This window comes from Colias eurytheme, chromosome 23 (assembly GCF_061535395.1).
Source record: "Colias eurytheme isolate Ceu_HAF_F1 chromosome 23, ilColEury1 Martin Lab GWU primary, whole genome shotgun sequence".
In the NCBI taxonomy this organism is placed as follows: Eukaryota; Metazoa; Arthropoda; class Insecta; order Lepidoptera; family Pieridae; genus Colias; species Colias eurytheme.
Genome location: NC_143002.1, coordinates 4,377,158 through 4,514,311, shown reverse-complemented (window position 1 = coordinate 4,514,311; position 137,154 = coordinate 4,377,158). Strand labels below are relative to the sequence as shown.

The 137,154-nt window shown below is 32.7% G+C and overlaps 9 protein-coding genes and 1 long non-coding RNA gene across 11 annotated transcripts; 7 read left to right on the top strand and 3 right to left on the bottom strand.

Moving 5' to 3' along the window:
• The first annotated feature begins 17,616 nt into the window (after nt 1–17,616).
• Nucleotides 17,617–39,105, top strand: LOC149898264 (hepatic sodium/bile acid cotransporter-like). Its single transcript, XM_090115647.1, has 11 exons — nt 17,617–17,784; nt 19,453–19,629; nt 24,195–24,347; nt 26,243–26,373; nt 30,200–30,319; nt 30,871–31,045; nt 31,483–31,745; nt 32,113–32,299; nt 32,687–32,762; nt 33,852–33,862; nt 35,330–39,105. Coding segments are annotated over exons 1-11 (1,407 nt in total). The 5' UTR covers nt 17,617–17,783; the 3' UTR covers nt 35,443–39,105.
• Nucleotides 39,106–40,135: 1,030 nt separating this feature from the next.
• Nucleotides 40,136–46,155, top strand: LOC149898263 (ileal sodium/bile acid cotransporter-like). Its single transcript, XM_090115460.1, has 10 exons — nt 40,136–40,246; nt 41,278–41,431; nt 42,411–42,563; nt 42,994–43,136; nt 43,548–43,667; nt 43,981–44,155; nt 44,489–44,751; nt 45,085–45,271; nt 45,542–45,617; nt 45,943–46,155. Exons 2-10 carry the CDS (start codon nt 41,287–41,289, stop codon nt 46,049–46,051), a joined length of 1,371 nt encoding a protein of 456 aa, XP_089971586.1. The 5' UTR covers nt 40,136–40,246; nt 41,278–41,286; the 3' UTR covers nt 46,052–46,155.
• A 557-nt stretch (nt 46,156–46,712) lies between these two features.
• On the top strand, nt 46,713–48,526 carry LOC149898262 (uncharacterized). The gene is made up of 2 exons (XM_090115550.1): nt 46,713–46,849; nt 47,800–48,526. Exon 2 carries the CDS (start codon nt 47,946–47,948, stop codon nt 48,504–48,506), a length of 561 nt encoding a protein of 186 aa, XP_089971676.1. The 5' UTR covers nt 46,713–46,849; nt 47,800–47,945; the 3' UTR covers nt 48,507–48,526.
• A 622-nt stretch (nt 48,527–49,148) lies between these two features.
• On the top strand, nt 49,149–51,316 carry Theg (Testicular haploid expressed gene). Its single transcript, XM_090115629.1, has 4 exons — nt 49,149–49,499; nt 49,902–50,157; nt 50,660–50,779; nt 51,016–51,316. Exons 1-4 carry the CDS (start codon nt 49,297–49,299, stop codon nt 51,106–51,108), a joined length of 672 nt encoding a protein of 223 aa, XP_089971755.1. The 5' UTR covers nt 49,149–49,296; the 3' UTR covers nt 51,109–51,316.
• Nucleotides 51,317–51,398: 82 nt separating this feature from the next.
• Idh3b (isocitrate dehydrogenase [NAD] subunit beta, mitochondrial) lies at nt 51,399–66,140 on the bottom strand. 2 transcript variants are annotated; one of them, XM_090115377.1, is made up of 9 exons: nt 65,992–66,140; nt 65,626–65,709; nt 64,049–64,141; nt 62,516–62,632; nt 59,765–59,972; nt 58,647–58,810; nt 57,786–57,995; nt 54,247–54,383; nt 51,399–51,879 (listed from the first exon to the last, which is right to left on the bottom strand). In XM_090115377.1, exons 1-9 carry the CDS (start codon nt 66,031–66,033, stop codon nt 51,786–51,788), a joined length of 1,149 nt encoding a protein of 382 aa, XP_089971503.1. In that variant the 5' UTR covers nt 66,034–66,140; the 3' UTR covers nt 51,399–51,785. The 2 variants fall into 2 exon arrangements, with proteins under 2 accessions (XP_089971503.1, XP_089971505.1); XM_090115379.1 differs by having other exon boundaries at nt 65,653–65,709.
• Nucleotides 55,171–56,504, top strand: LOC149898260 (uncharacterized). Its single transcript, XR_016458060.1, has 3 exons — nt 55,171–55,593; nt 55,938–56,138; nt 56,424–56,504. It is a non-coding gene; the product is annotated as an uncharacterized LOC149898260 (long non-coding RNA).
• Nucleotides 66,141–66,589: 449 nt separating the features above from the next.
• Sfxn1-3 (Sideroflexin-1-3) lies at nt 66,590–80,505 on the top strand. The gene is made up of 9 exons (XM_090115490.1): nt 66,590–66,735; nt 68,679–68,826; nt 69,970–70,124; nt 70,520–70,637; nt 70,921–70,996; nt 77,104–77,189; nt 78,313–78,440; nt 78,940–79,124; nt 79,623–80,505. Exons 2-9 carry the CDS (start codon nt 68,681–68,683, stop codon nt 79,680–79,682), a joined length of 954 nt encoding a protein of 317 aa, XP_089971616.1. The 5' UTR covers nt 66,590–66,735; nt 68,679–68,680; the 3' UTR covers nt 79,683–80,505.
• A 516-nt stretch (nt 80,506–81,021) lies between these two features.
• Nucleotides 81,022–96,295, bottom strand: LOC149898257 (uncharacterized). The gene is made up of 13 exons (XM_090115631.1): nt 96,092–96,295; nt 95,792–95,926; nt 95,061–95,621; nt 94,559–94,692; nt 94,076–94,394; nt 93,400–93,533; nt 92,862–92,936; nt 92,405–92,534; nt 91,680–91,816; nt 85,365–85,476; nt 84,636–84,749; nt 83,428–83,541; nt 81,022–82,673 (listed from the first exon to the last, which is right to left on the bottom strand). Exons 1-13 carry the CDS (start codon nt 96,197–96,199, stop codon nt 82,452–82,454), a joined length of 2,295 nt encoding a protein of 764 aa, XP_089971757.1. The 5' UTR covers nt 96,200–96,295; the 3' UTR covers nt 81,022–82,451.
• Nucleotides 96,296–97,372: 1,077 nt separating this feature from the next.
• Pbp95 (proximal sequence element A Pbp95) lies at nt 97,373–99,913 on the bottom strand. The gene has a single exon (XM_090115630.1). The coding sequence runs from the start codon at nt 99,821–99,823 to the stop codon at nt 97,448–97,450; it is 2,376 nt and encodes a 791-aa protein (XP_089971756.1). The 5' UTR covers nt 99,824–99,913; the 3' UTR covers nt 97,373–97,447.
• A 5,716-nt stretch (nt 99,914–105,629) lies between these two features.
• On the top strand, nt 105,630–127,682 carry Mlh1 (DNA mismatch repair ATPase Mlh1). The gene is made up of 11 exons (XM_090115658.1): nt 105,630–105,864; nt 106,107–106,170; nt 106,711–106,910; nt 107,173–107,443; nt 108,093–108,249; nt 108,384–108,467; nt 108,788–108,930; nt 124,732–125,381; nt 125,916–126,061; nt 126,572–126,697; nt 127,341–127,682. The coding sequence occupies exons 1-11, from the start codon at nt 105,752–105,754 to the stop codon at nt 127,640–127,642; spliced, it is 2,256 nt and encodes a 751-aa protein (XP_089971784.1). The 5' UTR covers nt 105,630–105,751; the 3' UTR covers nt 127,643–127,682.
• Nucleotides 127,683–137,154: the final 9,472 nt, after the last annotated feature.

Genomic DNA, 137,154 nt, shown 5'->3' with positions numbered 1-137,154 from the left:
ACCAAAAGGAGTGGAGCCACGCGGGTGAAACCGCGGAGTGCAGCTAGTATATAATAAACATATTACTTTTAGATGGGTACTACATATTATGTATATACACATATATTATACATATAATATGAATATATATCATTATCATAATCCCATATGAAAATGTGTATGTAATGATAATGTAGATGAAAACTCGATTGTTTATTATTTTTTATAAAATAAAATAAAAAAAATAAAAGAATGTTTATTTTCGAAAGTATTAACAGATACACACGTTATTTATATTGACAGACCCGCGAAGGCGCAAAAAAAACGAAATTTACTTAATAATAATTTATTGTAATAAAAAAATTACATTTAACTTGTCTCTTTAACTACGTCCCTCCGGTTCAATGTTGGAACCAAGAGTGTCCATTGTCTTCGGTGGGGCAGCGTCGCGGTGGTGGTGATTGCCGTAATACTTTCTAACCTTCGGTTTTGGTTTCCAATCTGTTCATCCTGTAGCTACAATCCAAATTTGTCGTAAATTATCCGGTTCAGGAAAACTGGAACAAGCCATTGAATATTTCAGATATTTAATTAAATACACACTGCAGAATATATATTAATTTTTCCCATAATAGTGGGTAACAATTTGTAGAAAAGTTGGCAACACAAAATTTTTTAGGTTAAAATTTATAATTGTTATTTTTGTAGTTTTTAAACAATGTATTCAAGTCAACAGCACGTGATACACAATATATTAACACGCTGAAATATCATGAAGGCCTATAAACTGATAAAGAGTTGTATACGTACGAGTGAAGAGACAATCCAGGCATTTTCGTTCCACTATCACTTTTACACCCTTTAACGCTACACCGCACCATGGTATTATTTTATAAGGTATTAACAGTAAGTCTTAATCATTAAAAACCAAACATACCATGAATTACGTAACTTAGAACATGTAAAAACTATATTTTTATGGAAGACGATAGCTAGCTGTCAAACTTTGTTTATCAAAGTAGGCACAGATTAAAGGCTTATTAGACCACCCAATTTTTAGGGACCCTAACCCTAACTAAGAGTGGTGTAATAAGACTTAGGGAGTTAGTGTCCCGATTTAGGGCGATCGGGTCTGCCCGATCTGCCTAGCTCCCTAAGCGCCCTGCAGATTGGGTGATGTAATAACGTTTAGGGCGGTTAGGGAGCTCAGTTGCCGCGCGACTGTTGCGTGGAGTGGCTGCTTTTGTATGTAAGGTGTCACCAAACTTCCCTACTACAGGTTTATATAACTTAAAAGGGAAGTTCCAAATGTTTGTGATCACACCGCCATGTTAACAAATAAATAAATTGTTTAAATCAATTGTTTATTTAATTGTTTTAAAACTCAACAAGTGTTCAAATTGTTCTGCACCTACTCTAATTAATTCATTAAAACTCCCGGTTCAAGAACGCTTAGTACTTGCATATTCGAAAGCTTTTCACGTAACCGCAAATACTCTTTCACCCAGATCTTTCTCTTCTTTTTTAATATTTGTTATTGCGTCAACGGTTGCCACTGCTACAGCAACTTTTTGAAGTTTCGATACTGACGGCGGCATAATGTAAAATGCAACAATACGTTTATCTCTCTAGACATTCGCGTATAAACTGAGTTAGGGCCCAATTCGCAGAGAAGTGTAATAAGCGCCACACTAACTAGGGAACACGCCCACCCTAGATGCAGGGCCCTTCATATCGGGTAGTGTAATAAGCCTTTTAGGTATTAGTGAAAGTAGGTTGCTGTTCTTGAATAAAGCGGCACGCTGCGTGAAACAAAAAAATTTATCGTTCTCTCTCATTTCTTTACACAACACCAGCATAAGTTGCTCTTTTTCTTGTGTGAATGCCAATGACTAAGGTGAATGCGACATAAGATATCTCTGTCTACGATGTCCATGGTCAGCTGCTGTCAGGCGGCCCGCGGCAGACCGCAGATGTCAATGTCAGTTGTCATCTGTGGTTGTCATTTGACTTTGGCGAGATAGAATTAATAGAAAGCACATTAGAAATAAAACATTTAATATTTATTGAATTAATGTTGAATAATTGAATACAAATTTATCCGTGTTTAACTATACCTTTACAGAATAACTGTGATTTCTAATAATCCCTACACATTTCCAAATTTAAAGACAGAGGAATATATCAATGAAGTTCACGTAAAATTGTGCAACATCTCTTCAAACTCGATTGTACAGAAAATTGGTAAGTTCTCACATTTAATTTTCGTTCTCCTTATTTATAATACTGCTTCTTTCATTGATTGTAATATGCTATAGATTAAGTTTAGATGAAATTTGATATAATAACTCAATATTTACATAACATCATGAGACTTTCTATAGTTACGTGATCCTTGTTAACTTACTGTTCAAATTAGATTGTGTCTGAAGAATATGCTGGAACTTTTTTAACGGAATTATAAATGAAACGAACTATGTACCTTGAATTAAAAATAATTTTTTGAATTCAAATAATTTTGAAAGATATGTTCTATGAATCCTTCAATGAATTTAACTAGGGATGTAACGATACCGATACCGATACCGATATATCGGCCGATATAATCGGCAAACCGATATATCGGTATCGCCGATTATAAATCAACCGATACCGATATCAAACAATTCAAAAAACCGCGCCCAATGAACGATGCGGGAGGCCGCCCGCGCGTGCGCACTTTGTTTTTTGAAAAAACTCTACCAATAGTAAACTTTTATTAGGAACTGATTGTATGTACACATAAAGTTTAACTGACTTTGCAAAATAATAATACTAAAATAAATGGTTTTCTTGTTTTTTGATTTGGCATTGTTATTTAAAAGAATACGATTTACAGTTGAGTCTCTTTTAAATGTTGGTAACTTTTATGCATAATTCACTATTTATTTTTCTACCAAGCCATCAATATCGGTATCTGTATCGGTATCGCCGATATTTTATTACAAATATCGGTATTGGTATCGTATCGGCAAAATCATGTATCGTTACATCCCTAAATTTAACCATCCTGTCACTTTTTATAGAATATGTAAACAAAAGTTATATCCACATAAAATCTGGGATTTAGGAAAATTTTACAAAAGAGGGACAAAATATACTCTGCAAAAGTACTTCATTAACTTAAACTTATATTTACTCATTACATTCAATCTATTTATCGATTTATTCTGATTCCTCGCAAACCTTTTCATTTCTAAAAGGATAGAATACTTACTAAAAGTGCCAACCATAATGTGCAATAATGCCATATAGTTTTTGTATTATTTTTGCATTGTAAATGAAAGAAAGAAAAAATACAATGCGTAATAGTAATTTGTAAAGTGTAGTGGAATTTCTAAGTCTATTGCACGCCTCATAAGCGAAGCGTTGAGGTGGGTACTACTGTCACTTCGCGCAAAACATCTGATTTTTCAAACTTAAAATGTCTTTATGTATCATACATTGCACTTGTAAGATAATACATACACACACATATTAAGAAAAAACACTATTTTTAACGTTCATGATATTTTTGATGTCATTTTTGTTATTTAAACTAGTTAAAAAACAGTTTAAAAAAGTTCTGTCTTGGACGTCCGTGTGTCTGTATGTGCGGATCCTTTTTCTTGTTAACACGATAGCGACCGAAATACTTTACTAATCGAGTCTTTTTTTTTCTCTTACGCTTGAGTATGCTCAGGAATAGAACCCTTTCATTTTTCAGGGTCTGATTCGATGTGGTTTAATTGTTATTAAATAAACAAAAATAATAATTAATAAATATTTATTAAAAAAAAATTATGAGGCGTGCACTTTTGGATTTTCCAAATTATTTCTAAGTGCTACGAATTCCCCTTTCAGTATAATAATCATATAAACATATATGTAGTACCTATTTGTTGCATAATATTTTACATTATTGGAAGTACTCTTCCCAACTATAAATAGCTCAAAATGTGTTTTCATTGTGAGATTCCAAGACACAATATTTTTAATGTGAAAAAAAAAACTGCTTTCTGAACTGGTGGTAAATATTCAATGATGTATTCTGATGAATCCAAAGTGCTTCTAAAGCAAGCCTAGTTGAATGAATAAATAGTATTTCCTAGTTCACCGAGTATATAAAAATACAAACCAGTCTAGTGTGGTATCACTAGTTTTATCATGGATTGATATATTCCATTCACATTTTTAGCAGAATATATTGTTTCTTTCTTATAAATAATTTTGCTGATGTAAAAAATATTTGGTTCAACATAGTTTTATATGTAAATATGTTAAACAACCTTGACTAAAAATATATACACGTCATATTTTTACGGATCTTTTTGCGACTAAAATTAGTCAACAAATTTAATGTTTTTCATCAGATATAATCTCTAGATAATTTATAATATTATCACATATCAATTGCTAAAGTAATATGAACAAACATGCGTTGACGATTATTGTACCTGATAATGCAAGTATTCAAGTGTGAGGAATTATCACTTAACGTCAAGTGTCCTGTATACTCTACACTCTACGGAGTACTGACCCACGCAATTTCACTCAAAAGGAATGTTTTTGTTGATATTTAGACCAGAGGCGGCTCGTGACAAAATTTTATGGGTGTTCACTTGAAATAAAACACTGAAAATACATGGTGTAAATCAGTACAATTTATTAAAAAAAAATATATATATAGATTCCGGGATTCAGGGATTCCGAAGACTCATCATGCCCCCATAAAGCAATTTGAAATGCACCACAAAATACGACACAATCTATTAACCTTCGTAAAATATGTCTGTTTTCATCGACACGGTCATTGAACTCGCGTATTGACTTTCGGTACCTACGCGGAATCTAGTGCTTTACGAATGTCTTGTCGTCCGATAGACGCCAATTGCAGTTCATTCAACAAATGGTACCGAGATTGTGAATGTTTTTTCATCTTGATTGAAAGATGAGCTAAGTCGTCAACGCCCGTTTCAGTCCAAGCACTCTCACCTCCGCCGGCCGCGCCCGCTTTAAATAAAAGACACGGAAAACAAAATAGTTTGTTGCTTTCATCACAACCACACAACCACGGTGTTTTCACATATTGTTCAGATTTAAACACACGCGTATATGTTTTCGTTTTTGTCGTACATTTTTGCGTAAGATCAAGTTCAGGCCGTGGCGGTCCCTTATTAGCTTCTTATTAGCTTAACATTCAAGCCGAATTTGTAACGTTTTAACACACTTTTTAATGAACGCCACATTATAATTATTGTTCATTTTAACACTCACAAGTAATACTGATAACTACAGGCTATTTCAACACGTATTTTATAATTTTAATTAGAAAATTGCATGAATCGCGCGCGAGCATTGAAGTTGACTCGAGTGTTTGTTTATATTAATAGAAGTGGTAACTGGCAACGTCGCGCCGCGCCGCGCGCGCTATCGCTGTCCTGCCGGGCGGTAAAAACGAACCGGCAACGTTTGCGGGTGCGCCGCTCCGAATTTTGCTACTTTTCCATAGAAAATCTTTTGTTTCACGCGCAGGGCTTTGGCAAAACCCTCTCTTTCACTCCTATTGGATTTCGTATTAGGAAATGTACTAAATCTTTTTTCATTGGAGCGCAATCGTGAGCGCACCGCTTCGCGCGTTACATTAATACAGTAGGTATTATACAGGTGTATGGGATGATGGAATGATGGATATATTCATTGGTATTAACAGTAGTTTTAAAGATTACGATTGATTTTAAATAGTAATAATTAATGTTAATAATTAAATTAAGGAGTATGATTTTATTATAATTATTTATGGGAGTTCACTGCACCAGCGCTCCTTAGGGCGAGCCGCCTCTGATTTAGACATATACCCTACTTACTACCTTTCTGCTCGCTGTTTCACTCGATAGGTGTCTCGCTTAAACATAATTTTTCATTTGATACTAGTAATTCCTTACAGTTTTAGGTATATAATAAGAATAAATTTAGTAATGAAACAATCTCTTTAGCATTAAAATTAAAAATCATTATCATAGATTTTATGATATGCAAAAAAGGCAGAGGCACTCAATCACCTTGTACCTTGCAGCGACCATTGCAGCAAGTTGCAACCCATACTTACATGTCATTTACTCTAATTGCTATCGTAGATCGAGTCAATGTTTGCGTTCGTATGGTGAACTCAAGTACATACATACGTTTAGACTTTAGATACATTGCGAATTGCGAGACACAAAGGGACTATGGTAGTTGCAATAAAACCATTGTTTAAGAATGACGTGTGTTTCATATCTGAGCCACAGATAATATAATACTATGCTTGAGCTTTAATGTGTTAGCTTTCACTCATCACGTTTCTATAATAATATAACTACCTAATTGATTATAGTCGTCATTTAGTCGTTCATCACGAGGTGAGAATTTATTATTATTTTATTTGAATTGTTATAGCAATTAAGCGGTTGAGGTAGGTAGGCATAGATTACGTATTAGGTCAAACATTATCTGATGTGAATTGCAAGTTAAATAGCATTGTCTATTGTGATCTAAATTAGTAAATAGATTCAGATAATGACTGTTGCTATGTTGTGGAATGCATTCAATGGTTTATAAAAAAGAAACACGTACACATGCCTTATATTGCGATGTTTTATTTTTAAATACTTATTGATAAAATGAGAAAAACACAATGAACTAGTGAACGTCGAAATTTTTGATATAAAATGCATAATATCGATAGATATTGTAATACTGTGATATCGATCTGTTATTCATCACTACATACCTACCTAGTATAAAACAAAGTCGCTTGCTCTGTCCCTATGTGACTTTGTATGCTTAAATCTTTGAAACTACGCAACGGATTTTGATGCGGTTTATTTAATAGATAGAGTGATTCAAGAGGAAGGTTTTAGTATATATAATTTATTAGGTTTTAGGCAAAGCGGGAGAAGAAAGTTAGTTTTGAATAAAGATTTGAAGGGCAAATTAAACAAATGATTTCATTTGAACAACTATCACACGACAACATGCCATCCGCGCAAACGAAGTCGTGGGGAAAGCTAGTTATTCTATATTCTAACACGCACACATACAAAATCTAGTATAAAGAGCAATGTTCTACACAAATACAAAGTTTGTGTGTGTTGATTGAGCGAAGCAATCACATAGGTAGTATAGTACAATCTTCCCATTCTTGGATGTAGTTTGTAAACTGTGTAAGTATGTACAAACACACACACAAACATGTGCAAATAATACGAGAAGTTGCATTAATGAAGTCAAACTTGTTTTAAAGTTGATATGTAAAATAAATATTATAATGTATTGAAACTGTACAATGAAAATAAAACACGTGTATGTTTTAAGTTAGTTTGTTGCGAGTTTATCGGTGTAAAACTGCAAATTCGTTAATAATAAGTTGCAGTTTTCCGCGAACCCGTCCACATTGGCAAACTTAATTAATGTTTCCCAAGAATTTTATAGTGCATTGACCATGTACATGATATGTAGGTTTTAGATAGTAACAAATCTTTAGTTGTCATCATGACTACGACCCAAAAGGTCGCGTCTAGGATCAAAAACGATGACCTATTCTAGAAGTTAGATTTAAATACTGAAATGATCATATCGAATTGATATCGACGATCTTACGTAAGTCAAAGTTAATTTACAATTTTAAAACGTCATATCGTATAGAAAATTTGAAAACCAAATAAGGCAAATTGACATTCAAATATACACGCGTCGCAAATGCACGTTCGAAGTTTAAAAAACTTGCTATATAAATATTTAATTTCGATCTATATTTATGATTATATAAATAAATCCTTATTTCACTTGGTTACGGCTGTATGCATGAACGGCTGTACTGATTTCACAATTATATTCGCTATTTTGTTTTCTTATGAAATTTTCATCTCTACACTGAAATCTGCTCGGGTTAAACAAGCTTATTTAGTTACTTTATATATAAAGTTTATTTATTATACTTGCCAATTTTAAAGTCATCAATATAAATAATTCTAAGTTCGTTTTATAAAACAAATAGAAAATAAAAATATACTAAACTAGAGGTCCGCCCCGGCTTCGCCCGTGGTACATATTTCGCAATTAAAGGTAAACTATGTCCTTTCTCGGGTATCAAAATATCTCCATACCAAATTTCATGCAAATTGGTTCAGTAGTTTAGGCGTGATTGAGTAACAGACAGACAGACAGAGTTACTTTCGCATTTATAATATTAATATATACCTATAGTACCTATGGATTCCACTTATATCTGGTACTCGTGGTAGAAAATTATTGTTAATTTATTATTCGCAGTAAAGTTTTAATAGATATTCATGGATCTACATAAATATGCTAATGATCTTATTTGATCTTATTTGATCTTATAAATTAAACTCCGGTTAACGACACCAATTATTACACAATTCTGCCTGAACCTGTTCTTTATCATATATCTGTTCGATTTCGGAAAGAATCACTTTTAAAATATCGACAAGAAAATAATGCCAAGACCAAAATATGAGTTCTAATAACTGCGTAAGTTGTGAAGAACATAGTTCTAGATGAAACTGGAGCCTTGTTAAATTAATTACGTTCGAAAACGCAATTAACACTCAAAGATTGCACTTATCATGATATATTTGTTCAATAAATCACAATTGCAATTGTAATATTGACTGTGAAGTCGAATATTTCTAGACGAGCCTAGAGGCTTGATAGCGCATGATTGATCGCACGTACGTGGGGTGACCCGTATGTGTGCGTGTATGTGCGTGTGCGTGTGCGTGTGTGTACAGGTTTCCTCTCTCGATGTTTCGTATACTACGGTGTTCTAGAATAGTCGTCTCCAGACTTGTATTAGATAAACTGAATTGTTAACTGACTTAAAGTCCAGTCTTTTTAGATTGTGTGAAATACGGTTAGGATTTTAAACTACTGTTAACTTCATTTGTAAACTTTTAGAAGCTAATTAGTATGTTTTCTTATCCAATCCAACCAATGTCTTACATGTCCTTTATTTTTATGGTTGCCTGGAAGAGATTGCTTTTAAGCAATAAGGCCGCCTATTGTACACTTTGCAATTTTATGTATTCATTTATTTTATATTCCTATAATAAATAAATAAATAAATGTTTGTCTTTTTTACGTCGGAGTAAATGAATGCGAACAAACATTTTTTTTACATTTTCACAAAAAAAATGCAGGAAAACTGGTTCGACACTAACTAGTTAACTAGTAACTACCAACATTGTTCATATGAGTATTGTTTGTATTTTCTTATAAACTCTTATAGTTATGTTTTTTTTTATAAATATGAACTTGTTAACAATAGCCTTGCATGTTAAAATATGAGTATTAAAAAAAAATATAAGTATGCTAAGATTGTTTTTCATTATACATACTTACAAAGTAAAAACTTTATTATATAACGATAGAATATCAACCACGGCTAACCAGCTAGTAATATAATATTGTAATTTACACTGCCTTTTAAATCTGGGAAACATAATAATCATTGAAATACATACGTTCTTTTTCATCTGCAATAGGGTTAAATAATAATTAGAGCAACTCAAAAGGCTAGTAGTTAAATAATAAATTGTTTGACAATTAATTTTCTTTGTTTTGAAAACAAGTTCAGATGCCGATTTCCTATAGGTCTATACTCTTATAGGATCTTACAATCCTTGGAATAAATTGTTTACATATTGTTCTGTTCTGGAATTAAATGTAGTATTCATTGAAAGGTTTAACATGATTTTAGCGCAATGTTTTGTGAAATGTGACTTAGAATACCGGGTTTTTACTATTTGTACAGAATAATAACTAGTAGCTAGCTATACATATTATATGTATTATGTATTACAAAAAACTGCAAGTCATTATTAATGTTCTTTGGGTAGACCGTAGAACAAATATGATGGAGTTAGTGCGCAGTACAATATTTGACTTAAATATAAATAATTATGAATGCAAAAATAATTGAAAATTTTGAATTTTAAATAAAACATCTGCAAATACACTTAGGTAATTCACTATATCATAGCAAAAAGATTTGTGACCTAATAGGTTTTAAAATTGATATTTAATATAGCCCTTAGCAAAAAGCTTTATGTAGGTACTTTAACTTACGTTGAATTGAAACAACTTACAGAAGAAACTTGTTTGTTTCTGCAAAATGTTGATGTTGAGAAAGCGAGGCAATTCAACCAGTTTGTACTGGTTTAGTGGTTTAATACTTTTATTAGGTACGTAGAGTAAGTAGTTTGATAGTTTTGTAATTTTATATCTGCCTATCAGAAGCTTACTATGCCTTTTTTGGAATATACTTAAATCATAATTAATAGATTTGTTTTGAATAAAAATAACACTATGTTTGTTGACCCTACTATTTGTTTCAATGAAATTACATATAGCGTAAAAAACATACCTACTTCCTACGATATAAAAGCATCGAAATTTTTGAAAAGATAGTTTTATAATAGGAAATGGTTGACCTATTGCACGCCTCATAAGCGAAGCGTTGAGGTGGGTACTACTGTCACTTCGCGCAAAACATCTGATTTTTCAAACTTAAAATGTCTTTATGTATCATACATTGCACTTGTAAGATAATACATACACACACATATTAAGAAAAAACACTATTTTTAACATTCATGATATTTTTGATGTCATTTTTGTTATTTAAACTAGTTAAAAAACAGTTTAAAAAAGTTCTGTCTTGGACGTCCGTGTGTCTGTATGTGCGGAGGATTTTCTTGTTAACACGATAGCGACCGAAATACTTTACTAATCGAGTCTTTTTTTTTCTCTTACGCTTGAGTATGCTCAGGAATAGAACCCTTTCATTTTTCAGGGTCTGATTCGATGTGGTTTAATTGTTATTAAATAAACAAAAATAATAATTAATAAATAATTATTAAAAAAAATTATGAGGCGTGCACTTTTGGATTTTCCAAACTATTTATATAATATTATTGTTAAAAGTTAGAACTTATATCACACAGAATTCCTACCTTCGAACCGTTATTTTTTCTTTCCGTATAAACTAAATAAAAAGTTCTTATCATTGGTAATTCAAGGTTATCATTAACGTTTACGTGACTTTTTTGTGTAACATTGTTTATTTTATTATATAGAATGTTTATTTATTTCATTTTTCTACTTTGTTGTTCTGATCTAAAACTTAACATATAAATGAAAACAATTGGCAGTCTCAAGGGTGTGAGGAATACGTGTTTGTAAATAACCAATAGTATCGACTATCGCCTCAAACGGTAAACGCTTCAAACTTCAAACTAAATGAAGCGATATCATTGGTTATTTACAAACACATTCCTCGCTAAGTCGCAACACATCCTCGCACATTATTGGCGGAAAAGCACCCTTATCTATACTGATATTATAAAGCTGAAGAGTTTGTTTGTTTGTTTGTTTGAACGCGCTAATCTCGGGAACTACTGGTCCGATTTGAAAAATTCTTTCGGTGTTAGATAGCTCATTTATCGAGGAAGGCTATAGGCTATATACCGTCACGCTACGACCAACAGGAGAGGAGCCACGGGGGTGAAACCGCGCGGAGCGGCTAGTGGCTGTATAAGTGTATAGCCATGTTTTCCAGACACTCAGATTTTAACGAAGAAATTAGTTAAAGTAGAGAATGGATGTTATTTTTATCAGGATAAAATAACATTTAAAAAACCGTTTATAGCTGGTATTTAATAATGAACTCGTATAACCTTCACGCTTCAAAGGCCTGAGGTTCAGAAATAATCGTTGACCGCACTAGAAACCTTATAAGGCGAGTTAATCTTCATTGATATAGGAAAGTTAATATGTACGATCCGGCTTAGTGGTTTTGTTGTTAAGTATTTATTGATACACAAACAAACAAACTCTTCAGCTTTATAATATTAGTAGGTATAGAATATAGATTTATTTCTCATGGGGAATAGGGGTCTTTAGCATCTTTTTATTTTGGCTCTGTGTAGGAAAGTTAACAGAAGTAAAAGACCACTAATCGCAATTCGCCCCGTAGTCTAAAACGTAAAAAAAAAACCTTCCTCGGGAATAACGCTATCCATCAGTGAAAACAGAATGATTATTGGTTCAGTAGTTTTCAAGTGCATCGCGAAAATACTAACAGAAGTGGGGAGGACTCCGTAATATTTTTATAGTGATGATGAAATAAGTCAATAAATCAATCTACTACATCAAATATCGATGTTCCTCTTCAGTATTTCGCGTGATCCCTAGAAAAATCATATATGAATTCACGAATAAATTAAATTCATTAAATAATTTACCTTGTTCGCTGAATACGTAATCAAATGCGTCACTACAATTCAAATAATCGAGTTGTTTAGGGTTTTTACTATGTACTCATATATGTAGTAGTTATTTTATACTGCAACGAAGTGAACGGTTTTGCAGGAAAATTGTTTTATTCCGTTACAAGCATTGGACAAGTTAAAAGTGAAGTGATAGTGATTATTATATTGGCTTGTTTGTAAGTTCATTGGTTGAAAGGTTTTTTGAATTTTACAACGTAAGTTATGTTAAGTACGTATATTTTACTTCATTAACATTGTTGGTAATTCATGATTCACAGTCGCATGTAATCAAGAATAAATATTAAGTATTATTATGTGGATATTAATTATTACGAATGTTTTAAATAGTCAATGCACTTTTTGTTTACTTGAAAAATTAAAGTAACATGAATGACTGTGCAATTTTCACTCAAGTATTTATCTTTTACCATATTTATTATAAATATATAGACCGGGAGATACTGACACAAAATTTCGAGTCATTTGTAACAGGATGGCGGTTCTACAGGGGTCTTAGTACGCAATGACAAAAAGAAAAACGATGGCGTGAACGCTGGTACCGGCGGCTTAGTCGCGTGGGCGTTAGTCGAACTCGTCGGAAAATAGCGAAAGTCAAACGATTTGTAACAGTATGGCACTTATTTTTCCTGTAAGTTTGAGGATCAACAAATATAAATACAAAATTTCAAAGATCTATGTGTTGGAAATCTTCACTTATATAAATTAATAATAAATTAAGTTTTCAAGTATGGCACTTTTTCCCCCTACTAGAAGTATGGCAAATATAATAATGGTCACATTTTATCAAATACTCTCCAAAAATCCAAATGCAATACTGGTACAAAAAGTTTGGCGAAATAAAAATTTTTTGCAGATTTTCGGCGGTATGGCGACCATTTGGAATCGTCCGAAAAGTATGGCGTGGCGATTTTCGTAAATGGCTGCACGACGATAGTTACCTGTGCAAAAGTTAGCCTGGTACAAATGGTTGAATGATTGTTTTATTTAAATCAACACATTCGCATCGGTATGGCGGGCTGTAAGTCACACCGGAAAAGTATGGCATGACACTACCGCCTACTATTTTTTTATGGGCTATCGGTAAATTCTAAAATTTTTGTGTTACAAATCGTTTGACTTTCGCTATTTTTCCGACGAGTTCGACAAACGCCCACGCGACTAAGCCACCGGTACCAGCGTTCACACCATCATTTTTCTTTTTGTCATTGCGTACTAAGACGGTCTTAGTAAGACCCCTGTAGAACCGCCATCCTTGTTACAAATGACTCGAAATTTTGTGTCAGTATCTCCCGGTCTAATATGTGACTTAATTATCCGTGAAATATTTGTATACTCAAACGAAAAGTCATGATTTTCTTGCAATAATTAGTTATGTAAAGGACATCTCCTTCTGTATGTAGTTTCTACAGCATCAACTCTTGCGCCTTGTCATGTCTAGGGTTTATATGCTATATTCTCAACATTATCACAGAATAAATTTACTCTACGGTATCTGTTTTAACTTTTTAGATCCTCCGAATGGTATATAGTGTTATGTAACTACCTATTTTGTGATTATGAACTAGAACTATCCGGTGATATTCGACCTTCTCAATCTAACTCTCACTTTCGTGCCACTCCACGTATCACGATGAAACAATATACATTCGAAAAATCTAGTCTATAATATGAGTAACTATACCTATATATTTAATATTTATGTACTGCGATACGTATACGTGCATGAGAACTCTAAAGGTTATGAAAAAACTACAACCTTCTTATATATATTGATAAAAAGTGTAAATATACCGACCTTCATCCAAATAAATAATGATAACTTCCCGCTAATGTGTTTACTGTTTACTCTTTAATTAGTGTAGTGTACGCAAACGGATAATAGATGGCGCTAGTTCCTATAATGGACATGAACATTACAACAAAGCCTTACTCCAGGCTTTACGACTCTATTACAAATATTTGCACGCACGCAGTAACTACTGATGAGTTTGGGTATAATTAAACTTGAAGACTGACATTGACTGGGCTTTTATTCAATGAATGACTTAACGAAATAGGTATGTATAGGTAGGTGTGGGTATTTATATGTATTTGCGGTAAATCTTCAAGTCAAGTTTCAGCAAAAAAGTTCAAGTTATAATGACTAAAGAGCACTGAAACTGAAAACAAAGTGCAGGAACGAATACATTAAAGTTACAATAACATAACACTACCTACTCATGGGCATACAAAAAACTAGTAACAATATTAATTTTTTATTCGTTTCCGTATATGTTCTATGCATTATTTTTTTTTTTTTATACGACAAAAACTAAATAAAAATTATGTAACTACCTACATAATAATTTGCATAATTTATGTGCAATATATATATGTAAATGTAATATGTAAGTACTTGATTTTTTTGCTATTAGTCAAATTGGTAGTCAAGTGGATGTTTTGCGTTTGGTTATTCTCGAAAATAACTGAAGAGCTGGATGATTTTATTAAAAATTTAAAATCATCGAACCTTCTGCCGTCATATAAAAATGCTGACTTGCAGGATGTCAGTTTCTCGTGAATGCCTTGTATAAAGCTCACGGGTTAAAACCGGTCAATTTTAAAACATAATAAATAAAGCAAAGTTGTGTGGCAACTGTATGAAATGTTTGGATAACCAGTTGAATTGCTTTATTTCAGAGTATTTTGTTATCCTTTCTGCGTAGATACTTAATTAATATGTTGTACCTATTTTTAATTAATGTATGTACAGCATTCTAAAAAAAAACAATAAATCGGTAGTTTTATGAGTTATTTCAAATCGATCGAGGTTATTTTATTCAAAAAAAATATTATTTTTTCGCAACCTACGACACAATTGAGTGCAAATGATTTTAAACTTTAATAACGATATAATAATAGTCAGAAATAAACTGTTTAAATTAGCAACGAAGATAAAAAAATAAATCTCAACTAAACCAGGCCGGCCATTCAATTGCCTAAGCCCTAGATATAATAGTTAAAATCGTTATTTTATTCCGAGTGCTTTTAATCGAAGGTTTATAGTAAAGATGGTTTTGCACTATTGAGTCACAAAAAATTCATATTAGATTCAATTATTAGCATGTAGGTAGGTACGTCACCAAGAAATCGGAACGAGAAATAAAATGATATGCGAGTTTAGAAAGCATTATAACATTTTTTTTTTATAATCTTTGATTGTTCCGTTTTCTACATCCAGAATCTAGATAATCTTGGTTTACATACATGCATATTATTTATAAGCCCAGGGAAGTAATAGTACTTTTATAAAATTAAATTCAAAGTAAAAATAGTTCACTGTGTCGTATGTACTGAACTTTAACTTCTATAGGCTACAAGTTTGCATTTTATAACCGTAAAATGTCACAATATGTGGTATTTGTATATTAATTGAAACGTGAGCATTTACGGCGTCTATAAATGCGACATTCTAAAACAATAATTGCGTAAATATACATTCAATAAATAATGTTATAATCATTGGTTATTAACTTATTAGTTATTAGTGTTATTACTATAGCACGGCTGTAACTAAGTGACTTACAAACACAAGTACTTACATAGTAACTCAATGCTTACCTATTTTTTTCACGCGCAATATGAATGTCAAGTTTGAATTCATGTACAGATATAGACAGGCACGAAGCGAATTAATTATGCAATTTTTTGCCAATCTATACATATCATTTATATAGTATACATATATTTATTCCTGCTTTGTCATATTTTTCTGTTGCGTCCAAAAGGACCAAAAGGTCGCAGCGGAAAAGCAGCTAAAATCTTTGTAATCCCCAAAAAATGGACTATCCTTAATCCACAACAAAAATAAGAAATGTTACAAATCGATCCAGTAGTTCCTCATATTTACATAGGTATATTAATTTTATATAGCAGTGGCTTTGCTATTTATTACTCGTATAGTATATGGTATACGTACCTTAAGAACCTTTTAAATGGTCGCTAATATTATTAATATTCAATTCTCGTTCAAAACGGAGGGACGAACATAATTTTTCTTTTGGCAAAATTATTTTTTGCTTGAAATATAAATACGAATTAATATTTTATAAATGCATTAAATTTTGTAAATGCCACGAGTCATAAGTATGGTCTTTAGATGATATTAATTCAGAAATACGATATCTATAATTAAAATGATACATTTATATGTATTTATATTGAAATTGTAAATTAATGATCACATTATGTTATCAAATGTGAAATTTATTTATAAATCGTTCTTTTTAGTAGCCAAGTTAATAAAAAAATTTTTTCTAAAAAAACTCAATCAAGAATATTTCCCATTTTTTAAATTATGTATCCTAATTCCTATTGATTGAAGCGTGATGAAAAAAAAATTATACATTCCGTGCCAGTAGTTTCTGATTATATTGCGTTCAAATAAACCAACTGTTTAGTACCTAGTATGAATAAAAGTAATGATCGAGGACTTACATTTTTCAATATCACATTATTATCGTCACAAAAATACTGTAGGTTATGAAACACGTCATTAACAAATATTTACTTTTGTTTTAATAAAATACTTCATATTATTTGCAATATTATCGCTCGCTAAAATTATATATGTAGAGTTTAATCTTGTTTGAGACTATAAACAAATTTGCGGCAAATCTACATAATATATTTATATACAAAAGCTATTTATATTTCTCTTTTGAAAAATATTGGCAAGCTATAACCAATTAGTTACTAGTTATTTCCTATTTAATGAATGGTAGATTTTTACATACAAATATACATAATGTATAAATCAAGAAAGGAATGTTTTATATACTTAATTCCATAAGATGTGTAAGAAATAATAATATTGCTATGAAGATACTAGGTACATATATGAATATGACATAATCGAATAGATGAACCATCCAATAGCTACTTATATCAAAAAATCATGAAACATTAATTTTGAAATGCACATAGCCCATATACATTTCCAAATAAAGAATAGGTATAATCTTTTTATGATATAAAAAATCAAAATAAGTGGTCATGTAATCGTTTCGTATCAATAGTTATAAGTCACAATAAAAGACGCGTTATCTCACAATAAACGATATTATTTTCATCCGTAATTAATTATAACAATTGTCTCTTGTTATCAATAACTTTTAGATAGAGAGATGTGGATGTAGCTATTATCAACTTTATTGAATTGGAATAAGGTTCATTCGATGTAGAGAGGGGGACCCTCCTCAAGGGTATATTAGCAAATTTTCTCGCATTTGCGGTCGGTTCGCGAAACAGTTTATATGGCTGACGGCTGCTATAATATAATAAATTAATTAATTTAATATACGAGTGTTTAAAGTAGTGTTAAATAGTGTAAAAGTGAATTTTGTTCTTTGGAAAGGATAAGTGCATGTTTTTATAGGATTTTTTTTTGCAAGTACGTATTGTTGGTAATCTAATCTATTTTTGTGAGTGATTGAATTACCTACTGTTTTATAAGGATGTCCTTTTCGATTCTTACAAAGTACATAACTTATTATTTTATTGAAAGCACTTCAGTTTTATTCGTAGTTTGATGATTTTAATTTGTTTTTTATTCAAATTAAGTTTTAAGAACTTGAATTGATTGACTATAATATCATTTTATTATCTTTTCCAATGTTTATTTATATTTTATCCTTAACGTAAACGTTCAAAGGACTTAATATACTTTTTCACCAATCACCAATATTTTATAAATATATATTAAAAATAATTATTCTGACATTTTATATGGTTTTGGATAGGTATTGTATAAAAATATATACGAAACTTTATTACTACAAATCTAGTTAAATTTGACAAATAATTATGAATCGTTAATTTTGTTACGTTCAAAATCATCGAAAATTAAAGAAATTATTACTTACTAATTTATCTATGGAGAGCTTTTTATCGTAGACATTCAAGTCACATTAAAGTTTTCTATAGGAGATAAGCTTTTTTATCAATAAGATGTGGTGATAACAACATTTTATATAATTCTTAATCAAATGCATTAAAAATGACCTCAAAAGTTATAAATTATAATCGCTCCAAAATTAAACATAAAATTTAAATTTTAAACAAAGTAGGTAAGTATGTAAATTAATGTTGAAAATAAATTAACGTATTGCTTGCTCTCTATATTGTTATTTTATTTTCAACTTTAGGTACAATATATTGGGTAGAATTTGATATTTTTGGTTTTATAGCATTCAAAATTCAAATGTTTTACAAATTTAAATGTTTAAAGAATAGAAAAATTTATAAACATATTAGGTAGGTACCTATATCCTTTTTGTGTTATGTTATAATTAACTACTACTATAATAATATTTAACCTTCAAGGAAAAAATGAATTAATTGAAACATATTAATTACTATGCAGATGTTGATTTTTTATGTTAACTGTTATACTTTACATTTATTTCCTAATAGCGGTCCGCCCCGGCTTCGCCCGTGGTACATAATGACGTTTTCTCGTCGTTTTCTCTACATAAGAACCATCCTCGTACTTCAAGGAATATAATAAAAAAAGAATTATCGAAATCGGTTCAGCCGTTCTCGGTTATGCGCTTACCAACACATTTTGCGATTCATTTTTATATATAAAGAGAAGAAGAAGAAGAAGAAGATTATATATAAGATTATAATATATTTTACATTGAATATTTATAATATTAGAAGCGTTTAGTTTGTTTGTATGTCACGTTAAGATGAATTATGTACGTGTACCTATTACCAATATATTGAAAATAAAATAATAAATTATTTATTTATTATTCTATAATATTCCGAAAAACGATGTAATAGAACAACTTTAGTGTAGCATTTCTAGGAATCAAACTTCCTATGTGAAAGTGTACTTATGCTTCTCATTTTCTGCTATAAAGTAAAGTACCTATAATAACACAAGTGAAAGCTTAGTATGGGATCACATCGTGCCGTGTGTGAAAATTGCCCTGAAATATTTATTTTTTGCACGCTCAACTACGAGCAGAATGTCCAAAAACCTATAAAATTTGTACCTCAGCTATGTAACTACATTCAATTTGAATTTATTTATTTATTATTTTGTCCACAGTGCTCACGTCCAGAATGTGTCCCCTATGGCCGTTGCATCTCATCATATTGTACTTGCTAGCGCTGGGTCCGCTATGGGTACTGTGCCAATCCGTTCCCAACCTCATAGCATCGTTCGACCCTAAAGAAATCGAGCTGAACATGGGAGATAACTACTTCGTCCATGTTAATGTAACTGGTTAGTATAAAGATGATATTTAATGTAAGAAAGGACTAGAATGTGTCCTGTATGACCTGTATGGTCGTGATCCGATCATATTGTACTTGCTAGCGTTGGGTCCGCTATGGGTACTGTGCCAATCCGTACCCAACCTCATAGCATCGTTCGACCCTAAAGAAATCGAGCTGAACATGGGAGAGAACTACTTCGTCCATGTTAATGTAACTGGTTAGTATAAAGATGATATTTAATGTAAGAAAGGACTAGAATGTGTCCTGTATGACCTGTATGGTCGTGATCCGATCATATTGTACTTGCTAGCGTTGGGTCCGCTATGGGTACTGTGCCAATCCGTACCCAACCTCATAGCGTCGTTCGACCCTAAAGAAATCGAGCTGAACATGGGAGATAACTTCTTCGTCCATGTTAATGTATCTGGTTAGTACAACGATGATATATTTAATGTAAGAAACGTCCAGAATGTCCCCTATGGCTGTTGAATCTGGTCATATTGTACCTCCTAATATTTTTTTTACATCTCAACACAAAAAAAAGTTATGTCAACGGAATAAGTTTCCTAATACGTTCAGAACATTCCACTACAGAAGAAGTGAATAAAAAATGCAAGTAGATATTCTATGATTAAGTAAACGCATTGCAAGTTAACGCATATTTAAATGAAGCGATACGATAATTATATCCTGTGTATATTTTACATAATATACGAGAAAAAGCTAGCTTTTAAGAATGTCTATGTTAACTTCCAAAGCAAAAAATATAAAGTACCTACCGACCTTATTAATAACTTAATTTATGTAGGTAGTTTCTATTTTCATAAAAAAAATTGGTTTCTGTAAAGTCGGTTTACTGACGATAGTTGAACATGACAACGTCCGATTGTGCTTCTTTGTCCCTCGTTCCGCGCTCTCGCTTGCACTTCAAGCCTTACATGGAACGCCTCAGAGTGAGGTAACGCCGCATGAGTCATGTTTTTTCGTGCGTGCAGCCGGCTCTATCGAATTATAAGACGTTGTCACGTCAAAAAACTAAGTATTATTTTACTTGGGATTTCCACTATAGTAGCCGTTCAACTTTCTACTGCCCAGCTTCCTCAGCCACTCCATCTAGTTACCAACATAGTAAATGACTAATGAGCCTTGCAAAAGTGACAAGATTGAAAAGAAGAACAGCTGTCAGTTTCTATCAGATGACAAGTGATTAGGGAAGAAATCTTTGCTATTCTAAGGGCGCTTGTGCACTACAAGGAATTTTACTGTCCGGCATTCCGATTTTTTACGGTCCGGTTTGGCATGAAAAAACCGATGAATTGCTTGTGCACCTGTCCGTCTTTACTCGGATCAGTGCGGTACAGTTCAAGGAAGTATGGCGGTATAATGCTATCATAAATGATTGTTTTCGCATTTTACAAGAAACGATTAAAAATATAGAAGGTGAAATATTATATTACTTCGTTATAATAAAAAGTAAAGTTCCGTAAGAGATTTAAAATGCGTGTTTCACTTATTTATTTTAATCGGTGACGAGGAGCTAAATCTATTCCCACTGGAACTTTAACTTACCAACACTTACTTAGATAATAATTATAGGTCAATGCTTGGTCAATGTATATAAAATAACAATACCGACTTCTCAAATCTCATTGCCAGCTAAAAGAAAGTAAAACAAGAGCTTGCTTTCAATTGGCATTACAGCGACTCGTAAACTCAAAAAACCATCCGGAATAGGGAAAAGTAAAATGTCGGACAGTAAAATTACGTATAGTGCACAAGCTAGTATTTAGATTAATTGCGTGCCATACCGGACCGTAAAAAATCGGAATGCCGGACCGTAAAATTCCTTGTAGTGGACAAACGCCCTTACACAGATTTTCTTATAAGGACTGTATTCACTGAGAGGAAATAATTGCGTATCTTGCTCTAGAAATTTTCTGCTTTTTGCGATACAAATAGTTTGGTAAAACTGTACATTATAGGGCGTGGAATTTGGGGGTAGTGGGGGGTGGAGAGAGGGGGGGTGGGTACTAGGAACTTCCCCTGTAAAGGGGGAGGCGCGAAAATTAATAGTTTTCGAGATATTTACAAATTAAGTTTTGGTCCGCCTAAAGCAAAGGGGGCGCAAAGTAAGGACTTAGAAAATTTTTGATCTAAAGTGAAAATTGTATAGGAATCATAAAATACATAATTTTTATTCAAAACGCTAAAATAAGCATGTTTTATAAAAAAAACTTTTTCTCTAAAATTATTGATGATTGATGATAAAACCTAACCTAACCCTTTCCCTATCTCCTCATGTCTTTTTTATATTGTCTCAGACACTGCCTTAGCTCCGGCGCTACGGGAAGTGCAGCCCTTCCGCCCTTGCGTGACAAAGCACGGTCGCCCGTACTCCACTTCGCAGCTTCAGCTTATTGGTCGCCTTCGGCGTCCAGCCTCAGCCGCTCCGCTCCGCACGGCTCCCGAGCTTTGTCACGGCGGGCGAGGGCTGCTCTCCCTCCGCGCCTCCGGCTTTTTACATACACTCTAGGGGTAGGGCAGACAAGACCACGTGGAATTCGGGGTTGACAGCTTCGGTTCTGTGGCAAGTCTTATGATAATGCAATGCTTATTTTAGCGTAACGTTTTTTAGCTAGATTCGGACTTTCGCAGCTTAATATTGAATACATAATATTCCATCATTGAAAAAATTTACATTTTACAATCCGTCATGTATCTTGGTAATTATCAAGTTTAGAGAAAAGTTGCCCCAACAAAACATGCTTTTATTAGCGTAATCTTTACGATAAAACAACACACGTAGGTATTTGATTTTTTTTTTGCGCGTCGACGGAGCCCCGCTTCGCGGGGCTCCTATTTCTGTGTAGTTTTTTTTTTAAAGAAACCTAACCTAACCTAACCTAACGGCTAACCTAACCTAAACTAGATTTTTTTTTGCGCGTCGACGGAGCCCCGCTTCGCGGGGCTCCTATTTCTGTGTAGTTTTTTTTTTAAAGAAACCTAACCTAACGGCTAACCTAACCTAAACTAGATTTTTTTTTGCGCGTCGACGGAGCCCCGCTTCGCGGGGCTCCTATTTCTGTGTAGTTTTTTTTTTAAAGAAACCTAACCTAACCTAACCTAACGGCTAACCTAACCTAAACTAGATTTTTTTTTGCGCGTCGACGGAGCCCCGCTTCGCGGGGCTCCTATTTCTGTGTAGTTTTTTTTTAAGAAACCTAACCTAACCTAACCTAACGAATTGAGGGTGAATATCTCCGCCATTTTTGATTTTAGAGAAAAGTTGTTCCTATAAAACATGCTTATATTAGCGTTATCTTTACGATAAAACAATAATAAATAGGTGTTAAAATGACACCAACTCCATCAAAAGTCCTGCGCCCCCTTTGCTTTAGTCCAACCCAACTAGCTCTAGTGTTAAAAGGTTATCTAGTAATCCGAATAATCGGACGATTAAATTATTTTATTCATCCGGTAATCGGACGACTAATTTATTTTATTCATCCGTTTAGGGGACGACTAGACACTTCGATTAATATTTTTGTTAAATTATAAATTGCGAATATTAATAATTTTATTTTATTTAATCTATTTTACAAAAACTATACTTAATAATAATTATTTTTAATGTTGTTGTTAAAAAATATACAAATTTCATAAATAAAATTTAAATTATAATATTTTTTTTGTTAGATAGAAATATTTTACCTGAAATGAAACGCGTTTGACAATCGCTGTAGGTCAATTTGACACTGTCATAACTCATAACAGTAAGTTCGCGTTTCAAAGATAAAATGGAGTAAAATTTTCCGATTTTCAAAAATTCGTGACTCAAAAACAAAAAGTTTTCGCGCTGTGAAATTTCAGATTTAGGTTCCATAGGACAATAGCTAACCACAAAAAAAATTACGACTCTCAACTCCACGCCCTATAATGTACAGTTTAGCCAATAGTTTTAATTTGCGATTAAATGTCAATTTGCTGTGTATGGAAGTGTTTATGATCTTGGTGACATGTATTTTTTAAAGGACGACGAGGACCTATGTAAATATAGCATTGCTACACACAAAAAATCTAATACTATTGCTGTAGACAGCTTAATCTGAATTCTTATATACAATGTTACCTAAGAAGCATATACAAAGTCACATAAGAAGTCAGTTTTTGCTATATTATTTGTCCTGATATCTGCTAACATGTTTATTCAATTTATACTGGCATTGCAATAACCCGATCGATACAGTAATTTAGGATAAATACAATAAAAGAGATATAATTAAGAGCTATCAGGAAAATCTGGCAAGAAACAGTAAGAAATAGGGTAGAAGATGTTGATAATGATTGCCGAAATTCTTCCAAATGTTTGTATTGCAGTATGACATCATATATTTACGTCGTTTGTAATACAAACACAGAAGAAAACACAGAAACAAATAGGGTAGAAGATGTTGATAATAATCGATTCTATTCCCGATATTCTTCGAAATATTATTAATGTAAAATATGTTGATATAAATAATAATGAAGAAATAATACTTCCAGAAGCTAATACTTAATATATAATTTCAGGTACAGGCCTCAAACCAAATGACGAGATAATAGCAAGGGTGGACAAAACGCACATAGCAGATACGGAGTGGAACACGTCGTATCGTTTGACGGAAGACGATGCGAATGGCGGCCTGTTTACGGGATTACTGAAGGTCAACGCTAATTTTATAGGTAAGATACTTATAACTTTATTATGTAATGTAGGAAACAAAATTGATACTCATCTTCTTAAGCGTAGCTGCTAAAGCTGCTTCCAAATTTTCTTATACGTATATTTAGATATCTACCGCTACGATTTCATTAACTTAAATAGATCTTATTCTACTTCGATTTACATCAAAATAAATGGACTGTAATAAAACCGACAAGAGTACGTATTTGTAATTACCCCTATGATCATTAAGGTTCAGAAATATTTTTCTCAACTACAAAAAATATATTGCAAGCTTCATTTGGCCTTTATTTAATACAATATTTATAAATCCAATCTGTATCAAAATGTATTGAATTATGTCCTGCTCTAAAGTATAATAAATCATACCTTCAAGAACTGCTAAGTTCACTCAAGCTTCATTGCATACTCGCTTTAACGGTTCAGACCGGTCTTGGGCAAGCGATATTAAAAGTATTCAGGATTGCAAAATAATACAAATAAAAAACATACTTTAAGGTGCATTTACATGAGAACAATTTAATAATTGCTACGAGTTAAATGTCGTGACATTAATGGATAGACTCCGTATAAATCGAAGATTAGTTCTTATTATAGCGTTTTTGTTATTATAGTGTTCTTTAAATTCTTGCATCGCTCCTTTTTTGTTTAAAATTAGTTTTTTTGTTAATTATCTATACCTGTACTACCTATTAGAAGTGATTTTTTTATCTATATATTCACAGACTCCCTTTTTTCTAAATCGTATTCGTCTACTATGAGATTTAATAATAATATAGCAGCATATGTTTATCTATGTAGTTGTAAATAATATAAACATTTAAAAATAGATTGTATAATGTTTAGGGTTGCCGATAAATCTTTTAAAACAATAAGATAAATACTACCTACCTCAATGTTATTCGCGAGACTATTTTTTTTCTTAAAAGAATTCGATCTTTTGCTTAATTCTATTTTGATATTTAAGAGCATTGATTTAGATTATCTATAAAATTAATATTTTAATATGTACTTTTATTTATGTAGTACTCAGTCATCGTTACAGCTGTTGTCTCGTGTTCATTCCCTTTATTGTTATTATCTCGACATTTAAATTGATGTTGATGCAAATATTCAAACTCAAACTCAACTAATAAGTGATATAGTTAGTAATAATTTTTCAAATCGGTCCCGAGATTCCTGAGTTAACCCATTGAGCCCCGAACGGCCCGATCGGTCCACGACACAATAGATTTTCTATTGTGTCTGTGATTCCGGGGCCTGAGTTAAGCGCGTTCAAGCAAATAAACTCTTCAGCTTTATAATAATAAAATTTAATTCGTAATATACTTGAAATTAATGCTTTAACAAGGATTTTCCATTAAAAAGCTTTCAATACAAATCTAATTAATTTTGAATATTAATATTCAAGCCATATTCCTGTTTATAATTAATTCTAGTGATTGTAATAATTAAATCTGAAAGTTTATGTATAATCGTAAGGTTTTTTGCCTTTTGATTACTATGTTTTAATATCATTATGTAATTTCAAAAGTCTTTGAATCGGTGAAAAAGCACATCTATTATTAATATGAAGATGAACTGTTTTCGTGTTTAATTTTATTGTTTAACTTATTAACAAAAATTGCATGAATGCCTAAACTAGCTTTCCGCCCGCAGTTTCGCGTTGTAAAAGGAAAACCTCCATTGTTCCCGTTTCGTTGCGATTTTCGGGATAAAAACTATCCTATGTGTTATTTAAGTTACCTTCTATGTGTGTGCCAAATTTCATGAAAATCTGGTCGGCAGTTTTTGCGTGAAGGAGTAACATGCAAACTTTCACATTTATAATATTAGTAGGATTTAGTAGAAATTGCTTAAACACCTTTTAAAATAGTATTGTATTTATCAACAGGTAGAACAGAGATAGTGATAGAAGCGAAAAGAGAGAAACAGAGTTACCCAGCTAATGGCACAATGCCGGTGATCGTGGTGCGGCCGTCGAGGGTTATAGACAAACTGTTTACCACCAGTGTTGCTGTGTTTGTAAGTATATATCTTAATTATTTATATACCTAGTATTGTAACTATTTATCCTAATCTTAATATATATATATAAATCTCGTGTCACAATGTTTGTCCTCAATGGACTCCTAAACCACTTAACCGATTATAATAAAATTCGCACACCATGTGCAGTTCGATCCAACTTGAGAGATAGGATAGTTTAAACATGTAGGTACCACGGGCGAAGCCGGGGCGGACCGCTAGTATATATTTATATACCGAGAACATGTAATGTATGCAAGGCATGTAATGGGGGGATAAACCTTAAACACACACTTCAAGAATTTACGATTTGTATTGATTAAAAAGGTGACAGAATAGAGAATGGTAAGGATTTTTTTTAAAGTAACTAAATTTCATTAGTGTAAAAACATTGACGGTACAAATGAACATTATTTTACGAAGAATAGATACATCTGACATCGTCATTATACACGGGCCGAAAACTATACGTACGAGGAAATGACTCAATACATATTTTTATTGCACAGAAAACTTTTTTTTAATAACGATTAATTATGCAATATCTAAGGTCTCAATCAAAACCAGTATAAAGCGAGGAAGTCAAAAAACACAACATTGTTTTGATTCATATCAAACCAATTTATATTTTGTTTTGTAATTCATACAACTCATGCAAGGAACGGGTTATTTTTTATTTCTTTTTAATGTTGGCGCGTGCTTTTTGCAAACCGATACTAAGTTGGAAGACGGGATTTTATTAAAAGGTCAACCGTCAAGGAAATAGTTTGCAAAGTGAATGAATTTATTTAAATCTTAAACAAAAAATATACAATAATTATTTAATTTGGCGGTATGCCGGAGCCATTAGTGTAGCGTTCTAATCATAAAATTTGATGCGATGCGCTTGATAAAATTCTCATTGATTTTAAACGATCAATTAAATTGTTAATAGATTTATAAAAAAACTTTATTTGATGAAGCTTAAATAGTCACATTTTGTTTTTTTTTATAAAATTTTAATAATTAATACATAGTACAGATGTAATTTGTTTCCGAGTTCAATTACTTTTGATATCATCGATAAAATCTATGTAATGTGATGTGGATATGTTTCGCTGATTAACAAACAGCTTATAAATTAGCCTCTCATCTTGGATTTATTAAAAATTCACCAGAAACAAATAGTACTTAATATACAAAGTAACATTTAACAATATAAATGAACAGTTGAATTGTATTTATTTACAAAAATGAGTTGCGTAACGAGTCAATTCGCACATAATCCATAACCTAACTCAATCTCATGTGAATGATATACGAATAAGTTAGACCACGTGGTTATCGTATTGTTATTGTGACGTCATGATTTATGTTTAGGTTTCACATGGGTGAGATTCACTTTCAATTTCGTCACAAGTCAGTCCAAATTGTATGGTATGTCTACGTATATGAATACGTAGTATATATTTATATTACGTACTAGCGTCACATGAGTAGAAAGACGGAACAGAGACTAAGCTTCTAAGAACGTGCAAAATTGTTACCTATTTTGGTAGGGTTGTCACAATAGGTTAAGACAAATTAAACAAAACATTTGTTAAATAGTTTTATAATTACACACAATTACATACATACTTACAAATGTTAAACTTGTAATAATAATGAAAGGTAAAAACACACCGTGTACAATTCTCTTCTTATTAAAAAAGGACCTAATAAAATAAACGCAAGTAGGTACTTACTTGAAAAAGTAATAATCAAAATATTTACTCTCCTATTGTACTCCCTGGGATAGTTGAAGTATGATATATTTTTAGTTTTTCTAGTATTATTCATACACACAGTACAATAAACAACCATTTGTAACAATAAAATATTACGTTTTATATTAAAATATTCAAACTTGCAAGTTGCAACTAATAAAACAAACAACGTGCTTCGTATCAACCCTGAGACTGTCCTCAGCCTGTGCAAGCGCAAACCGGTTTTTTCCAGAATCGCTGCGTACGCGACAAGCGGCCTGAGGTCACACACACATGCCCCGCGTACTTGTAGTAGTGCAATCGATTCGCGCGGTTGTTTGAAGCTTAGTCTCTGTTCCGTCTTTCTACTCATGTGCTAGCGTTGACTAAAACTTATAGCGTACTAGCTTTCTGCCCGCGGCTTCGCCCGCTAATTATGTTTATGGAATTTCACTTATTTCGATGACATTTTAATTATTTTGAAATAAAAAATTGCGTATGGCACCTATTTAACAACGAAAAAAACGTCTTGCAATAAAAAAATTATGTCTGGTGGATCTATCTAAAGGCAAAAGATTAAAAATTACGCGTTAATAAATGACTTTAAATTACGGATATTTTCCTGTGCAGATAAGATGCGCACTAATAAATGCAACCACTGCGGCCAGCCAGACAGCCCGGACTCTAACCGAAATAGGAAGAGAAACAGTATATCATAGAACCAACTATACTAAAATTCTCTCTTGTCAACGTTGCTACCTCCTATACGATTAGGGAATTAAATGCCAATAAATTGATAAGTATTAAGATTAAAAGAAAATGTAGTTTTTGAACATGTGTGTAATTAGGTAACTAATTAGATTAATTAAAAGTATTATTTTCATATCAAAAGTCCTTAATTACTAAAATAGCTTACCATTGACATAAATATAATGTTTACATTACAATATATTGTAAATTCTTTACTAATGAAGACATTTATTGCAATAAAAAATAATTAATTTTATCTTAATCATTATGACTTGACACAAGTAAATGTTTTATCTTAATAAAAGTGGATATGTATTTAAAATGTATTTAAGGTGTAGGTTAGTTTGAAAAGAAAGAAAAAAATGCTCCATCATGTTTTAGTCCAATGTAATTCAGTGGTCTATTATATTATTAGTCATAGTTAAATTATTACAGTTTTCCTTATTTGTGTGCAATAATCTAATGGGTTCTTTCCCAGATTAATAGTTATTATATACATAATTATAGTAAGAGATGTTTAGAGGTTATAAGTTCAATTAATCTAGTATTTTGCTATCTTAATATCTTCCAAAGGGACACAACAATTTTCATCAAAGCACTGTATTTACTATTGCCTGATTTAATATGATAGAGAATTTAACTATTTTTAGGGTTCCGTAGCCAAAATGGCAAAAACGGAACCCTTATAGTTTCGTCATGTCCGTCTGTCCGTCTGTCCGTCTGTCACAGCCGATTTACTCGGAAACTATAAGTACTACAGTGATGAAATTTGATGGGAATATGTGTTGTATGAACCGCTACAAAAATATGACACTAAATAGTAAAAAAAAGAATTGGGGGTGGGGCCCCCCATACATGTAACTGAGGGATGAAATTTTTTTTTTCGATGTACATACCCGTGTGGGGTATCAATGGAAAGGTCTTTTAAAATGATATAAAGTTTTCTAAAAAACATTTTTCTTAAAGTGAACGGTTTTTGAGATATCAGCTCTCAAAGTCGTAAAAAGTATGTCCCCCCCCCTCTATTTTTATAACTACGGGGTATAAAATTCTAAAAAAAATAGAGGTGATGCATGCTAATTAACTCTTTCAACGATTTTTGGTTTGATCAAAGTATCTCTTATAGTTTTTGAGATAGGTTGATTTAACTGTAATTTATTATATTTGCTGCTACGGAACCCTTTGTGCGCGAGCCCGACTCGCACTTGGCCGGTTTTTTTAAATACAAAGTAATATTAACAACAAAATTGATCTCAATAATATGATAAAATTGTGAGTTCCTTTAATTTCTATTACAATGCAGTAGCTATAGAATGTTTATAAAATTCACAATAATAATTTCCTTCCAGGTATCGTTAATCTTCATAAACTTCGGTTGTGCGATGCACTGGCCCACAGTAAAGGAGGTGTTGCTAAAACCCGTGGGCCCGATCATTGGAATGTGTGGACAGTTTCTGTTCATGCCATTGGTTAGTATACTGTTAAATAAATGCATGTATACTGAATTTAATATTGTATTTTGTAGGGTGTTTGGTTGTTCTCCAGTTTGTGTGAAATGGTGTTATGATTATGTTGAATCGAGTATTTGTTAAGTTATTGACTGTTTTTACTTCTATTCCTATTTGAATGTGTATTCTTACTGTTACTACTGATACCGTGTATATTGTGACAAAATGATACACAATTGAATTGAATCCCACTTTTAACTAAAATATTTTCTTATTAAAAGCCCTTCCATTTTGTACTACCATTTGGTACCGTTTGGGCTACCATTTTGTATTTCTATATGTATCTACTAAGTTAAGTGTCACCATGAGTGACACTTATATTATTTTCGTGTTCTTTTAAAAGTGAAACTTCTTTGGGCGCATTGAAAGTAATACAAGTATAATTTCAAGGTCGCGTCATAGCAATACCGGCATGTCATGGAGTAAGGCGACGATTTTGGTATCTTTGAATCTCGGCAAGAAGTTTCACTTCTGACACGTGTGCTCGTGTTAATAACACTAATAATTTTCAGATATCCTTCGCTTTGGGTTATCTAATATTCCCGGAATCGCCGGCTATGCGTTTGGGCATGTTTTGTGTAGGCGTGTCGCCCGCGGGAGGGGCTTCTAACATATGGACCTTTATTTTAGGAGGAAATCTCAATTTGTCACTCGCTATGACGTCTATATGCACTTTGGCGTCTTTTGGTAAGTATGATTAGTGTGAGGACAATATTTAAATTAATGTATGTTATTATGATTATTAAATGTTTAAAAGGTTGCACATTTAGGAATTAGGATGTACCTACCTAAATGACTTTGTTTGGACAGTGTTGGTTGGAATATTCTAGTAATTTTAATATGATTAGATGTTGAGACTTGCAAAGTTACATGTAAATGAACGTCTGTTTGTAAGCTGAGAAATTTCTTTTCTATAAAATATTTTGGTCGTATTGACGAACAACTAAATATTGAGGTAGATACATACTTAAAAATTGGATATACCTAGAACTGGACTTACTGCACCTTTTAAGACCGTATTATCACGTTTTTAAAAGCTTAAAATGAGTCGTTTAACCTTTACTTTATGTTTTTTTTTATTGTTTCTTATTTTCAATTTATTTATGATATTATTTCTTTTCCAGCATTCATGCCAGCCTGGCTATTTTCGCTCGGTCAAATAGTATTCGCAAACGCGAACATAGTAGTACCATACCCTCGAATAGCGACCTTCGTGGTAGGGCTGATAGTGCCCTTATCAATAGGGCTGGCGATGCAGAAGTTTACACCTAGGGTTGCCACCTTCATGGTGCGGATTTTAAAGGGCTTTTCGACAACCCTACTGTTGTTCGTGATTGTGTTCGCTATTGTGACGAATTTGTATATTTTCGAACTGTTTACTTGGCAGGTGAGTTTTTGCTCCTTTGGTAAATGCATGTCTACTGTTATTATTATTAATTAATTATTATATTGTTTCAAACTCAAAACTCAAACATTTATTCATTTAACTAGACATCTTTATAAGTAAATAAACTTGATTGAAATAAGTTAGCTTTTACGAGTTGTTGGAATAAAATTCCTATGTATCCCTGTATCTATTCCAATTTTTACCATTTTGGCTGTTCAAAGAAAGTATTTTTTGTTCGTTCGTTCGTTAATACAATAAATCCCGTCTTTTAGCACATTATCATCTTTTCACTGCTTTTTTTATTGTTATAATTCCTCAAAAAACATTTCTAAAGACAATTTCTAAACAATCTCTAATATATTTCCAGATAATCATAGCCGGTATGGGTATTCCCTGGCTAGGTTATGTCCTAGGTTATCTAGTAGCTGTAGCCTGCAGACAGAACCATCCAGATGCGTTGGCTATATCCATAGAAACAGGCATACAGAATACAGGCATTGCGATATTCTTGTTACGATATGCTCTGCCGCAGCCTGAGGCTGATTTAACTACTGGTAAATATATAAAAAATAATAATTATGTCAAATAATAATTTATATATTCATTTACATGTACATCCTACACTTATATCTACATATATTTGCACTTTTAAATTATTGTATTGTACTCTCCTCGTAAATCAAAGATGTAAAATGAATAAAAAATATAATACTTTTTAGATTTATGCTTTTATAACTATGGCATGTTTATAATAAAAGTTATTATAGTTGGATAATTTTGAAAATCCTTCATACACGTGCGTGAAAATAAACACGCTTCATTGATTAAGTACATAAGTGCTTAAAATGTAAGTTCGTCTATTACTACTAAATACTTCACAAGATAAATACATTTTCTCACAAAAAAATGTTTTACTTAATAATATTTTTTCTCTATTTCAGTTGTTCCTGTGTCAGTGGCCATCATGACGCCGATTCCTATGACGCTCATCTATATATATCAGAAATTAAAGGGCTGGTGCGTATATAAACAATATAATAGATTTGTCTGCGTTTTTGGGTAACGCTTATGTATTTTGAGTGCGTTTCATATATTTATTGGAATAAATAGAATTCATATATAGTATATATGGGATTATATCTATAAATTATGCCAATGGTTATACTATAATAAACCTCGTGACGTCACACGTAAAAGATATCTAATGTGTAAACTTCATAAAATGTGACGTCACGGATTCCTTGTGTGACATAATTTATTGATAGCCCCTAATATTTAATATGGGAATTTTTATGAATTGACGAGAAAAAAAGGATGAAAACTATACTATGATTCATTGATACTGGTTTTTTCCTATTTTATTTACTTGTGATGTTTTAAATGCAATGGAATCATGAATTGGGATATTTTATGTTTGAAGCATTTTGTATGAAAAGAAAGTTGTTTGAATGTTTTGTGGGCGAATGTGACGTGTTACATTAATAGGGATATTTTTAATATATGGGGGATAAAAACTGTATGTGTGTTTTCTGTGAGATAAAATTATAAACTTCAAAAGTAGAATTTTAATGTCGATGTTCAAGCGATGAAGTCATAATATACTCAAATAAAACGAATATTCATTAATTTTCTTAATGAATAATTTGTCAAAATAAATTAACCTTTAATATTCAACATAATATTTGAGTTTGATTTGAGTTGAGTTGAGTGATGTGGATAATATCAATATCTCTATGAGAAACCTGAATTAAATTTTTGTGTTATTTGAGTATACAAGATTGTTGCCTGTATTTTGGGGAAATATTTTGATGACAATTTCGTAATTGTGAATTAAAATGGGATCTGAACATAGGGTAAAAATGTTTTAATGAGATACATTAATATCAATACTGGACAACAAAAATTAAATTATTTATTAAGAATACGAAAATTATTCCATTCCAATGTATGCATGTAAATGTTATTACCCTATAGTAATTTAAAAAAAAAAACTGACAAGAAAACTTTTCAAAATAATATGTAAGTAAATGAAAGAATGAATTTACACTAAATGTGGGTTTCTGTTGTCCACATGTTGTCCATGCTACCATCATTTACGGTGTTCAGTAGTTCGGAAGGTATGCGTACATATACATACGAAAACTTTGTGGTGGCGGGGCTTATATTGCAACCTATTCCAATTTCAAAATTAGATAGACATTTGATTTTAGATAAAAATTTAAAATAATTAAGAACTTTTATTAATTATATATTTAGTGAAAATATAGATGTTAAGAGCATAAACTGTGTAAATAAAGAATGGTTTTTAAACTTATGAGATTAAAAATCTATATTTATCATAAGTTATGTTCAAAAAAGGTCATAGAAAATTGACATTTAACTAGCTGATATTAAAATATATTATTGCTTGAAAATAATAATTAGGTTGCATGCAATTTTTAACAATGCACGTTTTTACTAACTGACATCATTGTGTTGTGTTTTTATGTGTGTGCTTTTGGCAAAAAATTGGACGCAATTTATTGTTCGTAAATAATAAAAATACATAGTGTTAAACAACTAGACTCAAAAACATGATGAAAACTGATCCTTACCAAATTTCTGCCTACGCGTCTATTAGACAAAGTTTCTAAAGAGCGTATACAGTGGACTGTGAACATTACTGCCACGAAATAAGGTGTTAATTCGAATGAAAGTTTCAGACATTTTTTGACGATTTTTAATTTGCGATTGTAAGTCCAGTTGTTTATACGTCAATGTACAAAGCAAAAAATGGAATTTTATGACTTTTCCATCAGGTGGTTGTTATGCTTGACAAATTAACACGTGTTTTTGTTTGCTTGTGTAATTAACAATGATAATATTAAAATTTTTACTTATTTATTGTTTAAGATGAATAAGATGAGTAGATAACACGAATTAGTTAGATTATGGCTAATATAATTAATATATTGACTATCTTATTGTTATCTAAAAACGTGTTTACATATTATTTGTATATTTCTAATATCTTGCAAATATGATTAAATGTTTATTATATACTAACTGCTCCGCGCGGTTTCACCCGCGTGGTTCCACTCCTGTTGGTCGTAGCGTGATAATATATACTATATAGCCTATAGCCTTCCCCGATAAATGACCTATCTAAAACCGAAAGAATTTTTCAAATCGGACCCGTAGTTCCCCAGATTAGCGCGTTCAAACAAACAAACTCTTCAGCTTTATAATATGAGTATAGATGTACGAGTATATCGGGCATAGCGATGTGGAATTATTTAAATTAAACAGGATGCATACTTTTCCCTTATTTGTTGAATGTATGACTTCCAATTTTTTTTTTCTTAGAATTTTCGATTGATTTCTTCTTTTAAATATATTTAAGCTGAGGTATCGGTTTTATAATGAGCAATATTGGTAACGGGATAATTTCAAACCACTTAACGCACAACACAATAATAGGTAAAGGTTATTAGAAATTATACTATAACAGTATTACTTCGTTAATGATTTACCAGGATACGGGATATTGCATGCTTTTGTAAATAAATAAAAAATGATTTGTTGAAATAAATACTTTTTTACAGCATGCGAAGACGAAATGAGCACAAAAAAATCATCGAAGATAGTTCACCAGTATCAGAAGGACCAAACACCAGCTTCGATGGAACCGTTGATGTCACAAAATAAAGAGGTTTAATATTAAGCTTTAATCGTAATGAAATAAGATCGAATTTTCTATATCTCATGTCTTCAATCGGCCTAACTCGCAATATTTTTATAACTTTTTTTGTATTTTGAACTCTAATACCTTTGATAGAAGTGTTATTTTGACTTGAACGTTTTGAAGCGTAAATGTATTTCGATATTTTAAATGAGATATATTTATATTTGTTATTGTACCAGTGAGTATATAACATGATGATTTATTATTAGTGTGTTAAATCGAAACTCAACACGATTGTAACGCATTAAATAATAAAGTTATAATGGACAGAAAGAAATACATTTTTATTCACATAAAACATTTAAGGTTAATGTAAACTGCCTTAAATTATATTTCCTATTTGTTATAAAACTTATATTCTAGTGTGAAAAGTCGAAACTCAACACGACTTAAATACACTAGAAAATGTGTTTTGTTTTATTTAGAAAATTCGAGGCAGTTTATATTAATTTTATTTTTAGAGTTTATATATTCAGAAAAAAGGCTTTATTATTTTGTATAAAAGTCACAACTCAACACGACTTATATAGAATGTATAAAGAATAAAGATATCTTTAGTCACTGACATTTTGTACCAACAGGGCTAAAATAAAACTGCCTTTATGATGCTTCTAGTGTAGATTTACACAGAAAAGAGAATTTATTTATTATAGAAAGTTTAGAAGTCGCAACTCAACACGGCTTTAAAACACTTGTCAATTACAATTTAAATATTTATTACTGGAAAGCCTATGTGAAAACGCCTTAAATAGATGAAAATCGAATAGAGAAAAGAAAGAAGAGGAAAGTTATAATAACTTCTGTCATTTGTTTAGTGTAGGTCGATACTCAACACGGCTTCTAAACACTTGATTAACAATATGGTTAAGGTTATGGTTCAAAGGTGTTTTTAATAACCAATTTTTAAACCACATTAACAGGGCTTCCAGTGAAAATTTGAGACAATACGAAATAATTTTATGTGCTTAGAAGTCGCAACTCAACACGACTTCAATGCACTTATAACGGTTTTTGGAAAGGTGATAACTTCTAATAATGAACGCAATGAATATATTTATTTACGTGGTAAGAAGTCACAACTCAACATGACTTCTATAAAACAGCTTCTCTCTAAAGCTTGAATATAATATACAAATCAGATTTATCAATTGTGTTACAAAGTCGCAACTCAACCCGGCTTAAAGGCAATTCTTGATAAATCATTTTGTCACATTTTTGTATCGGGACCGAGTGTCTTGATGACCAAAGAGAAATTTTAAGTGTTCCTGCAACATTAAAACAAAAGGGTCATTTCCAGTGTTAAGGTGTTTCTAATCTACTTAGCACAGAAGAATCACCATTATTATTCGTTCATTAAAAAGTTGATACTCAACACGACTTTTTATGCACGAGATATTTCAAAATTATAAGGCTAGTGTGAAACTGCCTTAATACCTCGCATGTTTAAAAAAAAATATTGATAATATTGATTCTAGAATAAATCCTCTTTTCTGTGTAAACTATGGACTAGCAATATTAATAGATTAAAAATGTATGCATTTAACAGAATTATAAATGGTAAATGCATTTACGTATTTGTATAAACCAAATCTTTTTGAATTTATTTATGTTTCTATGAAGTATAAATTTATATAAAATATTTATTCAGATACTAAAAAAATAAAATAGGTGGCCAAAATAATTATTTATAAGTAAACCTTCAATTTATTCATATCACAAATGATTAAATATATCCTTTTGGCGTTTTAATATAATACTATAGTGATTTTGAGAAGAAAATTTAACATGAATTGAACCTTTTAGGGTTACCACTATCAAACTATTCCACCTATTTTACAGCCTTATACTTCTTTACATTATTAATATTAGATCTTCTTACTTATATTTTTTTCGCTTATTCCTTATTAATTTTATTTTTCTTTATATTTTAACAAATCTTAATTGGCTTCAGGAAGAGGGTTGGTCATCATCATCATAGGTGAAGAAACTTCATCATCAATATTTATTTTTCTTTTTTCATAAATATAGGGTGTTCTTAAGATTAAATAAACCATTAATTATTGTTAATAATCAGGTACACTCTGTATACTTTTAAATACTTTTCGTATATATTTATATTTTTTTCTTGTATACATTTCATTGTATATTTTAATATATTTTGCATGATATATTATTTTATTTAAAACCGTAAGAGTGAAGCTCTTTTGGTGCTCATTTTTTTAAAATAATATGTATAAAAATATTTTTGTTCAAACGGTGTGTGAGTCATTGATCTTGTGGTTATATTGAAAATTTTACTACTTAATAAGTTTGGCTGTTATTATAATAGGTATCATATTTTATTGATACTACTGTTTGAATTGGTTTGTTTTGTAAGCAAAACGTTGTATATTTAATCCCTATGATGTTTTATATTACTACAGAAAAAAATGACTTACATGCCTTTTGAAAAATAATGCCTGTTTTCTATACTTTCAGAAATATTATTTTTCCTTACGCAAGACTCAATTTTGGACGTATTTTGATGTCAATATTGAATCATTCGCAAGTAAAAATAATTGTTTTATTATAGAAATCAGGAATAACTCGAATCAAAAGAAATAAGCCTTCATATGTTTTGGCTCTAATTGTCAATTAAAGATAATTACTTTTAGCGCGAGAAAATTTTGTGTGATTTTTTTAAAGGTTGTTTTGGAAGTATTTATTGAAATTTTTATTGGAATTATGATGGATGATAAAATATATATTATATATATGTTACCGCTATTTGTTATTTGTTCGTTATTTGTAATTTGATGTGACCGTGAAAAATATCCGATTTTACAACATTTTTACAATAACTATTTAGTTTTTAGAAAATAATTCCTATTTTTTATTTATACATGTTAACTGTATCAGCTTTTTGTGTTATATTATTCTTGTTTGTAATCAATACAAAAAACTAATTTTTTTATAGTTTATTTTTCGCTATCGGAGTTTTGAAAGTTAAGTTTATAATAATTTACTTTCTACTCAAGCTTATGAAATCGTATGTTGTAAGAGTGAGATGCATATATTTCACTCAATACATATACGATTAGTATATATTGTCCTATTTTATTTATTTGTTAGTAAAAAGCGGAACTGTATGTAATAATAAACATTTTATATGCGTGTCACAAATAATAAATGGCAACAAATTTGTTTTAATTGAAATAAAATCATGTTAATGTTTTCGTTGTGTATAAGATCTCAGTTTGTTAAATGTATTGAAGAGTGGGGATAATAAATATTTTTTTTTCTATTAAATAGGTAATTAAATGAAATACAGTGAAATTGTAAGATAATTGTAATCAAGTAACTTACTTAAATACCTCTACGAAAAAAGTAAGAGAATGAATCTGTTTTTCTTTTTTTGGAGCATTAATTTAAAATGAACGATATAAAAATTATATTATATTATAATAAAATATAAAACATATCTTCTAAATTAAATATAAAATAATGAAATAATTGTAATATTAAAATCTCCACTCTTTAATACAGTAGTAGTTGTTCACATGCCTCGTTGTGAGAACAAATGTGAAGTGATAGTTGTGGTTGTTGAGATCAGTATTTAGGTTGTTTATGTATAGAAATACATATTGAACAACAAAACGTGTTTTATTTTAATTTTTAACTAACTACCATGGTTGTAATAATTTGCTTTTTCTGTATATTTTTACAGATGATCTTGAGAGAATATTTACTATCAATATTCACGAATATTAATTCGATTAATTAAAATAACTCTACGATCCAAACAGTACAATCAATATTCAATGATATTTTGATAACTATAATATTATAGGAATTGGCAGCCTATACAAAACTATTAGGTATTATCATGGACCCAATAATATCAAGATCTTGATATATATTGGGTCCATGGTATTATTAACTATAGTTTTTATACTAAAGGTTGTTATCAAACACGTGAATATTTACATAATTGATATTAAGTATTAACGCATGCATTAGTTTTTATCAAAGATAATCTGTACGTGAGACTGTCCAGATATGTAAACAATTATTATAATACATAGATAAGCCTAGTATCTGTGACTCACAAGGAATCTTAGGCTGTATATGAATAACTAGCTGTGTGGCTCCGCTCCTGTTGATCTTAGCGTGATGATATATAGCCTATAGGGCTATAGCCCTCCTCGATGAGTGGGCTATCTAACACCAAAAAAATTTTTCAAATCGGACCAGTAGTTCCTGAGATTAGCGCATTCAAACAAACTCTTCAGCTTTATAATATTAGTATAGATATCATGTTTCAATTTACTTTCAATACAATAGCATTATTAAATCATACTAGAATGAACCAAGTATTTACCTCTAACAAAAATTAACAGATAAAGTAACGTCTAACTTGATTTAAAAAGCATACTTTTTTTTGAGTCCACTCCCTAAAGAAAAATGGGCTACAGTTATTTTTTGAAGTGAAACTTCATAAAGAAGTTTCACTTCTTACGTGTGTAGTGTGTACTAGTACACGCACACATTGTGCTATTTTTCATAAAAACCTGCGAAATTAAATTAAATTAAATTTAATTTAATTCGTATGTAATGCGCCTAACTTATTTTTTCTATTTAAAATTATCTCGATTGATTTTTAAGTAAAAGATATAATTTCATTCGCGTTGGATAAGTCGGTTGGTGAGGTTGTGTTTATTTATTTATCATGATGCCCTAATCAGTGAATGAAAGTGCAATTTTATATTATAGTTGGTAGAGAATATAAAATAAGTAGGTGAGTAGTGAGTACCTATAATTAATATTCATAACAATCCTAATAGAATACTCTTATACATATATTTAGAATAGTATCAACTATCAAGTTTAGATTTTATAGATCTTTACATGCATTAGATGGATTATAGCTATTAGGTATTCTACCTACGTTTGAAATGTTGTATGGTGAAAGTACAATTTAAAACTGGTTTTATACTGGTCAGAAATGCAATAACAAAACGTTGCACTTAACAACGTCTTTAGGCGATTTAGTTTTAACTACCTAAATTAATAAATCTTGCATATATGCACATAAGCCTCTATTAACTGACAGACAACTTTTGAAATAACTTTAAGTACATACATAAGGATGCAGGGATTATATTGTTTATAACCAAATCACTAAATTTTTTACTTATCATTAGATATGAAACACCATTTTAATAAGTACCTAGCAACTAGATTAATATTGATATACTTTATATCAATGAATTTTATAATACTTAGGCTAAAATATGGGCTAAATCTTGAATGTTTACTTTTTCTATTGTGCATTATGTTATTATCGTGATTATCTATTAGAAGTATGTCAAGATTAAAGTATTGTGCACGCAACTACACGCAACTGCTACTTTTGACGGTACAGTTCGCAGAATAAATCGTAGCAAATTTTTGTTTTCCTAACGGATACTGGGGTTTTTACTTTTTGACGATTGTCATAAATACAAAATTTTAATCTTCAATCGTCGTTTTACCGAGTTCAAGTATGGTAGAAAATTATCAAACACAGTGTACATAAATTACAATAAATAAAACGCGATTTTTTGATTGATGATATTTTTAATGTAGATTCTGTTTAGAATACCAAATTAATTAGTAACTATGCAAAATATATTTTTTTTCTTTTTTTTAACCGGCTATAGATAACGATAGCACAGTACGATAGGTTGGTAGCGAAAATTCGATTCGAATTCAAATTTTTCGTATTCAAATTCGAATTCGAAACTAAGTCTCAAAAGAAAGAAAACTCATTCGTATATTTTCTTTCAGGAATAAAAAATGAAGATCTTCATAACAGTGCTTGGCCTTTTGGCCATTTCTCCGTTAGTGATCACTCAAACAACTGACTTGGTAGCTATGTTCGAGCCTGACTCCGTGCTGGTACAAATGGACGAATATTATTATGTTGACTTCAATGTAACAGGTATTTTAACCGTTTCTTAGCTACTTTTCCCGTCATCACTCGGTTTTTTTAAAATAGTTATTACTTATGTTTTTTTATGCTTATTAATAGGGATGCGCCTTGTGGTCTAAGATGGTACGGCGCTTCCCTAGTAGACCTGTTCAGTCTACGCTTGCCCTCTACAAACATATAGTTAGAAATTTAAGCTCTTTCTAGTACAGTATATAAACATATATGAAAAGTGTAGATTTAGATATCTGTTTATAATGACTGCTTCGACATTGTGTACACAGAACTGAGTTAGAATAACTAGAATAACAATAAGCCTCCCAAGTGAATTAACATTATTGGGTACAAGACCTTGAAAATATGCTTCTAAATAAATGTATAATCGATTCAATGATTAGACTTTTCATGCAAAAGACGAAATTTGTAGAGCATGCCATAAATGCTCTACAAATTTCATTTTACATTTTATATCTACATAACAATCTGTAACACAAGGTAAACACTCAATAGTTTTACATTTAGCATTATATCCAAGTAATTAACTTTTTATCTACAATTAGATTAATACTTTTCACACGATAAGGTAAATACGTGCGACTATTCAAATATCTGAGAAAGTTTACACTATACAGGAGATATTCAGTTTTCATTCTGTTTATATGCACATTTTTATAAAAGGGTGTTCTAGGGGATTTTGGACTACCTTGGTGGAAAGCATCACTACATATAAAACAAAATATTACGTCGCGTATGTCTGTCCACAGAAACTACTGCACCGATTTACATACTTTAATTATTGTTTTTACGGGTGGATATCGCACGAAGGTTTACGTATAAGTATAAGTTTAATTTCTGGACTATCTGGGCGAAGCCGCGGGCTGAATACTAGTTAAAGTAGGTATACATATATCATACGTTATCCAAATGAATATTAGCGATAGCAATATTTCAAGAAATCTTACAATTCTAACAAGTTTTCATTATATTACAGGGTCTAATTTCCAAGCCAATGACGAAATAGTTGCGATTTCTGAAATGGAAAACTTAGCTACTGCAGAATGGAACTCGACATACCGACTTACTGAGGAAGAAGCGAATAATGGCTTTTTTGAAGGAAGATTAAGAATAAATGGCCATTTTCTTGGTAAGAACAGATTTTTTATCGACGTTTTTAAACGCGTTGAAAGTAAAAAAAAGATTGTGTTAGCCGAGCTCACGTGTCAGAAGTGAAACTTCTTAAGGCATGATTCAAAGATTGAAATCTAAAATCGTCGCCTTACTCCATGACGTGACGGTATTGCCACGATGCGACCTTGAAATTTTACTCTTAACGTGCCTAAAGAAGTTTCACTTCAAAAATTTGATGAAATTAAAGAGAAAGAGACAGATAGAGAAACACACGCACGACACACTTTACGATTATTACCAAATGGTCGATACAAATTTTGAATTAGGTCTCAATTCTATCTAGCCCCCTTTGGCACCGCGCAATAAGGAACTTCATTCCAAAAATTCCAAATTAATATACCGCTTTCATGTAAAAGTAATTATAAAATGATATGTAACATTTCCAGGCAGACTAGAAGTTTACATAGAAAGCAGAAGACAATCTCCAACAGGAACAATAACCATTCCCGTGACTGGAACATTACCAGTCACTGTCGTTCGACCGCAAAGAGTAATAGATTCGATCTTCACTACCAGTGTTGCTGTTTTAGTAAGTATATTTTATTTTTTTTTGCTTGATAGAATAAGTCAATTTTTTCCTCATAATACTTTTAATATTATAAAGCTGAAGAGTTTGTTTGTTTGAAAGCGCTAATCTCAAGTCCGATTTGAAAAAAAAATTCAGTGTCCATTTATCAAGGAAGGCTATAGGCTATATATCATCACGCTAAGACTGCGGGTGAAACTGCGGAGCACAGCTAGTGTTTAATACTTGGAATTCGGGTATTATTGGTAAATTTTGATCTGATTGACTTATTTCTATTTTTCTTTAAATTAAATTAATAATTAGTTGTTAAATACACTTTCGAATAGATATTTTTTAATAACGACATACTGTGTGTCTGTGTTCTTGTTTCCTTTAATGATTTTAACAAAATAATATTTTTTTACTTTATTCTAGGTGTCTTTAATTTTCATAAACTTCGGCTGTGCGATGCATTGGCCCACGGTAAAGGAAGTGTTGAAGAAACCAATAGGGCCAGCGATAGGAATGTGTGGACAGTTTATTTTTATGCCACTGGTAAGTGTCTAATCTATAAACATTATTTATTGTTTATTTTATATTGTGTGCGATTTTATAGTGTGATTTAAGTGTCTATAGACGCTTAATGTGAAAAATTATATTTTTCTGCGGTGTATTTATTAATATGATGTCAATGTAAATTACTCATTATATTGTAAAACTATCGAAATGTATAAAACGTGTGTTTCAAGCACAATAGATCTTTTCATGTCAAAAGTCACTTTCTAGCGGCCTAACTCTTTCCAAACACAGAAATCTTATAAAATCTAATTTCACAATATAATAAGAAAATTAATAAAATGTATTACAGATATCATTTGGCCTCGGTTACCCCTTATTCCCCGACATGCCCGCGTTACGTTTGGGTCTGTTCTTTATGGGCGTGTCTCCCGCGGGAGGGGCGTCTAACATATGGACCTTTATATTGGGAGGAAACTTGAATTTGTCGCTCGCTATGACCTCTATATCGACTATTGCTAGTTTTGGTAAGAATATATTATGTATGAAATTATATTGTAGTATCGAAAAAAAAAAACAAGTTTACAGGATAGTGTTAAAGAAAAAAAACTTTTATTCTTGTCCTTTTTAGCAAGATATTTCACTGTATAATAATAGAATTGATTGCGAAAAACTTTATTTTTCATTAATCAATCACATACACGTAAGGGAAAACGAATTTTTAGACTAAATTTTGCCAAAACGGTATTAAAATTTGAAAGCGAAATTAAGTGGGTTCGAACCTACCTCATGATCCAATTTTTTCAAATATTTATAAATTGCATATTTTTCAAAATTTCAAAGTAAATGTTTGTTTACAGCTCTAATGCCAGCCTGGTTATTCAGTCTCGGTCAAGTGGTCTTCAGTAACGCTAACATAGTGGTCCCATACGCAAGGATAGGATATTTTGTAGTTGGTCTCCTCGTGCCGTTAGGCTTTGGTCTGGCTATGCAGAAGTTTGTGCCCAAAATAGCAAAATTCATGGTCAGAATATTAAAAGGATTTTCAACTACGTTACTGCTGTTTATTATCATTTTTGCTATTATCACGAATTTGTATATCTTCGAGCTGTTTAATTGGGCTGTAAGTATGATTTTATTTAAAATTCTTATAAAGATTTTATACTGGTAACTAAAAAAATACTAGATATGAATGTTTTGCTAATAACTCAAACTGTTACTCGTTAATGTAGTTGGATGTTAGAGACGTTGTTTAATAAAATATTGATAAATAATAATTACTACTTTTAAGCAATAAGATGTTTTAGAGTCATGTAAGAGCTATAGTGCATAAAACAAAATCAATTCCCATATATGTTATCGTCGATTTAACTTACGGACAAATCGTCTAGCATGATAGCATCTAACCTCTGTTTCAAGCCTGTTAAAACTTTATAAATCAAACATTTTATTCCAGATACTAGTAGCGGGCATGGGTTTACCCTGGCTAGGATATCTATCAGGTTACATCGTGGCTCGACTTCTAAAGCAACCGCATGAAGATGCGTTGGCCATTTCTATTGAAACTGGAGTACAGAATATGGGAATAGCTGTGTTCTTGTTGCGATATGCTTTGCCGCAGCCTGAAGCTGATTTAACTACGGGTAAGTTATTTTTATTTTAAGAAGTTATTTTTTATGGAACTAAGTGATGGTAAAAAGTTAATAATGTATGAAATTGCGTACAGAGTCCAGTGAGGATTTTATCTATACTTAATATTATAAAGCTGAAGAGTTTGTTTGTTGGAACGCGCTTATCTCAGGAACTACTGGTCCGATTTGAAAAATTCTTTCGGTGTTAGATAGCCAATTTATCGAGGAAGGCTAAATATTAATACTCTACTATTAAATCTAATATCTGCCTATTTTTTACAGTTGTACCAGTATCAGTGTCCATCATGACTCCGGTTCCAATGATGTGCATCTTTATATACCAGAAAATCAGTGCTTTGTATGTACAGTTTCTTTATTATTTTCAATAGAATAAACAGTCTATAAAAAATAACACGCATAATTTAAGAATACACTCATAAATTATAATATCAAATAGACAAATATACTCTGAAATATATTTTCATAATTTACTTAATTTTACATATTTCTCTTATAATAAGATAAACTATTATTTTAGAACAGAATTATTATTGTGAAATCAATCCTGAATTTTTTAATTATCAAAATTCTGCTCTACATTACTTAAATATATGTTTAAAGAAACAATACATATCAGCGTTCATCTTTATTCATAAATGTTAACTAATACATTTTTTTCACAGTATCCGCAATCGGAGAAAAGCAAAAAAAACAGCTATAGAAGACGAGAATACCATAGAGGTGACGGATAAAGTCCCAGATACGCCGGTGACAGATAAACAAGCAGCATAGACAATAGAATATTTATTATTGTGTAATATGTGTACATACAAATAACTAGTCTGTAAGAGATGTAAATATTTTTTGTATTTAAATAAACGGTGTTTTATATTGTATTATTTGTTTTATTTCGTAGATAAGATTCTAAACTGATAGATATAGAAACCGATTTAAAATCAATTTGATTTGCCATAAAATCATTACTGAAAATATTTTATTCCACATAATGACTAGTATTTTGTAAGAGCAAACGATATAATGTGCATCTTACATACACGTAAAATTTGATATGTTACTAAATTTTGTTGAACTAAGAGCCCCCGCAGACCACAGACTTTTTATCGGCAGATAGTTTGGTCGGGCTCTTAATCAGTACGCAGATGTAAGCAAATGCGCACACTATGACGATTAGGTATCGGCCGATAAACAAGTTTGATGGGCTTCCCGATTCAATTCAAACTAAACTGTCGGTAAACTATCGGCCGACTGTATAATCAGTATTGACTCCCTACCACACGCGCACACACGACGATTTTTTAGTCGGCCGACTAAGCCGATAGTTCAGTTCGCTCTGAGCTTTGACAGCGAATGGTCGGCCGCGCGTGTAAAATGGCGTCACTTTCTCAGTCGCTTATTTCGGAATCTTCGATCATTACTTTGATCGAGGAAGTCGAAAAACGCCCTGCACTTTACAAGAAAAATCTAAAAGAGTACTGTGACGTAAATGTAAAAAAAAACTGTGGGAGGAAGTTTGCGAAGCTGTTGTTCCTGATTGGAATGAGCTTAGTGCTCAAAATAAAACAAATCAAGGTACGATACATTTTTATTTATTTACATTACACTTTATTATATTGACACGGAATTGAGCCTGCAGGAGATATAAAGTATGACGACATGTATTGCCGAACATTATTCATATTATTTCTTCCTCGGTTATTTCCATTTGTATTGAAGTTATTCATGGTACAACTGTAGAGAGTGTCTTTAAAATGTATTCCATCTTTGATTCGTACATAATTGTGTAGGACACAGCAAGCTTTAATAATTTTAACACAAAAATTAATATTTACGTCAATTGGACGGTGAAAAATACGCCATTTATTAGCTAGAATCCCGAAAGTACATTCAACCATGCGTCGAGCTCTTGTATGTCTATAGTTGAAAATTCGCTTGGTGTAGTTTAAATTTCTTTTTGCATAAGGGCGTAATATATGATTTCCAAGTCCAAACGCTTCATCGCCTACGACTGAGAATGGAATAACATCTCCGACATCATCATTAGGCAATTGCCTTCCAAAAGGAATATTTAGTCGATTCTCGGAAAGCCGTTTACCCATTTCTGATGTTTTAAATATTTCCGAATCACTAGCTGTTCCATAAGAACCAACATCAATGTACACAAATTTATAATCGGCATCTGTCCAAGCCATCAAAACGCAGGAGAAGAACTTTTTGTAGTTAAAATATGATGAACCGGAATGTTCTGGCTGTATCATCCGTATATGTTTGCCATCGATCGCTCCAATGATGTTTGGAAAATTTGTGCGACTGTAGAATTCGTCTGCTATTTCAATCCAGTCATCTTCTAGTTTGGTTGGCATATATAACGGTTGAAGCATATTCCATATTTGCTCACATGTACTTTTTGTAATATCTCGTATTGTAGAAGCTCCCATCAGATAATCAAAAGACAATGAATTGAAACTTGCTCCAGTAGCCAGATACCTGTAATGAATTAATTATATTTTATTATTTTTCAGGCCGCGATATACAAAAAAAATGGGCCAATTTACGGACTTGCTTTCGCCGAGAATTAAATGCACAAAAGAACACAAAGTCGGGGCAGGCTTCGGTCAAGAGGCGTAAATACGTATACTTTGAACAATTATTATTTTTACTTCCATGCATGGAAAATCGTCAAACGGAAGGTAACCTGAACCTGGCCCAGGATACTTCAGAAAATGCGGAAGATGATGAAGAAACTGCTCCATCCGCTTCCGCACCTTCCGCACCTCCTCGCCAGAAGAAAACTCGTGTTTCGAAGAATACGGATTTGGATGAAGCAATATTAAAAGCATTAAATGAGACTAATGTTGATGAAGATGTAAACTTTGCATTGTCTCTTGTCCCATCACTCAAAAATTTAACCGCAGATGAAAAACTCGATGCTAAGATTAGTATTCTTAACGTATTTAAACAGATAAGACTTGGTAGGCGTGTTCAGCCTCTTTCTCAACCAACATACACCATACTGCAACAACCCATAAACTCTTTTCCTGTTTACCAACGAGGGACTAACATCTTGCCGCCACAACAACAATCTCAGGCTTATACATCCGGTTCTACACCATCCCCCACTATACCACAAACAACCATTCAAAATGTTTCATCACCAGCTGATTCCAACATGTCAGCCGAGTCATATTATACAAATTTTTCAGAAGATTCCCAAATATACGACTTGTAAACTTGGCATTTGAATTATTATAATAAACAATTAAAAATATGTTTTGTGGTTTATCTTACCTTATCGTAACGCTCAATCTCTCCTCCACAGGTATAGATAGTCTTAAATTTGTATCCTCCTTCGCTATTCCTGGTCCAATTAATTTGACAAGTTGGTTGAAGCTAGTTATGCTCATTCGATAAAAGGCGAAAAATTTTTTCGGGTAATCGAGTAATTTGGAATGCATAGTGTAAAATTTTCCATTTAATAATCTATCACTAAAGATAGGATGCACCCAATACTCTCGAGCTCTCTTTTTAATTTTCCTCCTCCGGTGTATGAGAGCAATAATAACAATTCTATGCAATGTTTTATTAATTTTCATTGTGCGGTGCGACCACTCTTTTCAACGATTGGTTAGAAACTAGCAAATAGTCGGCAGACTGTTGGATAGTTTGCGCACTCATAACCGACTGAACTGTTTAGTTGAACCGGTGTGCGTACTAGCAGGCCAACCCGACTAAACTATCGGCCGATAAAAAGTCTGTGGTCTGCGGGGGCTCTAAAAATGAGGAAATAGAAGTAGAACCTTCTTTACATATCCATAGAACCCACATAGAACCTGTGCATAGAACTGACACAAATTTTCTATCATGTCGTGATGTCACTCTATTTTCAACCTTCATCAACTCGCAAGCAGATTCAATAATGGAGAAATCAAAAACCAAATAAAAACAATGTAACCCAAACTAAACCCAACCACATAGCCGCAGCATAACTCTTAGAATAGCTAGATACGTCATATAAAACAATGGTTAAGCCAAAGTACGATCTACCCACTCCCACTTTCCCATACAAAATTCCAAAAAGACTGAACATTCTGAGTGTTCCGAGGAAGTATATTATAGATACAGGTGAAGGAATGCCCGCTTTAACGCCTAGGGGTATACGAAAGTCGGCTCTTGGTGCTCAAATAACTGATAGAGTTACTGACGTTGCGTGGCCGTATCTTCGGTAAGTTATCCAGAATACCTACTTGTATAATTGATACTACATATCTAGATTCTAGAATGTAATATTGTGTAGAACAAAAAGCATTTTAACACAAAACCTTAACCTTTCTTAATATGTAGGCATGTGGAAATTAAAGACTTTTAACGGATTTTAAATGCGATTTATTCATTATGTATGAGAATGCAGTATGTCTCTCCGTGACCGCGCTCGCTTTAAAATATTCTAAACGTCTCTAATTTCTAATACTCGTGTACCTAAAAGCAAACACATGAAATACTATGTAGGCACATCTCTGAACGAATTCCAATTATTAAGATCTGTTATAGTGCCCATTCAAATAGAACGCAAAAAAACACGATTTCACAAATTAATCCAAGTAAAAACTACTAAACTACATTTCAGACGTTTCCTCATAATAAAGCGGATGTACAAACACCGCTTTAGTCAAGAGCGAATGGAAAAAATAGACCACATGATAGAGGCCGCTAACGCTACATGTTATTCAAAACTCGCAAATTGCGTGCTAGATCTGAAGAAACAAGACTCGAAGGATATTAAGAAAAAGCGCGGGTGGACTGAAAGCGAATGGAAGAAACATATGGATTATATCTCGCAGATAGCTGGACCGAGGAGGGATTTTAGACCACCTCCGATTAGGGTAAGTAAAAGTAGGATAGGACGTGTAATATATTAACTGTGATTATATCAAATCTGATGATTATTGCTATGAATAAACGCCATGCTAAAGCGCGTCACACACGGTGAAGATACTATAATATTTTATCTTAAGATACGGTAATATTTTATATTATAGTATCTTAAGGTATCCGGTATCAGCGTTCTGACCATCATTTTTCTTTTTGTCATTGCGTACTAAGACTCCTGTAGAACCGCCATCCTGTTACAAATGACCCACAAAATTTCGGGTCAGTTGTCAGAAAAATGATGGTCAGAACGCTGATACCGGATACCTTAAGATACTATAATATAAAATATTACCGTATCTTAAGATAAAATATTATAGTATCTTCACCGTGTGTGACGCGCTTAAGACCTATGATTCGTTATTTAAATTATTTTCGATGGAAACCTGCTCGAAGCTGTCTGCTGTATATTAAACATTGTGTTTGCAAATCTTTCGTCAAATTATGTGTTTACAGAGAGGACAAGGAAAGCCATTAGATGCTTTATTACCAAGAATCAACCAGATATGCCGCTTACCCGAGTTTAAGATTTACAGAAGACTATCACAAGAGGCTTGGTACAGAGATCCTGTTAAGGTAATAGGTTTATTGTATTATACCTTTAAATGATCGCATATTCGATGAATGTAGGGGTTAAAACTTAAAAATAAAATATTTTTCCTCAGTCTTGTAAAATTAAAAGTAATAAGTTACGCAGTTTCTTAACGTCGGACGTCAACGTCGTCTTTGAAAAAATAAAAGATAGATAGCTTTTAGATAATTGTCCCTCAAAAAATATTCATATTGATATAAATATAATTTATTTATTTTAGGTTCCACCAAACGCATTGAAATACGTGATATCAGACCGTGTGAAGAAACTAGCTGTTGCAAGAGTTATACCGCAGCCCGGCGCATTTGATTAATTATTTATAAGAACTATTCAGTTCAAACTGTATGCTTTAAATAACTCGAGTTGAAAGATTTTTAATGCCCTATTCGAAAACTGTATTCCTTTTGAAGTCTACTATATACGTATTACTATAGCATTGTATTGTAACATGGTCATCATGCATGCATAGAAATTGAATAAAATATGCAGTATTTAGTTTATAAATCCTATTGTAAAGTAATTATTAAGTGAACAATTGAACGATTATCATCCAAAAAGTTTTAAATTGAATTAAGGAATTTTTACAATAAAACAACAAACAAATATTTTGGCAAATTTTATTTACACTGGTAACAATTGATTTAATACTGCATCTACGTCCACAGATCTTAGGAATAAATTAAAATAAATTATTCTTAGACTAATTGTTGGCAACCCAACAACTTGATTGAAATAACCAATAGGAGCGGGCTTTTAACGATATCTTATTTCTAAAATAAATGAATATAAATTATATCAATGATACATAATTTAAATGGGGTTTTTAATATCACAAATTATCTTAAAATAAATTAAAAATGTCAAAGTTACATAGTAAATAAAAATAATCATGATAGTTCTTTGCTATAGACATAAACTAATATGAAATTAGAGGATATAAATAAATTGAAATCTATTGGTTATTTCATATTAGTGAACTTATATGTGAAATTATATGAGGCAATGAATGATAGCGTTGGTGAATGCTTTGGTGGTAGACTGGCCTCCAAGATCCTTGGTCCTCACTTTACCGTCCGTTAATACCCTGAAAATTTATTAAAATATTACAAAATATGAATTTAATTATATTGAAAACATAAAGGAGACGATTTTTTTTGTTTGGAGAATAGGCCCACCTCAATTTCTTAGCGTATATTAATGAAATGTGTGTTAATTTGTTCCTTGAAGTCCCCAGATTATAGTGGTGAAATTACTTTTACATGTTTTAACCGGAATCTTTAGAAACACGATGTGCAAACATTTACCTCCTTCCTACATAAAAACTAACTGATAATGAGCGATTTGTCTTGTGTGACCCATCCGAATCATTGGGTTACAATATATTTAAATGAATGAATAAAAAAATATTAGAAAACATCACATACATTGTCACGATTCCAAGCTCGGAAATCGGAAACAGCGAAGTTACCACAAACACAGAGACCCGATTTGGTTATAAATAGTATAGAAAATAAGTGATATAAGTGTGTGTACCTCAAGTTTCTGGACCTTATGCGATTTTAGCAAATGGGAAAACTGATTAAATAAGAAATTATTAGTTTAGTAGGTAGGTAGGTACGTGATTTATGACTAGGAGTAGGTACATAGTATTAGGATAGGTAGCCATTTGCACAGCTATGCTATTATTCATGTTCTATTGTAATATTAAACGCTCTTAAGTTGTAGCAATTACATTTTAAAATAGGGAATAAAACATTGTTTATGTTAAAAACATTACAACTACGACAGGAAGAATCTGACGTCTATCAAAGCAGCCAATAGATGTAACGTTTCGTTACACGGATTTTTTAAGCTTAGTAGAAACAAATTGTTTTATTTGATTAATAATTACAGGATTTAAAATCGCTATCAATCACATTCTTCCACATAAATAGGAATAAAAACAGTTTCTAAAGTGATTTGTTTAAGGCAGTTTTTTTCGCTTTTTGGTTTTATTTTCATTCTATCGATAAAACCGTTTCGTTCCAGTTATAATTATTTTAATGTTGGCCATTGTTTTGGGTTTCTAGACAGCAGGGATGATATCAAAATAAAGCTTTTTAATTCGATTTCATGATTCCGGTTTCGTTTGTAAAACAGCGAAGCTTCAAAATTCATAATATAATTTTATATTTTTACACGTTTTTTTTTTATTACTATACGTTACCGAGTCTTGGTGGGCCCACAAAAAATAGTCTCCTTTATATGGTTTTTGGATCTAATATGTTCGTATAGAAAGTAAAAATATCCATTCAAATAGGAGGAATAATAGGATATTTTTTCACGGTGCATTTACTTTTACATTTATTTAGCTAGAGAAAGAGCATTCTTTCGTGATATTTTAGTAAACGAAAACTCGTATTCAATATTGTTCAGTATTAGAACATTGCATAGAATCTTTTCGAACGCGCTAAGAACAACGAATGAATGCTCTACGAGTGGGGTTAGAATGAGTATTTGCTCGTTTGAAGTATATGCACCGATAGAAACCTCTTGCGATTATTAGTGATAAGACTCCAGAAATAACACACACTGTTTTTGTGTGATACTTGAACAAACATTAAGACGTACACATTTCTAAAATGGTTTTTTGATTCTTATTGATTTATACTATTAACTAGCTGTTGCCCGCAGCTTCGCCTGCGTGGAAAAGATAAATTTACATGATACAAATTTTCATCCCCTATTTTAGCCCTTTAGGGCATGAATTTTCTAAAATCCTTTCTTAGGGGACGCCTACGTTATGACATCTACCTGCATGCCAAATTTCAGCCCGATACGTTCAGTGGTTTGGGCTGTGCGTTGATAGATCACTATATCAGTCACCTTTGAGTTTTATATACAGGGTGTCCCACTGTTGGTATACTAAGCTCAAAGGAGGTTATAGTTTTGCATACGCTGAGTACGTAAAAAATAATTAAAAAATTCCAGACGCATTTTTTTTTCAAATAGATGAATTCTTAAAACTCTATGTGTACACCCATAACAAGCGAGCCGCCCAACTTTGCCACCAGCACGTGAGCTATCGTTTAAGATTATGTTTTCATAGATAAAATGCTCATATTAGAGAAGCGGTATATGCCGGCTGCGCGAAGCTAGAGAAGAAAACATGGATTTTCAGGAAAAATTAAGCAAAAAATTTTGGACGTAATTTTTTTTTAAAGTATTTTTTACGTGATCAGTGTATGCAAAACTACAAGTTCCTTCGCGCTTAGTATACCAATAGTGGGACACCCTGTATATAGATAAACACCACAATTAATGTTTATTTCTTCTATCTACATTGAAAAGGCTTTGGCCTTTATTTATTTAAAGATTAGCTTGATTATTTGAAAGAAAAGCCTTTAAGCATTACTATGTTTATTAGAACACCTATATAAAAAATCGTTAAAAAATAACATTATTAACTTACTTGTTAATAGCGCCCTTTATCATTTTCGAGTACGAGTGCAGATTGACATGGGCCAGCAAATTGGCAGAACATAACAACATGGCGGTCGGGTTGGCGATGTTCTTGCCCACTGCGCCTGAGAAGATGTGTCTCGCGCCCTGTTTACCATTAACATATAAATTATATAGCAAAGGACCTAGTGTTGAACCTTGGGGAACTCCCAAGTATGAGTACAAATTCACATGGGTAAGAAAATTAGCTGAACACAACATGGCTAAGAAGATGTGCCTCGTGCCCTGTTTACCATTTGTGTATAAATTACACGACTCGACAAAAAAATTTTCGTTCTTTGTCCTAAAGTTTATACTATTATTTTCCAGTTAGTTATGCACAAAAACGAAAAGAAAATACCTTTTTGCGGTATAAAGTTTGCTTTTGTGATAGTTATAATAATAATACTCATTTTTCAATTTTTTCATAAATTTTAATTGATTTTAATATTTTTAAAAAGACCGCGCGGTGAGAGTGGGGTATTAACGTTTACACTGTGCCGCTAGATGGCACCCGAGTGATAAACAACCATCAGGCCCAGAATAACTTAAAATGTCGTCACGAAAGTGCAAATACGATGCTGATGCATTTTGTGGTCAATTTATTAAAGTTCGAGACGTGAAATATGAACTAAAGACATCTCACGTTCTCTGTGAAGCCTATGAAGCATATTTTGACTGTCCTGTACGGAATCAAGATAAGCCATGGACTCCACATGTTGCTTGTAGATATTGTAAAAGGTGTTTGGAAGGTAATGCAAATTACAAATTACAAATTTTAAGGCCATGGGCTGCAGGATGTCATTAAAAGTACATATGCTGCATGCTCATTTGGATAAATTTAAAAACAATATGGGAGCCTATTCCGAAGAGCAAGGAGAACGTTTCCATCTGCAGGGCTATTGTCTAATTTTGACACATTAAGTGATCAACATAGTTTTGATGATCACTGAACTTTGATGTCCACTAAAAATTTTAAGATTTGGTATTGCGTATCTTAGTAAGTGGACATCATGTCACGGTGTATTACGGTGCTTATCAACGATGACACCGAACGTCACTATTTTTTATCGACATTATGCAGCAAAATTAAAAATATATACATTTGGTCGTACATTCTACAAATACGTGAGCATATTTAAATCTGACGTGTTATATTAACCGGAACACTTGGGATTTGAAATGTTTACTCTTGTATGGCGCTAAATTCATAACACTTGAATTTTGGTCTGTCTACAATTATTACAATTTTGGTCGTCGTTGTGTGTACACATGTGTATTTGAAAGTTAGAAACGGTAACAAATAAATAAAACTGAGGTAAGTCTTATAACTCTTGTTTTTAGAGAAATATTAATATTAATTTAAATATAAATTTTAAATATTTATATCCTTTAGATTGCTTTGTATAGTTTTATGAAATGTTTAACAAAAATCTATATAATTACTTACATCTAATAAAATGTAACTTATTTACATATTTCAAACAGAAATATTGTTTTTTTTTAATAATGACTATTCTTGTGCCTAAATTAGATAGATTTGTCGGAAAACAGTAATTGGGGAGAATTAAATATTATTTAATTCCCATTAAATTATAGTTACATTATTTTTAAAAATACTTGTTATTATAATAATGTGTTTTACCTTTCTATAAACTATAGATGCCTGCACGTAGGAAGCTTTCGCCTAGGCAAGTAGAAATACTGGTAGAATTTGCAGAGTCTCACCGTGAAATAGCTTTGGGCCGCTTCTCCGGTGGACCACTTGCAAACCAGGCAACGAGAAAAGCTTGGGAAGAGGTAGCGGTCAAACTCAATTCAGTTGCTGAAGGTTCTACTAAAACACCAGATCAATGGCGCCGGGTAAATATTTTGTAACTTTTATGAAACAACAAGTTTTGTTAACAAGTTTTTTTGCATTCGCTTTTTTTGTTGGGTCAAGATAAACATAAGTAATAAAAATTCTCACATTTAGTAACCCCACTTGAAAGTTTGAAACATTTTAACACTTAACATAACAAACCCATATCAATCAGGTAGGTACTTGAACAAGTTAACATTCTTCAAATTTTTTGCTCAGTGCTTGTATTTTACTTTAATATTTTGGAGTTTTTAAATTAATGCATAAAAATTTGTTTTGAAAATTAGTACTGGATTGAGTTCAAAGCTAAGACAAAAACAAAAGCAGCAGATTCAAGACGAAATGCTTCAGGACATCATGAATTTTGAACAACGCTATCAAGGCCAATACAATGAAAACATGATGGGCGACTATATTTGGGGTTTATTGAGAGAAAGTAGCTATGAACATAAAAGAAAAAGTAAAAGTGTGCACTTTTAAGTTATTTTCCACTTTTCTGTAAGCTAATTTGATAGTAAAACTTAATAAAAATAATAAACATTTTTATTTCAATAGTTTTATTTTCAATCAAAAATTAAAATCCGAGATTTTTAAAAATTTCCTTCAATCAGTCTTCTAAGCACAAAAGCAAAGTTTTTCATGCCATATATTTTTTTTCCGTCTAATTACGACCTAAACTACGAAATTTAATGCTTTGCAATCAAAGTCAAATTTCATGGTGACCCGTTGTTATAGAGTATAGGACCTAGTGTTGAACCTTAGGGGACACCCAAGTATAAATGCAAATTCGCGTAGGTAAGAAAATTAGCAAAACACAAGAACATAGCTGTCGGATTGTCGATGTTCTTGCCTACTGCGCCTGAGAATATGTCACCGCGCCCTGTATACCATTTCTATATAAATTTGATATACCTATAGCAATGGACCTAGTGTTGAATCTTGGAGAACTCCCAAGTGTTAGTGCAAATCCACTCGAGCCAGCAAGTTAGCTGAATACAATAACATAGAATTGCCTCGAGCCCTGTATACCAATTGTATATAAATTAAATAGTAAATGACCTAGTGTTGAACCTTGGGGAACTCCCAATGTCATGCATTTTCAGTTTTCATTAAATGTGCAGTAAAATGTTTATTAGGATAACAAAATTGAAAAAATGTATAGCATTAAATGTAAAATATTGTACAACATAATACACATATAGACAATTGCTTTAATTTAAAACTATAGATTTAAATTAAATTTTTGGAATTATCCGTTTTGTTAACATTGGTGCGTGCATATAATAAAACTCGACATTTTAACATTCTAAATATCATGTTTTTCGCGTATACCGGCTCCACCAACTAGCCCAGACGCGAGGTTATCCACAATGTTGCCATATAAGTTTGGTGTGACCATAACATCATTTTGACGTGACAACGTCTTATAATTCGATAGAGCCGGCTGCACGCACGAAAAAACATGACTCATGCGGCGTTACCTCGCTCTGAGGCGTTCCATGTAAGGCTTGAAGTGCAAGCGAGAGCGCGGAACGAGCGACAAAGAAGCACAATCGGACGTTGTCACGTTCAACTATCGTCAGTAAATCGACTTTACAGACAACCTATTTTTTTTTTTTGTAATTTTTTCATGATTTTTTTTTGTTTACCTGTTCAAATACAGCGCACTCGGAGCTATAACTAGCGCCAGCTACTACACCGGCCCCGCCAACTAGCCCAGACGCGAGGTTATCAACAATGTTGCCATATAAGTTCGGTGTGACCATAACGTCAAATTGGTTCGGGTTGGACACCATTTGCATGGTGCAGTTGTCGACGATCATCTTCTCGAATTGGATGCGCGGGTAGAGTTTTGCGATCTGAAAAAAAAATGTTATAACGGAAATAGAAATGGTGTGAATGCTACAGTCAAAACCCTGAACAGTATTGACTGGTTCAGGGTTTTGACTGTAACATAAATATCATCAAAAAATACACAATTCAGGCAGATGAGAGACAGTCCCGTTAAGTTTGAACAGATCTTGAATTTTAACCATGTGGCATAAAATCAAATACAAATAATGAATTACTTAAAAGATTTTATGTTTCGTAATGCATAAACTGTAAAACTACTAGCCTGATTTAAAATTATTTCACTGGTTGAATACTGCATAAGTCCTCAGGGACACAGACTATAGTCTATTATTATTTATTTTTTGCGTGGGTGGTTCGAAAAAAGTGGAAATTGAAAAATAGATCAGCTGTTATTTTTATGTTCATTGGGCCTCTTTTCCTGTTAATATTATAAATGCGAAAGTTTGTGAGGATGAATGTATGCTCGTTACTCTTTCAAGCAAATACTACTAATCCGATTACGATAAAATTCGATATGTAGCTGAAGACCCAGAATAAGACACAGGCTACTTTTTATCCCGGAAATCCCACAAGAACAATGTTTTTCTTTGAAAACGCGGGCGAAGCCACTGGCGGAAACCTAGTAAATCAATATTATTATAAATATAATATATCACCTCTTCACAACTACGCAAGAACAGTCCATCGCCCAGTTTCATAATGTTCGCCTTGTGCACAGCGGTGACCTTCTTGCGGCCCATCTTCACGGCATAGTCAAATGCGAACTTCGCGATACGCTCGGACTTCGCAGCTGTGATGATCTTCAAGCACTCCACGACACCTGGGAAATATTTTGAAGTGAACTCTTTAGCGGCGTTGAGCACTTTTTCTGTAATGGGTATAAAATCTTAAACTCGCGTCAGGACACGTGACCTGATCGAAAAAGCGTAAGACGGATACCATTCCACAATATCAAACATGCTCAACGTTAATAATCAAGTTTTCACTTCTGCCGGCACTCCCGGAGTGCAACCCGTCTTTTTTTAATTATTTTTAGTAGCTGAAACGAATGTTTTTTCTTGAGTTTTGTATGAATTTTCATCGACTAAAATATGTAAGATAGAACACCCTGTACTTTATTGCATCGATAATAATAATAGAGAAATCTGACATTTTATTTTCGAGTTCCGGGTGTAGAAAGCAAAATTTATTTTAAAAAATAATGGAATGTGTCCCTGATGTGTTTGAATTGTAAAATGTACCCTATAACTATATTTTAACATACAAATCATATCATAAAAATAACTGGAAAGTCAAAGAAAGAAAAAACACTTTCACATTTTTACTGTTTAAATAATATCTCCTCTGAAATTTAGGCACATGTCATAACCAACTAATGCCATATATTATAGTGTATAGTCCATGGTTCGACAATTTCTGTTGTAAATTGTAACTTAGTGGTACATATAGAAGTAATGAATATTTATTCGTAACATTATTCTGTTTTCATTATCTATCTCTTCTTTTGGCCATGAAATACATCCGTAAACAGCACAATATCTAACCATTTTCTACGAAAAACGATAATCACAAATCCAAAATAATAAAATTGCTTTAAGTCAATTTGATAAATGTTGTCAATCTTCGTTGCGTATCGTCCCTGTAGAAAAATATGGACCATTTATAGACTGATCGTGCGGGGTGAGGTAAGTGTTTAATTTTGGCGGGAGGCGGAGAGTGTCCGTTCTGTAGCGTTTAGCTACTATTATGTATTCTGTGGTACAGTTACACATACCAGGCACAGACTCATGTTCCAACGCAGAATACTCTCCTTCCGTTTGTTCCCTAATAATGATGCAGTCTACATCCTTGTGCCTGCAGTTCACATTGGGCAATGACTTCACGTGAACAACGTTAGCGTACAGGTCTAGTGCGTTGCGGAGTTTCATGTTGAGGGTTTGGAGTTCCCCAGTGTGAGAGAAATCTGGGGTCGCGAGGATACCCTGAAAAATTTAATTATATTTGAACAGTTATATAGTACCAGGTCTTGGTTGTGGCTTCACTGTAATGTCAAAGCAATTTATAAACTACTAGCAGTCCGCCCCGGCTTCGCCCGTGGTACATATTTACGTTTTCCATCCATCCATTTAACCATCCTCATACTTCAAGGAAAAGGAATATAATAAAAAAAGAATTAACGAAATCGGTTCAGCCGTTCTCAAGTTATGCGCTTACCAACACATTTTGGGATTTATTTTTATATTTATAAACTACTAGTGGTCCGCCCCGGCTTCACCCGTGGTACCTACATGTTTAAACTATCCTATCTCTCAAGTTGGATCGAACTGCACATGGTGTGCGAATTTTATTATAATCGGTTAAGTGGTTTAGGAGTCCATTGAGGACAAACATTGTGACACGAGATTTATATACAGTGGTGGACGTTTAATTAGAAACACGTAACAGGATGAAGTAGTCATCATTTTTTTTTACTTTTGTGTATTAACGTTTTAGAGATTAAGCATTATTTCATATGAAATAGAACACCCGTTTATCTAGTTTTATAAGAAATTGCTTAATTTTAATCAAACGCTACGCAAAATTAATAAAATTCAACAACTTTAAGTGAAATCTGATTTCCGAGTATTTTCAGTCTGGACAACAAATTAGAAACAGCATGGTTCGAGTGTTCCAATGTCAAAACCTGTTGAAATGCTGACAATATTTTTTTCTTCTACAAATAATTGCACCGTTTTTTAAACATTCCATCTAAAAGTTTCTGAAAATTAATTTACTTTGCAGTATAAATGGGTAAAAGTAAGATTTGTGACCCATCAACAAGAAAAATAATTTTAAGTTTACATTTTGACAAAAACTGGAGTTACAGGAAAATTGCAAATCATTTAGAGTGTTCGATAAGAAGATATTCAATGCTACAGTTTATTTAAAAGAGCATGGTACTTCTGATTAAGTGCCTAAAAAAGCTCGACCATGAAAAACCACTGTTCGCGAGCAAAGGCAAATAATTCTTTTCGCAAAGATGGATCCATTTAAAGGTTCCAATTCTATTAGAAAATATTTTTTTGCAAACGTGTTAAAATCTCATACAATCTAAGCCACGAAATTGTAAAGCCGTTGTTGTCTATAAAGATTATAACACTCTAAAAACAACCCCATACGTGCCCATACTATAATGTTTCCTCCGCCATGCTGAACTATTTATTTATTATCTAAGGCCTGGTTAATTGAACGACGTGCGTATCCTTAGCCATCATAATTGATTAAATTAATTTTAGTTTCATCACAAAATCAAACTTTTTCACTGGCGGAATGAAAGTCTTTGTTCCCTGGACTGCCTAGTAAGAAGTTGTACTTTCCTGGCGTCTCTCCCAAAAAATTTTCGACTTATTGCCTGCGAACCGATCTGATCGACACATTGCGAGGTTCATCTTCGGAAAAAACTAATTTTATAATAGAATTTGAACTTTTAAATGGATCCATCTTTGCCAAAAGAATCATTTGCCTATCCTCGCGTGCAGTGGTTTTTCATGGTCGAGCTTTTCTAGGCACTTGATCGGAAGTACCATGCTCTTTTAAATAAACTGTAGCATTGAATATCTTTTTATCGAACACTCTAAATGATTTGCAATTTTCCTGTAACTCCAGTTTTTGTCAAAATGTAAACTTAAAATTATTTTTCTTGTTGATGGGTCACAAATCTTACTTTTACCCATTTAAACTGCAAAGCAAATTAATTTTCAAAAAATTTTAGATGGAATGTTTAAAAAACGGTGCAAATATTTGTAAAAGAAAAAAATATTGTCAGCATTTCAACAGGTTTTGACTTTGGAACACTCGAACCATGCTGTTTCTAATTTGTTGTCCAGACTGAAAATACTCGACAATCAGACTTCACTTAAAGTTGTTGAATTTTATTAATTTAAGCTAATGTTTGATTAAAATAAAGCAATTTCTTAAAAACTAGATAAACAGGTGTTCTATTACATATGAAATCATACTTAATCTCTAATACGTTAATACATAAATGTTAAATGAATTTGATGACTCCTTCATCGTATTACGTGTTTCTAATTAAACGTCCACCACTGTATATTAAGATACGCCCGCGGCTTTGCTTGGTCAAAAAATCCGAAAAAACTTGCATTGCTTTGCTATATGAAAAAATAGACCGACAAACAAACACACTTACGCACTTATAATATGGATTTAAGGATGGATAGTTGTATTGTGGAGCGAATCAATAAAATAAATAAGGAAAATATTTTTTAATAATAAAACAGCTTGTGTGTTGGCTTTGAAAAGTGGTCAGTTTACATATGAATATACAATACTTGTTAATTCGTAATAGTATTTAAACTTTAAAGTAAGTAAGTTTAGTTGGTGAAAAGATTTTTTGAAAAATTTATAAAAATTAAAAAAAAATATTTTATATTACATTCAGACTCTTAATAATTTTTAAGTAATATTAATGTATTTACCACAATTATAATTTAAAAATATCATAAAATATAACGATTAATCATACCTTGATACAAATCTTGTTCTTAGCAATAGAGTTGACAACATCTTCAAGAGGGGCGCTCAATGTTGGGTTCACTTCTGAGAAAAAGAATGATTCGAAGTCCACAGGGATGCCGGCTGCCTGAAATAAAAATATTTTTTTATGAATGCTTTATACATATTATATCGTTTGTTCGTTAAAATAAGAAATATGGATCATTATGTCTAGAAAGTTACGGAAAATAATAATGGTTCCGACAAATAAATAAATCTCCAGCTATCTCTGTCCGACTTTTATTCTAATTTACCAGCGTTATAATAATATACCGACAAAAAAATTCAAAGCATACCGAATAAAATACCTAAATTTTGCTGACACCTATGAACACAATCAAATTACATTTCTACTTAAAAATATATTAAACTTCGAATAACAAAACTAAACTTCTGAATAAAATACTGAACCTCCGACGAGATTACTGGGTTACTGACAACAGAGGTCATGTGAATATAATCATTCTTTTACGAATTTTATGAGTTATTTAATTTTCTAGTGTTGGTTACCAAATATATTTTTTAACTCTCAACATTGATGAAAATACCGAAACTGGTCGGACCGCGCGATCGGCTCCGTCGACGCGCAAAAAAAAAATCAAGTTTAGGTTAGGTTAGCCGTTAGGTTAGGTTAGGTTAGGTTTCTTAAAAAAAAAAACTACACAGAAATAGGAGCCCCGCGAAGCGGGGCTCCGTCGACGCGCAGAAAAAAATCAAGTTTAGGTTAGGTTAGCCGTTAGGTTAGGTTAGGTTAGGTTTCTTAAAAAAAAAACTACACAGAAATAGGAGCCCCGCGAAGCGGGGCTCCGTCGACGCGCAAAAAAAAATCAAGTTTAGGTTAGGTTAGCCGTTAGGTTAGGTTATGTTAGGTTTCTTAAATTTTCATGAATTAGAATTCATGATTATAGTAAGTACATTTTTGTATTTTTAATAACTTTCTGGACAAGCGCCAACAATAGAAATTTAAGTATAACATTGTAGTAAAAATAGCACAGAGTTTATGAAAAATTAAATGTAATTGATGAATTTCTAGTTGGCAAGTAAAGGTAATAATTACAAAGCATTGTTATCAGTAGAACATAATTTTATATGGTAAAAAAGTATTACAGCAATTAACAGTCATAAGATTTTTTCTAAGATTTAAGTATATCATTCGGTCGTTTCGTCATTTTTAGTCGGACAGAAGTAGTCGGAGATTTAGTATTTCGGGCAGTAAATATTATATTTTTAGTAAGGACATTTTTAAATTTATTATCGGAGCTTTTATTACTACCCGAAAGTTACACACATTTCTTCTGTATCTATAATAACATATTATTTTGATATTACATGATTGATAAAAAGTTATCATACTAATAACATTTTTTAAAAAGTTAATGAATTGACGATAGAGTTACTTTCATATGGATAAATTCACAATTTGGTATTTTCTATTGTATATAATATATATAAATTCATATTTTACAAATGAGTCTTCACACCACAATGAAAACAAAATAATTACCTTAAAAACCTCCTGAACGGAGTACACCAATTCCGGGCCAACTCCATCTCCTGGGATGAGGGTGCACTTGATGCGACCCTCCTTGCCAGCTTGCTATATAACATATTAGGACTATTATAATATGTGCATTGATTCAACTTTTATATTAAGAATCATATATTTATCATGAGAATTAAATAGTCTACTGTTTTAACGTAAAATTGCCAGTAATCAATTTTGACTGTTTCAATACAATTCTTTACTTATTTCTTTTGTTTACTATAATAAAAATATTAATTAATATAAAATACTGGTATCCTTTGTTTCAATCTTAAACTTAAAAATTAATTTAAAACCAATGTGCCATTCTCAGATTCTAAAATATTCATAATATATACAAGTACTAGCGGTCCGTCCCGGCTTCGCCCGTGGTACCTACATGTTTAGTTAAACTATCCTATCTCTGAAGTTGGATCGAACTGCACATGGTGTGCGAATTTTATTATAATCGGTTAAGTGGTTTATGAGTCCATTGAGGACAAACATTGTGACACGAGATTTATATATATTAAGATATTTTTTACAAACTCATATTATATAGTTACCTACCTATAATAGTTTTTCATTAAAACCTATTGAAAACTTACCCATCAAAGTATGTTATACCAACTCCTGATACCTATTTAAAATAATATTAAATCTATTCTACAAATAACGGGTACATTTGGACAACACAAAGGTTCATTTCATGCCTGTCATTTACCATTAACATGCTTTGGACATAATATTACAATTAATTATTGCTTATTAAACATAACACAAGCTAATATGGAACCATTCCATTCTTAGAAGTGCCAATATAACCAAATATGTATGTGCCAAATATATTGCCCATTTAAATTCCCAAAATGTGCGTCTTTTAATATGAACTGTTTTTTTTTTGAGTCCAATGAGTTTTAACAAATTAGTTTTTATATGCCCAATTTCATAAATTTTGTATAGAATAGAATGGTGAATTAAAACACCAGCGTAAAGCATGCAACATTGAAACATCTTACAGGTTTAGCTGATGATTAACGGACGACCTGATAAACAAAATCTTTAGAGTATTAAACTTTTGCGGCTATAATAGATATTATTTTGTTTAAGGTTGACATATCGGACAAATAATAATTTGATTTGTATTTAAAAGAAATTGCCAATTGTTATAATGTAGCATTTTGGAATAGCTATCAATCTATCAATCAATCATTCTATCTATCTAAGCTACCAATATCTAAAAAGAATTTCGCCAATAAATTTTTCTAGAAGATATCCAATCACTAGAATTGCATTGAGAAAAAAAATATTTACTACAACAATATAATTCTGTGATTGCATTCATAAGGAACTGCTGCATATTCTAATTTTGAATTTAAATTGTCTATCGCCAAGATTTAAGTTGGAATTTGTAAAATGTTTATCTGCACTGTATTTGCATTTTGCAGCTCTAGTAATGCCAATTCAAATAACTTTTAAGTAAAACTGTGTATATAAAATCAATATATTTTGTTGTTTTCCATTAATTTTGATGATGATTAGTAAATTAGTTTTCTCACCAGGATTGATAGGGGCGCGAAACATACGTTTTTGTCAGCATTTACTGTTGTGGTGTGGAGGCCCTTGCTGACGTGTTGAGAACCCTGCAAATGATATCAAATAACATCACTACATAATGTACTTCATATGCATACGAGAATATACGTCTTAGATCACGTGAGACTATCATATTCATGACACAAATTGAAAGAAATATAATGCGCATTCAATTTTTCATACAATGTTATCATATCGATTCAGGAAGGATGTTTATTTTAAGTAACTAGGAAAAATATAAACGTTTGTAGAGTTATGAAACAGATTTTAAATCCCATCAGCTGTCGATCGATAAAATAAATTAATACAAAGAAACATTTAATACGAACCTGCACTAATGTACGAAACACATTTCTGGTTATTAGGGACATTTTTATAAACGTTTTTAAAACCTTCGGAAAGGTTAAATTTTAAAAATTATTTTTGGATCGTCTTTGCTGACAAAAGACGTAACCTACGAAAACTCTGTTTTACGTAACTTGACAGGACTCCTATTGACGGATGAAATTATGAAATGAGAAGATTATTTATGTGTTTAAAACAAATTCCACTTATTGTTATTGATGATACTATATGTATTGTACTGCAGTTACTTATTTTTATGAGAAAAACTAGAAAATAATGTATATAAATATTTATTTTTTCAGGTATCAAAAATCAAATTCAAAATATTGTAAAATGGAACGTAGTCGAAAAATAAGTATTTCTAACGTAAAATACATAACTATTTTGATTGATACCTCGTTATTTTCGAATTCACTCAAGTAGGTATATAAATATAAAATAAGTAAAATAAAACTCAATTCAATGTTTCATTACCACATTACACTTTTTTTGCAAAATTAGCAATATTATTTTATTCAAATCTGGCAACTCTAACATACGAGAAGAAATTGATTTTATGTCATATTTGGAGGTCTTGTGACGGCGCAACATTTGAACTACATAATTCCGATAAAATTTGCGGAGTAGAAAGAAACTGTTAAAAATGTGTTTCAAAGCTTTAATATAATAATTGTTGAATAAATTAAGATTTGGAAAAATTTATAGTGTGTAATACCGAAATTAAATAAGTAAGTAAATTACCTTTAAAGATTTTTAAAATAGTGTAATATAATAATTTTCCCGGATTATTTTATTTTAGTTTTAATCATTATACTAGTTCCAAATTTATTAAACAGTGTATTTTTACAAGATAAAAACATCAGTTGAATATTTATCCAGGTAGTTCCATACTAAGATTTGTTATTTTTATTGATCAATTGTAGAAATTTTCATTTCAATGAACATAACAGAGTTCATAGGTACTAATATTCAGGGATGTCGAAGATAACAGGGTGCTTTGGGTCATGGCATCATCTGATAACATTGTTTTACACGATACTGTAATAAAATTTAATATTAATTCAGTATTATTGAAGGGATATCACATTATCTTGTCTTCTTATATATAAAAATGAATCGCAAAATGTGTTGGTAAGCGCATAACTCGAGAACGGCTGAACCGATTTCGATAATTCTTTTTCTATTATATTCCTTGAAGTACGAGGATGGTTTTTAATTTTTATGTAGAGAAAACGTAAATATGTACCACGGGCGAAGCCGGGGCGGACCGCTAGTAATTCATAAAATAGTCGAAAATTTGTTGAAAAGTATTCTATTGTTTTATATTTTTCTTGTCTGTGTTAAGTTTTAATTAATTCTGTATAAAAAAAGCCTCTGACTAAAATGAAATACTTTCACTAGCTACATTCATTGATAATCGATTCAATATTTCGTGTCGATTTTATTTATGGGCAATAAATAATTATATTCACCAATGTAAAAAAATTAAGCTCTTTACAACGGTCCCTAATCTTAAGGAAATTGAGTTTTAAAAACACAAAACGGACTTTCTTTCTTCATAATTAAACTTGTTAAATTGAATGACATGAATTTTTTATATGACCTATCGAAGTAGCCGAAAATAATAAATTCACAAAAGTGCATTGTCCCTATTGGAACTAGTTAATTTATTCAATAAAACAATGGTTGAACCAATTATTAGCACAATCATTAAAATTCGTATTATCTACGCAATTAAATTTGCGTGTACAATTTAACGTTATATACTAAATACGTTGTATTGCTTTACTTGCATTTGATTAGCACGCAAAAACTTTTAATTTACATACATAATATGATTAAATACAAATTTCTTGTAAGTATATAATGCCCTTCGATGTTTTGGAATGCGTAAGTACGTACTTATTTAATTATTTTCATAATAAATACATATATTTTTTGTAAATTTTAACACGTTTAAATGTATTTAAGGCAAAGCTTATTGAATTACTTATATAATTATAATGTTCATGTACCTATAAGCTGAGACCTACATTTTTTTTCCGAGGGTTTCATACCTATTATGTTAGGTAAGAGGTTTTTTTTATTTAGCTACCTAAAGCAAAGCCGCTTCTCAGTCTTGCGTTAAATGAAATTAATTAGTAAATTAAATCCAAAATACTTTTCAAGTTTAGTAACATATTTATCGTCATACATATAAATAACTCCGTTATTATTAAAAACATGCATGATTGATTATTCATCTTACGAAATCCGTCATCAAAACTACTCAGATAAGTGTTGTTTATTTATCTAATTAACGATATACTGAAAGCAATACGCGGGATGTTAATTGTTCGCTTATCTGTTATTATGTACTCTAAATATTATTCTATTACAAACATTGTTGGACACAAAACATTTTTATTTTAAATTTAAATAAAATAGAAACAATATATATTTTTAATAATACCTATAAAATACAGCTTTTACACGTAGTGGTATAATCTACTTGAACCCATGCCATTGCTAACAGTCGATCCAAAAACGACACAGAATCTATATCTCGTTTTTTTTTTAACCTCTATAGAACGCATGTAGAAAAAATACGTCGTTACAAGATCGCTAAGACCAACTAGTTACCTATAACAAGCGATATAATAAAACATTTATTTTATTTACTTTTTTACAGAAATGAGCATAGACCTAACCAAGCCTAGATATGACCAGGGCTCATATATGGGCAGAGCGAAGCACTTTCTGCTGCTCACTAACCCTCTCAATGCGTTCGCGACCACGGAACAGCTGGATGAGGCGAAGAAAGTTGTTACCGAGTTCAAGTGAGTTGTTCTTGTATTGTATTTGTTGTATAATTGTAAATATTATGCTGTTGAAAAATTATATCAAAAAATTTCTAATGTAAACGTAAAACGTATCTTTATAAAATTTAACCGACGTTCCCAAAACGTTATGTTCTAAATTCGTATCTCTTTTTTTCTTTTTAAACTCAATCTCCACATCAACGGACAGATTTAACGAAACTTCACTAAATAAGATCCACCAATCTATTACAGATTGTGTGCCAATATTTCCTTTTATACAATCGAGTATTAGAGCTAGCGCGCAAGAGCAACTTTTGTCTCCGCAACTATGTATTTTGTCTCTCCCATCAACTCGAAAAGCTTAGATTTTCTGTGAAGTTACATAAAAATAGAGAAGATATTCACATAAAAGTCACATAAAAAAGACATCTGAGATGGATTAAAAACTATTCAGGAATAATAAAGCTTCTAATCAAGGAAAAACATCGGATTATCATTGCGGAAAAATAGATATACGTTTATAGATTTACGTATAAAATTGATCTCATTTTAGCGTAGGAGTGTACAATATATTTAAACAGTGTATGTATTTCACAACAGTTTGTACTGCGTACATCATAATATTTAAATACTTTTCTAATAACATGCATGATAGTGCTAAATTTTAATATCTCAGTAAGTACATGAGGATTGTTGGTCATCAACTATTCTAAAATATTTATAACACTATCACATTCTGCGAATACAAATAAGTACGTGAAAAATGAGAAATTTTCTTGTAACTACTCTTGTCTAACTATCTCGGGATTCTTATAAAAATATATGACACGTGCCCCATTGATATATAAGTATGTCAATATTAATCAATACAAAGGCCAACTAATTCTAATACCCATAATTATGTCAAGAGATAAAACACATACCTAACTACAGTAAATTCAGTTCATTAATTATATTTCTAACCGAGTACTAATTTTGGATACTAAGTTTTCGAAGAAAATTCTTAGAATGTCATAGTTAGGTACCTACATGTATAAAATCTTTCTTTTAATTTGTACATTCCTATTTGAACAAGGTAGGATGGTCTCTTCAACCGTATTTTTTTAAGATTTTTTTTATTAATTTATCTGGAAGTCGTTTATAAAGGCTTATATCAAACAGGCGCTCGCACAAAATGCCGGCTGGCTACGACATAGACAAGCTATGGGCGGCGAAGTACTTATACGATAGCGCGTACCATCCGGACACGGGCGAGAAGATGTTCGTGCTTGGACGGATGGCTGCGCAGGCGCCGATGAACACTATTATCACTGGATGTGAGATTTTTTTTTGTTTTCTTAATCGCGTGGAGGTGTGTTTTTGTTAGAAGATAGGTTTGGTTTAAGATCGTTGGTTCTGTTTCTTATTATTTCTAACATTAGGTATCTAATGAAAAAATATTCTATCCTGGTTATGTTTCTTATATTTATGTAACGAATGAATGTGCACTTTTACAGATTATGAGATGATCACAGCCCGCTTTTATAGATATTAAATCTTTCAAGATAATCCAAAAGGCTCTATCGCACTGGTCGTACGTTAAAAATGCTTCATAATAGGGATTTGTTAGTCTTGTTACCCAAAACCTATAGAAGCTATATTTAGTACGCAATTAATATGACATTTTGAGCATGGATTTCACCTCAATGTTTCAATTTTTCTTTTATTTTAGGCATGATAACATTCTACAAAACTACAGCTGCTACAGTTTTCTGGCAGTGGGTGAATCAGACGTTTAACGCGCTGGTAAATTATACCAACCGAGGAGGGGATGCCCCTATGTCTATGACGTGAGTTTTTGATCATATTATCCTAGTATTGTGTCGTTATATAAATTTTTGTTTCAAGTTATTATTCTTCATCCTTAAAAATGACTATTGTTATTAGTGATATTTTAAAATCCTTAAAAATGATTCGATAAACTTAATTCAACAGAAATATTTTATCCATTTTGCTTGAACATATATATTTTTTGTACTAACTTGAAACTTTGTGACTCTCCATTATTTTTTTAAATAAACTGCGTCTTTTGATAATTGAATCGAATTAGAATATTTATTATGGCATTTTCAGACAATTATTGGGTTCGTATTGCGCCGCGTGTGGAGGCGCCTTAAGCACCGCTCTCTACCTCAACAGTAAAGTTAAGGTAAGTCGTACCTAGTTAATCATTTTAAAAAAATATTCTTATTAAAATATTCTTATATTTCAATTTTTTAAAATTGTTAATGTTCACATTGTGTTCTCTATCAGAAATACCCTCTCTCTATTAGTTGTACTAAACTCATGTTTTCCTGAATCCAAAAGAATCTCACATAATTTATCAATTAAAAAGGAAACATCTTTCATTTTTATCTCGATAACGCCATCTCTTAAAAAATGTTATCTTATCTTAGGATTTTGAACCGATAGATAAGAAACGTAACGATGTAGGTGTGTCTTTGCATAAAATATATATATATGTACTTAGTAAATTAGTGTCAACACGTGACGATTGCTGAAATTCAAATATTTTGTTACGCAAACTTATATATATGTACATTAGTCATATTTAAATGTAGCAAATTGAAGGTACAATAAAAACGTATTATAATTTACAAACGATGATTTAAAAGTAGTCTGGCGATTTAAAAATATGTTGAAGTTTGAATATAACGAAACTGTATTTAGTATTGACTGTCTTTATTATTATCATCGACGTGTGTTATTACGTTTGTTACTAAATATCCCAAATGGCTATACAGATTTTGGTGAATTTTATACAATATACGTTTGCGCAACTAATGTTGATTTTAGGGAAAATGTGTGCTAAACTACGGGAGCGTCCATAAATTACGTGATTATCAAAAAATTAAAAAAAATACCTCAATTTATGGACGCTCCCTAATGGAAAAGCTTTCCAGTCAAAAACTTTGTAATAAATGCTTAATTATACAGAAAATAGATATACTATTATTATTAATTTAAAAGTGCGACAAAATTATGCCGCGTAACGTTTGATAAACCTACGCGTTTTACGCAGTCAAACGTGGTAAAACTCTTGCATAATATATTTTTAGAATATTATAATCTGTCATGTTATGTTATGATGAATATACTTCCGTGGAAACCTCATACATTTGATTTATTTGTTCCTGTTTATTATTTTTATCGTGTTATCTTACTGATAACATTTCATGAAAGTCCGAAACTGATAAGAAAAAGAGCAACTATGGAGTTTCTTGCTGTTTCTTCTCCATAAATAGTTACTGTTTTTGAATCAGTAGTAAATGTAAAAAATATGTTATGGATTTGAGAGAAATTATTTGCAGAGATAATATATTTTTTCGAATTTAACAATGATATAGCTACATACTTATAATACTATTATAGCAGTATAGGCACATAGGTTTTTTTTTCGCTGAAGCTATACCTAACTACGTCACTGCTTAATATAAAAGCGACTCTAATAACTAATAAATAAATACTAATACTAATAAATTATTTAATTCAATGATGATTTCTCTAAAATTATTTTCTTATTAGTTGATTACAAATTAAAAGTATGTTATTCAAATATTTCATGAAGTTAGTATCGTAGAGCCATTTAAACTGTAATATGTAAGTAATCTTTACCATACTAATTTTATTCTATATTGCATAATGCATCATCACTTGAACCACAGACTAATAATAATATACTACGTATACAACTTGAACTAATATTTAAACTGAAAGATAAACTAATCGTGATACAGGGATTAGCCATAAGTGGGCTCGAACTGTGACGTCACATGACGTAATCATGTGCAATCATGATGATCAAAGTGCTAAACATTGATGTAAATAGAATTCAAGTTCAGTAAGGATTGTATGGGATTCTAAATTTATAGAAGTATTGGTACCATTTACTACTTACTAGGTAGGTATAGTATGTTTTGTGATCTCCGAGTTACTACGATCTCACTCGCGGATATAGAGACCACTAGCACAGCCACTATAGATAACACGGGCAAAATCTTTCAACCGTTATTTCAAATCTGAAATCTTTAAACTGTTGATTTTCGAATTCGATAATCGAAAAATTATCACCATCAAATTGATAATACCTACCTATTATGGGTAAATATTACTTGCTCTTTGATTAGTAATAAAACACTTACCTAATTAAAATACCTACTACTCGTTGTGTGTGGAATTTACTACGCCGTAGCTCTACATTACCTACATGCCTTTTGTTTCTGTGATCTGTGATTACATGATATTCTAAGCATGATATTGATTTAGTAATGAAGAAAAGCTGAAAATGTTTGTTTAAATAATATTATGCGAGGTTGTGATTTAATAGAATAGACTAATGGTCATACTCATGTTATAATCGTTAACGTTTATTTGAACTAAAATGCATAGGCATCACGTTTTAAATAGATAATACTTATGGTAAACATTTGTTGAGCAACAGTTGATCAACAAGGTTGCTGTTGTTTAGATTTTGTTACTTTACGGACGAGAACTTTCAAATGGTGTAGTTAATTTTAAACTCCGCAACACGCAGTGTTGCCAGCGACTTGCACCATGTTGATTTAATTTTGTTGTTATACAATGTTTACCATGAATAATTATGGGGCTTGTGCAATACCTATTACCTACTTATATATAGGTATATTAAGAAGAGCTGGAACGTCAACACATTTACACATTGCACATGTTAGGCCGGGAGATACTGACACAAAATTTCGGGTCATTTGTAACAGGATGGCGGTCTAGAGGGGTCTTAGTACGCAATGACAAAAAGAAAAATGATGGTCAGAACGCTGGTACCGGCGGACTAGTCGCGTGGGCGTTAGTCACACTCGTCGGATAAATAGCGAAAGTCCAACGATTTGTAACACAAAAATTTTAGAATTTACCGATAGCCCTTAAAAAAGATGTAGGCGGTAGTGTCATGCCATACAGTTACGATGTGACTTACAGTCCGCCATACCGACGTGAATGCGTTGATTTAAAAAAAACAATTCAACCATTTGTACCGGGCTCACTTTTGCACAGGTAACCATGCATCGTCGTGCAGCCATTTACTAAAATCGCCATGCCATACTTTTCGGACGATTCCAAATGGTCGCCATACCGCGGAAAATCTGCAAATTTTTGAATTTTTTTTTCTCGCCAAACGATTTGTACCACCCTACATTTTTTTTTCAACAACTCCTGAATGATTATAAATAGAAGTGTGATAATGCCATACCTGTGGGAGGTGGTGAATGTGTATAAGATTTTTTTCTTATTGTAAGATTTTATTCGTAGTTTGAACGATTTGTAGCAGTATGGCACTAATTTTTCCCTCTATTAAAAGTATGGCAAATATAATAATGGTCACGTTGCATCATATACTTTCCAAAAATGCCGTACTGGTACAAATCGCCAATTCTTTTCATTTTTTTTTTACGTCTTGGCTTAAGTCTTACAATCATCCGCCCCATGTTTGCAATCTGCGATATTTTTTTCTAGGTAGAATTGTATACAAACAAACAGAATATAATGATCCCATACTGTAAAAAATTATTTTACGTATTGTACAGTCGTATTTTTGCAACGTGACGAATAAATTAATTTTCAAGTATGGCAGCACTTTTTCCCCCTACTAGAAGTATGGCAAATATAATAATGGTCACATTTTATCAAATACTCTCCAAAAATCCAAATGCAATACTGGTACAAATTGTTTGGCGAAAAAAAAATTTTTTTTGCAGATTTTCGGCGGTATGGTGGCCATTTGGAATCGTCCGAAAAGTATGGCATGGCGATTTTCGTAAATGTCTGCACGATGATGATTACCTGTGCAAAATTTAGCCTGGTACAAATGTTTGAATTGTTTTTTCGCATCGCGTCGGTATGGGGGGCTGTAAGTTACACCGGAAAAGTATGGCATGACACTACTGCCTACATCTTTTTTATGGGCTATCGGTGAATTCTAAAATTTTTGTGTTACAAATCGTTTGACTTTCGCTATTTATCCGACGAGTTCGACTAACACCCACGCGACTAGTCCGCCGGTACCAGCGTTCTGAGTTGTGACCATCATTTTTCTTTTAGTCATTGCGTAATAAGACCTCTGTAGAACCGCCATTCTGTTACAAATGACCCGAAATTTTGTGTCAGTATCTCCCGGCCTATGTATGTGTCATATTTTGCAATTGTTTATAAATACAGGGTGATGTAATTGGTGTAGTACGAATATCTAAAAATCTATGAAGAATTTTGTGATACAGTAAATGGAAGAATTATAGACTATTTTACAGTATTTAATAAAATCATTTAATTTTTTGTTCATTTTCATTAGAAATGTCAATTTTACTCACCAAGGTGGAAATTTGAATGATAAGGATCTTGTTAGAAAAATATAAATTTTGACTAAAATCGGCATTTTTTTTTTCAAAAATCAAATTACTAATTAATAATCAGAGTTATCACATTATTAAAAAAAATAAGCCAAACTATACACAATTTTTACCTACTTGATGCAATCCTCAAAGATCATGAACATAGTGTATTGCGCCTTCCACCATACCATCCAGAACTCAACCCAATAGAGTTACTATGGGGCATAATTAAAGGGAAAGTAGCATCACAAAATGTGAACTTTAACTTGAAAACTGTGGAAGAATTATTTAGAAAGGAAGCAAATGCTATTAGTCTGGATATGTTTAGTGACGTTTGGAGAAAGACGCGAGAACATGAGGAAAAATATATTCAATTAGAACCAAAAGTAGATAATTACACTGACTCATTTATAATAACATTAAGAAATTCCGACAACGAAACATCGAGTTCTTCGAGCGATGAAAGTTACAGTGAAGTAGAAGATTACGATTATGATTAAATAGATTCTTCTTCTTCTCTATAGATACTGCTTTCTGAATTGGTGGTAAATGTTAAAACTGTTAAACTGTTATGACGATTCAAAAGTGCTTCTAGAAGAAGTCTAATTGTATAAATGTTTGAGTTTGAGAAAACCAATAATGTGAAAATTATACAATAAACATGTAACACATATTTGTTAGCGCGTATTGGTATTACGTACTTACTACAAATATAATATTTCTTAGATATCTTTACTCGACCAAAGTCAGGAATTTAATTATTATTTGATAATTGAATGATTATTAATACTTTTATCCAATTGATTATTATTACAATAAATAATTAACTTCATCAATTGATTTACTTTTAAATTATAATTTTACAGGTAAATTATGAGAGCTTTCATAAGTAATTATATTTGCATATATATATCTACAACGCACCCATTTTACAATTCAAGTCTAAAATGAAACTAGAGTCGCATTTATTTTTGAACATACTGTAAGTGAAATTGCATAAGTGTGAGTACTGTGAACATGCCAGCTTTCCCTAATTGACCGATATTATGAATGTATCCATTATCAAATTCATTTTAGCTTACCATATTATTTGCCGTAACAATCAGCAAATATATTAAAAGAAAATAAAATAATATAAGTCAAAAACAAAACACACGTTGCACGAAAGGTACCTGAAATTTCAATTTCAAGAGCGTTGTTTATAAAATATTCTCATGTTGTCTAATTTAAAACATTCCGTCTGTCTTTGATAATGATAATATTTTATATTTGCTTCTATATTTTTAAATATTTTCCAGTATATACAGGGTGTCCCACTATTGGTATACTAAGCGCGAAGGGACTAAAAGTTTTGCATACACTGACCACGTAAAAATACTTAAACAACAAAATTACGCCAAAAAATTTTTGCTTAATTTTTCCTTGAAATCCATGTTTTCCTCTCTAGCTGCGCGCAGCCAGCATATACCGCTTCGTTTAATGTAGGCATTTTGTCTATGAAAACATAATCATAAACGATACCTCACGTGCGGGTGTCAAAGTTGAGCGGGGTTGCTTGTTAGGGGTGTACACATAGAGTTTTAAGAATTCATCTATTTGTCAAAAAATTAGTTTGGAATTTTATAACTATTTTTAACGTACTCAGCGTATGCAAAACTATAATCTCCTTGGGGCTTAGAATACCGTTGCTGGGACACCCTGTATAGGACTGTATTATATCGTGTAATGAGGGTAGCCAACGAAAAAAATTACCGTTAATACAAATGGGAGTAGTTCCACACCACCTAGATAACTTGACCGGGACCATCGTGTATCAATATGCTTTCTATAATAGCAAGCATACTACATAATTTCTTTTTATTTTAATACTTAATATATTAAATGCTTTTGTATTCAGAACATGAGCCCCATCTACGCGAGCCTTGTGCCGTTCGCTGCCGTGTGTGGAGCTAACTTTATAAACATTCCCATGATGAGGAGTGGGTAAGTTTTATTGTTATTGTTAAAAAGGTATACGAGCCATTCGTTTCTAACAGGCATTGTTTTTAAATATTCAACAACAGATTAGCAAAAAGTTCTGATAATTAGCGGCAAATTTCTTGAGCGCTAGCCCGAACCTGCGCAGTAGTCAATATGCAGTAATCCCCTCCACATTTCTCTCAGCAGAAGTAAAAAAAAAGCTGTACGAGTAAAAATTTATTACGGGCGCAACAGTAACCAAGTGTCATTTTTTTTATTTATCCAATAAACATTTTTTTTTAAATACAAAACAGGGCAATAAACCAAACTTAATATTACGACATGCATACCTCTAAACCAAGTCTCAGTCAGTTTTTAAGCTATTGGATAGCTTCTATCGCGGGCCTTGAGCGCGGGAACCGAATTGAGAAATTCCGTAACGAAAAAACCTCACGCTCCCCACTCCGACGGGCTCGGAGGTGTGGCTTGAAGGCATAGCATGCAATAGCTTTACCGCGGCAGTCCCCGAGTGCCACACGTCTTTTTTTAAATACAAAACAGGGCATACAACATACAACATAAACCAAACTTATTACGACATGCATACCTCTAAACCAAGTCTCAGTCAGTTTTTTTGTATTATATAACGAGACTATTAGATAAGAACTTATTCTTCTACTAGCTTCCGCCTGCGACTCCGTCCGCGCGGATGTCGGTCTTCGCGTGGATGGTTTATTTCTCCATTTTGAGTAACTCTGACAATAACATCTTATAAATATCTATTGGACCCAAATACGGCTAGGCCTATAATAATACCCAACGTGTGTTCGCGGTTCTACAGAACAACGTCTATGGATAAAACTGAAAAATTAAGATTTTTTTTTCTACGTATTTTTCCAGGATAAAAAGTATCCTATTTTACGCCCAGGATAATAAGGTATAATTATACCAAGTTTCATCGAAATCATGTCTCATGTCTTCACATACAGACAGACAGACAGACAAAAATTTTTTTAATCACATATTTGGGTTTGGTATCGATCCAGTAACACCCCCTGCTATTTATTTTTTCAATATTTTCAATGTACAGAATCGACCCTTCTACAGATTTATTATATGTATAGATTCCGAAAACTATTTGTTTCAGGGAACTACTGAACGGCACGCCAGTATTCACGCCGGACGGCAAGCGCGTGGGCGAGTCGAAGGTCGCCGCGCGCTACGGGATCAGCCTCGTGATATTTTCCCGCGTTCTCATGGCGCTGCCCGGCATGAGTGAGTGTCATCTTCACTATCACTACATAGTATAAAACAAAGTCGCTTTTTCTGTCCCTATGTATGCTTAAATCTTTAAAACTACGCAACGGATTTTGATGCGGTTTTTTGTAATAAATAGAGTGATTCAAGAGGAAGGTTTTAGTATATAATTTATTAGGTTTTAGACAAAGCGGGCGAAGCCGCGAGCGGAAAGCTAGTAATATATTATATAAATCTCGTGTCACGATGTTTGTCCTCAATGGACTCCTAAACCACTTAACCGATTATAATAAAATTCGCACACCATGTGCAGTTCGATCCAACTTGAGAGATAGGATAGTTTAAACATGTAGGTACCAGGGGCGAAGCCGGGGCGGACCGCTAGTAGTTATATAACTTTCTGTTCTTGTACACGATGGTTTCCTAACAATGCAGATGTTTTGTTAACTTATGCCATTTTTTTTTACGGAAATCCCACAGATGAGTATTATTGAAATCTTGTTTTCTTGATTCTTAGCGGTGACGCCAATAATAACGAACATAGCCACCCGGCGTGGTCTATTCTGCCGACATCCAAAGGGTGTAATCCCGTTCCAACTGTGTCTGGTCGGTCTGTGCGTCACGTTCGCGACGCCGCTGTGCTGCGCGATATTCGATCAGCGCGCGACGCTCAGTGTTGCCAGCTTGGATCCGGAGCTTAGGGTGAGTTGGTGTTGCTAGGGCGAAAAATTTTTTTTTTTTTGACTTGACAACGTCTTATAATTCGATACAGCCGGCTGCACGCACGAAAAAACATGACTCATGCGCGGCGGCGTTAACTCGCTCTGAGGCGTTCCATGTGGCTTGAAGTGCAAGCGAGAGCGCGGAACGAGCGACAAAGAAGCACAATCGGACGTTGTCACGTTCAACAATCGTCAGTAAATCGACTTTACAGACAAGCAATTTTTTTTTGTTTGTTGGGTGCTAGCCAAAATAAATCATGTTTAAAACTTACAATATCTTCAGATTTTGACATTGGTCTATTATATAATACAATACAATGGTATGGAAAAATAAATGTTAACATTTTTTGTGTTGTGATAAATTGTAATGTGATCTGATTTTTTATCATGGCTTCTATCTCCTATTCATATACCTTGAAGTAAATCAAAATAAAATCAATGTCATAGTAGCTTTTAATTTTTTTTTTTTCGGTTACAGGACTTCATGAAAAAGAACTACCCGAAAGTGGACCACGTGGTTTTCAACAAGGGCTTGTAAACTGCCTTCGCAAAATTTGTTATACTCTGTTATGGAATTGTCCAAAAACCTTTGTACAAGTGAAACTCGTTAAATTATGAAAGAATTTTTCAGCTGTTTGTTAGTACAGTTATAGGCATTTATTTACATTTCCAATTTAATTTATAGCATTCCTTTTTAGTGTGATTTTTATACAGACAATCTTTACATTGTTTTGCGCACGTAAAGATCCTTTTTTTGTAATAGAATTTGATCTGGTATGCATTCCTTTTAAATATAGTTTTAAAATATTATTTTATATTGTTAATTTTTGTATCATGTTTTAATTTTATATTTTTTATACCGCTCAATATTTTGGGTTGTGATATTATATTATTTTGATCTGATATATGTGGAATATATTTATTTATTATTTAGGATGAAATAAGCAATACCTACGGCGTATAAAATATTCCGGTATACTTAAGAATTGTGGAATTTAAGCCATTTTTTTTTTACAAAATAGCAAAATGAATTAAATTTAATAATTTGACTTACAAATTCCTGTATGACATGGCAACACTATCTTATGTTACTACATAGAACGTTTGTGTTATCTGTATTTGACTTTAATTTATTATCTGTGCTTGGGGCTTCGATTTGGCGCCATTGTTGATTGTTAGTGAATATTTTGATTTATAAAAATTGCTTTATTTACATACCAAAAATTAATCTAGTTATTTATAATATTGTCAATTATTAAGTGTAAAGACAATAATACCCGTTACTGTTTTCTGTTGCAAATTTTACGCGTAGAAAGTAGAAAGTGTGAAATGTACAAAGTGAAATAAATGAATGAATATTATTGGTGACTTTTAATTAAAAATGAGGGTAAGTAATTCGTTAGTCCTATATTATTTAAATTTTAGAGGGATTTGCCATCCGTCTTGTTTAATTTTTTAAAATAATATTGTTCATATTTTGTCAAATTTTAAAGTCGAAATTAAATCGAACGTCTTAAGTCTACTAGTTGGTAAAGCTCAAGAAATAATAATAACATCCTAGACCTATATACATCCATAAAATTCATTTGATATGAAAATTTAAAACACATTTTATTTTCACGAAATATTTATTATGGCTGAATAACATATTCCACATACACAAATTCATACATACATATATTACCTAAGCACACATAAATGCGTCGACAAAAAGTCCTATAAGCGTAGACAATAATACAGTTAAATTACGTAATTACTGATTAAAAATATTACATTAAATTTAGAGAAATAAAGTATAAAACTGCAAAGTATCTAGAAGTTTTCTTCGATACGCGATTTTAAGTCAATTTACAGTTAAGTTCTTGTTATACCAATAAAAATAAACATTTATAAATCCAGTCAGTCAATCTAAAACTTTAAAGCTAATTACTTACAGCATCCTTACAAATAGTTGCATAAAACACAAATTACATGGAGTGTGCTCTTTATCTATTGTAAAGAAATATGGAATAGGGAATATATGAGACAGAAAAAGCCTTAGGTCTTTTCTGTCTCAACTTAGACAGAAAAGACCTAATTTAAAACTTAAAACATAAGAATATTATGTTTAAAGTTTATTAAGTCAAGTTATTTGATTTCAGTAAACTCGAAAATAATGCGCATCTTCAAAGGGTTAGCATATAGAAATATTTTCACAGGTAGCACAAAGTATATTATTTACATTTCTTATCCTATTTCCTTAATGCATAACAGACAGAAATTTACTTCCAATTTTCTTTATAAATAGCAGACAAAAAAAATATTTTATATGTACAATCTCATCCAATTCATTCTTTACATACTTCATTACCAAAATTTTATTTCTTTTTTGAAGTGAAACTTCTTTATCGAGGTTGTAAAAAAATTTAGTGTAACATTTTTTCGTTACGCGTGACATTTTTCCGTTACGCGCCATCTTTTTCTTATCCCTACCACACGTGATTCGACGTGTTTCTGTAAAGTTGCATATAGTAAATAATTTTTTTAAAAATGAGGTCATAAAGAAGTTTCACTTCTTACGTGTGTACACTAGTGCACGCACACATTTTTTTTATCAAACATAAGAACATCCATTTTTATAATATTTCTTATATGCAATAAATAGTTGTCTAATTTAATTCCAGATCTTAACTCTTAACTATATTTATGACCGGTTTCCTCATTTCAGGGTATATTTGTTTGGCTTAACTGTCAGAAACAAATTTGAGATAATGTATGGAAACTGTATCAAGTGTCAAAAAGTCTATTAGTGAATCTGTCTTCAGAAAGCAGCATTAGAAACCGGCTTAGTCTAATTATATTAAAAAGTAGTTAAACAAGAAATACATACCACATATACCATCAATTCAAAACATTTATTCTTGTTATTTCTATACCATTAATAACTCAGCCCCCGGAATCACAGAATCAATAGAAAATCTATTGTGTCGTGGTCAGATCGGGCCGCTCGGGGCTCAATGGGTTAAATGCAATACATAAATAAATTTGACAAATTAAAACGAAAAAAAATGGTCAAGAGTGACCAACAAACATAAATTCTTCCAATTCTCATGTAATTTTTTCCCATATCAAAATAATTATCAAATCCATTATAATTAAGCTATTGCATAGCTTCTATCGCGGGCCTTGAGCGCGGGGACCGAATCGAGAAATTCCGTAACGAAAAACCTCACGCTCCCCACGGGGACGGGCGCGGAGGTGTGGCTCGAAGGCATAGCATGCAATAGCTATACCGCGGCAGTCCCCGAGTGCCACACGTCTTTTTATTTTACAAATTAAACATATACGCATTAATATATTCGCTCTGTGTCTCTTGTTTCTGCAGTGTGACTGCGGCTGCTGTGTCTTTCTTCCTTTTTCTATTCTTCTTGTCCCATGGAGCGTAGGGTATCTTAAGATGGACGGTTTGTATGTGCAATTTGACCGCACTGCTTTGCGAAAAGCGACGGTTGCAATGCTCACATTGGAAGCGTTTTTCGCCGGTGTGTACCTTAAAATTTAAGTATCAAATGTGCTTATAAATGTGAAAGAATAAATTAGAATAGATAGACGATAAGACAAAAAATTATAGATTTAGTTTGATAGTATTTGATATGGATTTAATCACTTATTAGCTTCATCTGTTTTATATGTAACTGACTCCATTAGTCGATTTTCTCTCTTTTTGTGAATTTATTTTAGAGGCAAGCTGTTTCTCCTAAACACAGGTTGCCCAGTAACCTATCTAGGGTAACATTGGCTTGTATAAATTGTTTTAGTAGCCTTTTTATATTTATATACTTTTACATGAATATTAATTGTATATTGTAATAAATTGTAATTGTATGTATGTATGTTTAATAAATAAATTTGAAATTTGAAATTTTGACATACTTTAAACGGACAGATTTAATTCAAACTTTGTCAAATTATCAAGGATTGGTTACTATACAATAATTTGATGAGTTTAAGCGTGTTTTGAAACTATATTAAATCTATATCTTAATATTACTATTATAAAGGCGAAAGTAACTCTGTCTGTCTGTCTGTTACTCAATCAATCCTTAACTACTGAACCAATTTTCATGAAATTTGGTACTTATAGAGATATTTTGATACCCGAGAAAGGACATAGGCTACTTTTTATCCCGGGAAAATGACGCAATCTCGGAAATCCCAGGTTAACGGGAACTATGCGGGTTTTTCTTTGAAAACACGGGCGAAGCCGCGGGCGGAAAGCTAGTTCTTAATAAATGATTACTAACCACAAGATGTCGATCTCTATTGCTGGGCATGCTAAATCGCCGTTCGCAGTGCGGACACGCGTAAGGTTTCTCAAGCGTGTGTGTTCGCATGTGCACCATTAGGTTTGCGTGTTGCTGAAAGTTAGTCGTTTAATATTATGTTTTCATAGACAAAATGATCACATTAGCGAAGCGTTATATGCCGGATAACATATGTCTCGGTCTGGTAGGACACAGAAGGCTGATCACCTACTTGTCCCTGAATAAAATCGATCAGTGAAACAGATGTATAATGCATCTGTCCCTTACGCCACTAGGGGACATGGCACTTCACTTATATGCCGGCTGCGCGAAGCTAGAGAAGAAAACATGAATTTTAAGGAAAAATTTAGCAAAAAAATGTTGGTGTAATTTTGTTGTTTAAGTATTTTTTACGTTATCAGTGTATGCAAAACTAATAGTCCCTTCGCGCTTAGTATACCGATAGTGGGACACCCTGTATATATAAAAATTATTTATCTATATCTATATATATGTTACAGTCAAAACCCTGAACCAGTCAATATCCTTATTAACTGATTTTATCAAATAAAATCAGTTAAAAAGGATATTAACCGACGCCCTTAGGCAATAACCTTAATAACCGTCAATAAGGATATTGCTGGTTCAGGGTTTTGACTGTAGCATATATATAAATGAAACCCGTTTCGCGTTGTCACGGTATCACGTGTGAACGACTGAACCGATTTCGATAATTCTTTTTTTATTATATTCCTTGAAGTAAGCCGGGGCGGACCGCTAGTTTTTTTTATATTTACGGTAACTGTCTACAAAAAGAGTAGCTCAAATTTTTCAAAAATTATAATATGATAAATCGAAATTGATTTTTCTTATAAAAAAATTTTTGTCTTTTTCAACACAAAACTAATTTAACTTCATAATCATAAATTGCGTGTTACACATGTTTTTGCTTTACTAAAATAAATAAACACACATTACTCTAGTTTCGCTATATTATTAAAAAAAAATTGGTTGTCTGTAAAGTCGGTTTACTGACGATAGTTGAACGTGACAACGTCCGATTGTGCTTCTTTGTCGCTCGTTCCGCGCTCTCGCTTGCACTTCAAGCCTTACGGAACGCCTCAGAGCGAGGTAACGCCGCATGAGTCATGTTTTTTCGTGCGTGCAGCCGGCTCTATCGAATTATAAGACGTCAAAAAATAACTTACTCGTGTAGTATGTCCGCATATATCACACATGTACCGCTTGAGGAAATCAGTGCCGGGATGTTCAGACTCATAGTGTTTGCGGGCTTGCACGTCGTTCGATAGGAACTTTTTGCACTGAAAATATTAATTGTAGTTTAGTTTTTTTTTATTATTATTATAGAAGGTTATTTATTATTTTTATACTATGTTTTAAGCTATTGCATAGCTTCTATCGCGGGCATTGAGCGCGGGCACCGAATCGAGAAATTCCGTAACGAAAAAACCTCACGCTCCCCACGGGGACGGGCGCGGAGGTGTGGCTTGAAGGCATAGCATGCAATAGCTTTACCGCGGCAGTCCCCGAGTGCCACACGTCTTTTTTTTATTATTTTTATACTATGTTTTAATTTTGTCGACTAACGGTTTCACAACGGCCTATTAAGAGGAGGCTCCCTAAGATACGCTACGGTGCTAGACGCTAGCACAGCCGTAAAGAAGTTTCACCTCAGAATACTTTTAAATTCTTCTTATGCATAACCTTAAAACCAAAAGAATAAAAGGATATTTATAAAAAAAGACGTGTGACACTCGGGGACTGCCGCGGTAAAGCTATTGCATGCTATGCCTTCAAGCCACACCTCCGCGCCCGTCCCCGTGGGGAGCGTGAGGTTTTTTCGTTACGGAATTTCTCGATTCGGTCCCCGCGCTCAAGGCCCGCGATAGAAGCTATGCAATAGCTTAAAAACTTACAATTTCACAATGACTAGGTGTAGCCATGCCGTTGTTGAGTATGTTAGAGTTGGAACGCCTCGGTCGGCCGCGGGATTTTCTGTCGCTCTTAGCTTTCACTGGCTTTATTGATCTGAAAGTAATTAATTCAGTTTTTATTGTTCCTACTCAAGAAGCTTATATCTAATACACTGGAGATTTCAGTATGAACATTAACTTGTAACAAGAAAATATGACGTTGAATTACGTCTGTATGTTTTTTTATCCCTTTCACACCTAACTTGGCAAGTTGGTGTGAAAGGGATAAAAAATACTGAAATCTCCAGTGTATTAGATATAAGCTTCTTGTTCCTACTATTGTTATGTTGGCAGCAGAATTAAGTGTTTCAAATAAAATAAATAAATAAATAATTCTGTTCTATGATCACACGTTAACTATTGTACGGATGAGGTTATCCTTCTTGCTAAAAAAACTTTATGGCGCTAGGCAGTTGATAATAATAAACTATCCAGTGGCGGTACGTTCATACAAGCCGAAAAGCCCGGCTTGCCTTAGAAATTCGCTACGAGATAGGAAAATAACCAAATTCACGTTTGAATATTCGCGCGCAATGAGCAATTCATAATTTGCTCCGAAATTCAATGAAAACTCACCTACAATATAATATATAATACGCCTAGCATAAAACAATGATGTAATGAGTAAACTTTTTAATTTCATCCTTCTTCCTATCAGAATAAGGTCGTACCTTTTATTTTGACGTTACAATCTAAATTGGATGGATTATAACATGTAGTTGTCTCGCTTGCACGCGTGGGCTTTTACCGGGCTTTGCGCTCATCTCTTCTAACGTATGAAATTTCGTCTATACTCTGTCCATTATATTATTTGCTTTTTGACAGCTGCATAGGCCAGTAGAAATCGACACTAAAAAACCCTAAATTCGCAAAGCACGATGTAGATTTGAATTTTTGGTATGTTGTTTGGATCAGTTAGGGTGATGTAAATCCCAATTTGCAACTTCGAAAAAGTTGTGCTCGCTGCGCACCACGTGATAAACTGCGAAAATTTTGGACTTTTTTCACTTTTTGCTCTAAAAGTCATAAACTATGCGTTTCCGACAAGTATGATTCAGTACATAAATTAAGGTTATTAAATTTGCAACAATTTAAGCCTAACCGCAGCTCTCTAAACCTTATAACGACTAAACTGTGGCCATTCGAAGATGGTTCATTTTTCCGGAAATATTGAAATTTTTAGTTTTGCTCCCGTTTGAAGCAAAATATTGGCAAAAACCGCTCGTTCTATGAGAAAGTCGTATAATAAAGTTGTAGTGCATTTAATTTTCTTCCATTAGAGCATAGAACAAAGTCTGTGAGACAAATAGTTCACTCACAATATCTGAAAAACAAAAAGAAGGTAGAAATAGATTTTTAAAGAATTGAAACTGAGGGCATATAAAATCATAAAAAGGATAATACTTTTTCATTTGCAGGATAGGTAATTAACAAAATTACAAAGATAATTAAATTTGCAACAATTTAAGCCTAACCGCAGCTCTCTAAACCTTATAACAACTAAGCTGTGGCCTTTCAAAGATAGTCAGTTTTTCCCGAAATTTTCAAATTTTTAGTTTTGCTCCCGTTTGAACCAAAATATTGGCAAAACCGCTCGTTCTATGAGAAGGTCATAAAATAAAGTTGTAGAAAATTTAATTTTGTTAATTACCTATCCTGCAAATGAAAAAGTATTATCCTTTTTATGATTTTATATGCCCTCAGTTTCAATTCTTTAAAAATCTATTTCTACCTTCTTTTTGTTTTTCAGATATTGTGAGTGAACTATTTGTCTCACAGACTTTGTTCTATGCTCTAATGAAAGAAAAATAAATGCACTACAACTTTATTATACGACTTTCTCATAGAACGAGCGGTTTTTGCCAATATTTTGGTTCAAACGGGAGCAAAACTAAAAATTTGAAATTTTCGGGAAAAACTGACTATCTTTGAAAGGCCACAGCTTAGTTGTTATAAGGTTTAGAGAGCTGCGGTTTGGCTTAAATTGTTGCAAATTTAATTAGCTTTGTAATTTTGTTAATTACCTATACTGCAAATGAAAAAGTATTATCCTTTTTATGATTTTATATGCCCTCAGTTTCAATTCTTTAAAAATCTATTTCTACCTTCTTTTTGTTTTTCAGATATTGTGAGTGAACTATTTGTCTCACAGACTTTGTTCTATGCTCTAATGAAAGAAAATTAAATGCACTACAACTTTATTATACGACCTTCTCATAGAACGAGCGGTTTTTGCCAATATTTTGCTTCAAACGGGAGCAAAACTAAAAATTTCAATATTTCGGGAAAAATGAACCATCTTCGAATGGCCACAGTTTAGTCGCTATAAGATTTAGAGAGCTTTAATTTGGCTTAAATTGTTGCAAATATAATAACCTTAATTTATGTACTGAATCATACTTGTCGGAAACGCATAGTTTATGACTTTTAGAGCAAAAAGTGAAAAAAGTCCAAAATTTTCGCAGTTTATTATTTGCGTATAATCTTTTTTCCTACTTTCCCAAATTTTGTAATTTTGTTAATTACCTATCCTGCAAATGAAAAAGTATTATTCTTTTTATGATTTTATATGCTCTCAGTTTCAATTCTTTAAAAATCTATTTCTACCTTCTTTTTGTTTTTCAGATATTGTGTGTGAAATATTTGTCTCACAGACTTTGTTCTATGCTCTTATGAAAGAAAATTAAATGCACTACAACTTTATTATACGAACTTCTCATAGAACGAGCGGTTTTTGCCAATATTTTGCTTCAAACGGGAGCAAAACTAAAAATTTCAATATTTCGGGAAAAATGAACCATCTTCGAATGGCCACAGTTTAGTCGCTATAAGATTTAGAGAGCTTTAATTTGGCTTAAATTGTTGCAAATATAATAACCTTAATTTATGTACTGAATCATACTTGTCGGAAACGCATAGTTTATGACTTTTAGAGCAAAAAGTGAAAAAAGTCCAAAATTTTCGCAGTTTATTATTTGCGTATAATCTTTTTTCCTACTTTCCCAAATTTTGTAATTTTGTTAATTACCTATCCTGCAAATGAAAAAGTATTATTCTTTTTATGATTTTATATGCTCTCAGTTTCAATTCTTTAAAAATCTATTTCTACCTTCTTTTTGTTTTTCAGATATTGTGTGTGAAATATTTGTCTCACAGACTTTGTTCTATGCTCTTATGAAAGAAAATTAAATGCACTACAACTTTATTATACGAACTTCTCATAGAACGAGCGGTTTTTGCCAATATTTTGCTTCAAACGGGAGCAAAACTAAAAATTTCAATATTTCGGGAAAAATGAACCATCTTCGAATGGCCACAGTTTAGTCGTTATAAGGTTTAGAGAGCTGCGGTTAGGCTTAAATTGTTGCAAATTTAATAACCTTAATTTATGTACTGAATCATACTTGTCGGAAACGCATAGTTTATGACTTTTAGAGCAAAAAGTGAAAAAAGTCCAAAATTTTCGCAGTTTATCACGTGGTGCGCAGCGAGCACAACTTTTTCGAAGTTGCAAATTGGGATTTACATCACCCTAACTGATCCAAACAACATACCAAAAATTCAAATCTACATCGTGCTTTGCGAATTTAATGTTAATTTCCACTGGCCTATGCACGCCTATGAAGGATTGTATTGTCTATGTTCAAATGTCATACAAATAATTATCGTTCTTCATGGACAGGTTCCGCCCACTTAGTGATGTCTACACAGAATTATTCAATGATGGGTCGATAGATTATAATAATCGATAGAAATACTCTGTAAAATATATCCGATACAGAAAAACTCTTCTATTATGTTAAATATAATTTAAACGTAAAGACAACCAAATTGTAAGATAGAAACCAATAAAAAATAAAATATTAGTTTAGTTTAGTTTTAACATACAATGCATAGATATGTGGTATTATTATTACATATCTTATTAGTACGTTTACGTTGTAATTATTATTTACGTACCTGATTCGATTTATGATAATATTTTGAATTTATAATTGAAATGGTATCACAATCGATAATCTTTTGAACATCACTTCTGGTATCACCCGTCGAGCTGTCAAAAAGCAATTCTTACTGCATCTACAGACGCTCCGATTTGGTTGGTGCCAACCATCCGACCACGACCAAATCGGAAAGTGTAGAGAGCGGTCGGTCCGACATAATTATTATTAATATTGGTTTGACGTGGTCGGATGCGCCAGCAATACCGACCAAACCAACTTCCTATCCGATCCAACCAAATTGGAACGTTTGGAAGCTTTGTTCCGACCAAATCGGCTCATTCCATAGAGTAATATAGGTAATTGGCTTATTCACATTTGCAACGCCGCCGGTGTAGGACGTCAACATGAACGCCCAGGGAGTTACGGTCACCGAACGTGACATATTAATAAAATTACTGGAACTATATAAAGACTTTCCCTGTTTGTGGGACTTAAGTAACAAAGATTACGCAAATAGAGATGCCAGAAATCAAGCGTATTTTATTATGTTAGAAGTATAAAAAAAATTGACAGTGCGGCTACATTAAAAACCTTAAAAAATAAGTTATAAGAGCCGCATATGACTGTAATTTTCTCTATTTCTATAGTAGAATTTAGCCCATTCTCTTCGTACTATGGTCAACTGACATATTACTCTATGGTCAACTGACAGTTGGAAGGCCAACCGTCGGACAATCTGTAGCAATGTTGGAATGGTTGCCATGTCGGTTCCAATATGGTTGGCACCAACCAAATCGGAGCGTCTGTAGATGCTATTATAGTGGACAGACTATAAGTAGCTACATACCTAGCTATAGAATTCTATAGCAATCTGTATGGAGAATAGGGCCACGATAAAGCCCGGCTTTAACAGTGTGAAGATAGTTACGATTGCGCGAACGAACGTCGTGAATATTATTGTTATTAGGTATAGTTTGTTTGAGCGGGTGATTATATCGCATCGGTGTAATTTATGTTTTTCGAATTTTGTGATAAAATTAGTGTCGCGACAGCAGATTGTGTTGTAAATTGTGATGGTTTGCTTTGTGCTCAGCGGGGGAAAGGTAAAATCAATATACTTTACTGAAAAACATCAATTAATTTCTTCATAAAAACCAACTCCCGATTTGTGCATTACCCAAACAGCTAGTAAGTCACATAAACGAAATTTTAATTAAAATATGTTTACGAATTAATCGATTTCATGAATAAGAATTGCTTAGAAGCCCCAGCTGTTGAAACTTGCACATTTGGTACTTGGTAGTTATGATTTCTGCTAGTAGGTATAAGGTAGTTCTTCCACGGAGCGTGCTTTCTCATCGTTAAATCGAATTCATAAGTACGTATTTAAGAAATACACAAGGCCAAGAACGCCTTATTGAATTATCAATAATTGAAAGTTGTTAGGTAATTGAATTCTAAAACAATCACCTACCTACTTTCTTCCGATTCCGATTCCGATTCCGATGTTATAAAATCTTTCCTTCAGAAGATCGCCGTTTTGAATTATTAGAATATAAATGATCTGTTCAATTTTATTAATAAGTAATATAATGTCATACAGTTTAATATAATTTATCGATTTTAATGATAAACGTTTGACTCAACTGTTAGCGGGCGCGCGTGAAAATTTAGAAGATTTGATTCGGTAATTACACAGTATAGGTACCTTAGGAAGGTTTCTAATTCAAGAAAAGGGTACCCAGCAAAAACTTTGAAAACTTTGGGCTTGCCCAGTCCTTACACCCTAGGCACGCCACTGAAACTATCTCAAGTCTTCATGACTGATAATTAGGTATTTAGGTATTAGGTATTTATTTAGGTTTTTACTGGAGCGCCTCGGCATGGCATAACAATTTCTCATATATAAATCATTTGAATGCTATAAAACTAAATATCAGAGTTTTCATGGCTTTTAACTAAATGAGGGTAGTTGGACATCAAATTATACAAATCAACACACAGCTAATTTACGATTTTTAGGATTTGGAAAGCTAATATGTGACAAAGCTAAAAATTGCAATATTATTCTTGTATTATAACTTGATATCAAACTACCCTCATTTTGTTGAAAGTAATTAAAACATCCCCGTGGATCCCGCCTCGTGATCGAATTTTTTCTATTCTTTATAAATTTATATTTATAAAGCATTTGAATGCCATAAAACCAAAAATATCAATTTCAACACTTATTATTATCAACTGCCTAAGGCAATAAAGTTTTATAAGTAAATTTTTGTCTACAGAAATAAACTAAAAATATAATATTACTCACAGATTAGTTTCAGCATGTTTATTAGAGCTGCCAAAATGCGTCGCAAATGCAGCTTCGTTGTGAAATTGTAGCGCACATTCGGCGCAATACAGAGTGCTGTTCGGTTCTATCTCTTGTCGCTCGCTGGCTTCTATTTCCTGGAGAAATATAATATAAAAAATGTGTGCGTGTCCTAGTGTACACACGTAAGTAGTGAAACTTCTTTATGACCTTATTTTTCAAAAAATAATTTACTATATGCAACTTTACAGAAATACGCCGAATCACGCGTGGTAGGGTTAAGAAAAAGATGGCGCGTAACGGAAAAATGTTACGCGTAACGAAAAAATGTTACATTAAATTTTTTTCCAACCCCGATAAAGAAGTTTCACTTCAAAAAGGTAAATACAGGTTTTTTTTTTATTTTGTATAACAGATATATGAGGGTATTAGGTTGATTAGAAATATACATAATATGTAAGTATAAGTTAGTATTTGAGCAAATGTTCCACGCATTTTCTATGTAAGTAGAGTCCGTAACTTACTTATCTTTTTTCATTTGGTTACAATATAGTTACAGAGTTCATTTGGTTACAGATATATGGTAATGTTTAAAAAAAAAAATATTGCAATCACTATCATATGCAATGAGGAAAATATAACAAAAAAAAACATGGACAACAATTCCTTCATTTTATCAAATCACAGATTAATTACAAACACAGAAAAGTATTAAAAAAACATACTTCTTTAGTGTGCACGATTTTCTTATGGCAATACAGTCCAGTCTCGCTCACGAAGCTGTGCCCACATAAAGTGCATATAAACGTCGACGGGTGTTTTATGCGTATGTGTGTTAAGCGCGTTGACGCTTTGCTATAAAAAAATTATTTATATTAAAAACGAAACTTATTTTTTCAAAATTTCAAACTACAAATAACGAATGTTCGTGTATGATTCATAGCTAATTTGTAGCAAAAAGAACAACATTACAAACATATATATTACACCCTCCGCTCCTGTTGGTCTTAGCGTAATGATATACATATAGCCTATAGCCTTCCTCAATAAATGGGCTATGTAACAACGAAAGAATTTTTCAAATCGTACCAGTAGATCCTGAGATTAGCGCGTTCAAACAAACAAACAAACAAACTCTTCAGCTTTATAATATTAGTATAGATATACAAATTTAAAACTTACACAAATTCCTTCTTGCAATGTGGACATGAGTAGGTTACATTTTTATGCCATCTGTAGTGGAGTTTTGCTTGTCCCCTGAAAATTATACACTTATTAGTTATTACCATTATAGCAATTATATCTTTGTTTCATATTATAATGCAAAAAAAATTGGTTGTCTGTAAAGTCGGTTTACTGACGATAGTTGAACGTGACGTCCGATTGTGCTTCTTTGTCACTCGTTCCGCACTCTCGCTCGCACTTCAAGCCTTACATGGAACGCCTCAGAGCGAGGTAACGCCGCATGAGTCATGTTTTTTCGTGCGTGCAGCTGGCTGTACCGAATTATAAGACGTTGTCACGTCAAAAAATTAACGAATGTATTTAGATTGGAAAGATCTAATTTTACCGCATTATACTTTATTTACGGATTATCCTTCTTCCAATTGAAAATTCAATAAACCGCTTCTCTAAAATCTAATTCCTTGTCAAAAAGAGTTTCTTTTTTTTTAGATGCACATCTCAAAATAATAGTAATAACGAAATAATCATAACTTACCGATTGTAGCAAGTATAGGAGCAGTATTGGCAGGAGTACTTAAAGAGATGGCTCACTGTCATGTGCTTGTACATTTGTCGCGGATTCACCACATACACCTTGCATGCATCACACTGGTACTTGCCTGATATATTCTGAAATTATGTTTATGCTTCACTACATAGTATAAAACAAAGTCGCTTTCTCTGTCCCTATGTCCCTTTGTATGCTTATATATTTAAAACTATGCAACGGATTTTGATGCGGTTTTTTCAATAGATAGAGTGATTCAAGAGGAAGGTTTTAGTATATACATAATTTATTATGTTTTAGACAAAGCGGGCGAAGCCGCGGGCGGAAAGCTAGTTTATTATAGCTGGTAAAGTTTTAGGAAATCCATGTAATAAAAATGAGTCGTCAAATGTATAGCTAAGCGTAAAGTTGAGAAATTTATCGAACGTTATTATAGCGGTTATACTTTTTACAGATTATACCTATACACTGGTGGACGTTTAATTAGAAACACGTAACACAATGAAGAAGTCTACAAATTTATTACATACTACTTCTTAATCTCTAATATGTTAATACATAAATGTTAAATGAATTTGATGACTACTTCATCGAGTTACGTGTTTCTAATTAAACGTCCACCACTGTATATTGGTTTAAGTTTGAAATAAAAATCGATTCATACCGGGTCATGTTTCTTCATGTGGTTCTCATAAGTACTCGACTCTCGGAAGCCTCTAAAGCATTGGTTGCACTTGAAAGCCGAGTCCAAATAATTCTTTGACAGACGTCTCTGATTGACAATTTCATATTGTTCCTCTTGACTTACGGGCGAGTAAACTGGGAAGTCCGATGGTAATTTTCTAGTTTTTCTGACTGGTCGTAACGAAAGCACGCTCTTTTGTTTCTTGCCTTTCGTACAGGGCTTTGTTTCGTACCAATTGGCATGCTTTTTAGATCCCTTTTGGAGGTGGGTCCATATGAAATGCTGTTTTGCTGAAGTGCTACAAAAAGTTCAAATAAAGGTATGTTATTGGCTATGTAATGGTAATAAACATCAAGAAATTTGGAAACATTTGTTATTATTATGTGTTATCATTTTCAAGGGATAAAATTTGAAGTACTTTAATTATTTATTCTCATTTAAGTTTTTTGTAACATTACTTACCGATCAAAGCTGACTTCAGGGCATTTCCTGCAAATATACTTATACATGTGCTTTCCGGATATATGCGTCTTGAGTTGGAATTCAGTCTTGTAGTAATAACCACACAAGTCACAATAGAATTTACCACTTGTATGCTACAATGAAAACATTTCAACATAAGAATTTATAAACAAATCATTTCACTATTCCTCTAATTAATTAAAATATGAACTATAATTGGCTAGTTCCAAAATACACACACGCATATTGACATATTACATTTATCCCAGAATAAAAATCCTAAAAATGTTGTGTGGTTTTATGAAACCACGGTAAAAGTGAAACTGTTCGAACGGTTCCGAACACTGCTTTGTGTAGCGCATGTCGCGTGTCGGTCGGCTGCCGAGTAGGTATACCTACTCGGCAGCCGCGATACACGCGACATGTGCTACACACACCAAAAAGTTTGAGACGATGTAATAAAAGTTTCACTTTAATAACTTAATAGATAGAAGCAACTTACTGTATCATGCATCCTCATATGAATCTTCAACCGAGCTTCAGTATAATATGCCTTGCTACACACTTCACACTGAAATTTGCCTTGCGAAAACATTTTATACACATCAACCACTGCTTTCGCCTCTTTCATAGTAATTGGTACCACAGTCGCATACTCCTCATCGAGATTAGATCCATCCACATCATTTTCGTTGTCATTATCAAAACATTGCACATCATTGTTGTCTATTTCATTGTTGTCGAAATAGTCATCAGAATGTGCATCGTCTTTATTCAATTGAAGATCCTGTTCATCTTTTGATTCTACTGTTGTATCGTTATTTATAACTTCAATATCAATTTTGGCCCTTTTAGCTGGCACTTCAAATTCTATATCATTTGAGATGGTACTACAATGTAACATTGGTATGTCACTTGTAAGTGTGGGAACCCGACTCTCTTTCACCCATTTAAACTTAATATTTTCATACTTTACTTTTGGATTATTTGTATCCAAGAATGACAGTGTAGGGTTCACTCTTATCCTTTTTCTGTTAAGTTCATTGAGTAAGGGTTCAGTTATCTGAAAAGTAAAGTTATGTAAATACATAGAGGAGGCAATAAACTTAAAAGATAACACAAACATTTTATCATTGAATGTGCCTCTGAAAACGAAATATACTGAATAATGAAAATTAAGATCATGGTGGTAGATCCTAAAGTAAAACATAACATTATCTTTGTAATGATTACCTGTTTATTTGTTTCCAATAGCTGTAATAAAGTATAGTAAGCTCTTTGGCATTTATTCCGAAATTTTATAAAACGCTTAACATATGCTGTGCATTCTATGCACATATATGCTGGTAAACCATTTCCAGTTTGTGTCTGAAAAACAGAAAATTATTTCACTAATTTAAAATGATTTTGAGTTGAAAATCCATTATATATTATTGAAGTAGATGACATGTTCTAAGTATGGGTGTATTTTGAGTTAATTTTATAAAATATTAAAAATATATACGTTTAAAATACCAGTAAAATAAATGATACCTTTAGTCCAGATATAAGATTATATTCTTGTCTCAATGGACCACTGTCAATGTTATTAAACTTTACAGCTGTACTTAAACAAACCACACACGCCTTTAGCTCAAACATTGCTGATAGCTACATTCAATAATATCATTTCATGGTGAAATTTAAGTATTTTTATCTGATTCAAAATAAAATTACAGTGTAAACTATTTTGACAAATGTGAATAACACAGTGAATAATGAATTGACAAATGTCATCATAACTAAAAATTACGAAATTGCCATACTTTAAAATGAAAAACTGTATGTGGTTGTCGGTGGTTGTGATGTGTGACTAGTAATTTTACATAAAACTTGCTTCTTCATAAGTTCTTCAGTGGAATGATGTGTAAGGAAATCTAATATCTTCTTATATATAAAAATGAATCGCAAAATGTGTTGGTAAGCGCATAACTCGAGAACGGCTGAACCGATTTCGATAATTCTTTTTTTATTATATTCCTTGAAGTACGAGGATGGTTCTTATGTAGAGAAAACGTAAACATGTACCACGGGCGAAGCCGGGGCGGACCGCTAGTATATTATAAAGGCGAAAGTTTGTAAGGATGTATGGATGTATGGATGTTTGTTACTCTTTCACGTAAAAACTAATGAACCGATTACAATGAAATTTAGCACACATATAGAGGGTAACTTGGATTAACACATAGGATAGTTTTTATCCCGGAAAACCCACGGGAACGGGAACTATGCGGGTTTTCCTTTGCAAACGCGGGCGAAGCCGCGGGCGGAAATCTAGTGGTTAATAAAAAGATGGAAATATATATTTCTATGGGCATTGAGAAATAGATATTGACCGATTCTCAGATTTAACCAATAGGCACACAAAAATTCATGATAATCGGTTCAGCCGTTTCGGAGGAGTATGGTAACTCACATTGTGACACCAGAATTTTATATATTACCTACTAGCTTTCCGCCTGCGGCTTCGCCCGCGCAGTCAAAGAAAAACCCGCATAGTTCTCGTTCCCGTGGGATTTTCGGGATCGCGTCATTTTCCCGGGATAAAAAGTAGCCTAGCCTATGTCCTTTCTCGGGTATCAAAATTCAGTAGTTCAGTAGTTTAGGCGTGATTGAATAACAGACAGACAGACAGAGTTACTTTCGCATTTATAATATTAGTATGGATTTAATACAGAAAATAGATTGTATTTTACATCAAGCTGATATCAAGTAAAAACCTTATCAAATATATCGGAATATTAGTATAAAGATTTCTAAAATAAATTAACCATGTGCAGTTTCAGAAGTTTGTATTAAAAATTATTACCAATATAAATACTTAATACTAAATACAATTATTGTGTTGCTTTATTCATCATCATCATCATCATCATCACTATCACAAGGTCTAAAACTGTATGATTGTTCTAGAGTAACATCATTCATATTATTATTGTCCAAATCAATTACATCACTAATAATATTGTCATCTTCAATCACTTTTGGCAAAGACAAATAATCTCCTCTCTGATATGGAGGTGGCTGAATTTTCTTTTTTGGGGGCTCATAATTTATTGGTTTTACATTTCTTGCTGTTAGTGGATGTGGGGGCCTATTTGATAACATCATAGGCCACATAAACAAAGTATGAAATCTTTCTATCATTCGACTCATTTGGTCTCTCAATATACTATTGCTATGAATGATGTGGTTTAAATTTTTTCTAGAAATATCATTTTGATTGGCAACATAATTTATTAATTTTCTACATCCTGTAATGGTTGTATAATTTGGAGGAAGGACATATTCCAGTCGACCTAAGCTATTATTACCAAATACATCTGGGATCTTTGCTAGGTGTGCAGAATTTGATCCATTTTTCGTTTTCCCATAGCATTTCTTAATGATTTTATAAATATTAAGATCTGGTAAATGTAATTGTGGAAACTTATTAAACATACTACTACTCATGAACTTCTCCTTGTTTAATTTTGCTTTTAGCAAAATTAGAACTTGTTGCAAATTAGCCATATTAACCACCTCTCTTGCTTCGCTTTCAGTTTGACTCGGTTCTTGTATAGTATCTTTATCATTTGACTTGAGTTTATTTGAATCTTGAGCTTTTATCTGTTGTTTTACAAAAAAGTCTATTATCGCGTCGTCAATGCTTTGCTCTGATGAGTTAATTGTAACCACTCTTGATTTATCCTTTTGTATATCGGATTTCACTCTTGCTTTTAGATTTTCAATGGCCTTATTTAAATTATCAGTCAAATTGCCGCGATGTAGTACTCTTGGGCCCCGTCTTGGGGCTTTATCGATATCTAAATTAGGATGGCTCATCATCCAACGCTCTAATATCATATGTCTAGATCTTATGTGTACCCTATCCTTACCTGGAAAATGTTTTGTGATGCTTGAATAATTCTTAATAATGTCTTGATTTGACATAAGTTGTATTAACTTTCTATCTTCTTCAGCAGTCCACTGTATTGAGACCTTCTTCTTAGACAATACATGATATCGCGTACGGCACTGTGTGACCGACCGACCGGGTAAGAACCACGTCATTCTTTTGAAATCTGTACCATATTTATCAGCAAATGTAAGTATGACAGCATCTTCCTCGGGTAGAAATCTACCTTTTCTAAGTTCAGACATTCTCAAGTATTTATTATAAACTTGGATTTTAGTTCTATTCTCCATTGAAGATGCTATTTTTGACCATGGAATGTAATTATCCTCTCTATAATATTCTATTAGCCTTTTTAAATACTCTTCTTCATCTTTAGTCCAATTATGTAAAATAAAATTGTTCCCCATATTAGTACGGAAGTAAACAAAACACTGATAGGCAGTTCGTCCTGTATTCAACTCTTTAGCTATAGCATCCCAATCTTGATATTCTTTCTCTTTGACAATATCTTGTAGTTTTGTATCCTCCTTTTCACACCAGGGAGTTTTATTTATTGAAGGATGTAAAAAAAGTTTCCATAATGCTCTAAATTCTTGAGGTTTATGTCTATGGTTTAATTTTTTTGCAACAAAATCCCAGTCATACTCTTCATCAATGGGTAGAGCTAATAGTTTAAGAGGCATTTTATCAATTTTATCTATTTGTTTTTTTATTTTTTGAATTTCATTATGCTCTTTGCTTTTTTTTGTTTTGTCTACATTTAACCTTTGCATTTTTGCAAGTTGTGACTTTAATTGCTTTCTTTTTATTTCTCTAGATAATTTAAGAATACATTTAGTTAATATATTCTTATCTTTGATAGTCCAACCGGGGACAGCTTGTATAGAAGCAAAATCATACATTCCCGCTTTTGCTCTGAGCAAAGTATCTTCATTGTCGGGCGCAGGAAAACCAAACTCATCCTTGAAATACGGTTTACCACAGTGAATGTATTTGAACTTGTTATAATTCGGTTTTTCAATTTTATCCACATTATTAGTGCATTGAACTTCTCTTAATTTCTGTCTACATTGATTTAAACGATTTATCAGCATTTTTTCAAGTCCTTGCAGTTTTTCGTCGTATAATTTATTAAGAGCGATGGCAGTGTCAATATTGATGAAATCATCTTGTACATAATTAATTGTTGATTGCGATGTATGAACCGAAAACTGAGATATTCCTCTGCTGGGACCTGGTTCATCATCTTCTAATGCTGCTGTGAGCCTTCTGAGATCTTCAAGTTCGGCTTCTATGTCACTCTCAAGGTCCGAATCAAAATCAATCATTGTAGGTTTCTATACACAATTTTCTAACAAGTTTTTTAAATGTAATAATAAATAAATCACTGTAATAATTTCGAAATTTCTACAGAGCGTATCAGCGTAACAATCACGTAACAATAACGAGCTAACTTCACACCATTCGACTTTGCTTCAAACCACAGATATATTACTTTACTCTTTGCCACAGATCTAGTCTTCAAACTCAAGTCAAAATTCAAAAAGTCAAAAACACAGACAAAAAAAGACGTCAGGCAAGTGGCACAGAGCAAGTAATCGATCACAGCAAGTAATATGCAAGTGGCCCATCAGGCAACAGCTGATATTTTTTGACATGCATTATGCACATAGTAAGTAGAATAAGTAAGTAAATAAAGTTCTAATACTTTATTATGATGAGCTACCACCTTGCACACACAGCAATCACGCCTATGAACATTTGCAGAGGTGCTAGAGATCGTTTACAGTATTCAAACCGAAAGCCGAAGTTAAGTTATAAACAGACGCTCGAATTTGGTACGGACCGCACCGTGACCTTGGTGCGCTCCGGACCATATTCGATCATGTGTACAGTGGTCCGCCGGACATAATTATTATTATTGACGGTACGGTTGGTTCGATGGTTTTTTCTTCCGAACTTGGTGCGGACCGTACCAAATTCGCGCGTGTGGACGGGCGATCGCACCGGACAGCGCATTAGTCATAGGGCGTATTCAGAAAGAAAGCTTGAAACTTATAAGCGCTTATAAGCGCTTATCGGCGCTTATAAGCGCTGGTAACCCGCGCAGGAAAATATATGAACATGCGCTTATAAGCGCTGATCGGCGCCGACAAGTTTGTTGAAACTTGTTGAAACTTCGTGGCTAGAATGTGGTATTTTTGTCACATGTAGAACTCAGTTCAAGGTTTCTTTTGGTACTAAACAGAGCTTCTACTAACGCCTGCATATAATAAAAACGAAAATCAGTAAAAATTACAATACTTTCGCCTCTATCGACAATATCGAAAATTTCAAAAAGGGATAATTTGCGCCTTTAATCACTTCATATATTAGCAACATAATAAATTATCTAGTGTATCTATTTTTTATAAGACTTATTTATTTAGCACAGTTGGCCGCGAAAATTCCAATATTTTAAATGTTTTTTCAAAAATCGTAAATTTTATCGTAATTTTTAAACAAAGAATATTTTCTTTGTGCGGCAATGCCTGGACGGATAGCCGAAACCGATTGAATATTGAAACTGTAAAGGCGAAGCTGCAAATTAATTAAATGTAATTTTAAATTATCGTGCAAAGATTTTTATACATTCGCTTTAGAAAATGAAGAGCTATTAAAAGCTGTTTCTTCCAACAGCAAATATAAATGCCAAATATAAATTTTCTTTATTTAACATTGCTGTTTTAATTGTCTCCCGTAAAAAATAACTATAACTCGAATTTTTGATGCTGTTAACCCTTAAATCAAATACTGGCAACCCTAGGTGCGGTGCGGTCGTGTGGTGAGTCGATCGCACCGCACGAGTACGGTGGTCCGGTCGCACCAGTTCGAACGTCTGTTTATAACTTTAAAGAGAAGGAGATTAAAGGCCGCTGCATACGTGACGGGATTTTTCCCGGACGGGACGTGACGGGAAGTTTTGGAAACATCGTTGCATACAAAATGTATCCAAACACGTATATGTCACGGGAACATCGACGGGCCGGGAACGTGGACGGGAAAAATATCGTCACCGACGATGTTTAGCACGTCCCCGTCCCGTCCCGCCCCGTGCGTGCCCCGTCCCGCCCGTGATTTCGCTACGTATGCACAGTCGCTCCGTTCGTGCCGGAGAGATAATAGTGACGCCTTCCAACTCATATCGAAAATGGACGATGAAAAACTGATCGAATGTGTACGCTCATATCCAGCTTTGTATAATTTAGCGAACCCACAATATTTAGATTTTAGACACAAAATATAAAAATTATTTATGGCGTAAAGTTGCTGTGGAATTATCATTTAGTGAAAACGGTTAGTGTTATTTTAATAAATATATTGTGGTATTCCTAACTATAGTCCTTTTCACCTATGATGATTCCTGTGACACTTCATCGTGTTCTGAACTACGTATTTTATGTTTAAAATGCCAAAATAATTTTATTTGCAGAATGTAGATTACAAAGATTGTTAGGCAGGTACATATTACATAGACTCTTAAACATTCTGGCTCGTAATTGAGCATGCAAATATATTGTAAATTACAATAAATAATTACAAAAACCATTACAAAATTATAGCAGCTATTATAAATTTAAATATTATAAATAATCTTATATATCTTATATATAAAATTCTCGTGTCACAATGTTAGTCTGCATACTCCTCCGAAACGGGTGGATCGATTCTCATGAAATTTTTCTGTGCATATCGGGTAAGTCTGAGAATCGGCCAACATCTATTTTTCATATGTACCACGGGCGAAGCCGGGGCGGACCGCTAGTATATTATAAATTAAACTATTATAAATCCATCTTTCGTTATTCACAACACTAGCACGTTAGATCAGAATCACGTCACGGTGCGTATGCGTTTGCACCACGTTCCCGTTGTGAACGAGGCAATCACGTGCCCGTCCCGCTCACGTCCCGTCCGAGGTATTTTCCCGTCACGTATGCAGCGGCCTTTAAAGAAAGGTTAAGGATAATTTGGAAAGCGTCGATGGCCTATAGCACAGGTCTAGTACCTAGTTTAGGCGATCGTCGTGTCTCATGTATGTAAACTTTTTATAATGTGGGTCCAAATAAATATTTTTCATTTTCATTTTCATTTTCAATTTATTTTAAAAATAAGCAATATTTATAGAGACTTCAGATAATTTTGTTTACGGTTTTCGTTTTTTACCTGTGGACGGTGTGTCAATTGAACGTCAAATAATCAGCCAATCAGGCGGTCGCCGGTCAGTCGCAAGCCATGGTCGCAAGTCGTGCAAGGTCGTAAGATATAAATAGCCCAGTGAAATTAGGTAAAAAAAGGGGTCAACCTCGGAATGAAAGATAATAAGCTGGAAATTGGTAAAAACCTTTGTTTTGTTACCCTAAATATTGTCTCAAAAGTCACAAATGCTATCGTGTCCGCGTCTTAAGATATTGAAGGTCAAAGGTCACAAAAAACGATTTTTCGCGAATATCTCGGTTCCTATTGCTTAAATGATATTTTCACCTATTATGAAAGTTGGAGAGTATAAAATTCTCTACAACTTTTGTCTAAACTTTTTTTGGTATTTCTTTAGAAATTTGCGGCACGAATTAAGGGGGGGGAGGGGAGGGAAAGGGAGGGGGGAGGTAAGAGGAGACCCCCTATAAAGTGGGGGGGTGAGGAAACCCCCCCTTCTATTTTTTTTTGAGATTATATTTATACTAGCTTACCGCCCGCGGCTTCGCCCGCTTTGACTTAAACCTAATAAATTATATACTAAAACCTTCCTCTTGAATCACTCTATCTATTAAAAAAAACCGCATCAAAATCCGTTGCGTAGTTTGAAAGATTTAAGCATACAAAGGGACATAGGGATAGAGAAAGTGACTCTGTTTTATACTATGTAGTGATGTAGTTAGAAATATAACGAAGATTATGGGCTTTCTTGACTGCTCCGGCGCTGCAGAACGTGGCGCTTGCCCCCGTGTACCTCGTTGCAGGCAGGAGTCTTCACTCGCCTTCGTAGCTTCGGCTTTTTGGTCGCCTTTGGCGACCAGCCTCAGCCACTCCGGCTCGCTTGACTCTGCCTGCTCCTCAGCACACGCGGGCGCCACGCTCCTCCGCGCCTCCGACTTTTTAAATACACTCTAGTGTATGACAGACAAGTACCACGTGGAATCGGGGTGGACAGATTCGGTTCTGTGATTAACAATTTGTGTGCAATATACTTACATACAATAAAAACATTTTTTTTAAATAATTATTTTTCAAATCTTGTATACATGTTTGATACAATTTACAATGGCAATGAATGGATCCATTTTATTTATTTCCACCCATCGTCTCCACATATTCTATAATATTATCACCGAAGTTTGCTGGGTGGTTATAGTTATCTTTTTTAAAAAATCTTTTAACAACATGCCACTGGGACTCAAATGGGTCAGAGGCAACAAATGGGTTGTCTGGGTCTGAGTGATTAACTTTTTTATGAACATACCCATACCTATTGTCCCAAACAATCATATGCTCGCCAATAACCCATATGAATTGTTGTCCCCTCAGCAACATGCTTTTGAATGAACTATGGTTTTTAATATGTACATTAAGACATTTGTTATCTCTTTCAAACACAATTCTTGTAGTTTTGTCAATGTAACTCAAACAATTTTGAACATAATCTCAAAAATTAAAAAAAAGATTTCTCTGTAATTACACGTTTCCGCACGAAAAGCCGCTAATGTATGTTTCGGGGCATCATTATCGATCGATAAAAATTAAAATCGCGCCGAAATTCGTGCCGCACGTTTCTAAAGTCAACCCCTTTTTTTTTATACGATCAATCGTTTTTGCGGTAGAGCGCGAAGAGTGCGCAGCGTACAGTCATATATGAGCTAATGCAGGGTCAAGCGTGAGTTACGGTTATAATTAAAAAAATTATAATTATTAAGCAATGCCCATTATTTCTGTACTTATTCTTAATTATTATATTTAATTATTCAACTATAGTATATTATTAATTCTGGATTATCTATTTTAGTTATATTTTAAAATAAAAAGACAGTAAGGAAATATATTTTAGATATATCTTTATTTTTCACTAGCGGGCCGCCCCGGCTTCGCCCGTGGTACATATTTCGCAATAAAAAGTAGCCTATGTCCTTTCTCGGGTATCAAAATATCTCCATACCAAATTTCATGTAAATTGGTTCAGTAGTTTAGGCGTGATTGAGTAACAGACAGACAGACAGAGTTACTTTCGCATTTATAATATTATGAGATTGATATGTTGACGGGCTGCTACTGACACTTGTTGGTGGAAGTGTTGACAATTGTACAGGTTTATTTAGTTTTGTTAATTTGATGAATTGCGTGTAGCGGAAATAATCAAGGTTGTCCTCAGATTCTGGAGCATTATATAATGCCAAAAAGATGCGCACTCCATTTTAAAATAAAGTTTGTACGGGGCAGTTTTCTTGTTGAAATACTTCCACCAGTTTATCCAAATTGGTAATTTTCTCCAATGCTGTAGTAACACTTCTTTTTCTTTTTTTAAATCGGCTATAAATAGAAATGATCATAGGGTAGGGACAAGTATTTCCAGTTATATAAGTATTTAAAAATTTACACGTTTTAAAGGAAACATATATAATGTCGTTTTATTTTAAAATATAACTAAAATAGATAATCCAGAATTAATAATATACTATAATTGAATAATTGCTTAATAATTATAATTTTTTTGTCAATAATTGACTTTATACAACGTACTGATAACCGTAACTCACGCTTGACCCTGCATTAGCTCATATATGACTGTACGCTGCGCACTCTTCGCGCTCTACTTCAAAAACGGTTGATCGTATAAAAAAAAAGTTTAGACAAAAGTTGTAGAGAATTTTATACTCTACAACTTTCATTATAGGTGAAAATATCATTTAAGCAATAGGAACCGAGATATTCGTGAAAAATCGTTTTTTGTGACCTTTGACCTTCAATATCTTAAGACGCGGACACGATAGCATTTGTGACTTTTGAGACAATATTTAGGGTACCAAAACAAAGGTTTTTACCAATTTCCAGCTTATTATCTTTCATTCCGAGGTGAAACCCCTAATATGACTGGGCTAAAGTTTCACATTCAAAACAAAACAAGAATCAAGATTGTGTATAAATATCATAATATATCAAAAGCTCATAGAAAGGAACGATAAGTGCATAGAAGAATTAAAATACGTTTACCTAATGGCATAAAAATGGCACAACCCGGAGTTATTAGAAAATTAGATGAAGAAGTAGTAAATCGTATAGCTGCCGGTGAAATTATACAAAGACCGGCAAATGCGCTAAAGGAACTGATTGAGAATTGGTAATTCTTATTATTATTTATTGTTCATAAATTATACAATATATATTCGGTTCAACTTGATTTTTTTTATTAATAAACAACGTAAAAAATTTATCGCGTCGCGTCGTGAACAAAAGGAACACCAAACAACAATTAGTTATGTATTTATTTGTAAGAAGCACTACTTATACGAAATTATTTTTCTAAATATTATAGTTGTTAGCTTATAACTTTTAAATGTTACTCATATGGATTTGTTTCAGTTTGGATGCAAAATCTACAAACATAATCATCACAGTTAAAGCTGGTGGCTTGAAATATTTACAGGTAATACATTTACATAATATAGAAATAATTAAATTGTTAAAAACTAAATCGAATTCGAATTTGATTCACATCATTAGATGAACCTGTAAAGTTTCCAGTAAGTTTTATTAGAGTTGAAATTTGTGCATGCATTAATTTTACTTGAAGAATGTAACTTTGTATTTGGCAGTGTGAATATTCACAAATTCATGTACTTATCATCAGATAAAAATAATATTAGTCACAAATAATCAACTTATCTAGAAATTAAAGAATTTAAATGCAATCTATTCATTATCTCAATAAAAATAATAAAAAAATAAAAATAAAAATCATTTATTGAACAACTTGTGGGTTAGGTACAAACATGTAACATTTGGACCCCAAACTAGGACAGCCTGTATTTTGGGGTCCACCTTCCTTAATGACACAATAATAACAGAATTATAGCATAATATTAGCTTAAATAATGATTTAGGTAATTTAGCTATTTTTTATACAAAATTATACAAAATAAAAAAACAACTTTCCTATTAATATACACCCAATTTTTATTCACAGATACAAGACAATGGTACAGGCATCAGGAATGAAGACCTTAACATAGTCTGTGAAAGGTTCACAACATCAAAATTGAGGGAGTATGAGGATTTGCAAGCTATCAGCACTTATGGGTTTCGAGGCGAAGCCTTGGCCAGTATCAGTCATGTGGCTCACCTGAGTATACTGACGAAAACTGCTAACGATAAATGCGCTTATAAGTAAGTTATCAATTTCTTACATTCAGTTCAGGAAAACTGAGTTGATTTAGCCATATAAAGAAGGCAAATACTATTCTCATTCTATTTTTATTCTTCCTTAAATTGTTGCTGAAAAGTCTTTGATTACTCACTCTACATGTCTCTTAAAAATTAAAATTATAGCCTTTTAACAACACTACCACCAAATAATTCATATTGGATTTGTTATTAGAATGTTAGAAGCTACACATTAGGCTTCTAGTACATTTTGGAATACTTTCAGAGCGTCTTACGAAAATGGCAAACTAAAGGGACCGATTAAAGCCTGCGCTGGCAATAATGGTACTCAAATAACAGTAGAAGATCTATTTTATAATGTGATAGCGAGGAAACGCGCATTACGAAGCCCTAACGAAGAATATACACATATAATGGAGGTTGTTGGAGGCTACGCTATACATAATAGTAATGTTAGCTTCACGTTGAAGAAGTTTGGTGAAAATACAGATTTAAAGACGCCAAGCAAATCTTCGGTTGTGGAAAATGTTAGGATTGTGAGTATCTATGAAAGAATACAACAAAAGTATTTGTTGCGCGCTAGTTGCGCTCCGCAGTTTCACCCGCATGGCTCCGATCCTGTTGATCTTAGCGTAATGATATGTAGCCTATAGCCTTCCTCAATAAATGGATTATCTAACACTGAAAGGATTTTTCAAATCGGACCATTAGTTTCTGAGAGTAGCGCGTTCAAACGAACTCTTCAGCGTTATAATATTAAGTATAGATTTCATAACATGTAAAAACTTTGGTTGTTGAAAATGTTAAGATTCTGTGTCTGTATGAAAAAATAATACAAAAATATTTGTATGTAAGTAAGAAGTTCTTAAAATTATTTATATATATTATACTATTCTATATTATTATATTTTTCTAAATTATATTACTCTTTATTATTTATTTTTTGTAAATTATATTTTTAAATTGATAAAACTGATTGTATGTGATCTTAGATCTAGTTCAATTTAACAATCATTTGAATTTGGAAGACCTAATTGTAGGAATATTTTTAGAGTAAGAACCAACTTATTTTCTAAAGCATATAAGTTTCGGTTCACAGTAGTCTCTAGTGTACTTTTTAATATCTGAATGTTAGTGGAGCTCTACCGGTGACATCAATAATTATAATTATTGTGTTTATTATAGATACATGGAAATTCAATAGCGAGGGAGTTATTAGAAATCGAGTTAAAAGACGCAACATTAAAGATGTCGCTGCACGGATATGTCACAAATGTGAATTACTCGCACAAGAAAGGCTGTATGCTGCTATTTATTAATCACAGGCTGGTTGATTGTGTTTGTGAGTTTGTAAAAACTTATTTTATCATTTCTTATTATGATAAGGATTTAATTATAGCAATTTATATTGTTTGTACATATCTACATCTTATTTACATATAAATTTTTCCCTAATTTTACTCAAACTGTTTGCAGCAATAAGAAAAGCCATAGACACTGTATATTCCACGTATTTACCGAAGAATGCACATTCCTTTGTTTATCTCAGTATTGAATTAGGTGAGTATACTTTTGATGTAATGCAAAACAAAGTTTATTTCTAATAACTATCAAAAACTACAAAACCAATGTGGGCATATTTTTTTATATCTTTTCATTTTTACAATGATTATACTTAGTAATTTTAATCTAGCTGTGTTCGCGACTTCGCTCGTGCGTACGTTCATGCAAATTAAATTATAAAAAAGTGTTTAGCACATAATATTTTTATCAGGGCCGATATATTATATAACACCTATATATCAAAATCCGTCCAGTCGTTTTGGCGTGAAACTAAGGATAAATAATAATTAAAATATAATATTTTATTATAATTTCAGATCCAAGAAATGTAGACGTAAATGTGCATCCAACGAAACACGAAGTTCAGTTTCTATATGAAGAGCAAATTATAGACAAAATCAAAGGTTGCATTGAGAACAAACTGCTCAGTTGTAATTCTTCTAGAGTTATGTACACTCAGGTAAATAAGAATTAACATAATCTTATATATAAAAATGAATCGCAAAATGTGTTGGTAAGCGCATAACTCGAGAACGGCTGAACTGATTTCGATAATTCTTTTTCTATTATATTCCTTGAAGTACGAGGATGGTTTTTATGTAGAGAAAACGTAAATATGTACCACGGTCCACGGGCGAAGCCGGGGCGGACCGCTAGTATAATATATATATATATGTAAAAGAAAGTCACTTTGGTTTTATACTATTCATTCTTATTAGTCGTTTTTATCAATTTTATCTACAAACAATTAAGTATATTTAAGGTTGATGTTCCGACCGTCCCTCCATACATTTTTGATTACCTCTAAACACTTAACACAGACACTATTTCTTTAAAACTAATCATTTTATCACTTCTCTATAATGAAATGTGTGCGCGTTCGACCTTTTTAATCAATAATTTACAATATTTACTTAGAAAAACAACAGTAAAATACCGGAAAAATTTGACACTTCTACAGTAGTGTGCGTGACTTTTGCCAAGCGAAACACGACATAAAGCACGACATCTAGCGCATAGACTATATACTTATTACAGATCTAGCGCGTCAATGTCTAAACGAAAGGCGATGTTTAGACATTGACGCGCTAGATGTCGTGCATTCGCGTTCGTTATCTTATGCATAATGAGCATAATTCTAATAAATCAAAGTTCTGTGTAAAAATTGAGTAATTTCATTTCCAATCGTTCAAAGAAAATAACAATAAAATAAAATAAAACTAATGACCTTAGAAACTATGTTTTTTTTTATTTATTACTCATTATTGTTCGTCCGTCGTAGGTCTGTAAACTGTATTGTACACTGAAGGTAAATGGTACTGTAGGTACTTTAGTTCGGCGTCGTCGCTCGTCGGCTTGATATAAAATTACATTCTTGATTTCATTGACACGCGCTATGATTTGCGCGCGGAATTTCTTGTGTTGTGAATTTATTTTTGTATGCTATGCATTTTAATTGATTCAAATTGCAATGTTTCTCTAGTATGCATTTGAGACTATATTGTAAATTGTAATAATTGATCGTGGGTATAGTAATTAATTATTCTAATAACGCAATTAGTAATATATGTATTTTCGGTGGGATTCAAAACAAAAAATTGGCCCGTGATTTTTATGAAATTTCACCACATTGCAAATCACATCAATCATAGTTCATACACATGTATGACGAAAGTGATTAGTATTGTGGCTAACATTGACTCATCAGTTCATCACTGAAACCAGTGATAAATCAGTACCTATATCATATTGTGTTTGAATATTTTTAAACAATGATATAAGTATACAATTATTATAAATCGGTAAACTATCAAAGTAATCACAAACTTGCAAACATTGGTAAAATGTCCAGTAGTTTATGAGCCTATTCATTACAATTTACAATCAAACAAACAAACAAAGTTTTCCTCTTTATAATATTAGTGTAGACAAACACTATGAATACGATCACTAATGCAAATTCGGGGATTTTCTAATTATTGCTAAATAATAATTGAATTCGTTTTGAAATACTCTATAATTTTTAGTGTATAAATAGACATTTATAATGTGGTGCTCATTTTTTTTGTACTGCTAACGCTATTGTAGGTACCTATTTTCGTTGTTTTATTTCAAGTGAACACGGCCATACAATTTTGTCACGAGCCGCCTATGATTGTAGGTACTTTTGTTAGGCTCCTTCGTCGTCCGCGTCGGCTCGAAAGTTCTTGATTTCATTGTCACGCGCTATGATTTGCGCGCGGATTTTCTTGTGTTGTGAATTTATTTTTGTATTATTATTATTTTTTATTTATTTTTTTATTTTATTGATTCAAATAAAATATTTCACTAGTATGCATTTGAGACTATATTGTATTATGTATAATTTATCGTAGGTATAGTTATTCTTATAACGCAGTTATATTTTCGGTGGGACAATTTGACCCGTGATTTTTCTGAAATATCACCACGTTGCAAATCACATCAATCATACACACGTATGACGAAAGTATAGTGGCTATAATTGACTCATCAGTTCATCACTGAAACCAGTGATAAATCAGTACATATATCATATTTTATTGTGTTTGAATATTTTTTAAACAACGATATAGGTATACAATATTATTATAAATCGGTAAACTACCAAAGTACTTCCGAATTTTCAGACAGACAAACAAGTAGTTTGAACACGCAGTTTTCTTATACTAGTAGCAAAAATCAAAACCATAATATTATGTTTCCCTACTATATTTTACTAAAAGTCGAGTGCGTCGAAATCGTAAATAATAATATGTTTTTCACCTTCCTGGTTATTTTCCCATAGTAAATAGTGTTTTAGGTTTGTTGTTGTAGGTAGGAATAATAATAATTATTCTTACATGTTGGTTATGAAATGTATATTGAAATAATTTACTTTTACAAATCATTAGTGATATAAGTTTTGAGTGAAAATGCTTGGATCAGCATAATATTATATGGTACTTCAAATACATGTTTTGATAAAAAAAACAATAGTGTAATAAAATAAAACTGCGTTTTATTGTAATCAATGTTGACAATTTTAAATTCCAAAATTATTGATCAATAAAATAGTTTACACCAACAAATATAACTTTTATTTTTATAACAATCGTTCATAATATAAACCGTAGCAGGTGGCGTTTTGAAGTTCTGTCTACTCATACAGAAAAATGGAAAACTTGTTTTTTTTGTAAACAATTTATTACTCATGTTGTTTGGCAACTCGAAGCGTGGTCGTCCGTCGTAGGTACTTTTGTTCGGCGTCGCGTCGTCGTCCGCGTCGGCTTGATATAAAACATTCTTGATTTCATTGACACGCGCTATGATTTGCGCGCGGAATTTCTTGTGTTGTGAATTTATTTTTGTATGCTATGCATTTTAATTGAATCAAATTGCAATATTTCTCTAGTATGCATTTGAGACTATATTGTAATAATTGATCGTGGGTAGGTATAGTAATTAATTATTCTAATAACGCAATTATATTTTCGGTGGGATTCAAAACAAAAAATTGGCCCGTGATTTTTATGAAATTTCACCACATTGCAAATTATATATTATACAATTACAATTACAATTATTATAAATCGGTAAACTATCAAAGTAATTACAAACTTGCAAAATATGCTTTTCCGAATTTTCAGACAGACACACAATTTTATTAGTTTGTTTTAGCAAAGTAGGTACCTATACCTATACGCTTACGTCGCGCGTCGCGTCGTCGAAAACGGTGCGCCCAGAAACAAACATACCTAATTCAGTTACAATCCTTTTTTTGTTCCGTAATTTATTGTATTTATTCTAATACGATTTTTTTTATTCGTCGGCCAGTTCTACTAGGTATAAAAAGATAAAATTGAAATATAATTATTGTAGCGACAGCCATATTATGTTACTATGTTTTCGTAAATATGTTTTTCACCTTCCTGGTTATTTTCACATAATCTTATCTTATATATAAAAATGAATCGCAAAATGTGTTGGTAAGCGCATAACTCGAGAACGGCTGAACCGATTTCGATCATTCTTTTTTTATTATATTCCTTGAAGTACGAGGATGGTTTTTATGTAGAGAAAACGTAAATATTATGTACCACGGGCGAAGCCGGGGCGGACCGCTAGTCTTCTTATATATAAAAATGAATCGCAAAATGTGTTGGTAAGCGCATAACTCGAGAACGGCTGAACCGATTTCGATCATTCTTTTTTTATTATATTCCTTGAAGTACGAGGATGGTTTTTATGTAGAGAAAACGTAAATATTATGTACCACGGGCGAAGCCGGGGCGGACCGCTAGTATATATATATATAAATGAATCGCAAAATGTGTTGGTAAGCGCATAACTCGAGAACGGCTGAACCGATTTCGATAATTCTTTTTTTATTATATTCCTTGAAGTACGAGGATGGTTCTTATGTAGAGAAAACGTAAACATGTACCACGGGCGAAGCCGGGGCGGACCGCTAGTCTTCTTATATATAAAAATGAATCGCAAAATGTGTTGGTAAGCGCATAACTCTAGAACGGCTGAACCGATTTCGATAATTCTTTTTTTATTATATCCCTTGAAGTACGAGGATGGTTCTTATAGCTAGAGAGCTAGTTAGTTTAGTTTTAGTGCAGTGGCAGTGTAAATGTTGTTGTTGAGGTTATGTAAATTTAACACTTTAGTTAACTACCAAGATATAAAGAAATGAGGATAGGACACAATAACTATTGGTTGAGGTATTTATAAACTCATAATATACTTTTAAAAAAATCACGTTTTAATAAATTTCTAGAATTAAATTAGAACAGCTGATTCAAAATAGCCTAAAAAATCTTAATAATAATAATTACGCTTCACAGCAAGAAGAAATGTACCATATGTACCCGCACAAAGTCGATATTGTGTTGCCTACCGTTCGACTCAATGGCTAGGGTTGTAACTACCTTTAATAATTATTACCAAACTAATAAACCGAGTGATGCGAAATAACCATAATTCTTTTAGAGTTTGATAAAATGATCAGGCAGGTATTTTCTTTAATCCTCTGAATTCTCGGTTACTAAATTGTATCGTTCTTAATCGCGTAAATTTAATAAATAATCATATGGAAAACACTTTTCATTTGTTTTTTTACTTTCACGCCCAACTACTATACAATAATTACGTTGTTTCGGTATTTTGACGAGAAAACGCAGGAAACATCCGTTGTATCATTTTAGATAGATTGTATATTTTGTATCTGTAGAATTGAAATCAAAGCTATGTATATGTTGTCTCCATTCTTTTCTTATCGGATTGTTGATCCCAATGCGAATGCGTCACTTAAATTTTATAAAAGACAATTAAGAACATCAAAAATAAAGTGATACGTAAATATTTCACAGTGCAATATATTATATAATTAATAATAATTATATATTTATGAAAAAATAATTACATCAGATTTAATAATAGCAATTGTTTTGAATGTACATAATATGAATAAATGATTACATCATAATAGTAATAATTACAATTGTTTTATTTCCCATTTGTTGCAACCCTAGCATATCTTCATGTAGCAGCAGAAGTACCTACACTGGCGGCGCGGCGGCATCGTGCGACATCAAAGGCATTGCCTTACTAGGTAAGTTTATAATGACTCATTTCTTTTATTATATAATTTACGTTTTACTTTTACAGAATCCGATTCAATGGATTATGAAGACGAGTCACACAACGCCATACGATAGTGATGATGAATGAACATTTCAATAAATGCATGCGTGTTTTTTTATGTTGTTTTGTAATTGTTAATTGTTTCTTAAATAAAGAAATAAACTAAATATTTAAATGATGATTTGTTATTTGCAACACAACTTTATATTTGAGATTCTTTACAAATGTATATTTAGTTTTGTATCATCAAATTTATAAATTTTATTCCATAGTTTTCAAAATTAAATGTAAATGACCATAAAAACATTAATAAAGTAAATCATTGATGTAAGGTCAGGGAACGTAATACATATATACATCTGACCATGTAGAAGCTAAGTCTTGTTGACTGCTGAAGTCTGTAAAGTTTTGTTGTCTGCTGAAGTCTGTACGCAATGAAAATGTCTGCCGTTTCGAAAATAAGTTTTTAAGACCCTAATAAATAAAATATATGTATATATAATGGCAGATCTGGTCAAATACTTTCAAAATTGTATTTTTTTCAGCACTTTCATAAGTGTCTGCCAGAATGTTATCCGCGTGATAATGGTCTGCCATTGTTATTTTCCGATAGTAATAATAATCTATTTTCAAATATCAAAATGGCAGACGTGGTCAAATGGTTTCAAAGTTCGCCAAAAATTTCCACCTGTCTTACCTAAGCGCGCGCCCCGTCCACCACTCTGGGCTTAGTGACTCCTCATCTCATGTATAGTAGGTATAGGGGAATCAACACACAAAAATCCAGGTCTGGTCAAATACATACAGGTAGCTTTGCGCTAGCTCTCTAGCTATTACTTCTTATGGAGAGAAAACGTAAACATGTACCACGGGCGAAGCCGGGGCGGACCGCTAGTAAATAATAAAATAATAAATAGTGTATTAGATTTGTTATTGTATCTTGTATACCTACGAATAATTATTCTTACGTCTTGTTGGGAAATGTTCAAATACCTACCTATTGAAATAATTTACTGTTACAAATCATTAGTGTTATTAGTTTTGAGTGAATAGGCATGGATCAGAAATTCAGAATATAATATGCTACTAACTACTCAAATACATACATGTTTACACAACAAACACCACTGACCTCTATAACTATAAGTTATAGAGGTCAGTGACCGTCAGTGACAAACACTATGGATACCTACGCTCGCGAATGCAAATTCGGTGATTTACTAATTATTGATACCTAGTCATTGAATTCGTTTTGAAATAGCCTGTACTTTGTAATTTTTAGTGTTATAGACATTTATAAAATGTGGTGCTCATTTTTTTGTAATAAATCATCCCGAACGCTATTGTATTTTCGTTGTTTTATTTCAAGTGAACACCTAGGTATACAATTTTGTCACGAGCCGCCTCTGGCCTCTGGGTGAAATAAACAAGTCAAATGATTTTTGTTCTAATTGTATTTTGGTAGTAGTTTGTTTAGAATTTACATTACCATTGTTTAATTTTTATTTTGTATTTGCAGTAAAATAAAAAGATGAAAAACTTCATTAGGTATATTGTACGACACCTCACTCTGAATCGCGCTAGCGAAATTTTTTCGTTACAGAGCACATATACAACTTTCGGACAATCTTCATTGAGGCCGGCCGGCAAATCGAGTATGTCGAGAAACTTCACTTATTCGATGGAGGTATTCTACCTTCCTTCCTCCACAGTTGTGGGACCCCGACGTGCATTGAACACGCAGCTTTCTGATACTAGTAGCTAAAATCAAAACCACAGATATGTCTGTGATCAAAACCATAATAATATTTTTACCTATTATTTTACTAAAAGTCGAGTGCATCGAAATCGTAAATATGTTTTTCACCTTCCTGGTTTTTTTTCCATAGTAAATAGTGTTTTTGATTTGTTGTTGTATGAATAATTATTCTTACTTGTTGGTTATGAAATGTATTTTGAAATAATTTACTTTTACAAATCATTACTGATATTAGTTTTGAGTGAAAATGCTTGGATCAGCATAATATCATATTTGCTACTTCAAATACATGTTTTGATTAAAAAAAAACAATAGTGTAATGTAGGTAATAAAATAAAACTGCGTTTTATTGTAGGTAATCAATTTTGACATTATTTATTTCCCAAAATTACAATAAAATAGTTTACGCCAACAAATATAACTTTTATTTTTATAACAATCCTACTTCCTACTAATGCGAAAGTTCATACATGTTTCAAAAGAAAAACTTTTACTTTTACTATTATTTCAATTTATCCGGTTTAATTAAGACTTAATATTGATACATATGATCATTATAAATACAAATAGGAATTAACAATATAACGAATACGTGGCACAACTAAAATTTTACCGATACCACCCGTGGTCATTCTCCTTTGTGGGTCATTTGTAACAGGATGGCGGTTCTACAGCGAAAAAAGAAAAATGATGGTCAGAACGCTGATACCGGATACCTTAAGATACTGTAATATAAAATATTACTAGATTAGATAAAATATTATAGGTAGTATCTTCACCGTGTGTGACGCGCTTTACATTCACGCCATCTAGAGTTAAATCTTTATCATTTTTGTATACGTCTGTGTGTGTAAACGACCCTGTATGCAATGACAGATGTTAAGGTGATTGCAACGATCTGTTCCCAGCCAATATCCCGCTAGATGGCGCTGAATTCTACATTTCTAGTTTATTTGAGTTTTTGCGTAATTGGAATAGTCATCAAACCTAGGAATAGTCATGGCGGTTACTGAATATTATATTTTATTGAAATATGTTATATCATTGCCTTAAAATCCACCCAATTCGGTAAAATTATGCGTTTTAACATCTGTCATTGCATACAGGGTCGTTTACACACACAGACGTATACAAAAATGATAAAGATTTAACTCTAGATGGCGTGAATGTAAAGCGCGTCACACACGGTGAAGATACTACCTATAATATTTTATCTAATCTAGTAATATTTTATATTACAGTATCTTAAGGTATCCGGTATCAGCGTTCTGACCATCATTTTTCTTTTTTCGCTGTAGAACCGCCATCCTGTTACAAATGACCCACAAAGGAGAATGACCACGGGTGGTATCGGTAAAATTTTAGTTGTGCCACGTATTCGTTATATTGTTAATTCCTATTTGTATTTATAATGATCATATGTATCAATATTAAGTCTTAATTAAACCGGATAAATTGAAATAATAGTAAAAGTAAAAGTTTTTCTTTTGAAACATGTATGAACTTTCGCATTAGTAGGAAGTAGGATTGTTATAAAAATAAAAGTTATATTTGTTGGCGTAAACTATTTTATTGTAATTTTGGGAAATAAATAATGTCAAAATTGATTACCTACAATAAAACGCAGTTTTATTTTATTACCTACATTACACTATTGTTTTTTTTTATCAAAACATGTATTTGAAGTAGCAAATATGATATTATGCTGATCCAAGCATTTTCACTCAAAACTAATATCACTAATGATTTGTAAAAGTAAATTATTTCAAAATACATTTCATAACCAACAAGTAAGAATAATTATTCATACAACAAATCAAAAACACTATTTACTATGGAAAAAAACCAGGAAGGTGAAAAACATATTTACGATTTCGATGCACTCGACTTTTAGTAAAATAATAGGTAAAAATATTATTATGGTTTTGATCACAGACATATCTGTGGTTTTGATTTTAGCTACTAGTATCAGAAAGCTGCGTGTTCAATGCACGTCGGGGTCCCACAACTGTGGAGGAAGGAAGGTAGAATACCTCCATCGAATAAGTGAAGTTTCTCGACATACTCGATTTGCCGGCCGGCCTCAATGAAGATTGTCCGAAAGTTGTATATGTGCTCTGTAACGAAAAAATTTCGCTAGCGCGATTCAGAGTGAGGTGTCGTACAATATACCTAATGAAGTTTTTCATCTTTTTATTTTACTGCAAATACAAAATAAAAATTAAACAATGGTAATGTAAATTCTAAACAAACTACTACCAAAATACAATTAGAACAAAAATCATTTGACTTGTTTATTTCACCCAGAGGCCAGAGGCGGCTCGTGACAAAATTGTATAGGTGTTCACTTGAAATAAAACAACGAAAATACAATAGCGTTCGGGATGATTTATTACAAAAAAATGAGCACCACATTTTATAAATGTCTATAACACTAAAAATTACAAAGTACACGCTATTTCAAAACGAATTCAATGACTAGGTATCAATAATTAGTAAATCACCGAATTTGCATTCGCGAGCGTAGGTATCCATAGTGTTTGTCACTGACGGTCACTGACCTCTATAACTTATAGTTATAGAGGTCAGTGGTGTTTGTTGTGTAAACATGTATGTATTTGAGTAGTTAGTAGCATATTATATTCTGAATTTCTGATCCATGCCTATTCACTCAAAACTAATAACACTAATGATTTGTAACAGTAAATTATTTCAATAGGTAGGTATTTGAACATTTCCCAACAAGACGTAAGAATAATTATTCGTAGGTATACAAGATACAATAACAAATCCACTATTTATTATTTTATTATTTACTAGCGGTCCGCCCCGGCTTCGCCCGTGGTACATGTTTACGTTTTCTCTCCATAAGAAGTAATAGCTAGAGAGCTAGCGCAAAGCTACCTGTATGTATTTGACCAGACCTGGATTTTTGTGTGTTGATTCCCCTATACCTACTATACATGAGATGAGGAGTCACTAAGCCCAGAGTGGTGGACGGGGCGCGCGCTTAGGTAAGACAGGTGGAAATTTTTGGCGAACTTTGAAACCATTTGACCACGTCTGCCATTTTGATATTTGAAAATAGATTATTATTACTATCGGAAAATAACAATGGCAGACCATTATCACGCGGATAACATTCTGGCAGACACTTATGAAAGTGCTGAAAAAAATACAATTTTGAAAGTATTTGACCAGATCTGCCATTCATATATTTTATTTATTAGGGTCTTAAAAACTTATTTTCGAAACGGCAGACATTTTCATTGCGTACAGACTTCAGCAGACAACAAAACTTTACAGACTTCAGCAGTCAACAAGACTTAGCTTCTACATGGTCAGATGTATATATGTATTACGTTCCCTGACCTTACATCAATGATTTACTTTATTAATGTTTTTATGGTCATTTACATTTAATTTTGAAAACTATGGAATAAAATTTATAAATTTGATGATACAAAACTAAATATACATTTGTAAAGAATCTCAAATATAAAGTTGTGTTGCAAATAACAAATCATCATTTAAATATTTAGTTTATTTCTTTATTTAAGAAACAATTAACAATTACAAAACAACATAAAAAAACACGCATGCATTTATTGAAATGTTCATTCATCATCACTATCGTATGGCGTTGTGTGACTCGTCTTCATAATCCATTGAATCGGATTCTGTAAAAGTAAAACGTAAATTATATAATAAAAGAAATGAGTCATTATAAACTTACCTAGTAAGGCAATGCCTTTGATGTCGCACGATGCCGCCGCGCCGCCAGTGTAGGTACTTCTGCTGCTACATGAAAATATGCTAGGGTTGCAACAAATGGGAAATAAAACAATTGTGATTATTACTATTATGATGTAATCATTTATTCATATTATGTACATTCAAAACAATTGCTATTATTAAATCTGATGTAATTATTTTTTCATAAATATATAATTATTATTAATTACATAATATATTGCACTGTGAAATATTTACGTATCACTTTATTTTTGATGTTCTTAATTGTCTTTTATAAAATTTAAGTGACGCATTCGCATTGGGATCAACAATCCGATAAGAAAAGAATGGAGACAACATATACATAGCTTTGATTTCAATTCTACAGATACAAAATATACAATTTATCTAAAATGATACAACGGATGTTTCCTGCGTTTTCTCGTCAAAATACCGAAACAACGTAATTATTGTATAGTAGTTGGGCGTGAAAGTAAAAAAACAAATGAAAAGTGTTTTCCATATGATTATTTATTAAATTTACGCGATTAAGAATAATTTCAACGATACAATTTAGTAACCGAGAATTCAGAGGATTAAAGAAAATACCTGCCTGATCATTTTATCAAACTCTAAAAGAATTATGGTTATTTCGCATCACTCGGTTTATTAGTTTGGTAATAATTATTAAAGGTAGTTACAACCCTAGCCATTGAGTCGAACGGTAGGCAACACAATATCGACTTTGTGCGGGTACATATGGTACATTTCTTCTTGCTGTGAAGCGTAATTATTATTATTAAGATTTTTTAGGCTATTTTGAATCAGCTGTTCTAATTTAATTCTAGAAATTTATTAAAACGTGATTTTTTTAAAAGTATATTATGAGTTTATAAATACCTCAACCAATAGTTATTGTGTCCTATCCTCATTTCTTTATATCTTGGTAGTTAACTAAAGTGTTAAATTTACATAACCTCAACAACAACATTTACACTGCCACTGCACTAAAACTAAACTAACTAGCTCTCTAGCTATAAGAACCATCCTCGTACTTCAAGGGATATAATAAAAAAAGAATTATCGAAATCGGTTCAGCCGTTCTCGAGTTATGCGCTTACCAACACATTTTGCGATTCATTTTTATATATAAGACTAGCGGTCCGCCCCGGCTTCGCCCGTGGTACATGTTTACGTTTTCTCTACATAAGAACCATCCTCGTACTTCAAGGAATATAATAAAAAAAGAATTATCGAAATCGGTTCAGCCGTTCTCGAGTTATGCGCTTACCAACACATTTTGCGATTCATTTATATATATATACTAGCGGTCCGCCCCGGCTTCGCCCGTGGTACATAATATTTACGTTTTCTCTACATAAAAACCATCCTCGTACTTCAAGGAATATAATAAAAAAAGAATGATCGAAATCGGTTCAGCCGTTCTCGAGTTATGCGCTTACCAACACATTTTGCGATTCATTTTTATATATAAGATAAGATTATGTGAAAATAACCAGGAAGGTGAAAAACATATTTACGAAAACATAGTAACATAATATGGCTGTCGCTACAATAATTATATTTCAATTTTATCTTTTTATACCTAGTAGAACTGGCCGACGAATAAAAAAAATCGTATTAGAATAAATACAATAAATTACGGAACAAAAAAAGGATTGTAACTGAATTAGGTATGTTTGTTTCTGGGCGCACCGTTTTCGACGACGCGACGCGCGACGTAAGCGTATAGGTATAGGTACCTACTTTGCTAAAACAAACTAATAAAATTGTGTGTCTGTCTGAAAATTCGGAAAAGCATATTTTGCAAGTTTGTAATTACTTTGATAGTTTACCGATTTATAATAATTGTAATTGTAATTGTATAATATATAATTTGCAATGTGGTGAAATTTCATAAAAATCACGGGCCAATTTTTTGTTTTGAATCCCACCGAAAATATAATTGCGTTATTAGAATAATTAATTACTATACCTACCCACGATCAATTATTACAATATAGTCTCAAATGCATATTTCTCTAATATTGCAATTTGATTCAATTAAAATGCATAGCATACAAAAATAAATTCACAACACAAGAAATTCCGCGCGCAAATCATAGCGCGTGTCAATGAAATCAAGAATGTTTTATATCAAGCCGACGCGGACGACGACGCGACGCCGAACAAAAGTACCTACGACGGACGACCACGCTTCGAGTTGCCAAACAACATGAGTAATAAATTGTTTACAAAAAAAACAAGTTTTCCATTTTTCTGTATGAGTAGACAGAACTTCAAAACGCCACCTGCTACGGTTTATATTATGAACGATTGTTATAAAAATAAAAGTTATATTTGTTGGTGTAAACTATTTTATTGATCAATAATTTTGGAATTTAAAATTGTCAACATTGATTACAATAAAACGCAGTTTTATTTTATTACACTATTGTTTTTTTTATCAAAACATGTATTTGAAGTACCATATAATATTATGCTGATCCAAGCATTTTCACTCAAAACTTATATCACTAATGATTTGTAAAAGTAAATTATTTCAATATACATTTCATAACCAACATGTAAGAATAATTATTATTATTCCTACCTACAACAACAAACCTAAAACACTATTTACTATGGGAAAATAACCAGGAAGGTGAAAAACATATTATTATTTACGATTTCGACGCACTCGACTTTTAGTAAAATATAGTAGGGAAACATAATATTATGGTTTTGATTTTTGCTACTAGTATATAAGAAAACTGCGTGTTCAAACTACTTGTTTGTCTGTCTGAAAATTCGGAAGTACTTTGGTAGTTTACCGATTTATAATAATATTGTATATATCGTTGTTTAAAAAATATTCAAACACAATAAAATATGATATATGTACTGATTTATCACTGGTTTCAGTGATGAACTGATGAGTCAATTATAGCCACTATACTTTCGTCATACGTGTGTATGATTGATGTGATTTGCAACGTGGTGATATTTCAGAAAAATCACGGGTCAAATTGTCCCACCGAAAATATAACTGCGTTATAAGAATAACTATACCTACGATAAATTATACATAATACAATATAGTCTCAAATGCATACTAGTGAAATATTTTATTTGAATCAATAAAATAAAAAAATAAATAAAAAATAATAATAATACAAAAATAAATTCACAACACAAGAAAATCCGCGCGCAAATCATAGCGCGTGACAATGAAATCAAGAACTTTCGAGCCGACGCGGACGACGAAGGAGCCTAACAAAAGTACCTACAATCATAGGCGGCTCGTGACAAAATTGTATGGCCGTGTTCACTTGAAATAAAACAACGAAAATAGGTACCTACAATAGCGTTAGCAGTACAAAAAAAATGAGCACCACATTATAAATGTCTATTTATACACTAAAAATTATAGAGTATTTCAAAACGAATTCAATTATTATTTAGCAATAATTAGAAAATCCCCGAATTTGCATTCGTGATCGTATTCATAGTGTTTGTCTACACTAATATTATAAAGAGGAAAACTTTGTTTGTTTGTTTGATTGTAATGAATAGGCTCATAAACTACTGGACATTTTACCAATGTTTGCAAGTTTGTGATTACTTTGATAGTTTACCGATTTATAATAATTGTATACTTATATCATTGTTTAAAAATATTCAAACACAATATGATATAGGTACTGATTTATCACTGGTTTCAGTGATGAACTGATGAGTCAATGTTAGCCACAATACTAATCACTTTCGTCATACATGTGTATGAACTATGATTGATGTGATTTGCAATGTGGTGAAATTTCATAAAAATCACGGGCCAATTTTTTGTTTTGAATCCCACCGAAAATACATATATTACTAATTGCGTTATTAGAATAATTAATTACTATACCCACGATCAATTATTACAATTTACAATATAGTCTCAAATGCATACTAGAGAAACATTGCAATTTGAATCAATTAAAATGCATAGCATACAAAAATAAATTCACAACACAAGAAATTCCGCGCGCAAATCATAGCGCGTGTCAATGAAATCAAGAATGTAATTTTATATCAAGCCGACGAGCAACGACGCCGAACTAAAGTACCTACAGTACCATTTACCTTCAGTGTACAATACAGTTTACAGACCTACGACGGACGAACAATAATGAGTAATAAATAAAAAAAAACATAGTTTCTAAGGTCATTAGTTTTATTTTATTTTATTGTTATTTTCTTTGAACGATTGGAAATGAAATTACTCAATTTTTACACAGAACTTTGATTTATTAGAATTATGCTCATTATGCATAAGATAACGAACGCGAATGCACGACATCTAGCGCGTCAATGTCTAAACATCGCCTTTCGTTTAGACATTGACGCGCTAGATCTGTAATAAGTATATAGTCTATGCGCTAGATGTCGTGCTTTATGTCGTGTTTCGCTTGGCAAAAGTCACGCACACTACTGTAGAAGTGTCAAATTTTTCCGGTATTTTACTGTTGTTTTTCTAAGTAAATATTGTAAATTATTGATTAAAAAGGTCGAACGCGCACACATTTCATTATAGAGAAGTGATAAAATGATTAGTTTTAAAGAAATAGTGTCTGTGTTAAGTGTTTAGAGGTAATCAAAAATGTATGGAGGGACGGTCGGAACATCAACCTTAAAACGCATAATTTTACCGAATTGGGTGGATTTTAAGGCAATGATATAACATATTTCAATAAAATATAATATTCAGTAACCGCCATGACTATTCCTAGGTTTGATGACTATTCCAATTACGCAAAAACTCAAATAAACTAGAAATGTAGAATTCAGCGCCATCTAGCGGGATATTGGCTGGGAACAGATCGTTGCAATCACCTTAAGTCTTCGATATTTAGTTTTATAGCACTCAAATGCTTTATTAATAAGAAATTTAAAAAAATAATAATTGGTGGCCGAAAATCTAGGTGTTGCCTCAGAATGGCAAAAAGACGCAGGTTCGCATCCCGCCCGTGATCATTTTTTTTCTATTCTTTCAAAATTTCTCAATAAATTAGCAATAAAATTAAATTAATAAGGTTACAAAAAGTAATATTACATTTATATATGCAGGCAAGATTACCCGGAGCGAGCGCAGTTGAAGAAATTGTCAAAAAAACAACAGACGGCGCAAAAGTATATGCTAAAGATTTAGTTAGAGTTAATTCTGATGTACAGAAAATCGACAAATTTTTCCATTCAGCAGCTAAAAGCGTAACTACTGATGGTATGAATGAAAATGAAAGAAAAACCAACGAAAAATATGAAAATATTATCAATATTGATACAAAAGAATGTAATACAAATAAGGGAGAAATTAATGATAAACTTGATGACGAAGATATGCCTAAAGAAAGTGCAAAATTGCCAAAAATAACAATTCATGAAACAACCGATGATGACATTTTAGAAGATTCGCAAATTTCCGAACCAGATACTAAAAATAGGAATACAGATAAATGGAAAGATCACATGAATATAGATCAAGCAAATCTTAGTTACGTGGATCCAAAGGAATCGTTTAAAACTAGAATATTTAAGTATGAAAGAGTGGAAACTAAGTTAACAAGTGTAAAAAAGTTGAGAATGGCGGTAGAAGATGCGTGTAATAGTAACTTGAGGGAAATTTTGGCTAATTTGATATTTATAGCCTGTATTGATTGCTATAAGTCGTTGATACAGCATTCGACGAAATTGTTCTTGTGTGATACTACGAGATTGGCGTAAGTTATTCAGTTTTTAATAAATATTATGTAACTTAATTTTAATTTTGTGTATATGAAAAATATGAAGGATTTTTAAAATTACGGATTATTGCCTGAAATGTAAATGTTTGTTTTTATTTCTGATTGATTATTCCGATAGTGATTCTTAACAATAATGATTATGATTATTTAATACCATTAACTTTAGAGCAAATAATAATAAATTTATTTTCATAAACCATTAGAATGTCATAAAACCAAAAAAAAATGTTGTGTGGTTTTATGAAACCACGGTAAAAGTGAAACCGTTCGAACGGTTCTGAACACTGTTTTGTGTAGCGCATGTCGCGTGACGGTCGGCTGCCGAGTAGGTATACCTACTCGGCAGCCGCGATACACGCGACATGCGCTACACAGACCAAACAGTTTGAGACGATGTAATAAAAGTTTCACTTTAATATCATATTCAACATTAGAGCATAAAGCATTAAGGTTGGTTATAAGCTCCTCAATATATTAAAATTAGCTGATTGTATTTATTTATATTTTCAGTGAAGAATTGTTCTACGAAACATTATTGTATGATTTCCAAAATTTTGGATTTATAAAATTAACAAATCCGTTGCCTTTAGAAGAGCTATTTTTGTTGGGATTGAACTCTCAAGATCCAGAAGCTAATGCAGAATTTGGTGATATTGGTTAGTATATTAATTATGCACAAATAACACATGTCTTTCTATTTACCTATACATATTCACCTATACATATATATAATACTAGCGGTCCGCCCCGGCTTCGCCCGTGGTACCTACATGGTTAAACTATCCTATCTCTCAAGTTGGATCGAACTGCACATGGTGTGCGAATTTTTTTATAATCGGTTAAGTGGTTTAGGAGTCCATTGAGGACAAAAATTGTGACATGAGATTTATATATATTAAGATAGTGTATGTATAGTCTAAAATTTCTAGCTAGCTATAACTTACGTATTTTTATTTAAAACAATGCTATTAATTATGTATTATTATTTTATGGTATCTTACCGTTTGTGATTGTATGTAGGCATATTGCTCAAATTAAAATTATTATAATAATATCGAAAATAAAAAGTGTAAAAATAATATAAAATTGTATGTAAATATGTAGTTAGATTTTTTCATAATACATATTAAAAAAATACGAAATTTTAATTGATAAATTAATTTCAGGTGACATACGAGAAATGGCGAAGCAAATGACAAAATTATTGGTAACCAAAAGGGCGATGCTTCAAGAGTATTTTTCTTTCGAAGTAAACGAAAACGGGGAACTGCTTGCACTGCCGTTACTTTTAGGTTTGATTCTTTAAATTACATAATTTAAACCAGCTTTGATTATTTACAATTTATTTTAGAGATAAACTAATTTTTACAGAATTCTACAATAGATGGCGTGGGGTGTCCTTTTCTTTACAATTTTTTTTAATGAATTTGAATTTACAAAACATTTAAAATTCAAATCATAAAACCCAAAAATGTTGTGTGGTTTTATGAAACCACGGTTAAATGTGGAACTTAGGCACAAAATTATCGTATTTGTACGATAATTATCGTACGGTTCGACCGTCACGCGACATGCGCTACACAGACCAAAAAGTTTGAGACGATGTAATAAAAGTTTCACTTTAAAAATAGAATAAATTCCATTGCTCTGGCGGGATCACAAGTGGCCAAGTGGTTAGGCGTCACCCCAGTATGGCACAAAACGCGGATTCGAATCTCGCCTCGTGATCGATTAATTTCTATTCTTTAAAAATTTATAAGAACTCTTCAGTTTATCGTCTTTTACTAGATGTCTACTTAAAACTACGTAAAAAAAATCCAGGACTTTAAGAGCCACACATAACCATCAAATTAGTACAAATTTTATTTAATATTTAATGATTTCTAATCCACACATTACAAAATTAATGTAATATTTTATTTTTAATTGTCGCAGATGGTCACACTCCATTCATGGGCGCGTTACCGACATACCTCGTTCGTCTGGTCACAGAAGTTAACTGGGATTCGGAAAAAGATTGTTTCGACACTTTCAGTCGACAAACAGCTATTTTTTATTCACAACCAAACCCAAGTGATTCTAATGAAGCTGTGAAGTCAGAACAGTGGAAACAAGAACATATTATTTTTCCCGCCATACGAAAATATTTTCTCCCCCCAACTAGTTTTGTTAATAATGGCGCCATTTTACAAATAGCAAGCTTGAATGATTTGTATAAAGTGTTTGAGAGGTGTTAATATTAGGTTAAGTTTGTTGAATAAAGAATTGTTAAGTTTATTTATTGTTTTACTTTAATCCTACTACGTGTTATAAGTAGAACAGTTTATTTTCCCACTACTTTAGTAACATGATAAAATGAATACATTTTACTACACTGTCAACTAAGTAGGTTTGAGACTGCTGCTAAATTAGGCAACCGAATAACATATTCCAATTTTTAGTTCTTCCTCATTTCACTTGTGCAAATTATCTTCATTAAAAACACATACATAATCTTGTACTGTACAAAAACGTCTACAATTAGAACATATAAATTGTAGTCGAAAACGTTAAGGTGATTGCTACGATCTGTTCCCAGCCAATATCCCGCTAGATGGCGCTGAATTCTACATTTCTAGTTTATTTGAGTTTTTGCGTAATTGGAAAAGATTTAGGTCGTAGGAATAGTCATGGCGGTTACTGAATATTATATTTTATTGAAATATGTCATATCATTGCCTTAAAATCCACCCAATTCGGTAAAAAAATGCATTATAACATCTGTCATTGCATACAGGGTCGTTTACACACACAGACGTATACAAAAATGATAAAGATTTAAGTCTAGATGGCGTGAATGTAAAACAAGTAGGATTGTTATAAAAATAAAAGTTATATTTGTTGGCGTAAACTATTTTGTTGTAATTTTGGGAAATAAATAATGTCAAAATTGATTACAATAAAACGCAGTTTTATTTTATTACCTACATTACACTATTGTTTTTTTTTATCAAAACATGTATTTGAAGTAGCAAATATGATATTATGCTGATCCAAGCATTTTCACTCAAAACTAATATCACTAGTGATTTGTAAAAGTAAATTATTTCCATATACATTTCATAACCAACAAGTAAGAATAATTATTCATACAACAACAAATCAAAAACACTATTTACTATGGAAAAAAAACCAGGAAGGTGAAAAACATATTTACGATTTCGATGCACTCGACTTTTAGTAAAATAATAGGTAAAAATATTATTATGGTTTTGATCACAGACATATCTGTGGTTTTGATTTTAGCTACTAGTATCAGAAAGCTGCGTGTTCAATGCACGTCGGGGTCCCACAACTGTGGAGGAAGGAAGGTAGAATACCTCCATCGAATAAGTGAAGTTTCTCGACATACTCGATTTGCCGGCCGGCCTCAATGAAGATTGTCCGAAAGTTGTATATGTGCTCTGTAACGAAAAAATTTCGCTAGCGCGATTCAGAGTGAGGTGTCGTACAATATACCTAATGAAGTTTTTCATCTTTTTATTTTACTGCAAATACAAAATAAAAATTAAACAATGGTAATGTAAATTCTAAACAAACTACTACCAAAATACAATTAGAACAAAAATCATTTGACTTGTTTATTTCACCCAGAGGCCAGAGGCGGCTCGTGACAAAATTGTATAGGTGTTTACTTGAAATAAAACAACGAAAATACAATAGCGTTCGGGATGATTTATTACAAAAAAATGAGCACCACATTTTATAAATGTCTATAACACTAAAAATTACAAAGTACAGGCTATTTCAAAACGAATTCAATGACTAGGTATCAATAATTAGTAAATCACCGAATTTGCATTCGCGAGCGTAGGTATCCATAGTGTTTGTCACTGACGGTCACTGACCTCTATAACTTATAGTTATAGAGGTCAGTGGTGTTTGTTGTGTAAACATGTATGTATTTGAGTAGTTAGTAGCATATTATATTCTGAATTTCTGATCCATGCCTATTCACTCAAAACTAATAACACTAATGATTTGTAACAGTAAATTATTTCAATAGGTAGGTATTTGAACATTTCCCAACAAGACGTAAGAATAATTATTCGTAGGTATACAAGATACAATAACAAATCTAATACACTATTTATTATTTTATTATTTACTAGCGGTCCGCCCCGGCTTCGCCCGTGGTACATGTTTACGTTTTCTCTCCATAAGAAGTAATAGCTAGAGAGCTAGCGCAAAGCTACCTGTATGTATTTGACCAGACCTGGATTTTTGTGTGTTGATTCCCCTATACCTACTATACATGAGATGAGGAGTCACTAAGCCCAGAGTGGTGGACGGGGCGCGCGCTTAGGTAAGACAGGTGGAAATTTTTGGCGAACTTTGAAACCATTTGACCACGTCTGCCATTTTGATATTTGAAAATAGATTATTATTACTATCGGAAAATAACAATGGCAGACCATTATCACGCGGATAACATTCTGGCAGACACTTATGAAAGTGCTGAAAAAAATACAATTTTGAAAGTATTTGACCAGATCTGCCATTCATATATTTTATTTATTAGGGTCTTAAAAACTTATTTTCGAAACGGCAGACATTTTCATTGCGTACAGACTTCAGCAGACAACAAAACTTTACAGACTTCAGCAGTCAACAAGACTTAGCTTCTACATGGTCAGATGTATATAATTATGTATTACGTTCCCTGACCTTACATCAATGATTTACTTTATTAATGTTTTTATGGTCATTTACATTTAATTTTGAAAACTATGGAATAAAATTTATAAATTTGATGATACAAAACTAAATATACATTTGTAAAGAATCTCAAATATAAAGTTGTGTTGCAAATAACAAATCATCATTTAAATATTTAGTTTATTTCTTTATTTAAGAAACAATTAACAATTACAAAACAACATAAAAAAACACGCATGCATTTATTGAAATGTTCATTCATCATCACTATCGTATGGCGTTGTGTGACTCGTCTTCATAATCCATTGAATCGGATTCTGTAAAAGTAAAACGTAAATTATATAATAAAAGAAATGAGTCATTATAAACTTACCTAGTAAGGCAATGCCTTTGATGTCGCACGATGCCGCCGCGCCGCCAGTGTAGGTACTTCTGCTGCTACATGAAAATATGCTAGGGTTGCAACAAATGGGAAATAAAACAATTGTGATTATTACTATTATGATGTAATCATTTATTCATATTATGTATATTCAAAACAATTGCTATTATTAAATCTGATGTAATTATTTTTTCATAAATATATAATTATTATTAATTACATAATATATTGCACTGTGAAATATTTACGTATCACTTTATTTTTGATGTTCTTAATTGTCTTTTATAAAATTTAAGTGACGCATTCGCATTGGGATCAACAATCCGATAAGAAAAGAATGGAGACAACATATACATAGCTTTGATTTCAATTCTACAGATACAAAATATACAATCTATCTAAAATGATACAACGGATGTTTCCTGCGTTTTCTCGTCAAAATACCGAAACAACGTAATTATTGTATAGTAGTTGGGCGTGAAAGTAAAAAAACAAATGAAAAGTGTTTTCCATATGATTATTTATTAAATTTACGCGATTAAGAATAATTTCAACGATACAATTTAGTAACCGAGAATTCAGAGGATTAAAGAAAATACCTGCCTGATCATTTTATCAAACTCTAAAAGAATTATGGTTATTTCGCATCACTCGGTTTATTAGTTTGGTAATAATTATTAAAGGTAGTTACAACCCTAGCCATTGAGTCGAACGGTAGGCAACACAATATCGACTTTGTGCGGGTACATATGGTACATTTCTTCTTGCTGTGAAGCGTAATTATTATTATTAAGATTTTTTAGGCTATTTTGAATCAGCTGTTCTAATTTAATTCTAGAAATTTATTAAAACGTGATTTTTTTAAAAGTATATTATGAGTTTATAAATACCTCAACCAATAGTTATTGTGTCCTATCCTCATTTCTTTATATCTTGGTAGTTAACTAAAGTGTTAAATTTACATAACCTCAACAACAACATTTACACTGCCACTGCACTAAAACTAAACTAACTAGCTCTCTAGCTATAAGAACCATCCTCGTACTTCAAGGGATATAATAAAAAAAGAATTATCGAAATCGGTTCAGCCGTTCTCGAGTTATGCGCTTACCAACACATTTTGCGATTCATTTTTATATATAAGACTAGCGGTCCGCCCCGGCTTCGCCCGTGGTACATGTTTACGTTTTCTCTACATAAGAACCATCCTCGTACTTCAAGGAATATAATAAAAAAAGAATTATCGAAATCGGTTCAGCCGTTCTCGAGTTATGCGCTTACCAACACATTTTGCGATTCATTTATATATATATACTAGCGGTCCGCCCCGGCTTCGCCCGTGGTACATAATATTTACGTTTTCTCTACATAAAAACCATCCTCGTACTTCAAGGAATATAATAAAAAAAGAATGATCGAAATCGGTTCAGCCGTTCTCGAGTTATGCGCTTACCAACACATTTTGCGATTCATTTTTATATATAAGACTAGCTGGTGCGTTGTGCGCGGGCTGCAAGCAGCCCGCGAGCCCCTTTTGCCCCTGGGTTGAAGCAATAGGGCAGTCATTAGAAAATGTGTTAGAATTCCAAGTCCATTTATAATTTTCTGCTAACTGCGATTCCACAGTCAATCGGAAGTGCTTATAAATTCCCAATTCATAAATTTTCTATTCTGGAATGCTGTCGACCTTCGAGGGTGCGTTGTGCGCGGGCTGCAAGCAGCCCGCGAGCCCCTTTTGCCCCTGGGTTGAAGCAATAGGGCAGTCATTTGAAAATGCATCAAAATCCCCCGTCAATTTGTTATTATTTACCAACAGCGATTCCACAGTCAATCGGAAGTGCTTATAAATTCCCAATTCAAATATTTTCTATTCCGGGGGGCTGTCTACCTTCGAGGGTGCGTGGTGCGCGAGCTGCAAGCAGCTCGCGGCTCATCCCAGGGCAGAAATCTTCAGTCATTTGAAAATGCATTTGAATTTCCTGTCCATTTGTTACATCTGCTAACAGAGATTCTACAGTTAGTCGAAACTGTTTATAAATTACTTATTCAAATATTGGTTAAATTCTTGAAACGTGATCCCCGAATTTCATCATTTTGAGGTGTCTAATCGATAGCGGGCAGTGACTTTTCATAATAAACTGTTAAAGAGTTTACTTAACACGCTCGTCGCTTCGCTCCTCGCTACCTATTTGAATATTTACGCCGGCCGCTGACGTGACTTGCTCGCTTCGCTCGCTTGGCTAGTGCGGTAGTTCAAAAGTTAACCTAACTCGCTCGTCGCTTCGCTCCTCGCTACCTATTTGAATATTTACGCCGGCCGCTGACGTGACTTGCTCGCTTCGCTCGCTTGGCTAGTGCGGTAGTTCAAAAGTTAACCTAACTCGCTCGTCGCTTCGCTCCTCGCTACTTCTTTGAATATTGACGCCGGCCGCTGACGTGACTTGCTCGCTTCGCTCGCTTGGCTAGTTTGGTAGTTCAAAAGTTAACCTAACTCGCTCGTCGCTTCGCTCCTCGCTACTTCTTTGAATATTTACGCCGGCCGCTGACGTGACTTGCTCGCTTCGCTCGCTTGGCTAGTGCAGTAGTTCAAAAGTTAACCTATCTCGCTCGTCGCTTCGCTCCTCGCTACTTCTTTGAATATTTACGCCGGCCGCTAACGTGACTTGCTCGCTTCGCTCGCTTGGCTAGTGCGGTAGTTCAAAAGTTTACCTAACTCGCTCGTCGCTTCGCTCCTCGCTACCTATTTGAATATTTACGTCAGCCGCTGCCGTGATTCGCTCGCTTCGCTCGCTTGGCTCGTGCGGTAATTCAAAAGTTAATAAATATTTTCTACTCCGGGAGGCTGTCAACCTTCGAGGTTGCGCGGTGCGCGGGCAGCAAGCAGCCCGCGGTGCCGTCTTTTGCCGTTGCTATTCAATTACCCTTCCTACTATGGAAATTTCCATACAAAATTTTCGAAAAAAAAAATTTCGCTTTTTACCAAAAATTTTTATATGCCTGGAAGCGGACCAGGTTTTGAAGCATTTTTTACTTCGGCGACCCCGACCTACCTGCCACCAGTTCAGAGAGCCGTTGAATTTCGTGATGTATGGAAAATGGAAACCGAGGGTCGGAGAGAAATTCTGAGTATGCAGTTTTGTAAATCTGGCCGATTAGAGCACAGAAATCAATTTTCAGACCGATCGTAAAGTAACCAGCTCCACCATCTTGCTTTGAAAAATTGGCCATTTTTGAAAAAAAAATTGCGTCCAATTTGAAATTTCTCCATTGCCCTGGTAGCGCCCCATCTTCCTGATCATTTTTTAGTTCTACACCCCCCACCTATCTGGCGCCGTTTCGGAGAGCCGTCGAATTTCGCGTTGTATGAAACTCGGAAACCAGCTATGGAAACCCGATGATGAGTATGCCTACGTAATGTGAGGCTCGATTAAAGCCCCTGTGCCAAGTTTCAGCGCGATCGGACCAGCGATGGCCATTTTAGCATTTGTATGGCGGTGGCCATTTTTTCCGCCATTTTGAATTTTTTTCACTATCTGTGGTAATTGCTCGAGGTCTACTACAAGTTTAGTTTGAGCACCCCAGATGTAGCTGATACCGTTTGCGCGGGCCGTTGACCGTCTCCGCGGGCTGTGAGAAAGTTCAAAATTTCGGATTTTTCTGGATATCCTGGGAGCTGGGCGAGTATGAATGCATCATTGGTGTATTTCTCCGTTGCGCCACCTCGTCTAAATTTACGTTTTTATGTTTGCGCCAAAAATGGAAAAATTCCAAAATCGAGCGACCCACTATGGCTCCCTGGTAGCGTCCCAGGGTGGTGATCATTTTTAGTTCCGGGACCCCCCACCAAGCTCGTACCGTTTCCGCAGGCCGTTGGATTTTACGTTGTATGGAAGTTGGAAACTGGGGCCCGGAGCCACTCGAACGGGGCACCGATCGATTCGCCGGCTCGAAGAGAGCACGTGTGCCAAATTTGAGACGTAAGGATTCATAAACGGCGATTTTGGCAAAGTACGGCAGCCATCTTGTTTTCGCGAAAATCCCCATTTTTCCACCCCCCCTGGTAATCGCCACCAGTTCTGAGCATTTTTTGTTCCGACACCCCCCCTCCAGGTGTCACCGTTTTTGCGCACCTCCAGGGGTCCACTCGGTTTTCGAAGATGATCGAGATCGCTATATTTTTCCTCTGGTCGCTCGGCGCACCTCTACACGTTCACGTCGTTATCCCCCCCACTTTCCCCGTAGTTTCCGAGAAAACCGATGTCAGTCAGTGAGTGGTAGTGTAGCTTTATATATATATAATAATAAGATTATGTGAAAATAACCAGGAAGGTGAAAAACATATTTACGAAAACATAGTAACATAATATGGCTGTCGCTACAATAATTATATTTCAATTTTATCTTTTTATACCTAGTAGAACTGGCCGACGAATAAAAAAAATCGTATTAGAATAAATACAATAAATTACGGAACAAAAAAAGGATTGTAACTGAATTAGGTATGTTTGTTTCTGGGCGCACCGTTTTCGACGACGCGACGCGCGACGTAAGCGTATAGGTATAGGTACCTACTTTGCTAAAACAAACTAATAAAATTGTGTGTCTGTCTGAAAATTCGGAAAAGCATATTTTGCAAGTTTGTAATTACTTTGATAGTTTACCGATTTATAATAATTGTAATTGTAATTGTATAATATATAATTTGCAATGTGGTGAAATTTCATAAAAATCACGGGCCAATTTTTTGTTTTGAATCCCACCGAAAATATAATTGCGTTATTAGAATAATTAATTACTATACCTACCCACGATCAATTATTACAATATAGTCTCAAATGCATACTAGAGAAATATTGCAATTTGATTCAATTAAAATGCATAGCATACAAAAATAAATTCACAACACAAGAAATTCCGCGCGCAAATCATAGCGCGTGTCAATGAAATCAAGAATGTTTTATATCAAGCCGACGCGGACGACGACGCGACGCCGAACAAAAGTACCTACGACGGACGACCACGCTTCGAGTTGCCAAACAACATGAGTAATAAATTGTTTACAAAAAAAACAAGTTTTCCATTTTTCTGTATGAGTAGACAGAACTTCAAAACGCCACCTGCTACGGTTTATATTATGAACGATTGTTATAAAAATAAAAGTTATATTTGTTGGTGTAAACTATTTTATTGATCAATAATTTTGGAATTTAAAATTGTCAACATTGATTACAATAAAACGCAGTTTTATTTTATTACACTATTGTTTTTTTTATCAAAACATGTATTTGAAGTACCATATAATATTATGCTGATCCAAGCATTTTCACTCAAAACTTATATCACTAATGATTTGTAAAAGTAAATTATTTCAATATACATTTCATAACCAACATGTAAGAATAATTATTATTATTCCTACCTACAACAACAAACCTAAAACACTATTTACTATGGGAAAATAACCAGGAAGGTGAAAAACATATAATATTATTATTTAGGGTACGCGCAGACAGAGAGCGTTCTGCGTTCCGCGTTCTACGTTCTGCGTTCCGCGTTCTTTGTAATGTGAAGGATCTATAGCGCCGGCGCACACAGAACGCAGTTAGACCGCGGCGGTCATTCGGAACGCTTGCGTTCTCGCGTTCTCTGTACAGAATTACAAAGAACTCGCGTTCTCGCTATGGCTGGTCCGTCTTCTCCAATTGGTATCTTGTTTTTCTATTTCAGATTTTACATAGTCATGTAACTCATTGAAGCTATTTATTGACATTCGAAAATAAATATAAAATCTCTCTTCATCTTGAAGCAGCTCAGGCATAAGAATACTAAATTCTCCCATATCATCTCGTTTCGTGTTGATAGGGTGTACCCAACATTTTCTACTTTTTTTGACTCCTCTAGACTCCACAAAAGCAAGGCTTCATCTTCGGAAGATGAACTTTCGAGAGACATGTTTCACGTGCGGAGAGTCACGAAATAGAACGCAAAAGTCTTGAACGGCTCCTGTGTGCGCTAGAACGCAGAACGCAGAACTGACGAACGCAGAACGCAGAACGCGGAACGCAGAACGCTGTATGTCTGCGCGTAGCCTTACGATTTCGACGCACTCGACTTTTAGTAAAATATAGTAGGGAAACATAATATTATGGTTTTGATTTTTGCTACTAGTATAAGAAAACTGCGTGTTCAAACTACTTGTTTGTCTGTCTGAAAATTCGGAAGTACTTTGGTAGTTTACCGATTTATAATAATATTGTATATATCGTTGTTTAAAAAATATTCAAACACAATAAAATATGATATATGTACTGATTTATCACTGGTTTCAGTGATGAACTGATGAGTCAATTATAGCCACTATACTTTCGTCATACGTGTGTATGATTGATGTGATTTGCAACGTGGTGATATTTCAGAAAAATCACGGGTCAAATTGTCCCACCGAAAATATAACTGCGTTATAAGAATAACTATACCTACGATAAATTATACATAATACAATATAGTCTCAAATGCATACTAGTGAAATATTTTATTTGAATCAATAAAATAAAAAAATAAATAAAAAATAATAATAATACAAAAATAAATTCACAACACAAGAAAATCCGCGCGCAAATCATAGCGCGTGACAATGAAATCAAGAACTTTCGAGCCGACGCGGACGAC

Coding starts and splice junctions, on each gene's coding strand:
- Theg (XM_090115629.1), top strand. CDS start 49,297: ATGGTTAAGCCAAAGTACGATCTACCCACTCCCACTTTCCCATACAAA. Junction 50,158..50,659: donor TTAGACCACCTCCGATTAGG/GTAAGTAAAAGT, acceptor ATGTGTTTACAG/AGAGGACAAGGAAAGCCATT. Junction 50,780..51,015: donor GGTACAGAGATCCTGTTAAG/GTAATAGGTTTA, acceptor TATTTATTTTAG/GTTCCACCAAACGCATTGAA.
- Mlh1 (XM_090115658.1), top strand. CDS start 105,752: ATGGCACAACCCGGAGTTATTAGAAAATTAGATGAAGAAGTAGTAAAT. Junction 106,911..107,172: donor AACGATAAATGCGCTTATAA/GTAAGTTATCAA, acceptor GAATACTTTCAG/AGCGTCTTACGAAAATGGCA. Junction 108,468..108,787: donor TTATCTCAGTATTGAATTAG/GTGAGTATACTT, acceptor TTATAATTTCAG/ATCCAAGAAATGTAGACGTA.
- LOC149898264 (XM_090115647.1), top strand. Junction 26,374..30,199: donor CCACCAGTGTTGCTGTGTTT/GTAAGTATATAT, acceptor ATTTCCTTCCAG/GTATCGTTAATCTTCATAAA. Junction 32,300..32,686: donor TGAGGCTGATTTAACTACTG/GTAAATATATAA, acceptor TCTCTATTTCAG/TTGTTCCTGTGTCAGTGGCC.
- Idh3b (XM_090115377.1), bottom strand. CDS start 66,033: ATGTCCCTAATAACCAGAAATGTGTTTCGTACATTAGTGCAG. Junction 58,811..59,764: donor GGAACATGAGTCTGTGCCTG/GTATGTGTAACT, acceptor AATATTTCCCAG/GTGTCGTGGAGTGCTTGAAG. Junction 51,880..54,246: donor ATAAAGGGCGCTATTAACAA/GTAAGTTAATAA, acceptor ATAAATTTTCAG/GGTATTAACGGACGGTAAAG.
- LOC149898262 (XM_090115550.1), top strand. CDS start 47,946: ATGGAAAATCGTCAAACGGAAGGTAACCTGAACCTGGCCCAGGATACT.
- LOC149898263 (XM_090115460.1), top strand. CDS start 41,287: ATGAAGATCTTCATAACAGTGCTTGGCCTTTTGGCCATTTCTCCGTTA. Junction 41,432..42,410: donor TGTTGACTTCAATGTAACAG/GTATTTTAACCG, acceptor ATTATATTACAG/GGTCTAATTTCCAAGCCAAT. Junction 45,272..45,541: donor TGAAGCTGATTTAACTACGG/GTAAGTTATTTT, acceptor TATTTTTTACAG/TTGTACCAGTATCAGTGTCC.
- LOC149898257 (XM_090115631.1), bottom strand. CDS start 96,199: ATGTTTGAGCTAAAGGCGTGTGTGGTTTGTTTAAGTACAGCTGTAAAG. Junction 84,750..85,364: donor CACCTAGTCATTGTGAAATT/GTAAGTTTTTAA, acceptor TAATATTTTCAG/TGCAAAAAGTTCCTATCGAA. Junction 83,542..84,635: donor TATGCGGACATACTACACGA/GTAAGTTATTTT, acceptor ACTAACTTTCAG/CAACACGCAAACCTAATGGT.
- Pbp95 (XM_090115630.1), bottom strand. CDS start 99,823: ATGATTGATTTTGATTCGGACCTTGAGAGTGACATAGAAGCCGAACTT.
- Sfxn1-3 (XM_090115490.1), top strand. CDS start 68,681: ATGAGCATAGACCTAACCAAGCCTAGATATGACCAGGGCTCATATATG. Junction 70,638..70,920: donor GATGCCCCTATGTCTATGAC/GTGAGTTTTTGA, acceptor TGGCATTTTCAG/ACAATTATTGGGTTCGTATT. Junction 79,125..79,622: donor GCTTGGATCCGGAGCTTAGG/GTGAGTTGGTGT, acceptor TTTCGGTTACAG/GACTTCATGAAAAAGAACTA.